At 42.5% G+C, this 144,179-nt stretch overlaps 2 protein-coding genes across 7 annotated transcripts in view; both read left to right on the top strand.

Annotated features, from left to right (window-relative positions):
* The first annotated feature begins 7,130 nt into the window (after positions 1-7,130).
* Positions 7,131-112,326, top strand: LOC148025150 (Zinc finger C-x8-C-x5-C-x3-H type family protein). 5 transcript variants are annotated; one of them, XR_015693413.1, is made up of 12 exons: positions 7,131-7,337; positions 19,833-19,938; positions 20,018-20,109; positions 25,230-25,328; positions 25,614-25,707; positions 26,375-26,580; positions 72,884-73,164; positions 92,520-92,685; positions 92,783-92,822; positions 97,992-98,199; positions 111,321-111,389; positions 111,583-112,326. XR_015693413.1 is itself a non-coding variant. In XM_087694893.1 (12 exons), exons 1-11 carry the CDS (start codon positions 7,294-7,296, stop codon positions 111,357-111,359), a joined length of 1,257 nt encoding a protein of 418 aa, XP_087551019.1. In that variant the 5' UTR covers positions 7,131-7,293; the 3' UTR covers positions 111,360-111,389; positions 111,583-112,326. The 5 variants fall into 5 exon arrangements, 3 of the variants coding, with proteins under 3 accessions (XP_087551019.1, XP_087551021.1, XP_087551020.1); XM_087694893.1 differs by lacking the exon at positions 97,992-98,199 and adding an exon at positions 93,619-93,708; XR_015693414.1 differs by lacking the exons at positions 97,992-98,199; positions 111,321-111,389; positions 111,583-112,326 and adding exons at positions 93,144-93,237; positions 93,432-93,606.
* Positions 112,327-140,431: 28,105 nt separating this feature from the next.
* Positions 140,432-144,179, top strand: part of MCM6 (minichromosome maintenance (MCM2/3/5) family protein) — a 5,617-nt gene continuing 1,869 nt past the window's right edge. For both annotated transcript variants that reach the window (XM_087694896.1, XM_087694897.1), the window contains exons 1-13: positions 140,432-140,699; positions 140,804-140,983; positions 141,072-141,197; positions 141,679-141,841; positions 141,930-142,123; positions 142,213-142,411; positions 142,489-142,566; positions 142,668-142,897; positions 143,033-143,147; positions 143,294-143,368; positions 143,476-143,616; positions 143,725-143,928; positions 144,063-144,179. The exon at positions 144,063-144,179 is cut by the window's right edge and continues 45 nt beyond it. In XM_087694896.1, the coding sequence (XP_087551022.1) occupies positions 140,629-140,699; positions 140,804-140,983; positions 141,072-141,197; positions 141,679-141,841; positions 141,930-142,123; positions 142,213-142,411; positions 142,489-142,566; positions 142,668-142,897; positions 143,033-143,147; positions 143,294-143,368; positions 143,476-143,616; positions 143,725-143,928; positions 144,063-144,179 (1,893 nt within the window). In that variant the 5' untranslated portion in view covers positions 140,432-140,628. The remainder of the gene's footprint in view (positions 140,700-140,803; positions 140,984-141,071; positions 141,198-141,678; positions 141,842-141,929; positions 142,124-142,212; positions 142,412-142,488; positions 142,567-142,667; positions 142,898-143,032; positions 143,148-143,293; positions 143,369-143,475; positions 143,617-143,724; positions 143,929-144,062) is intronic.

A 144,179-nucleotide genomic window follows, 5' to 3' on the forward strand; every position in this document is an offset into this window, starting at 1 on the left:
CTAACCAACTTGCTAACAAAACTAATACCAACATAAACATAAACCAATACTAACTAACCTACTATCAAATAAACATAAATATAAACAAAAGCAACTTACCAACATAACTTATTAACCCATTAACAAAACCAATATATATATATATATATATATATATCTCTCCCCTATGCTTGACTGGTTAATTAATAAAATGCATTATTATTTTTCTCTCCTTCTCTCTCCCCCACACCTATGTTAAGAGAAAGAGAGAGAGAAATAATTAACAATTACTAATAAATCATAACAATTAATAATGGATGTGTTAAGAGAGAAAGAGAGAGAAAGAAGGCTTCTCACTTCCGCCGCCGCCGTTCACGAAGAAGAGGAGAAGATGTACGGAGGGCGAAGAGGAGCCGCCGTCACGAAGAGGAGATGTACGGAGGGTGAAGAAGAGGATGAGTCCACAAAAGGTCGATAGACATGCCATCACGAGACTCAGGAATGGTATTTGTAGGTGGTAATATATGATATCTCAGTAACCTGAAAAAAATCATAAAACACCTTGAAAAAGCACAAATGTTTTTAATGATAGTGCCAAAAAGAAACCAATGAAGCATACGTACAAGGTACCTAAACAACTCGGTCACACTCGCATCGCTCCACCCGTATTTTGCTTGCACACTTAAGAGTGCAAGTAGTGTTTTCAAGCGAGATACTTGGCACTCATCATATAATGGTATGGATGCTTCCTCTTTAAGCGAATCAGAAGTCTCGACAACCATGGGAATCAATGCATCGATCATTGCCTCCATCTGAGGCTCCAAGATTGTAGGTAGGTCTGGAAGGCTGCCTGTCTCCTCTGGTATTGACGGTATAGAATGGGTAGTATCTTCCAAGTGGTGGATTGGCTCAGGCACTCCATCCATCGCATGCACACGAACTCTTCTAATTGGCCGCAAAGGGTGCATTCCTCCTGGGACGAGACGTCATCTCCCTGGACAGAAAATTTGCCAACCACACCCAATCTTCTTGTATATGGTATTCAATTAGCTTGCAAGTACAATGCATGATTGATATTAACTTTTCTTACCGTTTACTGAAAATCCAAGATCGCCTGATCAATGATCTCAGATTGAAACTCGCCGAAGCGTCATACGTGTTCTATAGACAATCGACGTTTTCGTCTAATTGCCAGCTTGCATTGAGAGCAAGAACATGGGACATGCTGATTAAGATACACCTCGCGATCTTGAACAACAAGACCTTTATCGTTTTCCATTTTGTCTACGTTACGACAAAAAATTTATTTTTGTTATCATTCTTTTTTTCTTTCTTAAATTGTTCGAGAAGGGATTTCTTCTCTTGTAACTCAATAAAAATTAACGTATATAAAGTCTCCATCTACCCACCCACATATTAACATATATATGTCGGAGTGTTTCCCGTCTCGTGATGTTGCACCGGACCTCCCCACCACTCTCTCTTTGTTTTTTATCCATTCATTATCTTCTCTTCTTCCATCTCTCTCTTTTTCTCTTTCTTTATTATGTTGTATGTTTATTCCCTCTCTCTCGTTCTTTCTTTTTTTTTCTCTTCCTCCCCCTCTCTCATTTTCTTTAACGATCACGACTACGACTACGATGAAGGCTACAACCACGACCACGACTACGACCACGACCACAACCACGACCACGATCACGACTACGACGACGACTACGACTACGACGACCACGACCACGACCACGACCACGACTACAACCACAACCACGACTACCACTACCACTGCCACTACCACTACCACTGCCACTACCACTACCACTACCACTACCACTACCACTACCACGACCACTACTACTACGGCTACCACTACCACTACCACGACTACGACCACTATAATAAACAAGAAAAGAAGAAATACAATAACAACAACAACAACTACTACTACTACTACTACTACTACTACTACTACTACTACTACTACTACTACTACTACTACTACTATAAACAACAACAACAACTACTACTACTATTACTACAATAAACAAGAAAATAAGAAAAAACTACTACTACTACTATTACTACAACAACAAAAAACAAGAAAACTAAACAACAATAAACAAGAAAAGAAAAAGAAAAACTACTACTACTACTACTACTACTACAAATAATAACAATTAATTTCCTTTTCTCTCTTCCTCTCCCTCTCTCATTTCCTCTCCCTCCCTCACCCTCACCCTCTCTTTCTCTCTTTCCCTATTAGGTTTAATGTTTTTTTCTCTCTCCTCTCCCTCTCTCATTTCTTTTTCTCTCTTCCTCTCCCAAAAGCAACTTACTAACATAAACAAAACTAACTTACTAATGTCAAGATTGTGGGAGAGAAGGAAGGAGTCTCACTTGTAGCTTTCTCACTTGCACAATGGGGGAATACACACAAAGGTGGAGGCTGAAAACAGTTTTCCTCTTCTTAGTTGTGTAAGCCAAAAAGAACTCTCATACAAAGAAATAGAAGAACCCTATATATGGGTCTCAAACCAAACTCAACTAACTAAGGTGGCATACTAACTGAACCACGAACTAGAGTAGATAAGGATAGCTGTCATCTAGCTATTATTCATGGGCGGTGTACCAACCGCATCTGCAACTAACAAGTCGGTGACATAAATGCACAACGGTCACCTTGGCATATCACGAGTAGAGCTCGATATCTCAACACTCCCCCTCGAGCTCAATCCTAATTCCTGCACACCAAGCAGGTCTCTGAACTTGCGCAGCTTCTCTGCGCCCAATGGCTTCGTAAATATGTCAGCTACCTAATCCTATGTGCTGACATAAACTAGATCAATAAGACCTAGTAAAACCCTCTCCCGTACATAGTGATAATGCACCTCAATGTGCTTTGTTCTAGCATGATAGACTGGGTTATTTGCCAAGTGTATACTACTCATGTTGTCACAATAAATGACAACTGGCCCATCTGTAGGTTGATGCATATCATAAAGTAGCTTATGCAACCAAGCTACCTCACATGCAGCCATTGCTGCACCCCTGTACTCAGCCTCTGTGCTCGACAAGGCAACTGTAGGCTGTTTCTTGCTGCTCCAAGTGACTGCAACACTCCCAAAAGAGAATACATATCCACTGGTAGATCGTCTATCAGAAATACTACCAGCCCAATCAGCATCAGTGTATCCATGCAACTGTATCTGAACCCCAGTCTCATAAAATAGTCCATATTGCAATGTGGACTTCACATACCCGAGTATGTGTCTAGCCGCATCCAAATGCGGTTTCCTTGGAGCCTGCATAAACAGACTTACCAATCCAACAACATAGCTCAAATCTGGCCTGGTAATAGTCATATAAATCAAACTTCCTACTATGCACTTGTACATAGTAGGGTCTTCCAGAAGCTCACCTGCATCTGCGCTCAGCTTCACATTCTGCTCCAAAGGAACTGAAATAGGCTTACAACCTGTCATCCTATATTTGGACAGCATGTCCAATCCATACTGCCTCTGCAAGAGCCATATCCCACTTGGTGATCTTATCACCTCAATGCCCAAGAAATAACGCAGCTCTCCCAAATCCTTCATCTCAAACTTCTGCTTCAATAGCATTTTCACATGAATGATATCTTCATCACTATCACCTGTGATAATCAAATCATCAACATAAATGACAAGCAGCATAATATCTCTCTGTTTTTCTCACATAAAGTGAGAAATCTGCCTTGGAAATCTGAAAGCCAATAGTGACAAGATATTATCCTATCTTGTCAGACCATGCTCTAGGTGCTTGTTTCAAGCCATACAAGGCTTTCTTCAACCTGCAAACAAACTCAAGATGAACAATATGCACATAACCTGGTGGCTGCTCCATATAGACCTCTTCTTGCAAATCACCATGCAAGAAGGCATTCTTTACATCCATCTGATGTAAAGACCATCCCTTTGATACAGCCATAGCAATGACTGCTCTTACGGTTGCCATCCTTGCAACCAGACTGAATGTTTCTTCATAATCAATGCCATATGTTTGTGCATACCCCTTGACTACTAATCTTGCCTTGTATCTATTCACAGAACCATCTGCATTGTGTTTCACCTTATAAACCCACTTACAACCAATTGCATTCTTATCTTTAGGCAAAGGTAGCAATTCCCATGTAGCATTTGCTTCCAAGGCATCCATTTCTTCATCCATGGCTTTCTCCCATTTTTCTTTTCCCATGGCTTGCTCAAAAGAAGTGGGTTTTGGTTCCTGTATCACTTTGACCATATAGGCATAGTGAATGGCTGTAAATCCATCATATTTCAGTCTATTCACAGGATACCTAGCTCTGGTAGACCTGCGCAAAGTAGGTTCACTCCCAGGTGCTCTCAAAACATCCCTGGTCTTCCTTACTCCAGGTGTAACAATAGAAGGAATACCCAACTCATCATCAATGCTCTGTTCTGAGCCACTGGATTCACCATCCACATAAGAGTGACCTGCATTCACATCAAACATGGGCTGATCTACCTTCTCTTTTCCTTTTCGTGATACCTGTATACCACTATCTGCATTGCTTTGAGAAGATTCTCCTGATCTCAATCTGCCTGTCCATGGCGAAGAATGTGAACCGCTGCTAGAGGACGCTCCAGGTCCACTAATATTTTGTGACTGCTGCTGTGAATTCTGTGCAGCATTACCATTTTGTGCATCTACATTATCAATCACATTTACTGGTTTATACCAGCTACTCATCTCATCAAAAACAACATCTCTGCTCACTGTAAAATTACGAGTAGAAGGGTTATAGCATCATACCCTTTTTGCTGCAGAGAGTAACCAATAAAGATGCACTTCTCAGCTTTTGGATCCAACTCATCTGGCACATGTCTGGCACATGAGCATAGGCAATGCAACCAAAAATTTTCAAATGAGAAATATCTGGTTTCCTATCCACACATCAGAGTGGATTAATTCCAATGGCTTCTTACTCTCTTGAACATGTCTAGGAAATGGTTTCCTTGCCTGTTTTCCAAATTGACAGGCTTCACATACCTTATGCATTTCTGCAACCTTGAATTTAGGCAATCCTGCAACAATATTTTGGGCTTGCATTGATTTAAGTCGTTGTACATTAACATGACCAATGCAGTTATGCCAGATATCAATATCTGCAACTACACTGGTCCCATGTGCAAACATTGCTACACTCAATTCAGGCATGTCTGCATTCAACGTAAGCATTCTGCCCTTCTTCTTTCCTTTTGCTATCAAGCGACCTTTATTTTTCATATCCTCAACAAAGCATCCATGAGAATTAAATCTGACCTGCAAGCCCTGCTCAACCATTTGACCAATAGAAACCAGGTTCTTGGTGATATTTGGGACATGAAATACATCCGACAGATATTTCTTTTTCTCATCCTGCATAGACAAAGGAAATTTTTCCAATCTGCATAATAGGATGTGCAGTATCATCACCAGTCTGCACAAATCCTGGTTTTTCCATTTCCCTTGCATCCTGCATCCATTCTGCATGACCTGTCATGTGGTTTGATGCACCTGAGTCAACATACACACATTGTTGCTTTCTTCTGCACTTGTCACAGAATTGGTCATGTGCTGCACCATAAACAAATGCTCATTTCTGTCATCACCCTGTCTACTAGAAGATACATAATTCCCTTGTTGCAATTTTCCATTCATGATGTCATTCTGCTTTTTATAGCAGTCTTTAGCCATATTACCCATTTTACCACAGTAGTAGCATTCAACATTGCTGTTTGCATTTTGGCCTCTTTGCCATCCACCACGACCTCTTTGGCTCCCCCTGCCTCTAGAGTTACCACGTCCTCCTCCATAGGACTGGTTTTCTTGAGTTTGCTGCATATTCTGATTTCTACCATAGCCTCCAGATCGGCCTCCTCTACCTCTTCCAACATTTGAGTAGAAGACAGCTTCTTTTGAAGTTCCTCCTGAAGAAGATGCACCACCATTTCTCTGCTCCTCAGAAATTAGAAGAGCAATCAACTCCTCAAAATCAGGAAATCTTTCACGGACGGAAATCGATGTTCGGAACTGTGCATAATCCTTTCCTAGACCATTCAAAGTCACAGAAACTAAATCATCATCTTCCACTGGCGACCCAATGGAAGCAAGTGCATCTGCAATCTTCTTCACCTTCATGTGGTAGTCATTGATGCTCATACTTTCTCTTTGCACATTATGCAACTCTTGCTTGAGCTGCATTTTCCTGGCTTGCGTATCTGTGCTATACATTTTCGATAAAGTATCCCATGCCTCCTTTGGCGTACTTGTATCCTGAATATGCACAATCATAGAGTCTGAAATGTTGATAGACAGCCAGTACATAATTTTCCTGGCTCTCTCATGCCATCCTTTAAATGCCTGCATTTGCTGTTGATTGGGAACATCAGGAAGAACTGGTTCTTCTTCATTTCCTGTAACGAATTCCCAATATCCTTGAGAGAGGATGACAATGAAGACCAGTCTGATGCACCATCCTAATTGTAGCACCACTCAGTTCCAAAGATTTTAGGATGAAAATAAGAGAGAGACAAACAACCAAGATGAGGTGTGAAGAGAGAGAGATAGGACAACATACAAGACATGCATTAGAGTGGCCTAAAACGGCCTCAATCATCATGTGTTATGTCCATTAATCAACACATTTTCAAATTTGAATTCAAAAAGAGGCTTGGGAAAATGAAGAGTCTTAGGATAAAAATGGAGGTTTAGGATATCACCGAACCAAGAGCAAAAATAAAGTAGTAATATAGATATATATCCTTTGAATAACTTGTGAACTCTCAACTAAATAGCATTTCTTGATGTCTTCATTTTTCAAGGTAATGTAAGGTATTCTAGTTACGACTCAATTGCCTAAGATCTAACTAAGAGACTCTGCTCATGAAGATAGTTTAAGTTCTTGAACTCTTTTCTATTGTAAGGAGATTTTGAAATTACAAAAGGAATTTCAATGGTCTACATTCTATTTTTGATCATTTGTTTTAAGAGTCTAGTGTGGATGTGTCATTAGAGTTACCAAGTTTCATTGTGACTTCATGTGCTTTGACTATCGTTGTAATGGGACGTTATATATTGGAATAAAGATAGTTACATCAACCAGATAAACTGGTATAGCAGGCAAAGGGCCATTGTCTAAGTGCAAAGGAGCCTGTAGATCTTCAAGCCACAGCCTAGATCTACCCACATTGCGAAACAACTTATACATCCAAAACTTGGGCTGAAGAGAAATTCGTATTTAAGATCTTTGACGAATCGATGTGAAGTGAGAAGAAGATGAGTCGTCGTCCCGAAATCTGTCGGAATTTCCTGCAAGGCAGGCAAGGCTTCTTCGCTCCAAAGCTTTTGAAAAACTGCTGTCCCGTGATTGTTTTAAACAAGCAAAACCAAACAAGAAGGAAGAAGAGCAACTCGATTGCCCTTTTCCTTGCATATTCTCACAAATGCATCGCCTTCTGAGCTTCTTTCTGCACATACATTCGAGCCGTTCTACTTAGTCATATCAAGCAACAATTTGGCTGGGAAAAAGAGAGACAAAAAGGTTAGAAAAAAAACAACCACCCCACACGCACACACAGAGTCTCTGCGATTGAGCGACAATTGGTAGCCTATCCCCCAACAGACTTGGTTCATTGTACATGAGTGTGACAGGCTGGCCTTCGATAGAGGGCATTAGGCATCATTGGCACACTCTAAAAAAACAAGAGGAAGAACATGCACAGGTTCGATGACTCAGAACGACTTCTAAAGAACAGTGGAACTATTAGCATTCCTGTGCATATCATGCTGGTCATCTCCTGGTTGTGAGTTCCTTCAGAGTCTGACAGAGACACTGGAGCTTAGATAGCCCATGCATTTCAGTTTCCAGCCTTGCATTTCATTTTTCAGTGTATTTGAGTCTGTTCATACTGCTAGATAGTGATCCAGTTCCACTGCATTTCAAATTTCTGGCTCAGACTGGCTACGTTCACATTGACAGGAGTCGTTTGACCAGGAGGCAGCATGACTGGGTTGGTTGGATCTGCTGGTCACCATTTTCTACCTGTTGGACACCCTCCTTGAGTACCTTAGTACTTGACAAGTTGTTCCAAGCATCCGTTCTGTTCATCCTCATTGTGGACAGCTATGCTTTTTAAGCTAAGATTAATCAGCTGCCCTACTGCTGCACAGCTCTTGGATGTCATACATACTGCTTTGTCACATCCCTACAGGCTACATTTTTGCTGCCTACATCATCTTCATCCCTTAGCTTTGATTGGTGGTTTCAACTCTTGGGATCTGACTCTGAGGGATGATACACTCCGACATCTCCGTCAGCCCACTCCCATGAGAGCCATCAACTGTTGGACAGCTTTGCCTTTGAGCACTGTGTACATACATTCATTACGTTCAGCATTCATTCAGTTGTATCAGATTCTCTTACATACTAGTGTATTTGCGTTTTTGTCTAAGATAATGTGTTGTAGTTGTGTTCATACATTGTGTTTTCTTAATGCAAACCCTAGCATATCTTCACATGATATCAGAGCCAGTGCTTTGTGGAAGAGTATCCCATAGCTATTGTGGAGGCTTGGTTTGTGCAAGATACAGAAGCAACAAATAACCAACTCACAATGGTTGAGACTATGAGAGTGCATAAGACAAGAGAGAACACGAACATGGAGAGACAAGGGAAGAGAAAGATTGCAATGGAAGAAGAGAACAGAAGAAGAAAATTTACATTGAACTTTGAAAGAATGCTAAATACAAGGAGGACAGTCCTTGCACGCAGCCCAAGGTGTTAGTTAGGACATGGGATCAAGATGATGACGAAAAACATCCATTTGCCAATGTAAAAGTGCTGATGTGGCATTTGGGTGCTAGTCATAGTTAGTAGGGAAAAGGTAGCATGGACAATATATAATGTTAGCCTACCTATTTTAGGGTTGTTAGTTTGTCATCTCTTGGTTGTGAGTAAACATGTACTTTAGCCTCAAATAAAGATATGAAAAAGTTTGTCATCTCTTGGTATGTCTATGGGTACTGCAGTTTTGGGATGTGATAGCCAGAGTGTTGTGTATCTGGCTAATAATGCCATGTATCATTCACGCACAAAGCATATAGATGTGCGATATCACTTTATTAGACAGATTTTGGAAGATGGTCAAATCACATTGACCAAGATCAAAACACAGGACAACCCTATATATGTTCTCACTAAAAATCGAAGCAAAGCTCAGTATGGGCATTTGCATACGACTAGTGGGTGTTGGTTAGAGGTTCACTTGAGACCTTTAAGTGGGAGGTTGTTGGGATAAACGCCCGTTTGACCTCCATGTAAAATACATGCATATTATCTAGCTGAACATGTGAATGCATCCTTACGTGCCCTAAGTATAAATACATTTTATTCTTTGTGTACCAACACATTGTTGGTACACTCATATCAAATAGTACTTTCACTCTGCTATCTCTCTCTTCAGCCGTCACACTCACGCTTACTCCTTGAACTTTTGCACAGTACAGTTGAGCTACAATATGAGCTGGCGTGTAATGCCTTTCTCCTGTAGAAACTCAGAGAAATCGTGGGATGTAAACTTACCACCTGAATCACTCCTCATAGTACCCACATGATGACCTGCTTGGTTATGAACCAGTAGCATCCAAGCACTGAAATAAGTAAAGTCATCTGACTTGTGCTTGAGGAAGTACACCCACATGTACCAAGAAAAATCATCTACTATAAAAAAGAAGTACAACACACCATTCAAGGCGGCAGTGGATGTGGGATCACAAAGATCTATATGAATGAGGCTAAGGGGTTTCGTAGCATATGTGGTAGACTGCGGAGGGGGGAAGGGTGCACGATGCTACTTACTTAGTTGACACGCTTTATAGGCCTCTCGAGATAGTTTAAGGCGTGGAAAACCCTCAATCATCCCCCATTGCAATAGCTCATAAAGAGAGTTGTAGCCAAGATGTCCTAAGCGAAAATGCCAAAGATGCTTAGAGTCTATGGGCTCCCGTGTGGTGGCCAAGGCATGGAAGTGATGGAACTCCGAATCATCGGCAATCGGCTCGAAGAATGGGTCATACGGTAAAGGCATAGTATGGGGGAGTTTCAGAAACAGGGGGAAACGGAAATCGGAAAAACCGAAGTTTCGGAGTTTCGGCCAAATTTTGGAAATGGGAAAATGACGCTTCGGATTGTACACTAAAAAAAATACAGTAATATGTGGGTATGTAAAAATATCAATGCCTACAACAACATGTATCCGAATTTCATACAAAACTTTGAGTCTTTATGTCATATGATTGAAATCATGATTCATTACACATTTCATGAGTCATGACTCATGAGTGAAGATTGAGGAGTCAAGATTGAGGACTCAATGGTTGAAACTTGAAACTTAAGACAGCTTAACACAATTAAGACTCAATTTTCAAAACTTAAGGTAAAAAAATGAATTAGAATTTATGACTCATGAATAATCTATGATCTAAAGAGCAATGAAGACTGAAGTCTGACATCAAGAACACTGGAATAAGAATCAAGATGCAATCAGTGGGATCAAGATATAATGATAGTAACTATGTCATGTGAATAATCTGTCAAAGCTCCAAAGTCCAATGAGGCTATAAGTATCAATATCAATAAACAACTGGTAACTCTAGTCTCGACTCTGCATTGCTAAACTGACTCCTGTATATCATGAGTCATGACTCATCCGGACTCTGAGGATCTGTGCACCATCTCCTCATCCGACTCGGAGGACCTTGATCGAGAAGTTGATGAAGCAACCTCAGTCTCATCCTTAGACTTTGGCGCTAACTCTGCCTGTGATGCATGACCACATGTGGCCCTCACTCTAACTCTCCTCTGTGCACGAGTCTCATGCACCAGTGCTGATAGCTCCTCATAGAGTATGGAGTAGATATCCCGCTCCTCCTGTGGTATCTGCAGAATGTCATGCATCTTCTCTATATCAATCTTGTCAACATTCATCTGTAAAGGTGAACGAGACAAAGATACATCATATAAGAGGAGATTCAATATGTTCAATGTTCATACATATCACAATTTACAATCCAACTTCCAAGCAAATTAGCAATGTCAAGTGTCAAGGACTCAAGGTATAGAGCGGTCCTCTCAAGAAGCTGGAGATTGCAATGGCAAAACACTAAATGCTCTAGTTGGTCAGTTGTGAGCTTGTTTCTCTTTTTGGTGTGGAAGAGGGCCCATGTACTCTAGTTCCTCTCAGCAGGCCTTGAACTACAATCTTGCGAGAGGACCCGAATAGCAATGCGTTTCTATTCAAATTTAAGAGATTGAAGTTAAGTAATTGGCAATTGCTAATATGCATGCCGCAAAATCAACATTTGAGTGGGCAATAGATTACAGAACTTGTTACCTAGGTTACATAATGCATTAGATAATCAAGATTTAAAATATAAAAGTCACCAGTCACATATCAAAGTAGAAGCACAATTGCCGTATTTCTCCCACCAAGAGACAGGCTGAAGCTGTATGTCTCGAAGCCTAGCTGCGGGTTGGCCAAAATGAAGAGAATGATTGCGGAATGCCAACAAATCATCCTCTATTTTTCTTATCATATCTATATCATCCCCTGTGAGGTGCCTCATGTACTCCATGAAGCCCTCCTCTAACTCCTCACTAGTGTACTGCTCCTCGCTACACCAAAGGGGATGCAAGATATGTGCGATAGCATGGATTGATTTATGGAACCAATCTCATCATGTATTGCACACTGCATGAATCTCATCAACTCTATAGATAAAATAAGTTAAAAACTTAGAAGTTAGAATAATGATCAATCATACCAAATAATTATATGTGTAAAAGTTAAACAAAAACTTATTTGTCTTTGGGTAAAAATCTGTTGCGAAGCAAGGCCTTGCCAATTTTATCCATATACTCATATAGAAGCCCCAAAGTACTCTCCTCCATATCAGTGATGCGCAATACAGTGTAAATAGGAGTGAGACTTTTCATCAATGCCTTTGTCTCAGTCCACCAACTCTCATTTAAAATATTGCGTCTAAAAGCAAGAGCCTTTGGAGACTCTCTCTCACTTCATGTGAGCCATTCCTGGCATGCGATGGTCCATATCAAATTTGGACGGACCCGTATTAACCTCTCCAATACAATAAACATATAAGCAAAGCTAGCGGTGGAGGGCTTCAATAGCTCAAGTGTGCTATTAGCTCGAAACATGCTTGTGACGGATGGCCTCTTCTTCACAAATCTTACCATGCTTGTTACTGTCTTGAAAATGTCATCCACCCACTCAACATTTTCAATAAGCAAGTCAAGGCAATGGGATGCACATGAAGTCCATACTATGCTAGGAAACTTCTCCTCAAGCATACATCCCATAGATACACAATTGCTTCCATTATCTGTCACCACTTGCACCACATTTTAGAATCCTATGTCCATGATGACCTGTTGCATGTGCTCCCAAATGAAAGCTCCTGTGATGGTAAGACCTGAGGCAAAGGCATCGATGGCCTTAATGAACATTATGCCTTTACATGAAGACACCAAAACATTGTAAACATTCCTTCGGCGCATATCTGGCCATCCATCGCATAATATTATACATCCATATTTCACCCATGTGTCCTTCAAGGGCTCCAATTGAGCCTCTATGGATGTTTTCTCCTTTCGAAGCTCCCATGTGCGTAATGCATCTGGGGATGGACCTTCCCACTCACACCCTATGTGGCTTACTGCCTTGATTATCTTCTTCCATTGATGTGTAGTGGCCACATTGAAAGAGATAGCATACTGAATAAATAAGTGTGTGAGTTCCCTAGTTACCTCCACAATTGCCTGCTTTTGAAGTCTTGCATGGACACTTGCACCATGCAAGGAGTCCTTTTGGCCACCACCACTAGAAGATGACAACAGGGTCCTTTTTGCACTTGGCCCCGATACGGATATGGATGCACTTCTTTTTGATGGCCCACTGGCACCTCCAATTTGGCTAGTGCCACTAGGCCCACTATCCTCTCTTTACTCCACTTGTGCTTCATTAGCCCAATGTGGTGTTGATTCATCCTCTTCTAGCTCAATACCCATACGCTTTCAGTGCCAAAGAAGATGGAGACTTACTGTTACTTTTGCCGGCACATTTGCGCAAGGCTCGATGTCTTTGTTGGGAATGCAAGCCAACTAGTCTTTCATGCGGGTTACACTCCCTGATTTCTCCAATCCACAATAGTTGCACCGCCACTTCTTTGATCCGCCGGAGCCCTCGTATCCCTTGATTGGAGTTATGTGCCTCCAATATGGGTCCCGCGCTATGATATGATTAGCCTTTAGGAGTTAGGACCTAGGTAATGGATTAAAGGAGGAGGAGGAGGAGGAAGAAGAAGAAGAAGAAGAAGAAGAAGAAAGTCTGAAGGAGAAGGAGAAGAAGAAGAGCTTAGAGGAAGAGGAAGAGGAAGAAGAAGGGGAAGAGGAAGAGGGAGCTGGAGGCAGGAGCTGCAGGTCCGAGGAGGAGGAGGCGAGAGCTGTTGCCTCTAGCTGCAGGTCCGAGGAGGAGGAGGCGAGAGCTGCTGGTGTGCCGTGCGTGCGAGTCCGAAGTTGGGAAGGAGAACGGGTTTCGTCGTGCTGGATAACCACCCGAAATGGGCCGCAGGACCGCGCAAACGGCGGTCTCCCATTTCCGTCATGGTCTGAAATAATTGGTCTGTTTCGGACCTGCCAAAACACCGTTTCGGGGTACACTGGGTAAAGGCCATTAGGCTGTGCCTTACCGTGAGCAATCACTAAGCCAATGTGAGGGTCTAGGACTTGGACTGTGGTCACTGTGAAGAAAACTGCTTGCTCCAAGTGACAAAGCTATTGAATGGATAACAAGTTCAACCAAGCTAGGAGACATGATAGACATCATCTAGTGAAGCTAGATGCGGACCCTAGTTAGTGAGAAAATTGATGCGACCTTGGGCCTGAATCTTGATTGAGGAGTTGTTTCCTATGCGGACTCTCCTAGCAGCTATAGGGGCTTGGGAAATGAAAATGTTCTCTATAGGAGTCATGTGATGGGTAGCTCCATTGTCCACAAGCCAAATAGGTGCTAATGTGGTCGACTGTGACGAGTGGGCCTTTGCAGTCATCTCCTCAAGAGGCAACTTGCATCTAATGTCTCTCAAGAGACAATGTGGGCTTCGCCAAATCAGTTAGACAAACCCTTCGAGTTGAATGCTGACTGTGATGGTTGACTAATGGCAGTGTGGGTTTGGCCTCGCCACTGTTCTTGCTGGGGCTTGCCACCACCGTGCTTCCCTTGCTGGGGGTTACCTGGGGTGTGGGGGTCTGATTCTTCGATTTTGGTTGTATACCTCTTGCCTCAGATCAACACTCGTTGTAATGGTTAGCATTTTGACAATGTTGACAATACCTATTATTCTTAGGTACATTTTGCCATCCTAGTTTAAGAGTAGATTGTGTGGATCCTTGGGATTCACTAGCCTTGTTTTGTGATTTGAATTTTGTTTGCCCTTGTCTTGTTGCCTCTTTTGAGAAGATGCAACAAGCGTCCCCTTTATTAAGGACGCATTATGAAATTGATCGAACAACCATGCATAATGCAACATCTAACACTCAAACTCATAAAATATGGGCATCTAAGGCTGTGAAATCACCTGTTGCACAAAATTGAAATATTTTCTTGGCACTTGATCATCAGAGGACTTAGGAGCCCCAGTGGTTAAGAACTCAGTGAGGAGACATCGATACTCAACCAACTTGACTTTCAAGTCATCTTTGTCTATGATTTTTTGAAGTTTTGGAGCTCATGATCCAAATTGATGTGATGGGTCCTATCTCAAGCCGCACAGCAGTTAGTCAAGTGTGCCTAACACTGAGATGCTAAGTTGAAATGCTGCTAATAAGGTTTTTTCATTAATTGTGTTTTGGGGCTGTTTAAGTCATGCTAATGTATTTTTAGCTCAACACCTAGATCTTGATGGATCATCCAAGCCACCTGAACGTCATTGGACTAAGTGGATCTTTAGGATTAAAATAAAAGTTTATGGAACTTCGGATAAGTACAAGTCTCGCCTTGTAGTGCAAGATTTACGATAAAAGAATGGCATAGATTATGAGGAGACCTTCGCACCCATAGTGCAGTTGACATCATTTCGCCTATTAGTTGCGCTTGCCGCTCACCACAGTTGTCGATTTATCCGATGGATGTCAAAAGAATCTTTTGAATGGTTATCTAGAGAAGGAATTCTATGTGGAGCAGTCTCTTGGATCTTCTCTTTGCAAACTGTTAAGGTCTTTCATTTGTGGAAAGCTCTTTATGACTAAAGTAAGCACCACAATCATGGTTCCATAGAATAGACGAGTTCCTTTACACATGGTTTTCGTTCTACCCCTTATGACTCGAACTTATATGTCTGATGCCGATTAGGTAGGAGATCTTGACACGCGGTATTCCCATGGCGGCTACATCTACTCTATGGGCATGACTCCCATATTCACGGTAGCTCCCATGGCAGTCTCCTTGCTTGCTTCACCACATTCTTTCCATACTTTTTCTTCATCATTGATACTCACGGGTGGTTGGGATATCTTGTTTGCATTTTAAGATGTGTTGGGTATAACCATCCCTTTTATTCTCTGCTAGAGGCACATATTACTCAATAGGACGATGATTTAAAACACTTCAGAAAAAAAGAGCTCAATGTGGTTCCATCTGCCTTTGTAGGTCTTGATAGGCCACTACCTCTGTAGTCTTGGTAAGTCATTGGGCAACCAACGAGCACCCTTTTTGCCTGATGCCATGGTTGCTTTGGACTGGGAGGCCTAGGGGCAAAAAGAAAACTTGGGCTTGAGCTAACTTGACATGTTTTGGGCCCAAGAGGGGTTGTTGAGCTAAAAATGCATTCTAAACTTAATTAGCCCTTAATAACAGCCCCAAAATTCAAAATTACCGAACTTTCATTAAGAAAGAAATGTGATCCTAGAGAGAGTCTCAGTCCCATAAGCCGCACCCTAACTTGGGAGGACCCATCCATCTATATAGGCTACCCACCTCTCAACTTTAATCTTTTTTTTGCAGTTTGCAGGTTCCTTATCTCTACTTTTCACACCTTGTTCACAGAGGATATCTTCGTTTGAGCTGTTGCCCATTGCTGTCCATCATCAGGCTGCTGTTGTCCAGCCTTCCATCAGTTGGTGACTGTTTTCAGCTTGCTGTTCGACCTGCATCTGATGTGTTTACTACTAACATCATCACCTTGATCAGTGTTTCACCCAGATCTGCCATCAACAGCTGCTGATATCATCAAACAGTCAGCATTTTGCTGTTTGCTTAGCTTGTGTTGCCAGGTCACTTGGGAACTTGTATTTTGCGGTTTCCAGCCTTTGCCAGTCTGCCACATCATCATTACTGTTTGCGTTTGCTGCTTTCCTGCTGCCCAATTTTGTTTGACACTAATGCGGCCATCATAGATCAGCATTTGCTGCAGCTAGACAGTTAAGAAGGCCGTTTGTTGCGTTTTAGGATCTATTCATTCATTCATTATCTTCTTTAGTGTTCATTTTCTCCAAGTTACCCTAGCCCTAACAACATTCTTTATCGGTCTGTGCTTTGTTGTTGTACGATTGTGTTTATCTACAGACAAGTATTTCTTTACACTCTAATATGTCTCCATTGCAAAAACTTTCTCAAGAGTTTGGATAGAGATCATCCATGCTCTCCATAGGAAATGGGAGAGATTGCAGAGTGGCTTTTAGAGAAAGAGGAGTGATGCCTTCTTGTGGACCTAAGACTTTGGTACCCTTTTTCATATAGCTAGATTGGTTATTCACACAACCATTGTATTTGTGATGTATTTAGCTACTCTCCATAGGATTCCTTGTACTTTCTATTTTACCTCAAGAGGATTTGTGAGTGAGGTATTATTAACAGAACTTTTCTTTTCTTTAAAAAATGATAATGATTCAAGTTCAAGACACTATTAAAGCAGCCCGAGAATGACAAAAGTAGCGGGTGTAAATGAAAAAGCATTCAGGTTTTGAAAAGGGACAATATGTTTTGCTAAAATTTGATAATAGTACAACTTTCATATTTTCCAAAGCTAACCAATAGATATTTTTGACCCTTCAAAGTAAGTGATGAAATAAATTAAGCGTCTTACAAGTGTAAGCTTCCTATGCATTGGAGAATGCATGTGTAAGTTTGCTAAGCTTTATATGGGACTAGAGCGAGAGGAATCTGTTATATGTCAGAGTGGATACAACAATGGAAGCATAAACGAGTGCTGAAATAAACAGCTGAACACAAGACAGAAGAGAGAGAGAGAGAGAACATTGCAAAGAAGAGAACTCAGAAGAATGCTCGGGAATGTACCAAACATGAGATAATTGCATACAACAGTGAGTCATTGGTTGTGTGGGCATTGGCGTTGGATCCTCTCTCCACTAAGGTATGCACTAGATCTGCAAGTGATGAATGAGAGATTGTGGAGGAGAAGTGTGAATAAATAGGTAAAAAAGAATGCAAATAATGCATCAAGTCGGTTAACAATAAATGCCAAATATGCACCATATAGGCCACAATAAAATGACTAAAAATAGCAACTAATACTAGGCATGACCTAAACTCACTCATGAGTTGACAATACTGCTAACATCTTCTCTCAAATCATGGGTGATCATAGTTCTCACTATTTGGTTGTTTCTATTCTTGATAGTCTTAAGCTAAAGAAGAAAAGCCATAAAGAAGAGACAAGTGTCAGGTAATTTGTCATTCAAGCTTCTAAGTGAGGCTCCACTTGTCTCATTTCATGACCCATGGCTGGATACTTGTCTTGTGCTTCTTCACTTTCCCTCATCATCCTCCATTTTTTTACATCAAGTCTTTGAGTTACCTCTTCTCTCACTGCTGTTTTCCAAGATAGTAGACCTGCTAATCAACTAAAAGCACCTCTTTTTGAAGCTCTTCTTCAAGTTTAGGATCATGAAAGAAGCCATGCCAATGCAATGTTGGAAAACCATTAAGAAAGCCTGATTTTTCCTCTTTTCTTGCTATTGATTTGTAAGAAAACTTCAAATGTTTTGTTTCATAATAAATGTGTGCACGTGATGTATGTGTGTAGGTGCACACATGTTTCACATGATCATGTGAGAGTGAGAAATGTTTCTCCTCACTCTTAGGTTTATTATAACTTAGTTCAACACTAAGGAACTAGGTTGAGTAGAAATATTTTCCTTCAGGGGAGGGGGTTTTTACCCATTTTCAACCCTTAACTTGTCTCAATTTGTTATGTGTCTATGGCTGTAATTTATTTCTGAATTGTCATATTCAGCTTTTCAAAAGTTGGTTCTTTCCTTTCTCTTGATATGTTTCGTCATGAAAATAAGTGACAAGGAAAATTGAGGGGTTACTTCTCTTATGTATTTGGCATCTTTTTGCAGATACATGTATTCAGCTTTTCAAAAGTAGGTTCTTTCCTTTCTCTTGATATGTTTCGTCATGAAAATAAGTGACAAGGAAAATCAAGGGGTTACTTCTCTTATGGATAGTTTGGCATCTTTTTGCAGATACATGTATCCATTTTTTTGATAGTGATATTGTGAGTGTCAGCCTAGCTCGAGTTGCTCGTCGTTGTTTAGGCAAAGGGGAACAGTAATCTAGGCTCTATTCATGTCCCTTCTGTTTGATACTAGAAACAGGGTCCTCCATAGTTCATGTCCAGGTTCCTCCGTAGTTCATGTCCTATGCCTTGCTTGGTGTTGGTAAGGAGAGGAATAAACACTTGTCGCAGATGATTAGAGAGGCTCATGAACTATCCACCTTGGTGATGGGTTGGTTGAGTACAATTCCTGAGCTGGGTAGTTGTTTACCCACACTTGAGGGATGTTCTTGCCCTGTAATAGCATTCGTTGGTGAGGCATTCCCTAGGCATTTGAAAGCACTTCATAAAAGATCCATCTCACATTTGGATGGCAGTGACAAAATCCTTCTGATGTGATCTGTTGCACAGACTCTTGGTATCAATGGTGTCAGTCCTTGCTAGAGGAAATAAGAGCTATAGGGATAGTAGATTGCTTGGTGGGTTAGGACACCACCTAAGAACTGATGCCAATAGGTAAATGACTTTTTGTTTTACAGGAGCCACTGAGGTGGTAGTTTTAGTGTGAGAGCTGCCAGAGAAGTCCCATGCTACTTGGCCCATGAACCAAGGCTGTTTTGTTTCTGCATTGATTCACAAAGGAGTCCTAGCGTGATGCATAAGGAAGTAGCGAAATCGGGGAACTAAGTGATTCTGGAGATCCAACAAAGCTAAACTGAAAAGAAGAGACTGCAAAGCAAAATGGGAAGGAACATATTGAAGTGTTCTATGAGCTGTTGAAGAGACACAAAGTCAAGTGTTTTCAGTCCTCAATCAAAAGGCATGCCCCTCAATTGAGCCGTGTTCTTCCATTCTTTGTGAATAAGCCAGTCAATAAGCATTTCTATAATACAACTATTACTTCAATTTTCAATATCTCTCTGTCAAGCTTTGTACTTTTGTCTCTCGTCTTTTCATACATGTCCAACTGATAATAACAAAGTACAAGGTTACTGCATTTTACAAAAGTGGAATGTCTTTCTGGGGGGCTTGACATCTAAATCCTGATCTTTTTGACCTTTTTGGTTGTGCTATCCTCTTTTATACTGTGGTGGTGGTATTTGGAATCCTGATTGTACTTCACTTGTGGTAGTGCAACCTTAGTTGGTAACAAGGAGTTAGGGTGTTGAAATGGCACATTTGTGTTCTTGGCTTTACATGTGTTATCTGTTAAAATGCAGCTGTCGATTTGGCTCAAAATGTAAGTTTTTGCACCACAACCCTCAACAACAGAAGCAACCAAACAATCCGTTTGGTTTCGGATTAAAGAACCAACCACAGCAGCAGGTCACATTATTTGCTTGGGGAAATTTTATCTGGATTCTGTGCGTACCATTTCTGAAGTTTCATTGTCTGCCTCCAACAGCTTTCCAACAAAGGAGGAAACTACTATGCTCCTTTGACTGACTTCACATCTCAACAGAGGCAGCAGAATCAGTCACACTCGAAAGAGCACAGGTGCATATATTTGATGTCTGCAACAAGTTAAAGATACATGTAATTGCACATGAAATAATGTGGTGTTGATATCTTGCATTCATCAATGCTGTTTAACTGGTATCAAAATTTTTGTTAAGGCAACAGACTCTTGTGAGTTACTTCTGTATATTTGAAAATTAATGGGTGTGCCTTGTATTATAATGCTTGCAACTTGACTTCATATTACCTTGCTGTTTCAGAATCTGCATATTAATACCCAGAACAAGTGCTGAGTGATGTATCTTCCAACTGCATTAGACCATCAGAATCATCAGGATCTGAGAATGTGAAAAGAGTATGTTTTCACTTGGAAACTTTTTTGGACCTGCCTTTCTTGAAGCAGAACAGTGTCAAGATTAAGCAGGGTCTTAAGACAGAGTGGAATGGTGTTTAAGAATTTGTTTCTAAATTAGTGAATAGACAGAAGAAAAAAATGCAGGGAGAGGAATGATGAATGTTTGGAGCTACAGACCTGCTCAGCCTGCATTTGGGTAGCCACACCAGATGGGTTCAGTCACTCCCTTCTCTCCCCTACTTCACTGACAAGAAGTAAACCTCAAAAGTGAAAGCTTGAACACTTTGCACTGAAGGTGCACAATCATAGATGCAAATGTGCCACCTCAGTCCCTTAAACCAGTAAACTTGAGAGTGCAAAGAATATGCAAAATATAAACTACTAGCTTGCTTGGATGCTTCGCATGACAACATTTGTGAGACTCATGGTTTTTTTGCTCCTCTCCTTCAGAAATATGCCTGGGAAAATATTGTGCGCTGCTGGCTACTCAAGGGGCTATTGTTATTGAGTCTCAGACTATTATTTAGATGTGTCTAGATTTGTCATGAGGACATGTATTTTTGAAACCTCACTTAACATGTGGATTAATTTTTAATCACATGGTTAAGTAAATGTTGCAGATGTGAGGTATAACTCGGGTTAGAGTAAGTTTATGAGCCCGGGATCCGAGGAAATCGCGGGATGTCAAAGGCAAAAGTTACTATAAGTTATGCCACACAGGTACTTGGTGGTATCTGGTGCCAGTTGTTGGCCTAGGTCATTCATTTGGCCATAAGTGTCGGTTGGTGCATAGTAATCCGAAACGGCGTTTTAGGGTTGCCGAAACGGAAATGGCAAACCGGCGTTTCAGCATCCTGCGGTCCGTTTCAGGCACTCCAGCTCCCGCCGCCGTGGCCTCCTCCTCCTCCTCCTCCTCCTCCTCTTCCTCTTCCTCTTCCTCTTCCTCTTCTTTTTCTTCTTCTTTCTCTTTTTCTTTTTCTTTTTCTTCTTCTTCTTCTTCTTCTTCTTCTTCTCCCCATTACCTAAAGGCTAATCATGGCGCCGGATCCATATTAGAGACACGTCACTCCAATCAAGGGATATGAGAGCTCCGGCGGATCAAAGAAGTGGCAGTGCAACTATTCTAGATTGGAGAAATCGGGGAGTGTAACACGCATGAAAGATCACTTGAAAGTTGGCATGCGTTCCCAACAAAGATATCGGGCCTTGTTGTCCAAACTATAGTTGCCAGTTGCTCATTGATGTTGATACTTATTACTCAGTAGTTACTAGAGTCTAGAGACTATTACACAGTGCTCAGTGCTCACTGGACTTTGGAGTTTTAACTGATTATGCACATGACGTAGTTACATGTATCATTGTATCTTGATTTCACTTATTATCCATCTTGATTCTTGTTCCATTGTTCTTGATGTCAATCTCCACTGTTCTTTATGTCAGTCTTCACTGCTCTTTAGATCATAGATGATTCATGAGTCATAAATTATAATTCATTTGTTGCCTTAAGTTTTGAAAATTGAGTCTTAATTGTGTTAAGCTGTCTTAAGTTTCAACCATTGAATCTTGACTCTTCAATCTTCACTCGTGAGTTGTGACATGTGTAATGAATCATGATTTCAATCATATGACATGGACTGAAAAGTTTTGTATGAAATTTGGATACATGTTGTTGTAGGCATTGATATATTTACATACCCACGTAATACTGTATTTATTTTAGTGTACAATCCGAAACGCCGTTTCCCTGTTTCCAAAATTTGGCCAAAATTCCGAAACTCTGGTTTTTCCCGTTTCCGTTTTCCCCGTTTCCGAAACTCCCCCGTACTATGGATTGGTGACACTAGAGAAGTGGTGTTTAATGGTACCTAATGCCAATCTGATGGTCAAAGATGGCGCAAAGACACTCGGGAATGGAAGTTGCTTAGCCAATTTAATTATTGGCCAGTCGGATTATTTTCAGGGCATCGAAATAATTATTAGATTAACTTTCAGTATTTAAAGATCGAACATTAATATATAATTATGGCTAATGCTGGAAAAACCATTTGGAAAGGTTGTCACTTGTCAAAAATGCCCATGCAAGACTGAAAAACGTCTTTAGAAGCTGGAGAGAGGCATTTTTAGTGTATTTAGCTTGCAAGAGAGAGGGAGGAGATGCTGCTGGTCTGATTTGCAGCCATTGGAGGACCTTCTGAGGCAGCCAAGGGCAATAGAAGACTAATCAGCAGCAGGTGATAGCATCTATAGGCTGTTGAGATGGGGCAGCAAACAGTGAATGACTGATTTTCTTTAGTTCTTTGCATCTACAAGCTGTTGAGATAGGGCAGTAGCAGTAAATGACAGATTTTCTTCAGTGCTTTGTGAAGAAAGTCTGAATTTTCTCTCTTCTCAACTTTTTCTCTCATCTCCTAGCCATTTCACAGTCTTGCTCTCAACATTTGGACCCTTGGAGGTGAGAAATTGCAAATTTCTCTATTGTAAACCCTAATTTACAGTAGAAATTAGGGTTTAGCAAGAGCCTCAAGAAGCATGCCAGAAATTGGAAGCTCCAAGACTTGGATTTTTTAGGGCTGAAGGTGAATTTCAACTAAATTCAGGTGGAGGACTGGCCAACCATTGAATTTGGGGCATTTCCATCGTCTATGAAGTGAGTGAAGGCCAATTAAGTGTCCGAATCAAGGGGCAAATCAGATTGAAGACTTGCTGGTCATTTTGAACAGTAAGGGGAGTTGAAATACTGAAAGGGATTGGGAGAATCCCATTGTACATCAACTTATTCTTGAATTAAGTTAAATAAATACTGAAAGGGGCGCCAGTTTTGGGGCCAACAGGGTGTCCATTGTCCAAGATCAGTAGGTAAATTTGTATTTTCAGATTTGCATTTATTGTTTGTTGCTGTAATTAAGTTGTAATCAGGTATTTACAACCCATCCATGGAAGGAAGGCTGGTTACAAGATTACTATAAAACTTTGTTGGATTCATGGGAAACTCTCATTGATGCTGTTCATGCTGCTCGACATTACATTATGGACATGGCGCAGGACTAGGTAAAGCCAAAGCTTATGGATGTTGATATCAATAAAGTAGAGGTGGAGGACTTGTCTCATCTTCCACACAAGAAAAGTCTTGGATAGGGTGGCTTGCCAAATGAACTATTCTCAGCTTATTTTCATAAGCTTAAGGAACCACTCACTTGGCTTTGTTAGCAAGTTTGGAGAAAAGCCTCCACATTTGTGACTCAAAGTTGCACAAACATTGATGATAAGTATAATCTCGTATTTCTTGCCCGTACTTCCTTGGACATAGAAGTCAATGCAAGAATTGGTGCAATTAAATCATTTTATGGTATGGAAGAAGCAGGAAAATTGTTTGGATCAGGTATGGGTCTCTTGGCAATATGTTACTACGCCATAGTATTTGGGTGGTGCTGCCTGGTTGGATATCAAGATTCATATGACAGCTTTGCAAATGCCCCTACTACAATCCTTATGTGAGGAATATCATCCTTGGATAGACATTGCTATGGCTTTTATTGACGAAATTGGCATTTCACATGGTCGCACTAGAATCCAGGGTTGCATGCTGAATTCGATGCAAGTAGCCGGAATGCCATAGCCTTCTCTTCTTTCACACTTGATTGCCTCCTTGCAGGAGATCCTTCACTTCACTACATGGTGCCACCTTCACTCAAGAAAGGAGGCTAACTCATTGCACCTTAACCAGTGGATAAGGTAGATGGAAAAGTGGAGATAAGGTAGGTGATGAAAGTAAGTTCCTATGGTGCGGTGGGTGTAGGAGGACTCTTCCTTCATTGATGGAGACAAAGCATAGGATAAAACATAATTATTACTAGCAGGTGTGCCTCTTGTGCAGTCCCCTCAATACATACATGGGTTTGTATTTTTAATAGTTACCCTCTCTTAGAAGAGCAGGAATTCCACAACTATAGTTGAGCTTATGCAGGGTCTATTACTTGAATTTCACTCTCAATTATAGTACTTTGACCTTGCAATTGATCAGTGGGCCCAATTCTTCGAGTAGTGCATGGCATATTCACAAAATATAGCAACCCTTGATGATCAACAAAGAGGTAAATAAGGTTGCTAAAAGATAATGCCTAAACTTCTTAATTTCATAAACTATTCCCAATCTCTCTCATTAGTATGTACATTGAAGGTGATGGTCCAACATGGGGCTCACAAGATTGGTGCAGAAATTAGAACCTTTTGAGCCTAAGCTTCCTGGCATTCCTTGGTTACGTGAACACCAAGAGGAGCTTGTGCAAAGGTCTAGGAATCATGGATAGTTTGACATGAAGCACCTAGACTATCTAGTGTGACTTGAGAAGCTGTCTCATCTTGTCTCTTTTAGTGGTATGAAGTGGATATGCCATTTTCAACTTTGGCTATTAGGCTGAGAGTTTTTTAGTGAGAACTCTCTTCCGATGTGTGAAGAGTGTCTCAATTTCAGTTTTAGGTAAGTACTTAGGGCTAACATATCCCGAGAGCAAGGGTTTGTAAGGCTCAGCATTTGCAATCAATATCTTGAAAGATATGTACAGTAAATCTTGAGGATTGGGATTAATTCTTTGATGAGGGTGGATCAAGAACATGTCCCTCCTGCATCATCTGCTTTTTCTTTTCATTATTATTTCAAATTTAGTTGGATGCATTATCTGCCTAGCCAGCCCCTATGTGACATAAGCTTGAAAAGGTAAGATTGCAATAGGCAAATATTTTCTGATTCAACGTGCATCCAATATTTAAGTGGACCAACACATAATGAAACCTTGTTCTTCCATAGGTGTTCTGATCCAAGAGAATGTAAAGCTCAGATAAAGGAGGACTTTCAAAACGAAAAACCAGTTTTCTGGAGGCTCACTTGTTATGCACATGGGAAATAGTAAGTTTTGTGCGCTCTCTCTCTCTCTCTCTCTCTCTCTCTCTCTCTTTTTGGTGGGCTCTGGTGGGTTCTATAGCATTGGCAATACACTTGTGAACTTAGCTTCAGCTCTAAAATAGCTCCGAGTTTGAGTTGAGTATTTAGAAAAGATTTATGCTTCTTAGGCTTAGATTCTATGGGGAATCCAGTCTCATGGGTGTAACTGTGTGGGGAACTCTATTAAATGAGTCAAAAAATGGACTGCTTTAACTATGTATAATCCAGATCATATGCTTTGCATGGCAGCCTTCCTAATGATGTGGTAGGTGATGTGAGTTTCGAAGAGTTGCGAGCTCAGTCCTATGCTGCAGGGAAACAAGGGGTGCCATTCGAGATTGTGGTATGCTTTGGACTGTTTTTTCAAGAAAACTTGAAAGTCATTTATCTGCTATATCAGGATAGTCTAGGGGACATTGCTAACCTTTTATATACATTTGTCTGCTTTAGCTCTACAATTTCTCCAGTTTTTTGAAAGAATATTATCAAGGTATTTTGTAAGAGACATTCTTGTGAGTAGAGAGGGGACAAACTTTGATTTCTCAACCAAGCTATGAAAGTTATGCAGGATGCTCAAAGAATTCTGGTGGAAGTTTAAATTTTTGATATAGTAGAATCCTTTACACGCACACACACATCATTGTCAAGACTTTACAAACAAGTAACGGTAAACATGCATCCTCAAATCTTATACTTTCCCTCTTGGAGAATCTCACTTATTGTTTGAGCTGCATTAATAGGGGGCTCTTCTCGCTGGCATACTCTACAATCTTCATTATGGTGTTTAAAGCCTAGTTGAACTGCTCATTTGGTGTGCGGCTTTTGAATTTCACCTAGTGTATGTTTTTGACCAGCAATCATGGATGACCAAGTTGTAGGATATGAGTGATATCTATTTACATGCTTGAACTTTATAACCATGAACAGTTTGGTCTCATGGGTTGGATTTCCTCAAATTGCTCATGTATATTATGTTACTCACTAATCTTGTCTTTGGTATGTGCTCTCAGAAACAGAATGAGAGAAGCATGTTCAGTGCTAAAGAGGTGGTATTTCAGGATTTTTTGAAGAACCCTTATACAGGCCCTTCATCTGGAAGTGGATTGCATGCATCTCCAGATTTGTCAAAGGTGATGTTTGAAAAAGTCCGAAACAATCCACCTTTTGAGGCATCAGGTTTTTCTGGAAATCCTGCAGCAAACAGCTTTCAATCAAGGTGCTATTTGCTTAGCTTAAAATTAGGTTATCTCTATGAGTATTATTGCATATTTTTCCCTAGTGTGGAGATAAAGGGATTAACCAGTGTTCAATAAAGGTCTTAACCATCATATGTTCAAAGTATTTATTCTGGTGGTGAAGTTTGTTGTTTTGATCCATTACTGTGTGCCTTATATCTTGGATTCTAGTATTGTTGTGAAAGAGAAAGTCTTCTTTATCTTTGTTATCTCTCTCTTCCAATCCCTTTGTGGTGTTGGGCAACTTCTTTGAAGACGGTGTATTGGTGACATTGGTAGTGAAGGCCCAGGCCCACACGACAAAATCTCGCCACAACCCTTGATGCTTTGTGTCTGTTTAGTCCTGAGGTGCCTTTTGCACTCTTGTCTTTTGTTCCATTGAATCCATTGTATTTGGTTCAAACATGATGGCTTAGAGCCACCTTGCACTTTGCAATCTTGTTATCCTATACTTTTTTTTTGTAATTTATACAATTACTCATTACACACAGAGAGAGAGAGAGAGAGAGAGAGAGAGAGAGAGAGAGAGGGAGAGAGAGGGAACTATCATGTTTCCCAAGTACAATAAGGAAACCGTATGCTAAAAGGAAACATCTGGCTAGGAAACAACAAATAATTGGAAATACTAAAAAATACTAGGAATATAATACAATGTGGAATCGATATGAGGATCAATATGGTCCCAATATAACTCTCATGGGTCTATCCAATATGGATAAGCTAAAGCACTGAGTTAGAGCTTCTTGGTGACATGCCAGTATTGTGTGGACTTTTGGTGGTGCCTTGAGTGAGGATGTGGACTGACAAGCCATGGGCAGCAATGCTCTGCATCTCTTAGTGGCTGTGTGAAAGGTGACTCCTTGTGGTGGAACCAGAAGTCCATTAGGAGTATGCTCGAAGGTATCAGATGTAGTTGTTGCTATGAAAAAGTGAGTAAGGGTGTATTGCTGTGGATGCCTAAGGTGCCTCCATTGGGGCTGTAGGACGTGATCTCTATGTCGACTGTTGCACCCAAAAAGAAAGAGTCTAAGGCAATGCTAATCTGGGAAGTCTGTCACCCTGAATAGTAATTTGAATCCCTCTTAGAATAGACAGTGGAAGCACCCTTTGATCTCATAGTACACTTGGCACTTGCATATGTAGTGCTCCTCAGTCTCATGCTCAAGCTGGAAAATCTGGCATATCCAGCCCTCCAGGGAAAGGGAATCTGCTCCATAGCGACTCTTTATCAGTACCCAGGTGAGGATGTGGGGAGTTGACCAATGGCACACCATACTCCATGGGAAAAGTGTGGCCATGTATCTTGGCGGGATCTCAAAACCATGGAGGGATACATGTAGAAGATGCTTATAGCAAAAATCCATCTTCATCCCTAGATCTTGGGTAGGCATCAACCAAGTCTTGGCTGTGTATAGCTGAATAATCTCCATCTTGATGACCCTGTTGAGATCCTCTTGACTAAGCTCTAAGAAAGGGGAATTGAAGTTTTACTGTAGAGATGGAAGGTGATCCATATGTAACTGATGTTGGTGCAGCAATGTGTCTGTTGGGGCAGCATACCAACACTCAATGTCAGCCTGTGATGCTAGATGTCTAGATGACGCTAGAGCAAGTCTAGAGTATTTGTGTCTCAAAAGGCTCCAAAGCCTGTACATAAAAATCATTGTCTAGAAAAGGGCATCAGCCACAGTAGGTGGTGCTCTCATCTCTCCTCTAAACTATGTCATGTGGCATTAAGGACTTACTTCTGATCGTATGGGAGATCATCATTACTAGGGGCCTCTTCATCTTCTCCTATCCATTGTTAACCTTGCCTCCATCCGGTAGTGACTGCTCTGGTTGTAGATATCTTGTGGTAGAGGCTGTTATAATATGTTGAAAAGCTAGTGATTGCTCCATATAAGGGTGTTGTTGTAACTGGTATATCAAAGAGCTAAAGCTTTGTCCGGGGTCCTTGGAAGTGTATTATGCATGCATTGGTTCTCCATGGCTCCCATTGCTGTATAGCCTCAGGTTAGCCTATTCTCAAATGCTCTCCTCATCGTGATTCTCAGTCTTGCAAAAGTAATCCCTAGATGGACATATCTAGGTTCACCATGAGGTCTCTCCCCCCACAAAAGACATATAATGCATCTAGGTGGGGCTGCAACCCATCTTGAGTGTCCGAGATAAGCATAATATTATCCGTATATAATAGTAGAGGCATAAGTACTCCCCCAAGGCTAGGTCCATTTCCTCCCAATTTGTCAATATAATCTAAAATCTCATCAAAGTATAGCCCAACGTGAGTGTGATAGGGAGTAACCTTACTTCACTTCAATAGTGGTAATCTCCATTGACATTCCTCCTAGAGCTGGGTGACTTGTCTAGTGGTTGACATTATTGTACTCCCCCAAGGCTAGGTCCATCTTCTCCCAATCATCCAATATAATCTTAGAACTCGTCAATGTATAGCCCAAAGAGAGTGTGTGAAAGGGGGCAACATTGCATCACTCCAATAGTGGTGACAATCTTCGTCGACATCTGAAACCGGCCTTCCTTCTTGGAGAGGGTGGTAATGCTGTTATCAACTACTTAATTTCAGCAATTAGCAAATAAACATAAATTGAAATGCACAATTTACCTTAATAATCTTGGACATGGGACACCTTGTTGGCTCCAAGGGCCAAAATTGGCTCCCCTTTCGGTATTTCTTTAACTTTAATTGCTAATGGACTGAGTACAAGCTGAGATTCCACAATCTTCTTTGCTGATTCAAAAGCCCCTTGCTGTATAAACAATCAGTAAGCAATATGGGCCAATTGCCCCTTGATTTTCACCTAGGACTTGCACAATTAGGACCACCAACTTGCCAAATGCCACCCCAATTCACAATGGATGGCCTAGTATCTGAAATCCCTGTCAATTCCATTAATTTCATGTGTTGATTTCAATGTATGATGCCTTCTCTTGTTGGCACGGATCCCAAGGTGGTTGATAAAACCTAATTTTTGTAGAAATGTAGGGTTTGTAGTAGCTGTCTACCAAATTTGGCTGAGATTTGCTCAAAATGGCTGAGATCTCTTGAGAAGGGGTTGGAGAAGGTGAGAGAAAGCCAAGATGAGAGAGAAATTTGATTTTTCTTCAGGAGAAAACCCTAAAATATACTTGCTGCATGCTCCAGCCTGCATTTTATGCAGTCACCTACAGTTGCCAGGCACCTCCAAAATGTTGTCACCTGATCAACAATGCTATTGCTAGCTCCTAGAAGATGTCTCCCTGCTGTCCCCAGCCTGCTGAGTGACCTAGATGGTTGTCTTCTACAGCAAATTGTTGTTCTTTGATTGGAAAATGGACTAGCAACACCCTCTCTCTCTCTCCTAGGCTCTGAACTAACTGAATGGCTGAGACCCAGTCCCCAAAAACGTTTTCTCACTTTGTGTGTGCATTTTTGCCAAGTGGCAGCCTTCTTAACCCATTTTTCAGCATTTTTCAGCATTTTTCAGCCATTTAATTAATTTTCAGAATTAAATAATCCTTAAAATTAATTTCAATCCTTTTGACCTTGCTTAAAATTAGATGTGCCCATCCATAATTAAATTGGCTAGGCCATTTGCAACTTGGAGTGGTCCCCCAATCTCTGTTGACCCTTAGATTGGCATTAATTAATTAATTAATGCTAGTCCCTAGTGTCGCATTTGACAGTTATTGGCCAAACAACTGTCCTAGGGCCTAAACAACTGCCCTAGGGCCAAAATTGATATCAATTGACCACCAAAACTTTGTTGGCATAACTTATCACAACTTTTGCCTTTGACATCCATTGTATCCTTGGGGTCCTTGGCATGCTACCATGAAATAATTGCCATGTGCATCACATGTGCTAAACAACCTTGTACATTTGATTAGTAACTTAATCAAATGTTATCGGTAAGATTAAAGCATCTCAAAATCTCACGTCCCCGTGACAACATTCCTCTTGGAGCCTAGACTTGTCTAGTGGTCGACTTATATAATGCTAGGACAAATAACTACACTTCAATAGGGATTCACAACTCCCATAATTTGTGCATGAGCTTGACTCATGACATTGTATCAAATGCTTTGTGGAAGTCCACAAAGCAACAATAGACCTATCTCCCATGTGCTCTACCCTCCTCAATGATAGAAGTTTGGGGCTATGATCAATTGTAGAATACCCTCTCATGAACCTTGCTATCCACATGCTTGATGTTGGTGTATCTTTGCCTATTTTCTTAGCTTATGCTCTCACATTGATCCATAAAGCTTGGCTAGCACATGGCCAACCATGATGGTTTTATAGCTAGTGGAAATCATAGGATCTCGAGCTTTTGGGATTGATACTATAGTATTACTTGACCAACTAGCAAGGAAGTCTTCACAAAGGGCTCTATCAAACAAGCAAGCTAGTAGTGTTGACAACATGTCTATGGTATATGAGATGTGCTTTTCTACAGGTCCATCATGGTCTTGTGTTTGACCCTTTTGGAGTCCGTCAATGGTGACTTGGACCATAATTGTGCTAAAGAGAAGGTGGAGGAAGTGGGTCTGCTCTCTAGTGGTCAAGGGAGAGGAGGTTATCTAAGCACTTGGTAGAGCAAGGTAGCATATGTGTGCCATATCTTTGGAGAGGTAATAGGGATATGGGCTTTGGGCTCTTGAAATGCCTTTCATGTCACTCTTGTCCCAAGAATAGTTGATAAAACTCATGCTCTTACTTGGTCAAGTATGCCTTTTTCTTCCTTTACACTAGATGGCAAAAGAGTGTGCGCACTTGTCCATGTGTACAGGTTCCTTCTGCTTCCTCTCGCTCGAGATGAGCATAAGTTTTTCAACATTTTTCATTGTACCAGCTATTTTATGGGACATTCTTACTCATGGAGGTTGAGTGTGAGGGAGATACATGGTAGCCGAGGTATAGAATATGGAAGCGAGCTATCATGACCTCCTCCAAGGATATGTATGGGTCCATGTCTTGCAAGGCCTGATACATGTGGTCAGAGTAAGCGCTTGTTGTTGTGAGAACAGAGGATCAAGGTACAGCAGATTCAGTAGACAGTGTGAGAGTGTGAGAGACAGAGTTGAAGCACAACACCCAAGAGAATAGACTGAATGAGTGTAATCTGAAAGTACAAAGTACAACCCTTAAACCTTAGGGTTGTAGGGGGGTGTTCACACCCGACACACACTAAGTGCCCAAATGTGTGTAACATAAGCACATAAGTACATACGATAATAAGACCATAAGTCTGGGGGAAAAAACCTCTCCTACCGAGAGTAAAAAGTGTCCCAGTGTCCTACTGATCACCGACACTCCCATATGAGCGTAGGCGTAAGTAAGGTGTAAGTAAAATACCCAACAAACCCCCCTGGAGTGAAGAGTGATCAAGAGTACAAGGATCATCCGCCACCAAAGGATATCAAATTTAAAGCATCGCGAAATGCTTCAAATTTGTCACGAGGAAGAGCTTTGGTGAAGATGTCTGCCACATTACTGGTGGTAGGACAATAGACAAGGCTGATATCACCTGCATGTAGCCTCTCTCTGACAAAGTGATAGTGAATCTCAATGTGTTTCGTGCGAGCATGAAACACTGGGTTCCGTGCCACTGCAATGGCACTCTGACTGTCAGTGAACAATGGAGTAGGCTCAGTAACAGATACATCCAAATCAGCTAGCAAGCGTCTAAGCCATACGCATTCAACTGTGGTAGTGAAAGCTGCCTTGTATTCAGCTTCACATGACGATGTGGCAACAGTGGATTGTTTCTTGCTAAGCCAAGAAATGCAAGAAGTGCCAAGAAAGAAACAATTGCCACTAGTAGAGTGACGTGTATCATAATCACCAGCCCAATCAGAATCACTGTAAGCATGTAAATGCAGTGGTCCCCCCTTGGCATAAAGCAACCCAAGAGAACGAGTACCCTGCAAGTAGCGAAAAACACGCTTGACAGCTTGCCAATGTGACATACGTGGCTGATGCATATACCTGCTCAAAGCTGAAACTGCAAACTGTATGTCCGGCCTAGTATTGCATAGATAGATAAGACATCCAACTGCAGGAGCATATGTATGTATATCAAACAAATCACTGTCATCATGTAATGACAGTTTCAGTCCAGGTTCCATGGGAGTAGTAACTGGCTTGCAATCCTGTAAGCCAAATTTCTCAAGAAGCTGCCCAATATACCTTGACTGTGATAACCCAATACCTTGAGCATTATGTATGAACTGGATGCCCAAGTAGTAATGCAAAACTCCCAAGTCAGACATGTCAAAGGTTTGCTGCAAATTTTGTTTGAATGCTGAAATTTGATCAGCATGTGTTCCAGTGAGCAAAAGGTCATCAACATAAAGACATAAAATCAGCATAGATCCCCCTTCTTTACATACGTAAAGGGTAGACTCAGATGAGCTGTTTAGAAATCCCTGACCAAGCAAGAAAGCATCTATCTTTTCATACCAAGCTCTAGGAGCTTGTTTTAAACCATATAGTGCCTTTTTGAGCTTGCATACCAAATGTTCTGAGCCTTCAACTGCAAAACCAATGGGCTGGTGTACATAAACTTCCTCCTGAAGTTCCCCATGTAAAAATGCAGTCTTGATATCTAGCTGATGGACTGTCCAACCATAATGTGCAGCCAAAGCAATCATAGACCTGATGGTCGTCATACGGGAAGTAGGAGCAAATGTCTCCTCATAATCAATGCCCTTTTTCTGTGCGTAGCCTTTAGCTACCAGCCGTGTCTTGTATTTATCAATGGATCCATCTGCTTTTCTTTTCAATTTGTAGACCCATTTTGTTCCAATGGCTTTCTTCCCAAATGGCAAGGACACCAAATCCCAAGTTTGATTCTTAGTAATAGAATCTAATTCAGCTTGCATGGCTGCCATCCAATGCACACTGTGTTGTGCATCCTCATAACATTCAGGCTCTTCATTATCAAAAGTACTTGCTGCCATAATACACTCCATGGTATGTGCTGAATCATGCAAACGAGTTTGCCTTCTAGTACGACCAGCCATGGGTGCATCCAAAGGACTATCTTGCATAGTCTACAAATACCATCTAGGTAGCTGTCTAGCATCCTGGCTGTGTGCAAGCTCTTGCTGAATTTCTGTTTCAGCATGATGCTGAATATTCCGATCAGCCAATGGCTGAATTTCTGCACTTTCCATAGGACCAGCTGGTTGAACATTAGGTTCATTTTGTGAACCTCCAGCTGAATCACCAAAAGTAATGGGCAGCAGCCCTTCAAAAACATCACGGGCAGCCTGATATGTGTCCAAACCAGCCAAGGATAATTCTGATTTTTCATCAAAAACAACATCCCTGCTGACAAAAACCTTCTTCGTAACGGGATCATAGAGTCTGTAGCCTTTGCTCTCATTGCTATATCCCATAAAAATGCACTTAACAGCCTTGTTGTCCAATTTTCTTCTAAGTACCTGTGGAATATGGGCATAGGCAAGACACCCAAAGGTACGAAAGTGACCAACAGAAGGTTTACGGCTGTTCCAAGCCTCAAATGGTGTGATGGTCTTCAAGGCTTTGGTAGGGCATCTGTTCAAAATATGGCAAGCACACATGACTGCTTCCATCCAAAAACTATGAGGCAAGCTCTTTGCCTTCAGCATACATCTGGCCATCTCCATGAGTGATCGATTTTTCCTCTCTGCTACCCCATTCTGCTGTGGAGTATAAGCTGTAGTATACTGATGTACTATGCCCTTCTGCTGCAAAAAAGAATTCAGCCTAGAGGACATGTATTCCCCCCCTCGGTCCGAACGGAGAGTCTTAATGTGGCATCCAGATTGGTTTTCAACAAGTGCACTGAAAGCCAAAAATGCATCATACACTTCTGACTTCTTTTTCAAACAATAGACCCAGCAAAAACGTGTGAAGTCATCAATGAATGTCACAAAATAATAACAACCACCCAATGACATGGTCTGCATAGGACCACAAACATCTGAATGCACCAACTGCAATCTGGTTGTTGCTCTGAAAGCAACATCACGAGGAAATGAGAAACGATGCATTTTCCCCAAAATGCATCCCTCGCATAAGTGCTCAGGAGGTCTCTCCAAGAGAGGTAAGCCATCCAGCATCTGAGTACGCTGTAAAAGCATCAAGCTGCCAAAGTTTACATGCCCTAAACGAGCATGCCATAACTCCGCCTGTATCATAGCAGGAGTAAGAGTGAATGTCAAGTATGCTGACTGATCTATTGAAAGAGCATCCAACTCATATAAACCATGACACAAAGATCCTGTCAATACCAATGTCATGCATTCTTTTTCTCGAACCATGCAACGGTCATCATCAAAAGTGACCTGCATACCACAACGTGCCAAAGAAGAAATAGAAAGCAAATTCTTCTTTATTCCAGGCACAAACAAAGCATCCTGCAGGCGGAGAATGGAGCCATCAATGGCTGTGAGCTGAATCTCCCCAATACCACGAACAGGGTATGATGCATTATTGGCACACTGTACCGATTTCCCAACGGGAGGTGCACTAACCGAAGCAAACAAATCTCTGCGAGATGTGATATGTTTAGAAGCACCACTGTCAAAGAACCAAGTGTCAGCATCCTCTGTAGAGCTAAGTGCTCTATCGGCCCAAGAGATGTCATAACTGCAAGTGTAAAAACAATAGTCCCTGTCCACAACAAAAGACGCGGACTCACTAGCAGTGGAAGGAGTAGTAGAAACAGACATTCCTGACTCCTTTTTCTTCTCTTTGGCAATGCGCTTTCTGCACTCAGTGATATAGTGGCCGGGCTTCTTACAATAATGACATTTTCCTTTCTTTGCTTGCGTCCCCCCTTGTGACTGATTCTGCGATGTGCCCGAAGTGCCAGAACTCTGTGGAGCATTTTTCACCTTGCTGTTCTTGCCTTTTTGTCTTGCCACAAAAGCCTGCTCAGAGACTATAGCATCCACACCACTATTTTTCCGTGTTTGCTCCTCCTCTAGAAGCAAGCTAACCAGCTGAATAAAAGTGAGTGGGTGCTCAGCAATCCTCATGGTGAGGTTCAATGCAGTATGAAAAGACAAGTACGAAGGAGGTAAGGAATTCAAGGTGGTGGATATCAACTGTGCATCCGAAAAATACTCATCTACATTCATGAGCTGCTCCCTCAAGTCCTGAATCTTGTTTAAGTGATCCTGCATAGAATCACCTTCATGCATCTTCAGAGTTTCCAACTCTTTCTTCAAGAAAGAGATCCGAGTCTCATTCTTTCCTGTAAACATATGCTCCAAAGTCAACCATGCATCTCGTGAAGAAGATGCCGAACGGATATGAGGTATGATGGACCGCTGAACTGCCAGAGCAATCAGCGACAAGGCCTGTGCATCACAGGTATCCTAAGCTTTTTGAGTTGCAGTTCTTGGAGGAAGTGGCTGAGGTGGAGCGGGCTGAGGTCCCCGTTGTCCACGTGCGCCATGGGGAGGAGGAGTAGCGGGAGCTACAACTCCCGGTCGAGTTTCCTCTCCACTGACATAATCCCATAAAGTCTTGGCCACTAATACATTTTTCATCATGAATGACCAAAGGGAATAGTTGTTTCCGTCCAGTCTGTCCTCCTTGGATACATACGTAAAAACATCACCTCCCTGATTTGCCATGATGACAAATTTCCAAAGACAAAATGAGCAATGCCAAAGCAGTACGAACTGGAAATCCACAAATTTCCAGAAATTGCAGCAAATACGTTTCTGCAATTAATGTGCAAGGGCGTACTCTGTCAGAAAATTGTCTTTTACTGCACGCTTCCCAAGGTGCAAACAGTGCAATACAACACTGTTATGTCAAAATCCCCAAAATTTTTGCCAACATTTCTGTCAAAAACAGTCTTTCTGTGACTGTATCAGCAGTCCAAATGCAACTGTCTTCCAAATACACAAAAGCCCCAAAATGTCTGACGATCCAGTCCAGAAATTTGCATGAAATTTATTCCTACACTTGTTCTGTGCTTGCCGCGTGTGAACCTCCGCTTCCAGAACTGTGTTCTGGGCTGAAATTAAAAAAAAAAGTTGAAAATTTTACCTGACGTGGTCGTCAGACGAGCAGGCTACACGTGGTGGGCAGGACGTTGACTGGCGGGCCAGCGTAGAAGGCAGCGACTGACGTAACGTTTTAAAAAAAAAAAATAAATAAATTAAAAACGGCGGCAGGCGGGCAGGCGGGCTGCACGTGGTCTGACGGGCGTCGTCTGACGAAGAGCTGCTCGTGGTCAAACAGGCGACGCAGGCTGACGTGGCGGGGTGCAGACGAAATGTTTTTAAAACGGCGGGCAGGACGGGCTGGACTGTCGTGAGCAAAGTGGCAGGTCGCTGGTCGTCAGGCGGGCGGGATGAACAGTCGCGAGCAGACGTTTACGGTGAGTGACGTCTGCAGCTGGCGGAATCTGATGACGACGTGGCAGTAGCTGACTGCTGACGACGCTGATGTCTGACGAAAGAACAGCGCTTGGGCTGACGTGCAGGCTTTTGCGAGTTGCTGGCGGGTGGCTCGCTGTGCAGAGGAGGCGACGCCTCCAGCTTACAGGTGGCGCGCTGGGCAAGGCACGCGGAGCTGTGCGCTGACGGCTGAAGCTGACGGCACGGGGGCAAAACTGGCGAGGACTGCTCTGATACCAAATGTGAGAATAGAGGATCAAGGTATTCTCTTATGGTGACTTTGTAGGTGCAACTCAAAGAGATGCCATGACAACTTGTCGAGCTTTGCACTCCACTTTCCATTTGTGCTCTAGGCATGCACATGTTGCCTCTTCAATTAGACCTGATCCCTTCAATGGGAAGAAAAAGGAATGTGATGAGATGGACATTGATTCTTGATGGAACAAATGGATGGCGTATCTTGATCTATATCAGTATGATGATGCACAATGCAAGTAGAAATCGTTTTTTCTAAGTAGTTTGTAACCAACGATCAGATTGAGAACTTTTGTAAGCTATTTGAGATGAACATGAAAAAGACGACGTTGAATACATATGTCATGAGGACATGAAATTTTTGGATGCTTTGCTTTTGCTAGAAACATTTGATTAATTTAATAATCAAATGTGCAATATTGTAATGCATATGACATTTATTTCATGGTAAGAGGCCAAGGACCTTGAGGAAGTAGTGGGTGTCAAAGGCAAAAGTTGTGACAAAGTTATTCCAATTGGGTTTTGGATGAGAGTTGGTGTTAGTTTGGCCCTAGGACAATTAATGGGCCGATAAGGACTAGGCACAAATTAATTAGTTAATGCTTGTCCAGTTGAAGTAGGGGAGGGTGTATCCAAACCGGTCTTGGGTAGAATATATTGCAACATTGGTCGATTGACCGCCTTTTTCAATATGTTTGCAAAGTTATTGGATGAAGGCACAAACTCTAGACATTTAGTGTCTAGCTGAACTTGTGCTCTAGTGAAGTGGAAGTGGATCCTCACATGCCGCACCCATAGTGTAATGATTGAATTGTCTGCAAGGGTAATTGCACATTGGTTGTCATAGTAGACAACAGTGGGAGGTGCCGCTAGTAAGCTCCTTCAATAGAGCATTTGTGGTACTATCAAAAAGAGCATGATACTTAGCCTTGCCTGTGAAAGGTGCTACCATCACCCCTTGCTTACGGCTGGCCCAAGAGATGGGTGTTGTGCCCAAGGTAAAGAGATAGCTACCATGGGAATGCTGGGTGTCGGGATCTCTTAACTAGTTATAGTTAGTGTGTCCCTGCAAACATAAACCAGATCCATAAGTTAGGCCATAAGAATAGGTATATCGTAAATATCTCAAAACATGAAGAGATGCAATTCAATGTGACATCCTAGGTGTAGTGAAATGCTGGCTAAGCAAACTAACTGAGTAAGCTAAATCTGACCTAGTGTGAATCAACCAAAGAAGCTTCCATATCACAAATCTATAGGTGAGCTAGGGTAACCTTAGAAAGATCGATTGTGGGTTTTCAAGGCGTGGCCATATGTTGTGTTTGAACTGTGTAATATCGGTTCACTAATTGAAAAGTGTATTTTTGCTCTGACACAAAGTACTACCCCTAGATCAAACTACCACCATCCCCAAAAAATTGGACAATAAATCAAGGTTACTCATCTCAAAAGTAGAGCAAAGCTGATCCTTTATTTTTGTTATGGCAGTAGAATTTGAGCCAGTGATAAGTAAATCGTCTATGTACAATAGGATATAACTAACCTCCTCTAAAGCAGTATGGACATATAAGTTTGGGTTAGAAGGGGTAGAATGGTATCCATGAGTTCTAAGGAACTTATCCATCCACTGGAATCAAAACTTGGTGCTTGCTTTAGCTCGTAAAGAGCTTTTTGCAAGCGAAAGACCTTATCTTTCTGGTTAGCAAAATAAAATCTAGGAGGTTGCTCCACGTAGCCTTCCTCCTCCAAATAACTGTCCAGAAAGACACTTTTGATGTCCATTTGATAGATTGACCAACCGTGATTAGCGGCTAGCGCAACCTATAGACGAAAGGATGTTAACTGCATAGTGCAAGCAAATGTATTTTTATAGTTAATACCTTGCTTCTATGGAAACCCTTGCACCACAAGACTAGCCTTGTACTTGTCTAAAGTCCCATCAGCCTTTAGCTTAGTCCTAAGACTCCACTTTGTCCCAATGATTATCTTGTGGCTTGGACAATCCATCAAGGTCCAAGTCTCATTTCGGTCAATGTACCAGTAGCACCTAGACAGAAAAGTATGTGATGGCATTGGAGTTATGCTTGAGAAAATACAACCACGTACAGCGAGAACGATCATCCACAATAAAAAAGAAGTACAATGCATCGTTCAAGGCGGTGATGGATATCGACCCACAAAGATCAACATGAATCAATCTAAGAGGTGTCTCAGCTCTATGTGTAGAGGAATGGGATACGATGCTGTTTCTCGACTTGACAAGCTTTATAGACATCTTGCGATAGCTTCAGGCACGAAAGGCCATGGGCCATTTTTCGACATGACAATTTAGAAAGAGAGTCATATCTGAGATGTCGTATGGGAAAATGCCAAAGATAATCAGATCGTAGGCTCCTGTGTAGTGGCTAAAGCCTAGAAGTGATGGACTCAGAGCCCTCGGCTGTTGGCTCGGAAAGAAACCGTGTCATGTGGTATAGGCGACTAAGTTGCGCCTCACCAAGAGCAATCACTAAACTAGTCCGAGAGTTAAGGATCTTGATTGGGTCGTTGTGAAGAAGATTGCTTGACCCAATCGGTAAGGCTGCTGAGTGGATAATAAGTTCACCTGAAGTTGGGGGACATAGTATACATCATCCAACATAGCACGATCCGAGCCCTGGTCAATGGAAAAATTGAAGTGGTCGTGAGCTTGAATCGTGATCGAGGAGTTGTTTCTAACTCGATCGTGCTCATTGGAGGGGCTCGAGAAATGAAAATGTCCTTGATGGGGATCATATGATGGGTAGCTCCACTGTCCACAATCCGAGTAACTAAATTACTTGGGTGTGACGAGTGGGCCTCTACAATCACCTTGTCAGGAGACAACTCAGAAATGTGGATGAGACTCGCATCCTCTAATATATCTACAAAGGTGATGTGGGCCTCTATAGCCTCTATAGACCAGTAAGACAAGCCCTGTGGCGTTGAGAACCTTGTTGTCTGTGATAGTTGATTAGTGGCAGCGTGGGTTTGGCCTTGCCACTACCCTTGTTGAGGGTTGCTCCCATCCAGCCTTCCCTGCTAGGGGTTTCCCAACTGAGGGGTGGGGGTCTGGGTCTTAGCTTTTGTTGCTGTGCCTCTTGCCTTTGATTGGCACTCCTCATCAAAGTGGCCAACCTTTTGACAATGTTGACAATAGCAATTTTTCTTTTGGTGCTATGCCTCTTATCTTTGATTGACACTTGTAGTCAAAGTGACCAGCCTTTTAACAATGTTGACAATACTGATTTTTCTTCGATACACTCTGCCACCCGGGTTTTAGAGATGACTAGGAGTTGTCTCGGGTCTTATTAGTTTGATTTTGACTTAGTTTTTGATTTTGATTGGAATCTTGATTTTGTTTACCCTTTCCTTACTATCCCTTCTGAGAAGAAGCAATGAGAGTCCCCTTTGTAGATGTTAAACTATGAAACTAATCGAACAACTGAGAGTAACACAGTAGTTGATACTCAAACTCATTGAAAGTGGGTATTGTGGGTTGTGAGATCACCTGTTGCACAAAATGGATGTATTTCCTTGGTAGCATGTTTAGAAACAATGTGACCTAATTAATCGAGGACTTGGAAGCTCGCGTGGTAGAGAACTTGGCGAGAAGATGCCGATAGTCAGCCATCTTGACTTTCAAGTTATCTCGGTCAGTGATTTCAAAGTTTTGGAGCTCATGATCCAAATTGATACGAGTTCTATCCCAAGCCGCATAGCAGTCCAAGTCAAGTGTGCCAAGTGCTCAGATGCTAAGTCAAAATGCTAAAGTTGTGAATGAAATATAGGATATAGACCTTGCATCAACTTGACAATAGCGGAGGCATTTTGAGCTGTCCATTAGTGAACAACCTTGTGTGGAACAAGTGCGAGATTAGGTTGGGTTCCAACCCTTGCACAAGATCCTATAGGTTCTAGGAGTCAAGGACATGTCTCATCAAATTTGACCAAGTAGTGAAGTACAACTTGTTAAAACAAGTCTAATAATTAAAGGCTTGTTTGGATAATGAGGAGGAAGAACTATGAGGTGTCAGATAAGTGGAATAAGGAGGCGGGGGAGGGGGATAAGTAGGAGGGGGAGGTGGGTAGGTAGAAATAGATTGATAATGTCCAATGGGTTTGATGCAGAGGCATTGGAACATGAATGTTTCCATAAAGTGCTGGTCTAGATGGAGGCACCGGGACATGTAAGCCTTGTCCAACGGTCGAGCGGGGCACAACAAAATGACCAGAAGGCCCACTAGGTAATGCCATAGAGGCAAACTATGGTACCAACCAATCCACACTCGGTGATGGTTGGGTGGCATTCCCAAGCCGTGAAAAACCCACAAGTGTGGGCATGGGAGGATGAATCTCTATCATAGAGACACTACCTTACTAAGGAAAAGATGAGGTCCTAAAAGGTGTGCCTAAGGGTGAAGGACCCCTACGTGTGATGTGTGAAGATATGTAAGGTGCACTTAATAAAGGCTGAAAGGACGGTGCAATGGAAATAGTGGATGGTGTTGGGTTTTCACTCATGCCTACGCCCACAGAGGAGTGTCGGTGATCAGTAGGACACTGGTGCACTTTTTACTCTCGGTACGAGAGGTTTTTTCCCCCAGACTTATTGTCTTCTTTCGTATGTGCTTTTGTGACACACTTACAGGCACTTATCATGTTCGGGTGTGAACACCCCCTACAACCCTAAGGTTTAAGGGTTGTATTTTGTACTTTCAGATTACATTCTTTCAGTCTATTGCATTAGGTGTCGTGCTTCACTCTCCACACTGTCTACTGCACTCTTAGCTGAGCTTCGATTCTCTCTTCATCTCACATTTGGTATCAGAGCTGAGGGTTTGCTCAGCATCCGGAAGTTCCCACTCAATCGAGCTCTGTCTGGTAGAAGACCGCTAGTGCTGCCCGTCTCCTGCAGCAAGTCGCCAATAGTGCCCCCTGCCGCCCCACTGTTCAGTAGGTCCGCCACAACTGCGCCAGGTCCACCTGCCCACGCTGCCTACGATGCCCTGGCCCTGTCAGCGCAACCCCTGTCTGTGCCCTCCTGCCTGCGCCTCTTCCTACTGCTCTGCCCCTGACCAGCGGCCTGGGCCACACCGCCTCTGGTCACGCCCGCCCCTGACCAACGCCCAGCCCGCCTGTGCCTGTCTGTGCCATGTCCGCATGGAGTGCCGTCTGCACCTGTATGTGCAATGCCACACCCTGTGGTCTGTACTGTACCTAGTCGACTGATTTCAGAGGTATTTTTTAAATTTTACTTTTTTATTCCAGATTCACTTCTGGAAACAAGGCTTTTGCCTGGGCAGGCATAGAAATCTGAGTACGTGTTTGGGACACGGTTGATGCAAATTTCTTGGCAAATTTATCAGAAATTTTGGGGCTTTTGTATTTTGGGAACACATTGGCACATGTATTGCAGTCTCAGTCAGAGATAGACTGCTTTGGACAATTTTGGGGCAAGAAATTTTGGGGCTTTTGCTCATATAGTGTTGCTGAACATTGAATGCACCTTGGACTGCGTGCATTACACACAGTTTTGACAGAGTGTACATCAGTGTACTAATTGCAGCAAGCTATTTGCTGTAATTTCTGGAAATTTTTTGAGATTTCCTGGTTATTCTAGTTTGGATATTGCTCTTTTGCCTTCTTTTGGTATCGATTATTATGGCAAATCAGGGAGGAGATGTATTTACCTATGTATCCAAAGAGGACAGATTGGATGGTAACAATTACTCAATCTGGTCCTTCATGATGAAGAATGTATTTGTTGCGACAAAGTTTTGGGACTGTGTCAGTGGCGAAGAAGTTAGGCCCGGAGTTGTGGTGGCTCCTGCTACTCCTCCTCTAGGAGGATGTGGACAATGGGCACTTCAGTCTGTTCAGCCTGCTCCACTTCAACCACTTCCCCAAAGATCAGCAACTTAAAAAGCATGGGATACACGGGATGCATAGGCTTTGTTGCTGATTGTATTGGTAGTTTAGCGGTCCATCATCCCTCACATTCATTCTGCAGCTTCTTCACAAGAAGCTTGGCTAACTTTGGAGCATATGTTTGCTGGTAAGAATGAGACCCACATCTCTTTCTTAAAGAAAGAGCTTGAGACATTGAAAATGGATGAGAGTGATTCTATGCAGGATCACTTGAATAAAAATGAGGACTTGCGTGAGCAACTTATGAATGTCGATGAGTACTATTTAGATGTACAAGTGATATCTACTACATTGAATTCATTGTCTCCTTCCTACTTGGCTTTTCATATTGCCCTAAACCTCACAATGAGGATTGCCCCACAACCTATTTCCTTTCTTCAGTTAGTCAGTTTGCTTCTAGAGGAGGAACAAACAAGAAGAAATAGTGGTGTGGATGTCATAGCCTCTGAGCAGGCTTTTATGGCTAGACAGAAGGGCAAAGGCAGCCAAGTAAAGAATGCTTCGTAGAGCTCTGGGCAAAGGCACTTGTTGAGAACCAATCTGGCTGTAAAATAAAGACTCTCCGTTCGGACCGAGAGGGGGAATATATGTCCTGTATGCTGAATTCCTTTTTGAAGTAGAAGGGCATTGTTCATGAGTTCACTATTGCTTATACTCCACAGCAGAATGGGGTTGCAGAGAGGAAGAATTGGTCAATCATGGAGATGGCCAGATGTATGCTGAAAGCACAGAGCTTGCCACACGGTTTTTGGATGGAAGCCGTTATGTGTGCTTGGATGTCCCACCAAAGCATTAAAGAAAATTACACCTTTTGAGGCTTGGAACAACCGAAAACCTTCTATTGGACACTTTTGTACCTTTGGGTGTCTTGCATATGTACACATTTTCCAAGGTACTTAGAAAAAAGTTGGATAACAAGGTTGTCAAATGCATTTTTGTGGGATATAGTAGTGAGAGCAAAGACTACAGACTATGATCCAGTCTCTAAAAAGGTGTTTGTCAGTAGGGATGTACTCTTTGATGAAAAATCAGAATTATCCCTTGCTGGTTTAGACACATATCAGACTGCCCGTGATGTATTTGAAGGGTTGCTGCCCATTTCATTTGGTGATTCAGCTGGAGTTTCAGGAAGTGAACTTAATGTTCAGCCAGCTGGTCCATTGGAAAATGTAGAAAATCAGCCATTGGCTGATCTGAATATTCAGCAAAGTGCTGAAACTGAAATTCAGCAAGAGCTCGTGCACAGTCAGGAGGCAAGACAAATGCCTAGATGGTATTTACAGACTATGAAAGATAGTCATTTGGATGCACCATAGCTGTCGTACTAGAAGGTAAGCTCATATGCATGATATTGCACATACCATGGAGTTTGTTATGGCAATAAGTACAATTGATGATGAGGAGCTTGAATGTTTTGAGGATGCACAAAAAAGTGTGCATTGGATGGCATCAATGCAAGCTGAATTGGATTCTATCACTAAGAATCAAACATGGGATTTAGTGTCTTTGCCCTTTGGGAAGAAAGCCATTGGAACAAAATGGGTCTACAAGCTGAAATGGAATGCAGATGGATCCATTGAAAAATATAAGGTAAGGCTTGTAGCTAAAGGCTATGCACAGAAGAAAGGCATTGACTATGAGGAGACATTTGCTCCTACCTCCCGAATGACGACCATCAAGTCTATGGTTGCTTTGACTGCCCATTATGGATGGACTGTGCATTAGTTAGATATTAAAACTACATTTTTACATGGGGAACTTCATGAGGAAGTATATGTACATCAGCCCATTGGTTTTGCAGTTGAGGGATCCAAACACTTGGTTTGCAAGCTAAAAAAGGCTTTATATGGTTTGAAACAAGCTCCTAGAACTTGGTATGCAAAGATAGATGCCTTTTTGCTCAGCCAAGGGTTTATAAACAGCTCATCTAAGTCTACCCTTTACGTATGTAAAGAGGGGGGATCCATGCTGATCATTTGTCTATATGTTGATGATCTTTTGCTTACAGGGACACATGCTGATTAGATTTCAGCATTCAAACAAAATTTGCAGGCAAACTTTTGAAATGTCAGGCTTGGGATCTTTGCATTATTACTTGGGCATTCAGTTTATACATGATGCTAGAGATATTGGTTTATCATAGTCAAGATACATTGGTAAACTTCTTGAGAAGTTTGGCTTACAGAATTGCAAGCTAGTTTGTACACCAATGGAACCTGGACTAAAGCTATCATTACATGATGATAGTGATTTGTTTGATATACACACATATGCTCTAGTAGTTGGATGTCTTATATACCTATGCAACACTAGGTTGGACATACAGCTTGTAGTTTCAGCCCTGAGCAAATATATGCATCAGCCACGTATATCACATTGGCAAGGTGTTAAGCTTGTCTTTCATTACTTGCAGGGTACTAGATCTCTTGGATTGCTTTATGCCAAGAGGAGACCACTGCAATTACATGCTTACAGTGATTTTGATTGGGCTGGTGATTATGATTCATGTCACTTCACTAGTGGTAATTGTTTCTTTCTTGGCTCCTCTTGTATATCTTGGCTTAGCAAGAAACAATCCACTGTTGCTACATCGTCATGTGAAGCTGAATATAAGGCAACTTTCACTACCATAGTTAAATGGGTATGGATTAGACTCTTGCTAGCTGATCTGGATGTATCTGCTACGGAGCCTACTCCTTTGTTCACTGACAGTCAGAGTGCCATTGCAGTGGCACGGAACCTAGTGTTTCATGCATGCACGAAACACATTGAGATACATTATCACTTTGTCAAAGAGAGGCTACATGCAGGTGATATCAGTCTTGTCTATTGTTCTACCACTAGTAATGTGGCAAACATCTTCACCAAAGCTCTTCCTCGTGACAAATTTGAAGCATTTTGCAATGCTTTGAGTTTGTTGGGTTTTTACTCACGCCTACGCTCAGAGGAGTGTCAATGATCAGTAGAACATTGGGGTACTTTTTACTCTCGGTACGAGAGGTTTTTTGCCCCAAACTTAGTCTTCTTTCATATGTGCTTATGTGACACACTTACGGACACTTATCGTGTTCGGGTGTGAACACCCCCTACAACCCTAAGGTTTAAGGGTTGTACTTTGTACTTTTAGATTACACTCTTTCAGTTTATTGCATTAGGTGTCGTGCTTCACTCTCCACACTGTCTACTGCACTCTTAGTTGAGCTTGGATCCTCTCTCCATCTCACAGATGGGATGGGTGGGAGATTAAATGGATTTGTCATTTGTGTAGATGTGGGAAATGTGTTAGGTTTGTTTAGTCCATTAAATGCAAATGATGAAAAAGATGAATCACCAAAATCAGATTGACCATGAGGTGTAAAAGCGGAAGGAAAAGATGGAGCACTCACCATAGATTCTTGCAATTTTTGTTTATCTTTTCTTGAGTTCAAAAAGAAAAATGTATCCTCTTCAAGGCTTATGAACCAATACTTTGTATGAAGAGTTTCTTCATCTAGAGTATCACCAATATCTTGCAGAAAAGAGAAAGTAAACTCAAAAGATTGAGAGGTAGTAGCATGTGTACTTGTTATGTGAGTGAATGAAGGTGGAGAAGCGCGTGGAAAAGATGAAAGAGGTAAGCATGGAGATGATGGTGGTAGAGAAAGAAATGGTTTGTATTGCATGCTACTTTCCACGCCTAAATGGCAAGTCCTTTGTGGAGCTTTGGTCCTTTCTACAAAATCATTAGATGAGTACACCGAATTTAAAGGGAAAAGCTCAAATTTATCTTGGTGCACCATTTTAGGGTTTTCATTAATTAAGCATTTTTGGGATTGTTTGAGTGGCTAATTTAGCATGTAATGCTTGTGTTAGCTCAACAAGGCTAGGCACAAATTAATTAATTAACGCACGTCCAAGGGTTAAGTAAGGCTAGGGACTACTTGGGGTCTCAAAAGGCCTAGCCAATTAAATTGTGGATGGGCACATTTAATTTTGGGTAGAGTCAAAGGGGCTGAAATTAATTTTTTGAAATAATTAATTCTAAAAATTAATTAATTGGCTAAAATTACTGGAAAATGGGATTAGAAGGCTACCACTTGGCAAAAATTCCCATGCAATGAGGGAAAAAGCTGTTTGGGGGCTTGAGAGGTGGATTTAGTCCATTCAGGTGGGGAGGGAGAGATAGGAGAAGTCATTGATCAGTTTTGCAGCTGTAGGAGACCATCAAGAGGCTACAATCTGCTGCAAGAGACCCTGGAGAAGTAGGTGACAACATTTTTGGTTCAAACAAGAGATAGGGACAGCAGTTTGATGCTGGCGACAACATTTAATGTACCATCAGACAGTAGGTGACAACATTTTTGACTGATCAGAGAAGGAAGCAATTGTTTTTAGGGGTTTTCCCGTGTGGAAAATTGGAAATTTCTCGCTCCTTAGCATTCTCTCACCTTCTCTAGCCCATTGTCTGATTATCTCAACAAACCTCAGCCATTTGAAGGAGTTCTCAGCTAGATTTGGTGGATAGCAGTGGAATTTCTAAACCCTAATTTACAATAGAAATTAGTGTTTAGTAGCCACCTTGGGACCCGCGCCAACAATTGGAGGCATAGTACACTGAAGTTAGCAGCTGGAATGCAAGGAGTTGCCACAGATTTTAAATGCTAGCCCATCCCATTTGATTCGGGCTGCATTTGGCTAGTAAGGGGTCCAATTTGTACAAGTCTCGGGTAAAGACCAAGGGGAAAATTTCATGAAAGGCTTCCTGATTATTTATGACAGCAAGGGGCTTTTGGATTAGTGGGGGAGATTAAGAAATCTTAGTTTGTACTCCATCCAATTGCAATACAAGTTATAGAAATACCACAAGGGGCACCAGTTTTAGGGCCAACAAGGTGTTGAATGTCCAAGAATGTTACAATAAAGTGTGCATTTCAATTTATTGAATTTATTAATTATTGTAATTTAGTGCTTGATCAAGTTTTTACCACCCTCTTTGAGAAGGAAGGATGGTTTCAGCGTACTTGTATTCAGGAACCTTCTTCATAAATGAAGGCCTTGGAGGACCCACAAGCATTGCTTTATGTGTGTTATCTTTTTGGATTGCCATCGAAGTACCATAATGAGGTATTGTGTAATCCTCTAAACTCATTGGAGGATATCCATAGGTATGCAAAGAACTTCGATAATACCTTGCTTATGAGTAAGGGTGGCTAGTCGAAGACCCCCATAGTAGCAGCTTCTCATTAGTAAATTCGAGATTCATAGAAAAAGACGGAGGGCAAATGTGAGGTGACTTGTAGCGAAGATTGACCAAAGGGTATTGCTTAATGTGGCATTAGATGAGTCACTTCCATGGTGACGAGGACTATCCACATAATGAAATGGTGAAGATGAGCTCCAAGGCATTGGTAATTGGCATTTTAGCTTGATGTATGTCTTTTGATTTTTTAGTAGAGGGTTGTTATGTTAATGTCTAGAGTTGCCCAAGTTGTCTTGTAAATAAGATCATATTTGGCTCATAGGACCTTTTAAACGATAGTGGTACCATTAATGACTAAGTGGTCAAGGTATTACTCAATAATGGCTCCACCCAGTATTTTCTTTCTTCTCGATTGCTGCAAAAACTTCGACTTCAAACATTTGTTGGCCAAGCGTATGGTGTGTATTATGTGGACCCTTCATTTGGTGCCACAGCTCGATCTTTTGATTCAGCAATACTATGAGGCCCTAGACTTTTAATGGACGTGCGTGGACCATGTGAATGCCATCCTTGGCATGCCTCATTCTTTGATAAATCTTCCTCACTCTTTGTAGATTACAAATACCATATAATCTCTTTTAAGTTTGATGGTTGTTTCTATGTAATCCAAGTTTGTCCACCCTTTATGTTCACAGTATCTAATGTAAATATCATCTTAGTCTTGGAATTCTCACTTGATGGAATTCTTTGCTTGAATCACTCAACGGAATTCAATCATCTTTTGGTACATTAGATCACAAGATAGAGACAACACTTGGTAGCTATCCCTTCTCTTGGTAGTTTTATAGGTCTAGCCCGAAAGAGAAGGACGAGATAGCTAGTAAGTCTTTGTGGGGCATGCATATTCTTCTTGTGAAAAAGAAGGATGGCATGATGTGCTTCTGCGTTGATAGCAAAGGTCTCAATAAAGTGACCATCGAGAATAATTATCCGTTATCTCGGATGGATAATTTTATGGATTGACTATGTGGTGCACACTGCTTCATGAGAGTGATGATTAAAAGAAATAAAATTCATGAGTGACTCTTGCCACTAGTTTGCATGTGTCCCCTTGGTCTCTTTCTCTCCAATGGTAGTGTTTCATACAACTCTATGCAGGAGTCGAGAGGGCTTGTCATGTGGGGCCATTGTGGTCCCATGAGCCCTAGTTGTTTTGTGCGTCTGGTGTTTGTTGGAGAGCAAGAAGAGGCTCTCATACCAATATGACACCTTGTGAGGATCCATCTTGCACACATGACAAAACGCAAGTCATGTACATGAGTAAAGAAGCATATGGAAACAAATATCATGCTCACCTCCTTGTGATAGAACCACTACGGGCTCACCCCTTGAAACCAGCCTTTCTTCCGTGGATGGGTGGTAAATCCCTGATTACAACTTAATAACAGCAGCAAATAATAAATGCAAATCTGAAAATACAAACTTACCTACTGATCTTGGACAATGCACACTCGATTGGCCCCAAAATTGGTGCCACTTTTGGTATTTCTTTAGCTTTATTGAAGAAGAAGTTGATTTACAATGGGATTCTCCCGATCCCCTTCACAATCCAAAATCCCCTTGCTATCCAAAGTGGCCAGCAAGCCTTCAATCTGTTTTGCCCCTTGATTTGGGCACTTAATTGGCCTTCATCCACTTCATAGACAATGGAAATGCCCCAAATTCAATGGCTGGCTAGTCCTCCACCTGAATTTAGCTGAATTTCACCTTCAGCGTTGAAAAATCCAAGTCTTGGAGCTTCCAATTTTTGGCATGCTTTTTGAGGTTGATGCTAAACCCTAATTTCTACTGTAAATTAGGGTTTATAGCAGAGAAATTTGCAATTTCTCAGCCTCCAAGGGTCCAAATGCTGAGATCTTTGGAGCAAGGTTGTGAAATGGCTGGGAGATGAGAGAGAAAGCTGTAGAGAGAGAAAATTCAGAGTTTTGTCATAAAGAATGACTGAAAATCAATCAAATGCAGCTGCTGCCCTGCCACAACCGCATTAAATGCTGTTGCCTACAGATGAGATATCCAAATCAGCTGTTACCTTGTACTGGGATGCAATCGCCTAGCTATGGAGGGTCCGAATCTACAATCACCTCCTCAAAACTCACTCGTGGCTGGTTGCAATGGCTGAAAATAGGCTGGCCATGGTTGCTCACAACTCTCCCACATTTGGTACAGCAAAAATGATCTCATTTTTCCTCTTCTTCAGCCTTTTACCAACCTCTATGGGCAAGTTTGCCACGTGGCAGCCTTCCCATATGGTTTTTGCAACATTATCCATCATAAAATATTAATTTTCAGCCTTTAATTACTAAAAAATTATCTAATAATTATTTCGACGCCCACAAAAATAATTTGACCGGCCAATAATTAAATTGGCTAGGCATCTTCCACTCCCGAGTCTTTTTGTGCCATCTCTGACCATTAGATTAGCGTTAGGTACCATTAAACATCACATCTCTAGTATCACCAAAACTGACACTTATGGCCAAATGAATGACCTAGGCCAATAATTGACACCAGATACCACCAAGTACTTGTGTAAGATAACTTATAGCAACTTTTGCCTTTGACATCTTGTGATTTTCTCAGGTCCTAGGCTCGTAAATTTCCTCTAATCCCAGTTGCACCTCACATGTGCAACATTTACTTAATCATGTGATTAAAAATTAATCCACATGTTAAGTGAGGTTTCAAAAATACATGTCCTCATGATAGCTCGTCCCCTTGAAATCCTTACAATTGTTCTCGATTGCACTGCCAAATTCATGAAAAGCAAAGTGCTACATTGGAATTTTCATATGGCATCATAGTCAACACAACATTGCGCACTGTTGTTCAACTGTTCCATATGCCCAACATATGCTGAAAATTACCAACGAACATAATATAACATAAGACTCACAAAGAATCTCAAAAACATTGCCAAATTATCCTGTGACATGTCCATTTCTCATGAGCTCAACTCATGTGGTAAAACCAAACTATAGTATAGCGAAAACCAAGCATAAACCATGGCTGAAACATCAATGGCATCATAAGACATGTTGCTGTCCACAAAACCAACTGAATACACTGAATATTAATGATCATACGCTAAAAACCAACATTCGATAATCAGCCCTTGATGATCATGAACTGATGTTACACCAAGCATAACCAATGCCATACCAAGCATAACTGATTACACACCGAGCATAACGGATGCAAATGTACAGTTTCAGAGCTGTAGTGAAAACCATACCGATCTGCATACCAAACATAGTGACTAGTACATTGAATAGTGATCTCTTGGCAAACATACTAAACAGCTTTAGTACCCTGAATGTATGCTGAATACATTCGAGATCCACTACTTCTAGAGCTGTCCATTACTGAGGAGTGGAGGTGCTAGCCCCCTCACAAGCATTAGGTAATACTCTGGACCTCTGCTCTGCTGAACCTGATTGAGCCCAAACTAAAGTCGGCTCTAACTGGAAAGCATTAAGGTAAAGCTGCAACAATTGAGAATGGTCTGCCAAGTCATTCTCCTCCATCTATTTGCATCCATTGGTGAATAATTCTGAAACTTCACCAAGTACCTTCTGGAACCCTTACCACTAATCTTCCTCTCTTTGTGTGCCAAAATTTGCTCTGGCACCAGTATTTCATTGAGCTCTTCAACCTCCGGCTGAATTTCAGTAGATACATCCTTTGGCACATCTCCATGAAAAGGTCTAAGCAAGCTCACATGAAAAGCATTGTGTATTTGTTAGTGTGGAGGCAATTTTAGCCTATAGCATGCATCACTGATCCTCTCCAACACTTGAAATGGCCCATAGTATCTCATAGACAACTTTGGATACAATCACTCTTTGCCTTTTTCCATTATCACTTCTATCCTTAGTGAAAACTAAGTAAGTTGAAAGATGATTTTTCATTACTTTGGAAACAGCCGAAGCAGATACAACAGGGACAGATTTCCCTTTCAATTTTACATCCAAAGTATGAACTTTGCCTCTATGGAAGAGGGTCACAATCTTATCATGAGTATCAATCACTGTATACACACGATGATACCAAGGCATACCAAGCAAGACATCACATCCTTCCAATGGAGCAATAAAGAACTCTTCGCTGTCCACATAACTTTGAATGTGCAAACGAAGCTTTCCAATGATAGGAGTGACTAGCTCTGCATGTCCCTTGCATGCCATACCAATCTCACCCATGGGCCCCATCTCATCCTCTTTGCTGCCTAAACGGGCTGCCATATCAAGAGAGATGAAATTTGACTGTGCCCTTGGATCAAGAAAAATCAATACATGCTGATCTCTGATTTTGCCCTATGTCTTGCAAAGTTCACTACTATTTTGATTAGGTTGATCTGCCACTACATCAAGCACTAAATGAGCAGTGGTTTTGCCTTTCTTTCCCTTATTATCATCCTTTTCAGCTTGTTGTTTATTAGGACAGCTGTGTGCCATATGCCCTTCCTGTTCACAAATATAGCATTTATTTGCAGCCATCAGCTCCTTATGTCGTACACCACTTTTCCCACCTTTTGTTTGCGATCTGTTTCTCTTTCCGGCCCTATTTTCAGCTTTATTTTCAGATTTACCCTTTTTCTCAGCCTTTGCCTCTTTGACATGTGACTTGGTATCACCATCGTGGAATCCTGCATCCTTTCCATGCAGCAATGTGTCGGTTGTAGTAGCAGTTCTATAAGCTGAGACATGCTGGAAATAGCAGACTTAATGCAAAAATCCCGAATACCCTTTGGCAAACTACAAATATACTTCTCCACTTGCTCATGGAGGGGTACTGTGCAATAAGAAGTGGCAACAATGCATCCCAAAACTTCTTATTATACTAATCCAAGTTCTTGCAGCCTTTAGAATTCAACTGATTCCAAGTTGTCATAATGTCTACTTCAAAGGTACTTGTCAACCAATTTGAACCAAATATTTGCTTGAAGTGGACCCAAGTGGTAGGTGACTTCTCTTGAATAAGAGTGTAGACCACCAGTGGAATGCATTTCCCTTCAAAAATGTGGCTGCGTTGCATATCTTAGATACCTTTGTGAAGTTGCCTCTAAAACAGGTGGCATCAAACTGCTGAATAAAAACAAGTGCTTTCAACTTATCTTTTGCACCACTAAAAGGCTCAAACTTCACACTTTTGCCACCTTCATCATAGTCCTTCGACGGACCTATGGGAGTCAAGTTATTATAAATGTGCTGCTGCAAAAAGGGTGCATTGGCTGTATTTGTATAAAAACCAGTACTATTTGAAGCACATACACGACCAGCACGAAATCCTTGTGCTCTAATAGTCCTTGGGAGTGCCGATACATATCCATATGGCCTGCTTTGTGCCCTAGGCATCATGCCTATGCTGCCATACATGGGATTAGGCATTCCACTTGCATTACCCAGATACATTGGGTGTTGTGAGCCATGCATTGGCTACTGCATTCCATAGTGTGCTATACATTCCCGCATGTGGTGCCTGTCCAATCATAGCATGAAAAATGGTACCATCACCAAAGTATCCTTGCTGTCCCATGCTTGCATGTGCATAATTGCCTTGCTGCCCATGTTTCCATGGATTGACACCACCAAGTTGGCCATGCATTCACACTTGCTGCCCCATGGATACCAACTGTTTGTGCTCATCAGGCATTTTGGGCTCTTCTAAAGAAGGCTTAGGCATTTCCTTTGGTTCTTGTGGTTGTCGCGAAGCTGTAGAAGGTGTCTTTTTCTCTTTGCCTTTGCTATACTTCTTTGGGAAATTCAAGAATCGAGTAAACTGGGGATCCTTTGCCGATTCAGCAAAAGGATTTGCTGTTGTATGTATTTGATCCTTGAAGCTATCATTAAATTATTCAGCTCCTTGCTGGTCATCAGCCTCTTTATGCATTGAAGTGCCAACATTTGGATCATTTCCCACATTTTCAGCATGCTGTCCATGCTAAGAACCATGCCCAACATCAATCATTGCATTTCCCCCTTTACCACGTGATTGACCAAGGAGTGATGCATCCTCTCCACTTGATCCCATATCACCATGTGAAGACATGCTTGCTGTAATTCACTGCTGAGAACAATTTCAGCAATAATGCAATAGTCCCAAGTTGCAATCAAGTACCATGGGCCCACCAATTCAAAGGATTTGATGGTATCCCAGCAACAGAACCAGGAAACCAGCCTTCCTTCTGTGGATGGGTGGTAAATCCCTGATTACAACTTAATTACAGCAGCAAACAATAAATGCAAATATGAGAATACAAATTTACCTATTGATCTTGGACAATGCACACTCGATTGACTCCAAAATTGGCGCCCCTTCTTTCGGTATTTCTTTAGCTTTATTAAATAAGAAAGTTGAATTACAATGGGATTCTCCCGATCCCCTTCGCAATCCAAACTCCCCTTGCTGTCCAAAGTGAGCAATAAGTCTTCAATCTATTTTGCCCCTTGATTCGGGCACTTAATTGGCCTACCCACTTCATAGACAATGGAAACGCCCCAAATTCAATGGTTGGCTAGTCCTTCACTTGAATTTAGCTGAATTTTACCTTCAGCCCTGAAAATCCAAGTCTTGGAGCTTCTAATTTTTTCACGCTTCTCGAGGTTGCTGCTAAACCCTAATTTCTGCTGTAAATTAGGGTTTACAGCAGAGAAATTTGCAATTTCTCAACCTCCAAGGGTCCAAATGCTGAGATTTTCGGAGCAAGGCTGTGAAGTGGCTGGGAGATGAGAGAGAAAGCTGTAGAGAGAGAAAATGCAGAGTTTTATCACACGAAGAATCACTGAAAATCAATCAAATGTAGCTGTTGCCCTGCCACTGCATTAATTGCTGTTGCCTACAGATGAGACATCCAAATCAGCTGTTACCTTGTACCGGGATGCAATTGTCGAGTTGTGGAGGGTCCAAATCTGCAATCGCCTCTTCAAAACTCACTTGCGGCTGGCTGGAAAATAGGCTGGCCATAGCTGCTCATAGCTCTCCCACATTTGCTATAGTAAGAATGATCTTGTTTTTCCTCTTCTTCAGCCTTTTACTAGCCTATATGGGCAAGTTTGCTAAGTGGCAGCCTTCCCAAATGGTTTTTGCAACATTATCCATCATAAAATATTAATTTTCAGCCTTTAATTGCTAAAAATTTATCTAATAATTATTTCGGTGCCCAGAAAAATAATTTGACTGGCCAATAATTAAATTGGCTAGGCATCTTCCACTCCCGAGTCTTCTCTAACCATTAGATTGGTGTTAGGTATTATTAAACGCCACATCTCTAGTGTCACCAACTGACACTTATGGCCAAATGAATGGCCTAGGTCAACAATTGACACCAGACACCACCAAGTACATGTGCAACATAACTTAGAACAAATTTTGCCTTTGACATCCCATGATTTTCTCGGGTCTTGTAAATTTACTCTAATCCCAATTGCTTCACATGTGCAACATTTACTTAATCATGTGATTAAAAATTAATCCACATGTTAAGTGAGGTTTCAAAAATACATGTCCTCATGAGACCCCCCCAAGCCTAGGAAACCAGATGGTGAATGGGCCAAGCCAATACTAAAAGGTTGGGTGTTCTATATTGCCAACCTAGATGGATATGAGTGTTTGCATAGAGATGCTCAGAGTCTTAGTCCATGAATGAGCCTTGGGCTTTTATAGAACCTAGCTGCCGAACCTCTAAATTGCCATGAACGTGTTAACCGTATTAGACCCTTTAGCTAACCCTAAAGTGCCGTGGGTGTGTTCACATTGGAAGACCATGCTAACCATTGGAATGCATTCATGCTTGGTGAAACTTAGTGGCCAATGCTGCAAGTGCCCATCCCTAATGTCCAAGGATGTAACATTAAGGCTTCACATTTAAAAATGTGCATTTAAGGTTGTGGCCAGCCATTCAGCAGTCAAAAATTGCAAAATCCAGCACTCTGATGATGTGGAAGGCAGTAGATAGTGCATAGATAGTAGCATTAGACTGTAGGGTGGTTGAGTTTGGTGGCCGGATAGGTCTAGGCAGTAGAGTCAGTCACTCCCTTACAATAGAGTTGTGCACATGAATGACCGACAATAACTTTTTATGTTGGATGGTATACAAGATCCAAGGAGAACTTTTAATTTTCCCTTTTTGGCATTGTACAAGAGTTGAATAAGTTGACAAATACTTGGGGATTAATATTGACCTGATTTTTCAAAGCGTAACACCCACACCCTCTCAGGCTGAAAAAGGAGGCCAAGATGAATCGATACGCAATGTTGAAGAGAGTGAACCTCGAGTGGAAGCAAGAGCTATGGTGGAAGGAGCCAGAACAAGCAAGAGAGACACAAGATGAATCGATACTTCTGAAGGGAGTGAACCTGGAGTGGAAGCACATGAGTGTGGAAGCAAAAGCTATGGTGGAAGGAGCAAGAACAAGAAAGAGAGACACAAGATGTGAGAACTCCAATAGTCACAATGTGATCAGCCTTTCCTTAATTCAAATGTCACTGAAAGAATAATGAATGAAGTGATAGTGGTGGGCACCCGCCACTTGTAGTATGCAGGTGTGCACGTACTATCAGTGTAGTAATACACAGGCGGCGGGAGTGAGCTTGGAGTGGAAGCACACGAGTGAAAGTAAGAGCTATGGTGGAAGGAGCAAGAGCAAGAAAGAGAGAGACACAAGATGTGGGAACTATAATAGTCACAATGTGTGACCGGCCTTTTCTTTATTCAAATGTCACTAAAAGAATAAAGAACGAAGTAGCAGTGATAGATGCTTGCCACCTGCAGTGTATAGGTGTGCAGGTATTGCTAGTGTAGTAATTCACGTGCGGCTAGGCATTGGTGCGTTTATCCCCAACAACCTCCCACTTAAAAGCAAATGTGTCCCCAATGAGGAGGGAACAAGAAAAAAGTGACAAAGTACATATGTATATAAGTACAACAGGATGAGGAAAGACGTCATCTCATCCAACGCCCAACAACTTCCTAAGGAAGACAAAATGCTCTGTTGAGAGACTTTTTGTGAGCAGATTTGCAGGATTTTGGTTAGTTTAGATCTTGACAAGGTTAACAGACTTGTCCTCAATGATCTCTTTGATGAAGTGGTAACACATCTCAATGTGTTTTGTCTTCACATGGAAGACTGGATTCTTGGCTAACTAGATAGCACTCGTAGAATTTGAATGCAGTGTAGGAACCATATCAGTAATACCAAGGTCTGGTCTAACTAGAGAGCCTCCTTGCAAGTCTCAGTGATTGCAATCTACTCGGCCTTGGTGGTAGAGAGGGCCGTGCATTGTTGTACCTTGGACATCTAAGAAACAACACCTCTAGCAAAGGCGAAGACATAGCCAAAGAAGGTGGACTTCGTACTGTCTACATGTTGTGCATAATCAGAGTGAGTGTATTCCACGACTTCTGTATCTTGGCCACCATAACATATGCACATAGCTGCTATGCCCTTCAGGTACCTCATGATATCCTTGATGGCATCCCAATGCCGTCTGCCAGATGTAGCTATATAGCGTGTCACGATTCCCACTGCAAATGCTATGTTAGGATGAGTGGCTATCGTGATATACATCAAATTGCCCATGGCAGATACATAAGAGACCTTGGCTATCTTGGCTTTCTGCTCATCAGAATGCGGACAATCGGCCTGACTAACCTTCACATGAGAAGGTAGAAGATAATCAATAGGCTTACCATCTTGTATATGAAACAACTCAAGGACTTTTTGGATATACTTCTTTTGTGACAGATAAAAGAGTTCCTTAGAGTGATCACGTGTAATGCGCATCTCAAGAATATGTGAGGCTTGTTTCATGTCTTTTATCTCAAAGCTCCTCTTGAGCTGAGTATTCAATGATGAGCTTTCCCAACAATAAGTATATCGTCCATATAGAGTATAAAAATCATAAGGCTGCCATCAGGAGCCTTCTTTGTGTATAAACATGGATCCATAGCACTACGGCTATATCCCTGTGAATACATAAAAACATCATAACTTGTGGTACCATTCCTTAGGTGTCTGCTTAAGGCCATAAAGACTCTTTCTCAACTTTGCATACTAGGTGTTCCCTGTCTTTTTCTTAAAAGCCCTTAGGTTGGTGCATATAGATCTCATCATGCAAGTCTCGATGTAAGAAAGGTGTCTTTACATCCATTTAATAATGTTCCAGATCTAGCTAAGCAACCAATGCTAGTACCAAGCCTAGGGTTGTCATTTTGACTAGAGGAGAAAAGACTTCGCTGAAGTCAACACCATGTCTTTGCTTGAAACCTTTAGCTACCAATCTGGCCTTATAAGCGGGCTTGGGGCATCTAGGGATACTTTTCAGCTTGTATACCTACTTGCATGGCAATGCCTTCTTGCCACTAGGCAAAGGAACCAAATCCTTTGTATGGTTCGCGTCTGTAAGAAGTCAAACTTTGATTGCATAGCCCTGTCCCATGAGTGACTGTCATCTCTGTGCATGGCCTCATTGTAAGAGAGAGGCTCACCTTACATCTATCACCATAACATAATCTATGGAGGGCGTAAAGTGCTTAGGCTGACGTTGAGCTCTAGTAGAGCATCTCAAAGCAGGTTGATCTTACATAGTAGGTGGGCCTTGGGCCATAGGAGCATCAGCTACTGCAGATTGTCTAGTTGGCTGTATGGGAGCAGAAGGCTCCTCCTGAAAGATCACCTTGCATACCTCAACCACATGCTCAGGTTGCTTATGTATATTTTCCTCATGGAAAACAATATCATGGCTGCGGATAACCTTGCGAGCTTGCAGGATCGCATAGGTGATAACTCATCCCACTGTATCCCCATAACTAAGAAAGATGCATTTCATGGACTTAGGATCCAGCTTATTGTGCTTGTCCTTGGGAACATGGTACAATGCTTCACAACCGAATACACACAAATGAGCATATGATGGAGGTTTTCCAGTCTATACCTTCTTTGCAACGTGGCAATCAATAGCAGTGCAAGGAGACTTGTTAATCAAGTGTATGGTGATAGTAATTGTCTCTGCCCAAAAGTGTTATGGTAAGCTTGCCTGGCTAAGAATACTGCTGACTCTCTCTTGAATCATCCTGTTCATGCACTCGGCAATACCATTCTGGGGAGAGGTGTAAGGGGTGGTCAATTAATGCTTAATATCCCGCTCATTACAAAATTGCTCAAAAGCTTTTGAGACATACTCACCTCTATTATGTGACCTTAGGCATTTTAGTCTATACCTAGACTTATTCTCAACAAGAGCAAGCCAATGCTGAAAGGTAGATAAGACATCCGATTTTTGCTTAATGGGTTTAGCCCAGACCTTATGTGAGTAATCATCACTGAATGTGACAAAGTACTTCCCACCATTGAGCTATTGACAGGGCATGGAACCACATATATCCAAATGAACAAGAGCCAAAGGCTCACCCATGTGCTTCATGCCAGACTTTTTATACCTACTGTCTGTCTCTCTGCAATATAAACAATGATCACAAGACTCAAAACACTTATAGTCTAGGGGACGGAAGATATTGCAAACTGGTAAGCATTTTCATTCCTCTCAAAGACATGTGCCCAAGGCGAGGATGCCAAAGAGATACCTGTGGAACTATAGCCACGGCCAAAACATGGTCAATTGACCTAGATACAAGCAAAAGATAGAGGGTGCTAGACTTAGCACTACGTGCAATAACAAGATTCCGATGGGAAATCTTTCATGAGAAATCACCAAAAGAGACAATATAATTTACATCATCCAAGGTACCAAGAGAGATAGGCTCTTTTATGAGAGCTGGTACATGACATACATGATGAAGAGTCAATATGTTGCTTGAACCAAAATGCAGCTGGATATCACCAATACTAACGATCTCCAATGCCAAGTCATTATCCAAACAGATAGATCCAATCATACCGCGATAGGAGTAAAACCACTCTCTATGAGAGGTCACATAAAAGGAAGTCCCTGAATTTGTCAACCAACATTGAGTATATCTTGACAAAGCATTAGTCAACTGTGAAGCATCCAAAGAAGAAGCTACCAAGATAAAATCATTAGATACATCAGGTTGCACCACATTAATCTCCTCAATCTTGACACTAGATTGCTAGGCACAATGCTGCAATCATCATTCTTGTCCTATACTTTACCCTTTCCCTTTTTCTTGCGCTCGTCTTCGCGCATTTTATGGCACTGTGGCCGAATATGACCTGCTTTCTCACAATAATGACAAGTAAGACCAGACTTTCGGCCATGGGGCTTACTGCGAGATTGTCCACATATTCTTTTTTTTTGCAAGTAAAATGTAGCTGATTATATTACTTTAAAAAAACCTGATTACAACGGAGTACTCATACTCAACAGACAAGGTGGAGCTGATGAAAGTCACAGATACATCATATATACAAGCCTCTCAAGGCGGTCTGGGGGGGAATGGGGACAAGAAGCCATGAAGGGGGGGTGTATTGCCATCTGGGGCTGCCTGCATGCATCACGAAGAACAGGTCCTAGCCACCCCAAGTGCGCATGAAATGACATCGGAGCTCCTGATGAGCCCTGGACTCGCCCTGCACTTGATCCCATCGGCCTCAAAGGGAGTGGATGATGGAGGTCCAGAGCTCTGCTAAGGTCTCTTGTATTGAAAGTCTCTCTCTGCCGAAAGCCACCTAACACCGCGCCTTCCAGATATGCCAACCAATAAGACTCCCTATGATTTCCCATACCTTAGAGCGGTCTGCTATGGACTCCAGTACCTGGCGGATGGGTAGAGCCTCTAAACTGACCACTGCGCACGACCCTGCCTCGATAATGAATATTGTATCTTGCATCCCGGTCTCATACAGAAGGTGACGGCCCTGGCTGACCGCCTGTTAGTAGAAAACTCCCCAAGAGATACATCCAAGGCTGGGTGCTATGCGGCGAAGGATGTGGCATACTCTTCTCCACACGAGCTGTGCCGCCTCACACGACCAAAGGCAGTGCTTTGGGGTTTCCAAAGACTGCTCTGTGCAACACTTACAACTCCCTCCTACATCTGGGCAAGCCAACTTCCCACTGCCAAGCCTCCATGTGCCACCAGCCATAAAAAATATGATATCCTCCTCGGCCTCTAGCTGTCCCATAGGCGGCGCCAGAAGGTCCGTTGGAACGGCTCCGTGATACTGTGCTCCACCCAATGCCTGCTACATGACGGCGCCCAATCCATATCCTCTTGCATAAGTATGTGTCTGCCAATCTTGGCGGTGTACTCCAGGAACCTCGGTGGCTTCTTGGCGACCACTGTGGCGGGCCAAAGCCACTCTCCCGGATCCCACTCCAGCTCATCAAGTGGCCTTCCTTCCCAGGTCCAGAGGCACCACTCCCTGAGCTCCTGCGAAAAGACCAAAGGGTCCAGCCGCCATGTCTTTCCCTGAAGGCCAATCACCCGGATCCTCTTCCATGAAAGGACAACTATCCCCTCATCTTGCTGCCCTCTGTCAAGAGACAGACGCCCCCCTCCTGCACGGTGAAAAAGGTCCTAGGTGGAGCACCACCCACTCTTCCTGCCACCTGTAGGGGAATGCGTGCTGGTGAAAGCCTAGCGGCCCATACCTCCCCGGGCTCTATCGGCTCTCGTATCGGGGGAGCAAGCCACTCCCGAGGTATTGCTGCGTCTATCTTCCTTCTCCTCAGCTCCACTCCTCGCGCTGGCAGCCTGATACTTATTGCAGCACCTCCTCGTCTGCCATCTTGTATACCTCCCGCCATGTCCTGATGGTACGAGCCGGGCTAGCCTCCCAACTAGCCCACTGGATGTGGGGGCGCTTGCCAATCTGTGCCCCTTCCCGGTCCCTGACGTGGGGGTTTCAAATCATCGGCTGACGATCTATCTCCTCCTGGCAGCCTGGGGGGCTCTGGATTAGGGCCTTACAGAGGCCCTGCCACACGCGGAGTAAGCTGCGTAGAAAAGGAAGGGTGATCTGGGCTGACGTAAAGATCCATCTCAGGGACGGCCTCCACTCACTGCCAAGCCTTGGTCTATAGTCCTGAAGACCCTCCTGCAATAGGACCTTCCAGGTTTGCCCTCCCAGTGTGAGGCCTCAGACAAGTAGCTTGCCCAAGAGGGCCATACTCTGATACTCTGGGTCTATGATCCCAAGCCCTCCCTCTGACCGATGTCGTATGATGGTCGCCCACGTCACCTTGGCCGTGGAATCCCTGGAGCCGTCTGTCCCGGACCAAAGGAAATTTCGCACTAGGCGGCAAAGCTGCATCATGCAGGAAGAGGAGAAGCACCAACACGAGGCGATGTACCAGGCCATCGCTAGGAGGACCTGGTTAACCACCAGGGCTCGGTCGGCAAGTGAGAGGCGAGCCGTGCTCCAGTAGGTTAGCTTCCTCCGAATAGAATTGAGGACTGGAAGAAACTGCTGGGCGGGAGTAATGTCAAGTTCCACGTGGAACCCTAGGTACCGGACGGTCTGTCCTGTGCTCACCCATCTAAATCCCAAGTGAACGCCCCACTCCGTGCTAGAGTTCGGGTCTGTGAGGAAACCAACCGACTTCTGCCAGTTGATTTTTGCTCGTGCTGCAGAATAGAATATCTCAAGAGCCAGCCTCACTCTCTCCAGCATCAACTCGTCGTCCTCTATGTAGAGCGCTGTATCATTTGCATACTCTAAGTCTAACAACTCGGTCTTCTCTCTTACTGGAAGTCGGAGGCCACGTAATCCGCTCACTTGTGACCTGAGGAAGTGAGACATTGCCTCTGCAAAGAGAAGGAACAGGTACGGGGCCAGGGGGCAGCCCTGTCGGACCGATCTCTCCAGCTGAAGCTCCTCCCCTCGCCTACCATCTATGAGAACCCTGCTGGTGGCTGATTTGTAATGTGCGGAGACCCCGCGAATCCAAGCCTGGGGGAAACCCAACCTCACCATGGTGCCCTCTAGGAAATCCCAGTCCACCTTGTCATAAGCTTTCTCGAAATCCAAGAGTAGTACGGCCAGTCTGTGCGCACTATGCTGGGCCCACTTTGTCGCCTCAAAGAAGGTGAATACATTGTCCAGGATGCTCCTATCGTGGACAAAGCCTGTCTGTGTATCATGGATGATGTCTGGAAGCACGGGGCGTAGTCGCCTACCAATCATCTTTGCCAGCGCCTTATAGGCCACTGACAATAAGGTGATCGGTCTCCATTGGGAAAGCTCCAACCGGTCTCCCCCTTTGTGGAGAAGACTGATAAGGCCTGCCGAAAGACTCCCTGGCATGTGTCCTGAAGTGAAAATCTCCTAAAAGGCCATCAGAGGGGGTCCTTCACCACTTCCCAGAAGGTAGTGAAGAAAGCCTAAGAGAGGCCATCCTCTCCCGGGCATTTTTGCCGGTCCTATGTATGGAAAGCCTCCTCTAGTTCCTTCTCTATGAAGGGGCTAGGAGGGAGCGTCCCATCTCCTCTATGACGAGGGACGGGATGTAATCCTAGACATGCTGTCTACATCGCTGTCCTCTAGCTGAGACTGTCTCTTGTTGAAAGAGGTGATTGTAGTAGTCGGTGGCAATCTCCATTACCTCGTCAACGGGTCCTCCCATACTGATCTCGGAGGCTGCGTACCTGCTCTCATGAAATGCAAGGCTGGTGCAACTAGAAAAACTCCTTGCACATCGTGTTTCCTTTCCGCGCCCAGAAAGCTACTGAGGTGCGGAAAGAGAACTCTGAGTGCCTCTCCTCTAGGCTAGCAATGGCTGCTCGCGTGTGCACCTCCTGTGCGTGGAGAGTGGGATCCCCTGGTGCCTCCTGTAATAATCTCTGCGTGGTTGCCAGGTCCTGCCGAAGTGCTCTCTCCTCCTCCCAGCTCTGTTGCCTGGCTTGTATGGCTGCCTCTTGGCAGATTTTGCTCGGTTCAGCTAGGACCTCTGCAACCTCCTTTGCAATCTGGTCCCTCCTGCCTCTCTCTGGTCCAAATCTGCTCTATCTGTCTCATCACCTCCTCCCTCCTATAGATCGAGTCAGGGATCCGACAAGATCGTGTATCTAGGGCAGATGTTGGGGGATCTAGTGTCGGGAGAAGTGAGCAATGATTGGACAATGTGGTGCCCGCCAATCGCCTAATCTGGCCTCCCCGAGAGCCTCCCCACTCTCCCACATAAAACCTGTCCAACCGCTCCAGCAGGACTCCACCTAGCCACCTGTATCCCAAGAGAAGTCCAACGAGCTCTCCCTCTTGTGGAAGGCAAGGTCTCTCCAGGCATCGCGTGCTCCTACTACCAGTAGAAAGACCTCCCAAGCCTCCTACTCCTCCCCAGCCATGCCCTGGTAGTTTCTCCCTCTGTCCTGTTGGTCCTCCAAAGCCTCCAGGTTGTTGAAGTCTCCTCCAACAATCTAGGAGTCCACCTCTGGGAGTCCTTCCGCGATCTCCACCCAGAACCTGCTGCATGCTCTAACCTCTGTAGGGGCGTAGATATTAAGGACTCCAAGGCACGAGTCCCCAATATCCAATCTGATCCATAGCACCCTCCCTGCCACTATCGTCCCGTGGTCTCGTACACAAGCAGTAAGACCCGGACCAATAGAGGTGTATGCGCCTCCACTCCTGCCGTGGGCACCCATGGCGTGCTCCCAGTAAGTGTGCGAGCTGCCTGGGAGTACCTTCCCTACCTGCTGGGCCTGGGTGGGGGTGAGCTTGTGATCCTGTAGAAGTAAGATATCGATTCGTTCGACAAGGGCAGGCTGCAGCTCCTGCCGAACAATCAATTTCCTGGAACCACGTGCCCCACTGTAGTAGAGGCTATTCACATTCCAGGATGCAAGGTGTAAGCTCATGGGGAAACTTGTGACTGACCGAACATGCATCTGTTCGATGTGGAGGCCGCTGATGAAGAGGAGAAACTATGAGGCATGCAAGTATGGTTTGCCGCCGGTCTGGACGGCGAACTCCAATCCCCCATGGTGGCCCTCGGCCGGACGATAGGGGTGATAGATATTCCAGGTGGTACTATCAATGCATCTATCAGCCATGCTGAGAGTCGGGACTTTGTGCATTGGTAGAAACAGGCCGCTTGTGCCAGGGGCCCCTCCATCACATCCCTCGGAGCTGTCCACTATGGAGGGGCTCGAAAGATAATGCTTAGGTGAGGGACCTCGGCACCAGCCCACCAGTTAATATCCATGATGCAACCACGCCACTGCTGTGCAAACAATGCTAGTCCTTCATCTCCCATCCACTAGGAGGTGTGGTCCGCCACCTGACTCTTCAACTCTTCCTCTATTTGTGTCGTTGTCCACTCTCCTGAGTGAGAGTGCTGAAGAAAAAAGGCGTAGTTTGGTCCATCCGGTGGTGCTAGTAGATGGACCTTGCCCCTCCTTGAGTTACGAACCACGAAGATCCCCACCTCTAGAGGTAGTGGGAACTCTCCGCGCTCCGCAACTCTCAAGTATGACCATGGGCCACTGCGGAAGAACTCCTGTGGCAACATGTGTGCCTGTCTTGGGAAAGTGTGACAGGCGGCAGGGGTGAATGAGCTGGTGGCTGTGGCTGTATGGGAGGGGGAGGACTGCTGGTGCAAGGAGGATGTAGGCGTGTGTGGCTCATCACCTCTTGTGGGAAGGCGGAGGTGGGTCTGGGGGGGATCACTTGAACCAGATGCGGATCAGGGGGGGTGCTCGGTACGGGAGGTGGTGGGGGGGAGGATGATCGAGGGATGGTGGGATGGACGGAGGTACATGGCGGGTGTGGGGGGGGGGGGCTGGTGGCCCTGGAAATGGGGGGTTGTGGGCTAGGGTCAGTGGGGGGGGGGGGGGGGGGCATGGGATGCAGGGGGAGGTGGGTGTGGGGGCTGTGGGAACTTAGGAGCGGTAGTCTGTGGCAGGGGTGGTGGATGTGGGGGACTGCGGTCCTGCCAGGTGGGGTGGACAGGGGGCGCTGTGGAGTGTTGTGGCGAGGGAGCATCGCTCGCCTACCTGCTCCCTGCTTTGCCGAGGTTGGATTTGAGACGCTAGCTGCGCCCCCCCTGCCGTCTCTCTCTCTGTCGTCTTTGAATCTGTGTGAAGCCGTCAGCGTCCACCTGCGGGCCTATCGGCGGAGCCACCTTGGCTCCGAAATGCGTGCAACCTGCTGCTTGATGCCCAAAGTCGTGGCAGCGCAGACACTGTCCTGGCTGCCTCGTCACAATGATCTGCTGCCTAAAGGAGTGCCCGCCTGCCTCAATCTCTAGGAATTGTGGGATATTCTTGACCTCTTTCACTATCACCCGTACCTTTGGGACTCCTGCAGCTGTCATTGCATGCGTGAAGGACGCGGGAAGGATAGTGCTGAAGAGCTGTCCAAAGTCTTCCACCAACTGGCGATACTCTATCATCAGGCCGAGGAAAAGAAGGGTGACCGGGTGCCGAAGAAACCTGTTGTGGAGTGCAAATGCCTCCATAATAAAGCCATTGTACCAAGGGACCATGTATATGACTCCCTTCGTGGACGCGTATGGTGAACTGGCAAGCAACTCGCGAGCTGTGTCTGCCGAGCTAAGCCTGACCATGAAAATCCCTTGGCCCAATAGGACCGCCTCCACGATCTGCGCTGTGCCGATGCGCAGCGTGGAGTGAAGCCAGTCCCGAAGTTGGGCCCTGGCTGGGGAATGTTCTACTACCTGACCATAAATCGCTGTTTCCTTTAGCTCCAGCTCCTTAGCTCGGACGGCTAAGAGCTGCTCCTCAGAGAGAACGATATGCAAGGTGTTTGACTGGGGTCTCTCTCTGAGTGCGCCGGCGTCTGACTAGAGGTTTCCGTTGCGCGACCCTTCTGAGAAAAACTACCAATCACGTCACGGTGCTACCTGAGGGGGAAGAGTTGCTGCAGGAGAGGGAGCAATTGGGGGGCGGGGGGAGCTGCTGTTTTTGGCAGTTGGGAAGAGGGGGTATTGGACCCCGCGGATTGAACCAAGGTCGCGGAAGAAGGCAGCGTGCCGGGGGGGGGGGGGAGGCAGCAGGGCGGGGGGTGGGTATGGCGGGGACAGCAGAGCGGGCGGGGGGGGGGGGGGGACCAGCAGGGGGGGTGGAATGGCGGGTCGTGGACGGAGACTGGTGGCTGAGTTTGTTGAAGCAGTGGAATGGCGGGTCGCGGGCGGAGACTGGCGGCCAAGTCTGTTGGGGGCAGGGGGAGGACGGATAGGTGGGATGGGCTGTTGTGGGGGGTGCGAGCTGTTGTGGGCAGGCGGGCAAACTGTTGTAGCGGCGAACTGACGTGGCGGGCTACCAATGGGGGGCGATATGTCGTGGCGGGCTGCCGATGGGGGGGCAAAATGTCATGGGGGACGCGAGCTGTTGTAGTGGGTGCTGGTGATGCCACGATGATGCGACCGATCCGAGCATGAACAGACGTGACGGGGGGGGGGGGGAGGGGGGGGCAGCAGCTCGTGACGTGATGGGCGTGAGCTCAGAATAGCCATGGCTGAGATGGGTATCTATCCACGTATCCTAGATTGAGACCTGTTAGAGTCTCTACCACGGCCATTTCCATCCTACCGGCCTCTCACAGTCAATGCATAGGACGTATGGGAAGCATCCACTTTTTTTTTGTTCACCTCTTCTGTCAAGAGGGTATTCTCAACATCCTATAATTTCAGCCCATCCTTAGCATAGAGAGCCGTACAAGAAGTGTCCCACAACTCAGGTAGAGTACCATGCAAAAACAAAGGATGCATAGTATCCTTGAACCAATCTCATGTGAAGCTGAATGGCTGATGATGGAGTGAAACTCATTTAAGTGTGCAGACATAGAAGTCCTTCCCTTCATGCGAAGGTTCATCAACTGTTTCAGCCAATAGATTTGAGATGCAGGACTCTACTTGTCATAAAGATTCTTAATCTATGTCCAAAGCTCATATGCAGTTTGATTTCTAGTTACAACATTGTAGTGAACTTGCATAGAGAGTTATAAAATGATTGTGAACTTGCATAGCTCATCCTGCTCATCCCAATCCTCGGTTGCAATGTTTTCAGGTTAGGCACCCCCATTTTTAAGCGGTCTAACATGTAATTTCTGCACTAAAACTTGCCATATCTTGGTCTTCCAATAGCTGTACTTAGTCCCATCTAGTTTCTCAATATTGAAGATAGCACTATCGCGAGAACCACTAGCCAATGAGACCAAGCAAGTACATAGAAGGGCAACTGTAATGCCCTGCAAATTAGCCCCAAAACCACTGCTAAATCAAGCAGGAGACAGGAGATACTGCCAAAGTAATGAGCTGTCCATAAATTGTAAGCAAAAGACTGTCAAGTCAAGATGACTGCCCTCAAATAGAATTTATAAAACTGAAATGATAGGTTGCTGTAATAAATTGCAACAATATACCAACGACCAACTGTGTGCAACCAAGAGGGAAGAAGCCAGAAACAGCTGGTACTAAAGATTGTCACAATTGCAGTGTGTCAAAAATCATACATGCAAAAGACTGTCAAGTCCAGGCAACTACCCTCATATAGAATTTATAAAACTGAAATGATAGGTTGCTGTAATAAATTGCAGCAATATGCCAACAACCAACTGTGCGCAACTAAGAGGGAAGAAGCCAAGAACAACTGACACTAATAAAGAGTGTCACAACTGTAGTGTGTCAGAAACCATACATGCAATAGGCATAGACATCATGCACAAGGTAGGCATAGACATCATGTCATAAACATATCCATAGGTATACATGATAACCAAAGTGTCAGTACATCCAATATGTGGTACCGAGGGAGTAGCTTCAAAGCATAATGAGCATAATCTTTATCAGACAACTACTTACTATCCACTATGAAAAGCAATGGAATCTTTGCTAAAACTGAGCCAATGCAAGCTCACTCGAAGCGCAAAAATCATTCCAAGACATGTGTCGAGCATCCCCAAGTGTTAAGCAAACATTTGGGCATCAATACCAAGCCCCAGAAGCATCAAGTGACAATAGGAATATGCTTTTCCTAGATAAATGACATTCAGCCTTGTTATTATATCAATGAAATCTTTGAGAAAACTAAGCCAAATGTGTGCTCAAATCAGCCCAAAAGCATAACTATACCATCCGGGCACCAAAATAGCATCCCATCAAACATGCATAATGGAATTTATTGTTTGTTGTCCAAACCAGAATAGTTTTGTTCTGTGTGAAACAGAGAATAGAAAACTGCATAGAATCAACTTTATGAGTACCCAGATTTGTAGCTCTTGTTGTGCTCTTTGTTTCTAGCTATAGAATGCCTAAATCCGATACTATATGCAAAAGTTATGGCCAAAATACAACAGTGCTGTCAAGTTGCCATAGCTGTCCATGACTTCTATAACATGCTCTATGCCCACTTAAAATGGATAAAATGGCTACTCCTCAGCTCAATAAGCACTCAACAAGGCTTAATTAAGCCTTCGTAAGCTCCTAAAAAGCGCAGAGCAAGTTGGAACAAGCTAGAAGAAGGAAAGACTCAATGCATACCTCGAGAGAGAGAAACAATGGTTGCCATGAAACCTTGAGTTGAAGCTTTGAATCGGGGCTGAAGCAAAGGATGAAGAAGTTCCTCGAATGGTTGGCTTTGATACTAGTTGAAGGGAGTGAGCCCGGAGTGGAAGCATGTGAGTAGAAGCAAGAGTTATGGTGGAAGGAGCAAGAGCAAGAAAGAGAGAGACACAAGATGTGGGAACTCCGATAGTCACAATGTGTAACTGGCCTTCCCTTTATTCAAATGTCAAAAAATAAAGAATGAAGTGACAATGATAGGTACTTGCCACCTACAGTGTACAGGTGTGCGGATACTGTCAGTGTAGTAATATACAGGTGGCTAGGCACAGGTGCCTTTACCCCCAACAAATACTCTATGCCCTTTATCATTGTCATTATTTTCTCAGTTAAAGGCAAGCCAAGGAGATAACCATGCTAAAGAATATTGAAGATGAGGAAATCTTGGTATGAATAAGGCGGTTGTTTGAGATCAAAGGTGAGTCATTGAAGCCTATCTAATTTTCTCATTGAGGTAAAAGGGCTGTATGCTGTCACATATGTGAGGGTTTTCACTTGGATGACTGCCTAATTGGGTTTTCCCCCATCCGAGTGCCCAATTCACAAAATGCAAAGCTAGCAAAGGAAACACAAAATAGGGCATGCTTCTATTAGGTTTTCACTTGAGAAATGCTCTCAATGTTGTTTTCATGAAGTTCTTTTAAAAAGATAATGTATGGTCGTAGGCACATGCCACTAGAATGAGAAATCAAATTAACGATCTAGTTAAAAGTTTTTAACATTGTAATGTAAACTCTTGGCATGCAATGGACAAGTGTACAGGCTAAGTGATATACGGGCAGGGCAAAGTGAACAAGTGCAATGTGAAACTTTAATTAAATTGAAAGTTTGCATCTTAGAATTAAGTTACATTGAAAGTTACACCCAGTGAGCGACTTTTAAATGCTAAGCTGCCCCCTTTTGAATTAAATAAGCAGTCCCTTTGTCATTAATACAGCTTGACAGATTTCTCGCACATTTGGCCAATGTTGCTGAGAGCAACTAAGGACAGCACACTAGAGGTAAACTCTAGATTGATTCAAGAGTAAGGCTGGGAATCACTGGCATTCAGAGAGTGCTGATTTGTGACAGCAAGTAACCTGTCATTTGTGTAAGCTTTAAATAATGATAAAGAAATACCATAAGGGGCCCCCATCTTTGGGGCCTATTTTTTGTCATTTACTGTACAAGAGCATTCTAGCTCTCTTTTTCAGTGAGTTTTTTGCTTGGTTGATAATATATTTCATGTGTGCAAGGTAGTTTATGCTAATTTCCCTTTAGTTTTTTTTTATAAGGCTGGTTTCATACATTGAAAAATATGTTGATGTTGAAGACAAAAGAGGGCTTGATTATGATTGGTAAAGAGTTGAGTTCTAATTTGCAGTCTAGATACTGTGTTACTCCCACAAGGATCACGTTGCTTGAGGTCTTTGTCAAATCTCTTGTTTGTTGTATGGTATTATCCACCTTGGTGTAGGACCATTGAGCCACTTTGGTTTGGCCCATAGGAGGTCGATAATACAGATTTACAGCCTTTTGTTGCTTGATCTGGAGGGATGTGGGGTAGTTAGTCATGCCTGCTAATGGCATTATTCAACATGAGACCTTACAAAGAATGCTTGTGGCTTATGACTTCCATGCAAGAGTCTAGTGTGGGTTAACCCACTCGAGGGTTGACTATACAGATTTACAGCCTTTTCTTTCATGCAATAAAGCTAGTGTTCAACCTTACCTTGAGCCGCGACCTGATGGATGACAACATTCTCAGAGGATTTGCAAGCAGCTTGGAGAACTTGTTGCTTCACTTAGTTTGCACTTTGGAATGTCAGGGTTTGCTTCCTCCCTTTTGTTTAGGGATTAATTTCTAGAAGTAAGAAGCAACTCACCATTGCTTTTTTGGTAATGCAGGTTGAGTATGTGACCACTCTTGTGGCTGTCCAGGAGTGTTTGCCAGCTAGTCCATTGCTAAGAATTGGGCTAGTATAAGACACTCAGGTTGGCTATTGCAATAGGGATCCTAAAGATGGACCTTGGAAGAGTACCATATGAGACTTACCTCATTGGAGGGTTAGTTCATCTCCCTTCCTTGGTTTAGGAGACAGCTAGAGACATTAGTTCAGGAGTCGAAAGTACAAGGCAATCCCCCAACACCCCCTCTCCTGCCAATATTCTCGTCTAAGAGAGCAAGACTGCAAGCTTGCATTAAATAGATCTAACTTAAGGAGTGCTGTGAGTAGGATTGACGGTTGAAATTGCATGGTATTTTGTATTCCTTTTCTGTTGAACTTGAAATGGTTCTCCTATTGCTTTCTCTATGTTCAATCTATCTTTGTTGTAGCTATGGGAACAGAAAGAGAGAGAGAACAAGAACAGAAGGGGAAACGACAAAAATTTGGAGTTTTGGGGAGTTTCTAGTAACTATAGGGATGAGAATGACAGAAATGAAAATGGGAACAGAAATAGAAACAGAAATGTAGAAGCGGCCAAAAAAAAGGTTTTAGGTGCATTCAGTAACTCTAATCTGTGTGCCTCATGTCACGTAGCCGAGATTGCATATGTCACGTAGCCGAGATTGCATAATATGTGAACAGGTTCTGTGATTTATTTGTCCAGGATTGCATGCACTGAGGTCCTCATGCTCCTTTGAGATCTATTTTTTTGTGCGCTTGATTGCTTGTGGTTCAGCATTCTTTAAGAAGTTAACCAGGGTCTCATAACACAATACATGTAAATACATGTTTTGATAACAATGTAGAAAACAATGAATTAGGAAAGGACGTCACTTGATGCTTTGTCATACTGTATTAAACAAGAAGGCCGTGAAAGGAAATTAGTGAATAGTGTCATAGATTGTGAACTACCAGGCATATCCATTGCTTTCTGCTGCTATAAGTGAGTGCAGTTCAAAATGAGTACTGAAAACAAAGTAATATTTGAAATATGTTGAGCAGGGGATTTGTTGGAAATAATCTTGGAAAGGAGATGACCGGTTTCTCATTTGGCCTTGGGATATCATCTGCCTTGTCAAATACATCATCAATGAGTTCTTTTCTATCTCCTCCTCTTGCTGCTCCGACATTTTCATTTGGTGTACAAAGCTTTACTTCTGCGTCTCCTTTGACCACACAATCAACATCCTCACAAAGTGCTTTTGGAGTTCCAACAATGCAATCTCCAAGTTTTTGGCAGAATAATGTACAAGGAAACAAAGGACTTGGTAGTTTTTTTGAAGGTGATCTCTCTCTCTCCTCCCCCCCGAAAATCCCCTTGCTCCCCCAGCCTTGTGAAGAAGATTGAATTAATTAATTGAAATATGTACCAGGGACCCTCGGGCCAATGAAGGTGACTCAAAGGCAGGTAGAAGACAACACATGGAACCAAAAGGCTACAAATAACACAGGTCTACAATGAGAAAGAAATCACGAAGTAGGCACAACTAGGATGATGCGGATGATGATATTCATCCAATGAGCAACCACCTCTCAGAGGGTCATGCGTGTGGAAACTATGGAACTAACAAAGCAATGGATTGTGTGTCCCCATTAGAGTGCCGGAGACTAATCCAATGGAGGAAGTGAAAGAGACTGGTAAACTCCACTGTAAAGTGGCTGTAATGGTATCCTACCCAAAACCCAAGAATGGATGAGTATACCTTCATGTATAGCGGAAGTCCATGCTTAGGAAATAAAACCCCACACATCTCTACCAAACTGGGCAAGAAATAAAAAGATGACTAGGAGTCCATACTTAGGAAATAAAACCCCATACGTCTCTAGCAAACTAGGCAAGAAATAAAAAGATGACTAGGAGTCTCATCACATGCAAGATAGAAGACATCTATCACTTGAGATCTTGTGATGACACAAGAGATCCCTATAAGGAGACCCTCTCTCTCTCTCTCACAGAAGAAAAGTCTTCAAAATAAGATCTATCTAAAGGATGATCTTATCCTAGCACCTATCAACAAGAATGCATCCCATGAATCATGGGGGAGTCTCATCACATGTAGTACAAAAAATACATCTATCACTATAGATCTTGTGATGACCCAATAGATCCCTACAAGGAGATCTCTTCCCCCCCACCCCCCTCTTATCCTAGCACAGGTAACCTATCAACAAGAATGCATGCCATGAATCATGGGGGAGGCTCATCACATGTAGTACAGAAAATACATCTATCACTAGAGATCTTGTGATGACCCAATAGATCCCTACAAGGAGATCTAAACCCACCACCCCCACCTCCTCCCCCCCCCCCCCTTCCCCCCCCCCCAAGTTGAGCTAAGAGTGCATTATATGCTGATTAGCCACTTAAAACAACCCAAACATGCTTAATCAATCAAATTACTGAAACTTTCATAAAAAGAAATGTGTTCCTAGAGAGTGTTTGCCCCATAAGCCAAACCCGGAGGACCTAGCTATCTATAAATAGATAGGCTGCCCACCACTCAGCCTTAATCTTTTTTTTGCAACTTGCAGGTGCCTTCTCATTGCTGTCCACATCCCTTACATAGAGGGTATCTCGACTGAAGCTGTTGCCTATTGTTGCCTACCATTTGGTGCCTATCTGCAAGCTTCTATCGCTGTTTAGAGCCTTCTACTAGTTGGTGACTACTACCTAGGCTGGAATAGCCTGCATTTACTTTATCTACAATGCTCTGAAGAAATACCCTAATGCAGAATCATAAATGAAAGCTACAAAAAAGCATAAACTCAACAAAACACAGGGTTAGGGTAACTTAAAGACAATGAACACAATGGAAATGTGAATGAATGATTGAATATTGCATATATGATGCTCATGCAGCAAACAAACCGTGTAGGAAATGAAAACTGTACCTTGAACTCTCGTGTCTGGAGGACCAAGTAGATGTCATGAGTAGGAAGAGTGTTTTGTACTCCTTACGGATTCGGAAATGCAGCAAAGCAGCCTTCGAGTGTTTGAAACCAACAAACGCAACAGAGGATGTTGGATCTAGTGGCAGATAGGAAGTGAGGACTCAGGGCAGAGAAAAACTGCAAATGTAGCCTGTTGATGATGGCGATAGTGAAGGTGGCAGCTGAGTGGACCAAATGCTGCAATCTGATGATGGAGAAGTAAAAGGTTGCAGCAGTTATGGCCAAACACAATCTGTTGATGATCACTAGGAAGAAGGGACAGCAAACACAGCCTTCAAATAAGTTGCTAGACTGAATGCAGCCCTCCAAAGAAAGAGGAGACAGTTGGTGGTAGCAAGGTGACGAGAAAACTTGCACGGGAGGTTGGAAACAGATGCCTAATGGATGTAAAGAGCAATGGACAGCTTCGATTGAGATGTACTTTGTGAACAGGGTATGGGTAGCAAAGCTAGAGGGCTTGAAACTTGCGACAACAAGATTGGGCTGAATGGAGGGCAGCCTACCTATTTATAGAAAGTTTTGGGACCTTGTACTGCATACCTTTTTTAAAAAATCTCAAACCACACACCATTTTAGGGTTTTCATTAATTAAGCATTTTTTGGGTTGTTTAAGAGACTAATTTAGTGTGTAATGCTTATTTTAGCTCAACACTCCCTCTCAGGCCTTAAAACTGAGCTAGAAAGGAAGGCCAACCCGAAGTTTTATGTGGTTTTGTTTTTGTTGGTGGTTTTACCCCAAAGCGTCCCACCCCAAATCATCCAAGACATCAGACAAAGGGTACATGGTGGTTGCGCAATGGCTATCTTACCAAGGGAGTCTAAGTGGTCATCCCAGAGAGGTTAGGGCATTGGACAAAGGGTGCATGTTGGGTGTCCAGTGGCTTATCAAGTCTTGCAAAGGCAGATGGAACCATAGTGAACTCTTTTTCTTTTTTGTTTTTTTGTTGGAAATAGTGTTTGTTTCAAAAATTTGGGGTGGTGGTTGATTAAATAATGAACGAGAGATTAATGGTCAGATCTAATGGCTTTCACAAAATAAGCAAGTTATTCCTACCACTACTGTGTGTTGATGATAAAGGAATAGGCTAACGATGTGCGAGGCAAATATGGTGAGCATGTGGAGAGGCAAAAAAGTGTGCAGAAAGCAAGCTAGTAAAGCTAAGCAAGTAAGGGAGATCGCCTTGGAGATTGCCATGTGCAATGCCACAAATATGGTGAATCCAGAGTCAACCACTTCAAAAGACTACAAAAGGAACAAATGTGTATAGATGCATGTTTACAAGAACAGAATGCCAATGCATTGGAGTTATGCAAGAGGCAATGCGAGTATGATCGTGTTCATTCAAAATACTATGCAGTGGTGCTACTTGGACAGTGCCCTCACAGGATAATTGTTCACTTCTCAAAGAGTCCTTTTACAATCATGTCATCTTGATGATGCGGATGAAGATACAAAATACAATATACACAATGTTTGAGAAAGAAACCATAAACTACATTGGGTCACCACCAAGCGAAAAAGTGTTAGCAGGATTGTTAGCTCATGTGTGAGTCAGCGCACGCCAGTTAGGATGGGCATACTTGTTCTTATTTTAGGCATTTTATTGTGATTTGTTTGTGTGACATTTGTGGCATTGTATGCCAGCCGACGAGTATTTACTGCTGGCCAACCAGTTGTTGTATTTGGCCTATTTTGTGGCTATTTACTGTGAGGCTCCTCCTCCTTCTCAATCATCATCATTCATCAGGTGGACTTCTTGTTGGAGGGAGGAGTCAGTGCTAGTGTGGCCACGTAGCTAGTGACTCACTGTTGTGCACAATTGTCTCGTGTTTGGTATATAGATTCCATTTCCCAGGCATATCTCTGAGTTCTCTTCTTTTGTAGTATTCTTCTATTTTCTTTCTCTTCTGTTTTGTGTTCAATACTTTATTTCAGCACTTGTCTATGCTTCCATTGTTGCACCACTTTTGACATAGTATCGGATTGCAAGATCTAGGTTCTTGCTGCAATTTCACTGCTGATTTTTGGCCTTCCCCTCCTTCACCAATCAGGAGACAACTTGGTGTTGCTTGCCCTTCTGTGTTTGCTACATTTACTTAATTATAGCACCAAGCATTTATTGCAAAATTGAAAATATAAATTTACCTACTAATCTTTGGACAATGGACACATGGTTGGCCCTAGAACTAGCATCCCTTTTGGTATTTCTTTAGCTTCATTGAAGTAGTAGTTGATTTATAATGGAATTCTCCCAATCCCCCTTTGCAATGCAAACTCCCCTTGTTGTCCAAAGGGACCAGTAAGTCTTCAATCTGATTTGCCCCATGATGTGGGCAATCAATTGGCCTTCACCCACTTCGAGAAGACTGGAAATGCCCCAAATTTGATGGCTGGCTAGGTGTCCACCTAATTTCAGCGGAAAATCACCTTCAACCTTGAATAATTCAAGTCTTGGAGTCTTCAATGTCTGGTATGCTTTTTGAGACAATTGCTAAACCCTAATTCCTGTTGTAAATTAGGGTTCACAATACCTCCAAGTGTCCAAATGCTAAGATCTTCAAAAAAAGGTTGTGAAATGGTTGGGGAATGAGAGAGAATGTTGAGGAGAGAGAAAATTTAGAGTTTTGTTGCGAGAAGTGACTAAAAAATCAGTAAAATGCGGCTTTTGCCTTGTCCCAAAAGAATAAATGCTATTGCCTGCACCTGGAGACCCAAAATTTGCAGACGCCTTCAGTGTGGGGCTGTCTCCCAGCTGCCTATGATATCATGCAATTGTCAGCTGCTCCAAATCTGCAAACACCTGCTCATAATGACTGAACTCAGTCTACAATGGCTGCTCCTGCTTCTCACGATGTGTTCACAGAGGATATCTTCGTTTGAACCACAGAGGAGCTGGAGCAGCCAAGGTGGATGGAACCATAGTGGACTTTTCCTTTTTTACTGGGAATGGCTTTTGATTGTTAAGTGAGGATTTTCAATCAGCATTTGTCCTATTGAGTGATGTGGTCCTTTTTGGGAGGATAAAGAAATGGTCAGACCCAAGACCTTCACTAAAGAAACAAGCTATCCTGACCACCATTGGGTGTTGGTGACAAAGAAATCCATGGAGAGTATGTGGGGGTAGCAATAAAAGATAGGTGGAAGCATGCTAGGCAAGCTAAGCAACCAAAGCAAGCAAGGGAGACTACCAGAGGAGATTGCCATGTGAGTTGCTACGAATATGGTGGATCTAGAGTCAACCACCCCAAAAGATTGAAAAGGAGTAAATGTGCACAGATACATGTTTACAAGAACCAAATGGCAATGCATGGGTGATGAAGAAGGCAATGCGAATCATCATGCTCATGCAAAATGGTATGCAATGGTGCCACTTGGACAATGCCCTCACAAGGAAATTGTTCACTTGCCTAAGCGCCCTTTTACAATCATAGTCATCCAGAGGATGTCGATAATGATACAATATACAAAATAATAAAAGCCTGTGAAGAAGCAATGATGAACCAAACTTCCTCTCCCCTCAGTATGAAGCAATAGGGAAGGATGCATGCATGTTGATCTTGGGTAGGAAGTACTAAGTAATCGGTTGGTTGATGGTCTTGGTCAAAATGTCCGCAAAATTATCGGAGGAAGGCACAAACATTAGGTGAATGGTGCCTAGCTTAATCTACTCTTTGGTGAAATGTAAGTGGACACCAACATGCCGCATCCATCGTGTGATGATCGGGTTAGCAGCAAGTGCTTGGCACTTTGGTTATTGTAGTACATGACAGTCAAAGAGTCACACGGGAAATAAAGGGTTGTTGGTAGTCTCCTCAAGTAGATAACCTCTGTGCTGTCATAAAAAAGGCTTGATACTTTGTCTCAGCCATGGAAGTGACCACAAGCAATCACTAAACCAATCTATGACTTGGACTATAGTTGCTACGAAGAAGATTGCTCACCCCAATCAACAAAGCTACTAAACGGAGAATAAGTTCACCCCAAGCTAAGGGACATAATATATATTGTCCAGTGAAGTGAGATCTCGGCCCTTGTTAGTATCAAACTTGACATGACCTAGACCATGGATCTTGGCCAAGGAGTTGTTCCCACAATAGGCATTCCTAGTTGCAGGGGCTTGGGAGAGAAAAATGATATGGATGGGGGTCATGTGATGGGTGGCTCCACTATCAATGATACAGATTGGAGATGTGCTCCGATCGGGTAAAGTTGGGTTTTGCAGTTGCCTTGTCATAAGGTAACTCACCAATGTGGACTAAACTCGAAGCCTCTGGTGTCATCAGGTGAGCCTCATGTCCAACAGACCAGTCATAGATGCCCTCTAGAGTTGAGAACGATACTGGCTATGATGGTTGACTGGTAGCAGTGTGGGTTTGTTGGCATCATCACTATCCGTGATTTTGGTTGCTACCACCTTGCCTTCCCTGTTGGTTACTTGCGTAAGGAGCGGGGGTCTAAGTCTTTTGTTTTGGTTGTATGTCTTTGGCCTTTGATTAACACTCGTTGTCAAAATAGCTTGTCTTTTGACAATATTGGTAATACCGGTTTTTCTTTGGTACATTCTGCCACCCGGATTTTACGGATGACTGCAAGTTTCCATGTGTCTCACTTGATTGATTTTGATTTTGAGTTTGATTTGAGTTTTGGTTTTGATTTTATCTTTGTTTTTTATTTTGATTTTTCTTGCCTTGTCCTTGCTGTCCCCGTTGAGAGGAGACAACAAGAGCCCCCTATGTGGAGGACACACTATGAAATTGATTGAATAGTTGAGCGTAACGTAGTATCTGACCAAAGAATGTAGGCATGGTGGGCTGTGAGATCACCTACTACAAAAAATGGAAATATTTTCTAGGGAACTTATTTAGAAACAATGTGGCTTGGCCGAGGGGACTTAGGAGCCCTTGTAGTGGAGAATTCAGCTAGAAGTTGCCGATGCTTAGGCAACTTGACCTTAAGATCATGTTGGTAAGTGATTTTGAAATTTTGAAGTTCATGGTTCAGGTTTATACAATGGTCCTATCTTGAGCCACATAGCAGTTAGTCAAGTGTTCCCACCATTCCAATGCTAGGTCAAAGCACTGTAGTTGTGAGTGGAGTTTAAGTAAAATACCTTGTATCAACTCAATGATAGTTGAGGTATTTATGGCCTTTCATGAGCAGAGAATCTTTGGTGGAACAAGTCGTAGGTTTGGTTGGTATTCTTGCCCTTGGACAAGATCCCACAAGTTTTGTGAGTCAAGAACATGCCTTGTTAGATTCGACCAAATGGTGTGATTAGACTTGTTAGAACGAGTCTTATCAGTAAAAGCATGCTTGGGGGATGAGGATCTTTGAGGTATTTGGTAGTAAGAATAGGGAGGGGGATAAGGTGGGTAGGTAGAGAAAGTCACAGAGGGACGCTGAGGTACCTTTGGTGCATGCAAGACACTCTCAAACTCTGTACATTTATTGCCTGAGGCATGGTAATATGACCAAAAGGCCCACTAGGAATTGCCATGGAGGCAAACTGTGATATGAATTGGTCGACACATGGGTGAGCAAGGGTAGGGACCCCATGCTAGATGTAACCCAAAGGTGCATAAGGTGAAGGCTAAGGCTCCCCCAAAGGTGCATGAGCACCACCCAAGAATTGAAGCTATAGATATCCTAAAGGTTATGCATATGTTTGAGGTCCGCCCGGTGTGGTGTGTGCAATGACATGAGGTGTTTGATATGCAAAGGTGAAAGGTGTAAATAGTAACAGTGATGCATCAGAAGAAGTGGGTGGGATGAATGGGTTTAGAAACTGTGGTTTGAATGAATATGCATTTTGCTTCTCAAAGTCAGAATGAGTTTCTAAACCCATCACACCATACTCATTCTGACTTTGAGAAGCAAAAATTTAAATAGGGAAAAAGCAGAGTTACCAAGCCTTTTCTTATGGTCACCCCTTCTTGTATTAACTTAAATGAGTGGATCTTCAATGGGAATTTTACCATAATCAACATATGGCACTCTAGCTTCATCTTGATCTTTACTATAATGCTACAAAGGCGGTGGGGCAAAAGAAAAAGAATGAACAAAAGTAGGAACTTGTGTACCTTGCACTGAGGTAGGAGAGATAGGATGAAAGTAAAGAACATCCTTCGGATCTCTTTCTCCAAAAGGGGAGCCCATTCCCAATGGAGCTCTCAACAACCCTGCAACCTCATCAGATTTATGGGCAAGATTTGACGAGAAAGAATCAATTGTATGGAATTCTAGTAGCTTTTGTCGAAAGGCTATTCTTCAAAGCTCTTTAGAGTTGCTGACTCTGTCTCCAATATAATTAAAAGGATCTCCGGCCATGTTAGAACTTTGTAGAGTTGGCAATGGATGCCACTTGTGATCAAATCTCGACATAGGATCCTTTGGGGCAGAGTAGTTGTGGAAGTGTTTGATGTCATCTTCCCTCATGTAGTTTTGGCTTCTCAAATGAGTATCTAGCACTGATACCATGCAAAGAAATGCTCTATCACAGAAAACGCAAGACAATCATACGACAAATGCACAGACTAATAAAGAAACACAGTTAGGGTTAGGGTAACTCAAAGACAATGAATAGAGTGAATAATAATGAATGAATACTAAATAGAATACAATGCTCAATGGAGCAAACACACTATGCAGTGAAGAATAGCGATTCCCAAACTCCCATGTCTTGAGGACCGGGGCAAAGAGTATGAGCTAGAGAGCGTGTTGTACTATAATGGATCCAGAAACACAGCAAGGTAGCCTCTATATGTGTCTGATAGTAGCAAACATAGCAATAGGATGCTGGTTAGTGTTAGACAGGCAGAAGACAGGCTGGAAAGTGCAAACGCAGAAGAAGATGACGATAGGGCAGATGCTTATGGTTCCAATCTGCAAAATGCAACTCCAAGAGGCAACAACCAGGCTGGAAAGGATGGAAATGTAGTAGTTGAGTGGTCACCATTTGTAGGTGACAAATGGTTTGGGCAAATGCAAGCTCGAGTGTAGAGAGTAGCTTCCTTGATGAACAACAGCATGGAGATGGTTGGAAACAATCAAAATCTGTGGAGGATGGTTGAGAAGTAGGGCCTAATGGTAGAAGATTATGGTGGACAGCTTCGGCTGAGATATCCTCTGCATACAGGGGGTGAATAGCAAAGCTCTAGCACCCACAAGCTCCAAAAACAAGATTGTAGCTGAGTGGAGGGCAGCATGCCTATTTATAGAAAGTTTGGGTCCTCCCAATCAGAGTTTGTGCGTATGGGAACAGACACTCTCTAGGAACACATTTCTTCTTAATAAAATGTTTAATTCAATAATGAAACATGTTTTGCTGATGTTTTAATGAAGCTCGTGTATTTTTAGCTCAACAGTAAGGTGCGCTACTGAAGGGGCTTACACAAACTTTGGCAGATACGTAGCAAACTGACGATCCACTTGAAAGGTGGCCTCATCCCCTATCTAGACAAGGTCTCCACTCTTTTGAAAGGCCTCTTGGAGGAGGGCTTTTTGAGTCTAGCTACTTAGTGTGAACCCTTTGATCACCAACTTACCCAATTGGGCCTAGCTTTGGCACTCTGTATCGATAATCTCCAGGTCCTCTTTTCAACGATGTTTAGATGATGGTCCCCCAAGCCACCTTAGTTTGAGAATCCCTGGAGGTGAACTGTTTGAGTTGGACTAGGCAGCATAGCAAAGTAATACATGATGAGGAGAAACACCAATAGGAAGCAATATACCAAACTGTTGCCAATAGGACTTGGTTGACCACTAGATCCTTGCCCGTCAAGGAGGGCTAACAATGCTCCAATAGGTTAGCTTCTACCAGATGGAATCAAGCACATGAATAAACTATTGGGTTACTCTAATGTCAAGGCCTACCTAGAATCCAAGGTATCTGATGGGTCTCACCTATCTTGATCCTGAGTGGATAGCCAAGTTTGTGCTAGGGTCTAGGTTTGTAAGGAAACCAATTGACTTACACCAATTGATTTTTGTGCCGTTAGTCATGCAAAACATCTCCAATACCGATCTCGCTCTATTGAACATCACCTCATCGCTCTCAACATAGTGTGTTGTGTCATCTGCCTACTGTGAGTCCAACAGATGTGTCTTAACCCACATTGGCAGGCTGAGGCCCTGCAAGCCACTAACTCTTAATAAAGAAAGTAGAACATCACCTCCACAAATAGAAGGATGAGGTATGTAGGAAAACCTTGTCTAGATGACCACTCTAGTTGAAACTCTGCACCCTACCTCCCCTGTATTATCACCCACTTGCTAGTAGTGGATTTGTATGGTGCGGGCACCATTGATCAACTACTTAGGAAAGCCCAACCATGCCATTGTGTTCTCCAAGAAATCCTAGTCAAGCCTATCATAGGCTTTCTCAAAGTCTAGGAGAAGCACAGCAATCCTTTGGCCACTATGTTGGGCCCACTTTGTAGTCTCAAAGAAAGTAAAAATATTGTCTAGGATGCTCTTATTCTTGACAAAGCTTGTCTATGTGTTATGAATGATGTCCAAAAAAATGGGACAAAGATGATTTGAATCATCTTTGCGAGTGCCTTATATGTCACTGACATTAATGTGACCGGCCACCATTGGGTAAGCTCTAAGCAATCTCCCTTTTGAAGAGGAGACCAAGTAGACCTATAGACACAGTGCTTGGCATTTGTCTTGAATTAAAGATATCCTAGAAAGCTTATAGCAAGGGGTTCTTCATCTCCTCCCAATAGCCAAAGAAGAAGGCCCTAGATAGACCATCCTTTCCTAGGTATTCCTACTTGTCTTGTGACTAGAAAACACAACTCCTCCTTGGTAAATGGGGAAAGGAGTCACCACCTATATCACAGGGGATGGGATGCAGTCTCAATCCTTCTACATGCAATGGATTACCTAAGTTGAGATTATCTCTCTATTGCAAAAGGTGTCTATAGAAGCTAGTGGAAAGCCCCATCACCTCCTAAGGGCATGATTTGACCCTCCCATACCAATCATGTAAGTGATGGATTTGGTCCCTTGAGGTTTGAGAAGCTTGCAAGAGCACTTTGTGCCTGCAATTCGTGAGCGTGGTGGGTATGGTCACCAAGCAACCCTTGCAGCAATCTATGAATGGATGTTAGGTCTTTTCCACCTCCTTTGCAATCCCTTCATCCTACACCTAGTCTACGGCTAGAGCTATCTAATCTATCTCCTTACCTCCTCTTGTTTGTAGATCGAGTTTGGGATCCAACATATGCAGGGGCCAAGGGCTGAAGCAGGAGCATCTAGGGAGAAAAGAACTGGAGCATGATGTGATAAGGTGGTCCCTACTAGTTTCTACTTGCCTTGCTTGAGTGCAGTTTCAATGTCCAACATAGAATGTGTCCAATTGCTTTAGCATGATGCCACCTAGCCCACCAATACCCTTAAAAGAAATGTTGTGAGCCATCACACCTACAACAAAAAAGAAGGCTTTTCATGCCTCCTTCTCCTGATCTACCATGCCTTGGAAGGCCACACATCTATCCTATGGATTCTCTTAGGTCTCTAGGTTTTTGAAATCACCCCCAAGAATTTCAAGGGTCCATTTGAGGCATTCTAGCTACAATCCCCCCCCAAAAGGCAGCACATGCTTGAACCTTCATAGATGCATAGAAATTGACGATTTGAATTCATGAATCCTCAATAAGTAGCCTCACCCACACGTTCTACTCTTGCCATGGGCACCAACGAAAAGGATGGAGAACTAAGTGAGGTGGAATAGCGCTTGGTGGTTGGCTTAGGCGGCAAGCTCCACTTCCCCATGTGGTCTATAGAGGCAGAAGGGGGGTGATGTTTGCTCCCTTAGCTGCTGAGAGTGCCTCAAAGGGCAATGCTATTAGACTAGCCTCTCAACTCGATAATATCAGGTAGCCTAGGCTAATGGTCATCGTCACAAGCATGCGAATTTTTCACTTTTTAATGCTTTGCTAAGCATTTGACTTAATTGAAGGTCAAATGTGCAAATGTGAGATGCACTTGTGTTGTGCAAGTGAGTTAAGTGACAATTTCGGGCCTAAGACTGTGAAATCTCAATCAATGTCAAAGTCAAAAGTTGTAGTATGTTGTACTAATTAGGTACTTGGTGACAGTTCTTGGCCTAGGACAATTCATTAACTATTAATGTCAACTGTGGCATTATGAGCTAGCATTAATTGATTAACCAATTTTAGGGCTAATAAAAGCTCAAGACAGTTTGTGTGACAAATTGACCTAGCCAATTTAATTATTGGCTAGCACAATTAATTTTTAGCACAAATTGTAAAGATTAATTAATTTTTAGAATTAATGTTTTGAGAATGGCTGAAAATCAAGAAAAGGAGGCTACCACTTGTCAAAATCACCCATGTTATTGAGTTGGGGGCTGGAGGAGATAGAGGGGAGCTGAATCCAAATGTGGAAAGGTGAGGGGAGAGGATTCCCGTGTTGCTATTGCTCTTGGGGCTGTTTCCCAGTCATTGAAGACCATTTTGGTGAAGGCGATGACATATTCTTGACCTATGAAAGCTGACGACTGTTGTTGATGCATTGTCTACTAGAGATTACAGTCTTTGTTGCTCCAATTGTTATTGTTGAATCCATTTGGGGATGGAAAACTAGAACAACAGCTTAATTTCACAAATTTCTCACAGCACATCTTTGTATTTTCTCTCTCCACAGCTTTGTCTCTATTCCTTCAGCCAAATCCCAGCAATCTTAATCCCAAGTGGGAGATATATAAGAATTTCTGCTGCAAATTCCTAATTTGCAGCAGAAATTAGGGTTTCTTTGTCTCTTTGAGAAGTGTGCTCACGAATTGAGGCCTTGGACTTGGAATTCAGCTTCCATAATTGAATATGGGGCCAAATTTCTCACCTAAGGAGCTTATTGGAGGCAATTCCCTTTAGAATCAAGGGCCAAATTTTGAAGACTTGCTGTCCACTCCAAATAGCAAGGAGCATCACAAATTGAAGGAGATTGGAGAGCAATCTCAATGTACTTCCACCAATTTCAATTCAAGCTAAAGAAATACCGCAAAGGATGCCGGGTTTTGCGGCCAATCGTGTGTCTACTCTCCAAGATTGATTGGTAACTGTGGATTTCATGCTTGCTGAAATTAGTGTTTAATCAGGTCATTACCACCCTTTCGCTGAAAGGAATGCCGGTTTCATGGTTCCATTGCTAGGATACCCTCCCTTGAATTGATGGGCTCGTGGCACTTGATTAGAAGTTAGAAGCATTGCTTTAGTGCTGAAATTGTAATCAGTTGAGCATTACGATAAGAATGTCTTCACATAGTGAGATGGTATCAAGCAGTGATGATGCGTCGTCGTTTGGAAATTCACAAGATGAAGGGGGAAATGCAATGCTTGATCTTGGAAAAGGCACACAATAGGGGGTGGCAAGCTGAAAATGTTGGTGTAGACTAGAATGTAGGGCTTTCTATGCTAAATGATGTTGATGACCAGCAAGAAAGTGAAGGATATGATGATAAGTTCAAACATTGGTTGAGGACAACAGCTAATATCTTTACTCAATTGGCAAAGAATCCTCAATTCACTCAATTTTTGAACTCTTGAGGGAAGGGCAAGAAGAGGAAGTCATCCTCTAGAGCTTTGGGACATCGAGATGTACTAAAGGAAGAGTCAAAACAACAGCCTCATGATACTCCCAATGTAGTCAATGAGCTAAAGCAAGTGACACCAATGGGGCATTCAATGCAAGTGCAAGGTGAACTTGGTAGTGCCAATCCATTTGATTATGGATAGCAAGGCATGCATGCTAAATTGGGTCATCCAAGCTACTTTAGAGGTGGATCTATTTGCCACTTCAGCCATGGGAATGCATGCACCAAATATACATGGTATATAGCCACCTATGTAGGGTATGCAAGGCCAAATGTATTAGGGTGAGGAGGGAGGAGTGTGAAAGAAAAAGTGAAGTTCAAACTTCAAACTCCAAATAGTCCCAAAAAATGGTCAAAAAGCGGCACAAACGGTAAGATTCTGCATACAAGCAACGGTCGCCTTTTCAAAACAGTTTGAATGCACTGAACCGTATGGAATGCACCCTTGCACAAGAGAGATTGAAAGCTTCGACTTTCACTTAGCAGTTTGATATTGCCTATTTAGGAGGAAACTTCACAAAGTCATCAAAAATCTGAAAGGCAACTAGTTTTCTCAAAGGAAATGCATTGTAATGGTGGTCTACCATCTTGATGCAAGGAAAAGTACCATCAACGTGGGTTCAATTTAAGCAAATGTTTGCTTCTACATGGTTGATGAATACTTTTCAAGTGGATGTACTGACCACATGGCATAAGTTTAATGCATCACAATACCATAATTTGGAGCTCTATAATAAGAAGTTTTGGGAGCTGTTGTTGCCGGTCACTTCTTATCGTGTTGTCCCCCTTTCTTAGTAGATTGAAAAGTATTGTTGTGGGCTGCCTAAAGAGATTCGAGGTTTTTGCATAAAAACCACTATCACCAGTATGTTACAAGTTACAACTCATTGATACAACATGTATTGCTAATGCTTTGATACGTGGAAAGTCTTCATATTTCTAGGATGATTGGGAAAGTCACCAAAGTAGACTTTCAAGGTTGACAAGAAGGGAAAATCTGCAATAGGCTTGAAAAGAGGCAAAAACAACAAGGGAGGAGCTATGCCCAACATAAATAATTAATGGCTGCAAATAAATGTTTTATTTGTGAATAGGAGGGACATGTTTCTGGGAGTTGTCGTGATAAACCACAAGCAGAAAAGGTTGAAAACAAGGAGGATGCAAAAGGGAAGGAGACCTAAAACATTAGCAGATTTGGTACCCGATGTAATTAGTGATTAGCTCAATGATGATGCTACTGAGCTTTGTAGAGCATGGGGAAAGATTAGAGACCAACATGCATTCATTTTCTTTGACAATGGGGCAAGAGGGAATTTTATCTCCATGGCAATCCATTTATGCATTAGGAAGGATGAGATGGGATCCATGGGAGAAATTGGTATGGCATGTAAGGGCCATGCAAAACTTCTCACATCTCTCATTGGGAAGCTTTCTTTACACATTCAAAGTTTTGTGGACAATGAATAGTTCTTTATTGCAGAGGGTTATGATGTATTGCTTGGTATGCCTTGGTATCATCGTGTGTGTGGAGTGATCAACTCCCATAATAACCATTCAGCAAAAGGGTAAGACCCATGGTCTTGATATGAAGCTAAAAGGGGAATCACTCCTAGTTGTATTTGCCACTTGGAAATAATGAAAATGTTGGGAATGTGTCTAACTTGGATAAGGATATCGCATGTCATTTCTGAAAATATATGCCGATTTCTTTTCTCGGTCACTTCTAGGGCAGCTACCGCCTGAAAGGTTTGAGGATCATGCCCTAGATTTGATCCTCGGCAGTAGTCCTCCAAATAAGCCACCAAAATAAGTGCAGCCCAATAAGAGAATATCATGAGCCAAGTAAATGAGTTGTTGAAAAAGGGGGTGATTTGGCCCAGCTCATCTCCTTTTCTCTTCCAAATGCTTTTGGTGCAAAAAAAGGATACATGGCATATGTGCATTGATTATCGTGCTTTAAATAAATCACAATAAAGAATCGATTTTTGATTCCACGAATTGATGACGTTATGGATAGATTGCAAGGGGTAGTCATTTTCAACCGCATTGATTTGAAAAGTGGATATCATCGGATACATATAAGGCTAGAGGATGTATCGAAGACAACTTTTAGGGCATCTTTTGGATTGTATGAGTTTCTTGTCATGCCATTTGGGCTTATGAATGCTCTTGCCATGTTTAATCCGATGATGGACATATTTAGACCACATAGAGCATTTGTGGAGACATTCTTTGACGATATGATTGTCTCTAATGAGCTGCATAAGCATTAGTTGGTCATTAATAACAAGAAAAGTGAGTTCTTTTGCATGATATATACTTCTTGGGACACATTGTGTTGCGTGATGGGATACACATTGATCCTACAAAGGTTGAGGCAATACTTTCATCACCATACCTATAAAATGTACATAAAGGTTTGTAGTTTCATGGATCTTTGCTCCTATTACAAGAAGTATTTACATAACTTTATTGAATTTGCATGTCCACTGCATGCTTTGCAAAAGAAGGATGTGCCATTTAAGTAGATAGAAGTGGAAATTTTAGCTTTTTAATGAGTTAAATGAAAAGATGACTTTAGATCCTGTGCTTGTATTGCTTGATCTAAGAAGGTCATTTGTTGTTCAATGTGATGCATGTGGGCATAGCATTGGGGCTGTTTTAATGCAATATGGCAGTGGTGGCATAAAATAGTCGTGCTCTACATGTTGCAAAGGAGAATTTATAGGTCTATGAGAAGGAACTACTGGCTATAATTCATGCACTTTCGATATTGCAACACTCTTCTAGGGGCTGATTTCACAGTGTATTGCACTATTTTCTGAGTGAGATTAAATTGTCTAAGAAGCATATAATATGGGCAAATTTCCACTCTATGTTCTACTTTGAAATGTGCATATAGATGGCAAAAAGAATGTAGTAGTTGATACACTATTTCATAGCCTCAAATTTCAGTCGTCCATATTGTTTATCATAGTGAGTTGGATGCCATGAAGGATCAATATGCTAATGATTAAAATTTTGCTAATGTTTATGATAAACCTTGCAGTGACCAAAGACATGAGAACTATGTACTTAGGTGTAACTTTCTAATAATGCACGAGTGACTGTGTGTTACAATGTAGTTAAGGCCAAAGGTGATGTTTGAGAGTCATGCTCCTCCTCATGTAGGGGATAGAGCTATTGATGCTATAATCAAGGCAATGGAGTGCTTTTTCTATTATCTATCTTTGAGGCATAATGTATAGTTTGACCATACATGCATATCTTTGATCTTCCTAGAATACCTACAGGCAATGATGGGATATGGAATATCATGTGCAGCTTTAGTAAACAAATCCATTTCATTCCGACAAGGAAGAAGATAAAGATTGATCATATGGTGTGATTTTTTTTGCAACATGTGTTTAAGTATTAGGCATGCCAAAGTCGATCGATCGTCAGTGATTAAGATCCGCAGATGATTGGTTTGTTTTGGAAGGGACTTTTTGAAACATGTATACCACGCTAAAATTTCCTTTGTCCTTCCATCTACAGACAGATGGTCAATGAAGAGGCAAGCTTGATGAATTTAGATCTCTTAAGGCCTATGTGTGAGAGTGTAAAATGCAGTGAGGGCACTACTTTCCCTTGGTAAAATTTGCATATAATAATATAGGTTATAGTTCCATTGGTAAGGTTCCATTTGAGGTTTTGAAGGGCGGCAAGAAAGTACCTTCTATTTTGCACACTAAGGATAAAATCTTTGAGGCTGATAATTATGTAAAGAACATGGATGTAGCCAATGAGAATGTTGATTATGCACTACAGAGATCGCAGAAAAAGTAAAAGAGGGTATCTAATCGCCATAGACGTGCTTTGCAGTTTATAAAGGGCAATTAATTATTGTTGTGTTTTGAAAAGGCAAGGCTAAAAAAGATGAAAGACAAAGAGAGATTGTATCCAAAGTAGCTTATGCATTTGTATGGTCCCTTCTAGGTGTTGGAGAAGATCGACGATGTTGCTCATAGGCTAAAATTGCTTCTACACTAGCGGATACATAACGCCTTTCATGTGAGCTTGTTGAGGTCTTTTCATGCCGACGTGCGAGAGGATGTATATGCTGAAATTCAGCCAAAGGTTGAGGAGTTAGATTAGATATTGGTATGTGAGAAAATATTGGCACATAAAGAGAGAAAGATCAAAGCAAAGTTTCTAGGAGATATTTGGTGAAGTTTCAAAATTACTCATTAATGGATGCGAAATGGATGGGACTGAGTGACTTGGTAGACTTCTCTCAATTGTTGCGACTTTACCTCGATGTTGTTTAATTGGAGCGACTTTGGATTGGACTTAGTCAAGTTCAACAGAGGAGGGGTCCAAAGCATTGCCTAATGCTCGAGGAAAAAGTAGCACTTTCACTCCTCTAGCGATGGGTAACTGTAGTATATAGTGGATTTGGAATATATTCAGCATGCATCCAAGGTAGTGTTTATTTTTAGTATGTTTGCTATGGGATCACTATTCAATGTACTAGTCAATGCAATTGGTATGAACATGGTATAATTTTTCATTAGTGGCTCTAAAACTATACATTTGCATTAGATTATGATCATTATAGATTCATTACCATTTGCTTGTTTGCAATGGATGATCATTAGTTTTTAGTGTTAGTCAATTGGTTTTATGAACAGCTGTGTTTTATGAATGCCCTAATAGTTCAACCATGGTTTATGCTTAGTTTATACTTTACTATGATCGTTGTCTAGAATAGATATGTTGGTAATGGATGCATCCTATGGGCTTTTGACAGTAGTTTTGGATTCTTTTTGAGTCTTGTGTGTTGATTATGCTAGGTGGAAATTCTTAGCAAGTGTTTGACAATGGCATGGTTAAGCAACAATTTCACTATGATGCTTTATGGGAAATTCCAGTGCTATATATTGTTCTTTTGATACATTGCAATGCAATTGAAGATGGTTGCAAGGGGCAAGGTCAAATGTGCAAATGTGAGGTGCATGTGTTGTGCAAGTTAGTTAAGTGATAATGTTGGGCCTAGGACCTTGGCGTCTCAATCAATATCAATGTCAAAAGCTGTAATAAGTTGTATTGATGTGCTGTGCAAGTTAGTTAAGTGATAATATTGGGCCTAGGACCCCGAAATCTCAATCTGTGTCAATGTCAAAAGTTGTAATAAGTTGTAACTAGGTGGTATTTGGTAACAATTGTTAGCCTAGGACAATTTATTAGCCATTAATGCCAATGGTGACATTAGGAACTTGACATTAGGAACTAGGCATGAATTGATTTATTAATGCTAGTTTTGGGGCTAATAAAAGCTCAAGACAGCTTGGGTGACAAATTGGCCTGGTCTATTTAATTATCGGCTAGCACAATTATTTGTCTGAGCACAAATTGTAAAGATTAATGGCTGAAAATCAAGAAAAAAGGCTGCCACTTGTCAAAATTACCCATGCAATTGACTTAGGGGACTGGAGTAGAGAGAAAGGGGAGCTGAATCCAATTCTGGACAGCTGAGAGGAGAGGATTTGATTGTTGCTACATGAACTTAGGGCTGTTTCCTGGCCATTGAAGACAATTTTGGTGAAGGTGACAACATATTCTTGACCTATGGAAGCTGACGACTGCCATTGATGCATTCTATCTTGGAGATTACAGCCTCTAATGCTCCAATTGTTGCTGTTGAATCCATTTGGGCTGGAAAACAAGGACAACAGCTCAATTTCACCAATTTCTGGCGACAAATCTATAAATTCTCTCTCTCTACGGCTTCGTCTCTATTCCCTCAGAGCCATTCTCAGAAGATCTCAGCAATTCTTAATCCCAAGTGGGAGAAACTGAAGAATTTCTGCTGTGCTACATGTCTCAATCTTGACTGTGTATGTTTCTGCAAATAATTGGCTGAGAATTCAGCATGGACTGTCTGCCACTTTTCCTTTTGTTATAAAATACAATTCAAACACTGTAAGACACACATTTTGGGATTACCTGAGGTACATTCTGACTGGTTTTAAACTAAATGGACTTTGACTGATGTATTCTAACTTTGAACTTGTCCAATCCAGCTTCACAACAACACCAAGGTGGTACAAGTTTCTTTCAAGGTCTGCAAGGGACAATTATGCCAATTCCATCGAGGTCTGGGCAGCACGATGAATCTATGCCACAAGAAAACATGAACATAGAGCCTGCTATTAATGACAACTCATCAACTGATATGGCTAGCCAAGTGTAAGTATATCGAGTAATCAAATCTGTCAGTAACTTCTTGTAGAGGCTCTTTGTACAAATGATTTTGAATGTTATTACTGTGCATTATGCTTGGTAGGTCCAACATATGGCTAAAGCAGTCATGGACATTGGGGGAGGTAAGTCAACTCATTAGTCCATTCTTTTCTTGCTTTGTTGAATAAACAGTGCTGAATTTTTGCTGTCTTAGTATTGCTTTCAAATTAAAACCTTGGAGTCAGACACAGCATTTTGATTGTGAAAAAATATCCAGTCAAGTTTCTGCATTGCGTTATGTCCATGAGGCAGGACAATAAGAGTGGATTGCAAGAATATGCAGTCTTTTGCCAGGAAAGTCACTTTAGCTTTGTGAGCTTAGCTGGTTAAGGCTTGGTCATGGGTGCAGCAAAATTGACTCAACACACTTGGTTGAGGAATCTTTTCTTTGTGGTGGTCTCCAGAGCGAGTGTGTAATGGGAAGATAAACGATGTGGTGTCCCTAGCAATTACAGTTAAAAGGGCTGTTTGGAGAATTGCAATTAAGCCTGATCTAAGGTAACTAAACAGAAATTATGAAAATTTTCACAGTTACTCCTCAGCACAGCAAATCGCATCATATGTTATTAATATATGGACTTTAAAACCTCAATTCATGCATTATTTGGATACCGTTTGAGATGGAATACATATCTCGTGATGCAAGAAAAGGGGTGCTTCAAAAGCTCAACACTAAGTTGGCATGTTGGCAGCCATCCACCTGGCCCCTACATGTGAGGCTGAGATATGTGCCATTTTTATGGAAGTGTTTTAACTTGTGCAAGGAAAGATCACTAGCCAGGCACACATCTGTTAATTTCAAACAGGTACTTTGCAATTTGATGGACCAGGTTGGGATAAAGATTTCGAGACCTCATTGACTATTCAACATCTTTGCAGGCAATTTTTCTTTTTCTTGAACTAAAGGGCTTGGTGCTGGATGGGGTCTCTTGCTTCCTTCCCTTTCGAGTTGATAGATACAGAATTCAGGTATGCATACCAGACATACCTGAACGATCGAATTACATCCTTCTGAAGAGTAGAGGGACCTTGATCCTTAGGGCATTGGATTGTCTGATTGGACCTACAAAGAGGTCACCTGGATATCCTTAAATTTTCAGGGATCAATTATTTGCTGCATATATCTACATGTACACGAGTCTCATGACACCCATCATTGTACCAAGTCTTCTGGAGTATTCTCCCTGCTTTGGGTTCAAAGTGAGTGGGTTGTGTGGGGAATCAGACGGTGATGCAGAGAGAGCTGAGGAGGAGGCCACAGGGCCTACACCATGTAGCACAATTTCTAATAAAATGGCATAATATTTGAGACAAGGTTCTGTTGTTAGGTATATCCAATGTGAAGATGATGGGGAGACATTTAAGATTTGTTGAAATCAAGATAGTCACATGCTATGATCAGGAGCTACTGGAGCTAAGATCACAATACCATCTCCTCATCTATAATGGGGTGTTTAGGTGGCCACAATCAGGCATGCACACAACCTAAGTCATACATGACTTCTCAGTACCCACTTGTTAAGCTACCAAAGATCTTAGCCTAAGGTAATCTCGCATTATTGGTTGATTCCTTTGGCCCTTGTATATTCCCAAACCAAAATTTTAGAAGATTTTTCAAAAAGATGGCACTCAAAAATTTTGGTAGGAAAATTGGCTGAAGATGTGTTATGAACCAACAGTCTTCAGATCGTGAGCCTGAGTAGTTTGCCAGGGAATTATGGCAGGGCACCCTGTCCATCCCTTTTTCGATCACTTTCATCACCAGCTTGCCATCACCCTTGCAGTATCAGCGGCCATGCTACTGATGGCCATCATATCAGGCTGCCCTGCTCTTGGTTGTCATCTCCCCCACCTGTCTTTTGCAGCCTGTTTTGGTGCTTTGCATCCATAGCTCTCACGGACTCCCCAGACAGCTGCATTTTGCAGCAGCATGCTGCCACGCTGCTGGTGCAAAGCCATTTTCTGCTGTATTTAAGCCTTGGCATCCTCTGTCAGTCAGAGAGCTGCTGCATTTTCGGTCTGCACTGCCTTCCTTAGCCTCAACGACATCCTCTGCCCTAGGGTTTGGTGCATTTGGCTGTGTAAGCCAAATGACATCCTCTGCCTTAGGGGCGTTTGGCTGTGTAAGCCTGTGTTTTTCTGACATGTTGCAGCCTGCTGCCTGGACCATTTCTTTCATCATTCAGCATGGAGTTTGGTGGTTTGCTGCATTCAGGATCTATCAGAGTACAAACTGCTCACCATGCTCAACCCCCTCCTAGGAGAGAGTGTGGCTGTTGGATAGCCCTCCTCTACTTGAGCATCTGTTATCTCATACATCAATATGCTTGGTTTTTTGGTCGGGATTTCATTGCATTCATATCTTTCCATTTTTTATTTCATATATTAATTGTGTGGTTGCCTCAAAAGATAGAGGTCAGACTATCATTATGAAGTCTGATGAAAGCACACAAAGGTTTTTACCAAACAGTGTGAATTGGTCTGAAATAGACTAACCCCATGAGTGGCAACTTGATATCTCTTCTCTCAAGAAAAAAGAATTATTACCTCCCAGGGTGATTAAGGTTCAGAATATCAAAGGTAAAACACTTCATCTTCCCCAAAGGATGGTACCACAAGAAGAGAAAGTATCTCAGAAGGTTTCTGTGCCAGAAAGTATCTCAGAAGGTTTCTGTGCCAGCACAACCACAACTCAAAATATCTCCCTCACAGCGAGCTAATGTTTTGAAATTTCATACTCAACCCTGTGACCACTCTACTGTGATACATGGCATCTGTCAACACTCCAAGAAATTGATTGAGCAAGCTTCATCCTCTTCTATTATTAATGTTATTCAAGAGGTTGAATATGAAAACAACAAGTATAAGGCTGCTCCATATCTTCGACCCCAAGATTCTGCTTCTTGGAGTGCAGAATTACAAGCATCAAATTGGACACACTTGGCTTTGATAGGTCTCAATGAAAAGATGGATAATGTGCAACAAGTCTGTAATAATGTGCTTGTTCTCTGTCAACAACTAGTGAAATCTCAAATTCAACCATCTTCAGGGTCTGCATCTTCATCTACTATACCCTCTTTTCTCCTTTCTGTCTCTCCTGCTTCTACTGTAACAGATTGGAATACTTTTTCTACCAGAAGACTACAGAAAGACTGGAGTTCTTATTTCTCCTCCCCTTCTCCTGGTTCACTTAATATGCATCATGTGTCCTCTGAAGCACATCATACCTATGACAAAGGCAAACAACCTTGCACAGAAGGTACATCTGAATCTTATGATCTCTCCAATCCTAATGATTCTGATGATCCAAATGGTATTTTCAAAGGGTTACAGCAAATCTATTGTCCTTCCTTGGTGTCAGTTATGAAAGGAGAATCTTCTCATCAAGAGCCAAGCTTATTTCAACCTTCTCTTCAACCTAGTGAATCTGCTAAAGAATTATCCAAATATCTAGAAATGATATTTCCAGATTGGTCTGAAAGAGATTATCAGATTGCATTTGATAAGGTTGATGAATATGTGTTTGAAAGAATCAAAAGACAAAGTGAAGCCAACAAGGTTCTTGACCAAATGCCATTGTGTGTTGATCCAAAAGATAGAAATAAAGAAGCTCACATGAGAAATGTGGAAAACCATGTGAATTCTAGAGCTATGGGAGAAGGTCTTGAGCAAACACCCCCTTATGATCCTCCTAACAGGTTGCCTGCTTGGTATTTCCGCGATCAAGCAGCTTTTCAGCATTATGCTACCTACACCTTATCCTCCTCTGATGAGGATGGAGATAGTGTAGTGCATGAGGATTTTGTACCCGTAAATCCTCATAGAGACATCCTACCACTAGATATTTTGTTGCAGGCAACATTGAATGCCCACAATACTGCTATAAGTCCTTTACCTCTTAATGCTATATCTAAATAGCAATCTAGTAGCATTAATGCCACTTCTACTTCAAATTCTAAGACTTCTTACACCAATTTCTATAAGAAAATTGGTGTTCCAGAAAAGGTTGGCTCTTTTCCAATTTGGTCTATTGATGGCAAAACGCCAAAAGAGATCAAATTATTGATTTACATGATGTATGCTTACGTCGGCCAGAAAATGCTAGATAAACCACAGACTAATCGCATTGATATTCTCAATGCAATGACTCATGGATTTGTAGGTGGTTTAAAGCAATGGTGGATTTCTATTCACCCACAAGTTGAATTGGCTCTAGTATAGCATGCTGACCCAGCTCAGCTATTCTTTAAGCTCTTACTTGGAGAACTAGTAGGCAACAAGCTAGATGTTCTTGAGGCAAGAGAAGCATTTTTCAGGTCCAAACTCTGTGATCCAAGACAATACAAGGAATATTTGATATATATGAGGGATTTGTTATATGAAGGGCTTGGAGCGCATGACAACAACATGAAGGAACATTTGGTATGTTCATTTCCTGAGCCCATTTCTTGTTACTGTAAACAAAAAATGAAACAGGAAAACAAAGATTTCTCCGATAGTGTTGGACAAATGATACAAATTATTGAGCAAACCATAAAAGAGGTTTGTCAACACCAGAAAATGGCTGCTCTCAACTAGAAGTTTCCTCAATCAGTCTGTAAGTTTGTTGTTAAGTATGATGTGGATTTTGGCTGTAAACAACGCTTGTGTCAACCATATGCTAATGGTGGTTACTCCCGAAATTGCTATCCTCGCTCTTTCCGCTATTATAGGGGAAGAGGACACAACTATTTCAATAGACAGGATTCCCACGAATATCATTCCAAAAAACACAGAAGACATGTTTCCCATAAGAATGGTGGGAATGGTGGATCCTCTAGACACTCAAGAAGATATTCTTCTCATAAAAAAACTTCCAATACAGAGAAGAAGAAAGATCTCAAATGTTTTCTTTGTGGCAGTTCTTCCCATCTTGCAAATAACTGTCCAACAAAAAAGAAAGAAACAAACAACAATGCTGCAAAGGTCAATCTGCACTATCTTAGTGAAGCTTCTTCCAGTGATGTTTCTACTGCATCTGACTATAACTATGATTATGATTCTGGTTATGATTCTGCTACCCTCAGTGAGTCAGACAGTGAAGCTAGTTCCAGGTATACAGTAGCGTTCTGAGTCTGATTCTGATACTACAGGATCTGATGGTTCCCAGACAGATGAAACCCTCTATATTAAATCAAGTCTAGCGCTCTCGCCTACTTTTTCAGACTCTTCTATACATTCTGACACTTTTGTTCCTATGAATGCTCATGCAGTACATTTTTCAGGACGCAAAGATAAACTCTTTCTTGGTGCTTCTACTTCTACTGGTTCTGGTTCCCCAAAGACATAAAGGAAAACAAAAACACTAAGAATCTGAAGACAGTGATACTACAGAAACTGAAGCAGGTTCTTCAGATAAAAAAGCAAAAGAAAAGCTTCGTGAAGAGTTTTTCAATAATCCATATGACCTTCCAAAACCAGGTACTCTGAGTTCTGAAACTAAATCAAAGGCCAATATGTTTGTACCACACAATTTAGAAAAGCTACATCAGCCAAGAACTACAACTCAATTATTACAATCTTTACATCATACTACTCACTCAACCCAACAGGAAGGTATGGAAATGTTGCAAGCATTTACACAAATGCAGCAAGAATTGCATTCTCTCTGCAAAGTCTTCAAAAGAATGCTCAAAGGACAGAAACACATTGCTCAACAAACTACAAAAGTTCTGATGGAGTTACAAACCCAAGCCACAGACTTTTTTGCCAAACCTGTCAACCAGATAAGGCTTTTGACCTCAAAACAGGTACATAAAGTTAATGCTTCAACTACAGGAGGTCCAATTCCAATGACGGCTCCTGCCGACACACGCGCTGCTGCTCCATCCCTGCCATCATACCAGCTCCCCCTGCCTTCTGCTGTGCCTACTCCCCCGCCTTCTGCTCTGCCCTTCCCCCCCCCCCTCCCCTGCCAACTCTCCCCCGCCTGAACTCGCCCTGTCCTTCTGTCTGAGAGCCTGCTCCCCGACCTCCTTTGCCATGTTCCTCCGCCTCTTCCGTACTACGGCCCTGGCCCCGTCCGACAGGCCCAACAACCACGCTGTGGCCGTTGTGAGCCGGCCTACGATGGTGCCCACCCCCCCCCCCCCAACCATTGCCCCTGCCCCCTCGGCAGTGCAATAGTGTGTTTGGTAGGTTCTCGGTAGGGATGCGCACTGGAAACATCTTGTCAAATGCCAGTGCATTCTGCAAGTACCTCCCAGTCAAACACCTTGCACGTCATCCTCAAACAACTCTTAGCCGTCCGTGCCACAGATTTGGAGCTTAAAGAAACAGCGATCTTTGGTCAGGTAGTAGGACACTCCCCATCCAAGTCCCAGCTTTGGGATTGGCTTCATTCCACGTTACGCATCGGCGCAGCGTAGATAGTGGAGGCGGTTCTAATGGGTCAAGGGATTTTCATGGTACAACTCACCTCGGCAGACGTAGCACATGAGGTACTAGCTAGCTCACCTTATGCCTCCACGAAGGGGGTCATCCACATGGTTCCCTAGTACAATGGCTTCACAGTGGAGGCATTCCCGCTCCACAACAGTTTCCTTAGACACCTGGTCACCCTACTCTTCCCCGGACTGGCGATAGAGTATCGCTAGCTTGTGGAAGACTTTGGACGGCTCTTCGGCACTATCCTTTCCGCCTCTTTCGCGGATGCAGTGATAGCCGCAGGAGTCCCAGAGGTACGGGTGGTAGTGAAAGAGACAAAGAATATACCACAGTTTCTAGAGATTGAGGCAGGCAGCACGTTATTGTGATTGGGCAGCCAGGGCAATGCCTGTGTTGCCATGACTTTGGGCATCAGGCAGCAGAGTGGATGCACTTCAGAGCCAAGGCATCCTTTGCTGACAGGCCCACAGGTGGATGCACATGGCTTTATACTGGTCTAGAGACGACAGAGAAGGAGATGGTGGGGGGGGCCGCAATCAGCCTCTCAGACACAATCACGGCAGCAAGGAGCAAGAGGGCGAGCGTCGCCTCCCCCGATAGAGCACCACCCGGTTCCTCCCCCCTCCTCGCCCCACCCGGTAGGACCACATGCCTACACATCCACCCCCCACGGAGGCATCACAAGCCACCTCATGCGAGGGCCCACATCCCCCCCCTCCCCCCACACACACACACCCGCCCTGTGCCTCTGACCACACCACATCCCTCGATCCTTTGCCTCCCTACCATCAACCCTGCCGACCACACCCCCTAATTCCCACCCAGTACAAGTGAATCCCCCCCCAACACACACACACACAACCACCAGCTCATCCGTCCATGCCGCCCGTCACACTTTTCCAAGACAGACGCAACTGCTACCACACGAGTTTTTTCGTAGTGGGTCGTGGTTTTACCTGAGTGTTGCGGAGCGTAGAGAGTTCCCACTACCCTTGGAGGTGGGAATCTTCGTGGTATGCCAGTCAAGGAGCGGCAAGGTCCATCTACTAGCACCACCGAATGGACCAAAGTACGGCTTCTTCCTTCAGACCTCACACAGGAGACTGGACGACGACATAGATAGAGGAGGAGGTGAAGAGCCAGGTGGCAGACCACATCTCCCAATGGATGGGAGAAGGTGGACTGGTACTTTTTTCTCAGCATTGGCCAGGTTGCATGATGAACATTAACTAGTGACTGGGGCCGAGGTCCCACATGTGAGCATTATATTTCGAGCCCCTCCACAGTGGAGAGCTCCAATGGATGTGATCGAGTGGCCCCTAGCAGAGACGGCCTGTTTCTACTAGTGCACAGAGTCTTGCCTCTCAGCTTGGTTGATAGATGCGTTGGTGGTACCACCACTCGCATCCATCACCCCCATGGTCCGCCCGAGGGCTACAATGGGGGAATGGAGTTCACCGTCCAGGCTGGCAGTGAAGCGTATCCGCATGCCTCATAGCTCTCTTCTTTGTCAGCAGCTTCCACAGCGAACAGATGCTTGTTCGGTCAATTAGAGGTTTCCCCATGAGTTTACATCTTGCATCTTGGAATGTGAACAGCCTCCACTATAGTGGAGCACATGGTTCCAAGAAGTTGATTGTTTGGCAGGAGCTACAGCGTGTCCTTGTCGGATGGATCGACATCTTACTTCAACAGGAGCACAAGCTCACTCCTGCCCAGACCCAGTGGGTAGGGAAGGTACTCCCGGGCAGTTCATACACTTACTGGGAGCACGCATCGGTGCCCACGGTAGGAGTGGAGGTGTATGCATCTCTATTGGCACGAGCCTCACCACCTATGTACGGGACCATGGGACGATCGTGGCAGGGAGGGTTCTATGGATCAGATTGGATATTGGGGACTCGTACCTTGGAGTCCTCAATGTCTATGCCCCTACCGAGGTTAGGACACGTAGCAAGTTCTAGGTGGAGATCGTAGCAAGACTCCTAGAGGTGGACTCCTGGATTGTTGGAAGAGACTTCAACAACCTGCAGGCCCTAGAGGACCAGCAGGGCAGAGGCAGAAACTACCAGGGCATGGCTGGGGAGGAGTAGGAGGCATGGGAGGTTTTCCTACTGGCAGTAGGAGCACGCGATGCTTGGAGAGACCTAGCTTTTCACAGGAGGGAGAGATCGCTCGACTTCTCTTGGGATACAGGCGGCTAGGCAGAGTCTTGTTGAAGCGGTTGGACAGGTTCTATGTGGGAGAGTGGGGATGCTCTCGCGGAGGCCAAGTAGGGCAGTTGGCTGGCACCACTTTGTCCGATCACTATCTGGTTCTCCTGACACTTGATTCCCCAGCATCTGCCCTAGACACACGATCATGTCGGAACCCTAACTCGATCTATAGGAGGGAGGAGGTAAAGAGACAGATCGAGTAGATTTGGACTAGGGAGTGGGGCATGAGGGACCGGATCACTTGCCGAGTCGAGCAGTTTCTGCCAGGAGGTAGCCCTACAGGCCAGGCGACAGAGCTAGGAGGAGGAGAGGGCACTCTGGCGGGACCTAGCAGCCACGCAGAGATTACTATAGGAGGCATCAGGGGATCCCATCCTCCATGCATAGGAGATGTGCGCACGAGCAGCCATCGCCGGCCTAGAGGATATGCGCTCGGAGTTCTCATTCCGTACCTCAGCAGCCTTTTGGGCGCAGAAGGGGAATACGATGTGCAGGGAGTTTTTCCAGGTGCATGAGCCCCGCACTTCAGGAGAGCAAATACACAGCCTTGGGGATCAGTATGGGAGAATTCGTTCTAGCCTAGATGAGGTGATGAAGATTGCCACTGACTACTACAAACGCCTTTTTCAACAGGAGACAGCCTCAACTAGAGAACAGTGATGTAGATAGGAGGTCTGGGATCACATCCCGTCCCTTATTACAGAGGAGATGGGAGGCTTCCTCCTAGACCCTTTCACAGAGAAGAAACTAGAGGAGACTTTTCATACACAGGACGAGCAGAAATGCCTGGGAGAGAATGGCCTCTTTAAGGCCTTCTTCACTACCTATTGGGAGGTGGTGAAGGACCCTCCACTGCTGGCTTTCCACGAGATTTTCACTTCAAAACGGATGCTAGGGAGTCTATCGGCAGGTCTTATCAATCTCCTCCCTAAAGGGGGAGACCGGTTGGAGCTGTCTCAGTGGAAACCGATCACCTTGTTGTCAATGGCCTATAAGGCATTGGTAAAAATGATTGGTAGGCGACTCCACCTTGTGCTTCCAAACATCATTCATGACACATAGACAGGCTTTGTCCAGGATAGGAGCATCCTAGACAATGTCTTCACCTTCTTTGAGGTGACAGAGTGGGCCCAGCACAGTGGTCAAGGATTGGCTGTACTACTCCTGGATTTCGAGAAAGCCTATGACAGGGTGCACTGGGACTTCTTAGAGGGCACCATAGTGAGGTTGGGCTTCCCCCAAACATGGATCCGTAGGGTCTCCTCACTTTACAGATCAGCTACTAGCAGGGTTCTCATAGGTGGCAAGTGAGGGGAGGAGTTTCGGTTGAAGAGATCGTTCTGGCAGGGCTGCCCCTGGCCCTGTACTTGTTCTTCCTCTTTGCAGAGGCAATGTCTCACTTCCTCAGGTCACATGTGAGCGGGTTACACAGCCTCCGACTTCCGGTGAGAGAGGAGATAGAGCTGTTAGACTTAGAGTATGCAGATGATACAACACTTTACATAGAGGACGATGAGTTGATGCTGGAGAGAGTGAGATTGGCTCTCAAGGTGTTCTGTACTATAGTGGGAGTGAAAATCGACTGGCGAAAGTCGGTTGGTTTCCTTACAGGCCCGGACTCTAGCATGGAGTGGGGCGTCCACTTGGAATTTAGATGGGTGTGCAGAGGGTAGACCGTCCATTACTTAGGGTTCCAGGTGGGGCTCAACATCACTCTGGCCCAGCCGTTTCTTCCAGTCCTTGACTCTATTCGGAGGAAGCTGACCTACTAGAGTACTGTGAGGTGGGAGGATCGAGGTGCAGCTGAGAGTGTAGTAGACAGTGTGAGAGTGAGAGAGACAGAGTGAAGCACGACACCCAAGAGAATAGACTGAAAGAGTGTAACATGAAAGTACAAAGTACAACCCTTAAACCTTAGGGTTGTAGGGGGTGTTCACACCCGACACACGGTAAGTGCCCATAAGTGTGTAACATAAGCACATAAGCACATACGAAAATAAGACTATAAGTCTGGGGGGAAAAACCTCTCCTACCGAGAGTAAAAAGTGCCCCAGTGTCCTACTGATCACCGACACTCCCATATGAGCGTAGGCGTAAGTGAGGCGTGAGTCAAATACCCAACAAGTACCGCTCGCCTCTCCCTAGTAGGCCGAGTCTTGGTGGTTAACCAGGTCCTCCTAGCGACGGCTTGGTACATCGCCTTGTGTTGATGCTTCTCCTCGTTTTGTGTAGTTCAACTTCGCCGCCTAGTGCGGAACTTCCTCTGGGCCGAGTTAGATGGCTCCAGGGATTCCCAGGCCAAGGTGGCATAGGTGACTATCATCTGGCATCGGTTGGAGGGAGGGCTTGGGATCATAGACCCAAAGTATCAAAGTATGGCTCTCTTGGGCAAGCTAGTAGTCCGCCATCTCACACCAGGAGGGTAGACCTGGAAGGTCCTATTGTAGGAGGGTCTCCAGGAGCGTAGACCAAGGCTTGGTGGTGATTGGACGCTATCCTTGAGATGGATCTTCACGACGGCCCAGATCACCCCCCCCAGATCCCCCTTCCTATGCAGCTTGCTTCGTGTGTGGCAGGGCCTCCATAAGGCCTTAATTCAAAGCCCCCCAGGCTGCCAGGAGGAGATAGACCGCCAGCCGGTGATCTGGAACCCCCAGTTCAGAGATTGGGATGAGGTACAGATTGGCAAGCACCCCCACATCCATGGGCTGGTTGGGAAGCCGGCCTGGCTCGTACCATCAAGACATAGCGGAAGGTAAACAGGCTGGTGGACGAGGAGGTGCTGCAGCAGGCATTAGGTTGCCAGAGAGGAGTTGAGTTGAGGAGAAGGGAGATTGATGTAGCAATACCCCATGAGTGGCTTGCCCCCGCTAGGTTTTCACCAACAAGTATCCCCCTACAGGTGGCAAGTAGAGTGGGGAGCACCCCACATGGGACTTTCTTCACCGTGTAGGAAGGGGGACATCTGGCCCTTGATAGAGGGCAGCAGGATGAGGGGATAGTTGTCCTTTCATGGAGGAGGATTCGGGTGGTTGGCCTTCGGAAAGACATGGCGGCTAGACACTTATGTCTTTTGGGAGGAGCTCAAGGAGTGGCGCCTCTAGATTTGGGAGGGCAGGCCACTTGATGAGCTAGAGTGGGATCCAAGAGAGTGGCTATGGCCGGCCACTGCAGTCGCCAAGAAGCCACCAAGGTTCTTGGAGTACACAGCCAGGATTGGTAGACATGTACTGATGCAAGAGGACATGGATTGGGTGCCATCGCGTAGCAGGTACTGGGCAGAGCACAACATCATGGATGCTTTACAACAGACCTTTTGGCGCCGCCTATGGAACGGCTGGTGGCCAAGAAGGGTATCGTATTTCTTATGGTTGGTGGCACATGGAGGCCTAGCGGTGGGGAGTTGGTTAGCCCAAATGCAGAAGGATGGAGGTTGTAAACACTACACACAATAGCCTCTGGAAACTCCAAAGCACTGCCTTTGGTTGTCTGAGGCGGCGCAGCTCGTGTGGAGAGGAGCATGCCGCATCCTCCGCCGTATAGCACCCGGCCTTGGATGGATGTCATGGGGAGCTTTTTGGTGGCAGGCAGTCAGCTAGGGCCGTCACCTTCTGTATGAGGCTGGGATGCAGGACATGATATTCATTATTGAGGCTGGTTCGTGCACAATTGTTGGTTTGGAGGCTCTACCCATCCGCCAGGTACTGGAGCCCATAGCAGATTGCTCCGAGGTATGGGAGATCATAGGGAGTCTTATTGGATGGCACATTTGGAAGGCACGGTGTCAAGAGGTTTTTGGTGGGGAGAGACTTTCAGTATAGGCGGCTTTAGCAGAGCTTTGAACCTCCATCATCCACTCCCTCCGCGGCCGATGGAACTAGGTGTAGGGCGAGTCTCGAGCTCGTCAAGAGCTCCGTTCTCATTTCATGCGCACTTGGGGCGGCCAGGACCTGTTTTTCTTGATGCAGGCAGGCAGCTCCAGATGGCGATACACCCCCCCTCCATGGCTTCTTGCCCCCATCCCCCCTAGACCGCCCTAAGAGGCTCGTATACTTGATATATCTGTGACTGCATCAGCTCCAACTAGTCTATTGAGCATGAGTACTTCTTTGTATTGAGGTTTTTTCTGAAGTAATATAATTAGCCACACTTTATTTGCAAATAAAAAAATAAAAAAATCCCAATGATTTGTATACAATTGAAAAATATGCCCCAACTTTCAGTCTATGTAGATGCCTTACTCCACACATGGTATCAAAGTTGGGTGCTCTTATGAGAGTCACCTGAGCTATATTGTGAGCACAGGTTTTGCAAGAGCCCATACTGACTAACTTGTGATGTCAACCTTCCTCGTAAAAGCACTCACCCTCAAAAGCCCGAACCCTATCATCCAATTTTTCCATCCTTTAGAGGCTCTAAGGAAATGGTAATGGTAATTTCATTAGTTCATCCCTCCATCACTATCAACAACTATGGATCCTCTCCATATTCTTCTTTGGAAGGTGCATCTCAATCAAGGCAACCAATTTTTGAGGATGGCTACCTCTCAACTAGAGGAGAATATACCATTGAGGGAATGGTTGGCGATCAGACATGTCTTCGTTTCAGCCCTTTCCCATAATGCTTAGTCTATTCATTGAGTAGGTTCTTAGGCTAGTCATGCTACAACATTTAGGCTATGCTTTTAGAGATGCCCATAAGGATAGGCTTAGTAGAATCTTTAGCTAGATATCCTACAGGTTTGGATGTACTTTTCTGTTGCACTTTCTCTAGTTTACCTTGCATCTATATCGTTGCTCCAAAAGCATCTCAATATAAAGCACGAGTATGGTCATGAAATGTTGGGCTTGTATTTTAGTTAAGGACTAACAATATAGGGAATTGGAGGGTTGTCTCCGTACGTAGTATGGACTGATTCGTATAGTGCAATCCGTACGGTACCATACCATACGATTTAGTACAAAAAATTGGCACTTTTTGGCCACTCTTCCCCAAGGCTATAACTTTCTTTCTTTCTTTCTCCTTTCTTTTTTTTTCTTTCTTTCTTTCTTCTTTCTCTCTTCCCCAAGCCTCTCTCTCTCTCTCTCTCTCTCTCTCTCTCTCTCTCTCTCTCTCTCAACCTTCTGTCTCTCAAGCCTACTCTTATTTGTATGATCCTTCATGTATGATATATACAATCCCATCTATGTACTGAACCGTATATATTGGTATGATTTAGTATGCAAGAATTGGCCCTTTTTTGCCACTCTCCCCCAAGCCTACATCTCTCTCTCTCTCTCTCTCTCTCTCTCTCTCTCTCTCTCTAGCCTCTCTCTTTCTCAATCTTCTCTCTCAAACCTATTCCTATTTGTATGATCCTTCGTGTATGATGTATGCACTCTCATCTATGTACTTGTAACTTGTAGGTAACAGTAGTGCACATTGAGCATGTGGCATGAGGTTTTGGCATGTTACCGTTAAATATTCAGCTTATATACTCTCATAGCATTGCTATTTAGACTTTAAACATCTATTCTATTATCTTTAGTCCAAAATAATCAAGTTTTTTTTTTTTTGGGTATTAATATCGTACCGTACCTTATAAAATCTTAAGGTGCCATTTAGTACCGTACCTTTCGTACCTAACAACTATGGGGAATTGCTAGTTCCGTTAGGGTGGGATACACAATTTTTGGCCCTTTCTTGGTAGCTTCATATTCTCTCTTAGTTAGGCCCACTTCTTTCTCTAACCACCATAGAGGCACTATTGTTGCCTTTTTATGAACGTAAGAAGATTGTATATATGGGCCATCAATACCAAACAAAAAAGAAATATTCATATCCTTTGTGATCATGGTAGGACTTGTTACATCCTTGGATATCCGGATGGGCGCTAGTAGCGTTGGTCATAGTGGTCACAAAGTGACTTAATGCAAATGCACAAGGGCATTTCAAGGTTAGGGCAATCAAGTCCTATTTTTAAGACTCAAGGCCCTATTGTGCATGCTATTGTGTGATCGCCATTGTTGGACTCTTGGCCTATCTGCCAACATGTTTGTACATCAGGATGTTGTGGGCTGGTGGTATGTTATTGTGAGAGTGCGCAACGGAAGTAGGAACACGAATATATATATATATATATAGAGAGAGAGAGAGAGAGGAAGCGGACATGCGCCGTCGAAGACTGAAGACCCGCCTGTCTTCACCTCTCATTCGTGTCCGCACCATCGTCGCTTGACGTTCCGCCTCTGCTCGTCTGTCGTTCGCGTCCTGTCCACACCGTCCACGCCTGCCGTTCGCGTCCTGTCCCTGCGCCGCCAGCGGAAACCCTAGAGCACCTTAGTCGTCGTTTCCTACTTGCGAGTCCTCGTCTTCTGCCCCCGAATGTCCGTCTGCACGCGCCCGCCTACCTGTGGAGACTTAGATTTCGCCGACGCCACCCGTGCTTGCCAGGTCCGTCGCCTGCCCCTGACGCCCTGTCCACGGCCGCTGAGTCCCCCGCCCTGCGTTCGGACGGCCCATCGCCTGCGCCCCTCACCCGCCTGAGCGGTGACCTCTGCACCTGCTTCTCGCCCCTTCGCCTTGTCAGTTAGGGTTTCGCTACTGACGGATCCCTGCCCTGCGCCCCAGCCTGTCCCGCTCTGCCGTTGAGACCGCCAGGCCTTTGTTTCGCCCTTCTGCCCCTGCACGGTGACAGGTAAAGTTCCGCTTTCATTAGCTGTCCTTGCAGAGTACACCCCTGGACAGCGCCTCTGTACAGAAAAGAGGGAGAGAGAGAGAGCGGGAGAGAGAGAGGGTCAGTCCTCCTTCGAGATCAGATCGTGATACACGATGGCTGGTTTGGATCTGGATTTCATAGACCAAACGGTGGCAGCACTTGGCCCGGATTCTGATGCTGAGGAACCTGAGGATATGGTTCCGTGCAACGAAGAGATGCCCCCTGGTCCCGACATCCAGCCTGCGGGTAAACGTACCAAGCATACTTCGGAAGAGCTAGGTGTTCATCAGGATCGTTCCTATGCTCAGGTTGCTTCGGATTCTGTGGACTCTCAGGATGTTGACTGGGAGCATTTGCTGGAATTTGCCAACACTTTGCTTGGCGATTATGTTCAACATAATCAGGAAGTCTTTTCTGACTCTGCACCTGACGATGTTCTGGAAGCCACCCTGGACCCAAAAACTGTCCTACGCTCCTTTTCGGTGTTTTATGATCGCGCTGTGATACTCTTCTTCACTGGTCGAATCCCGCTGCTTTCCCGTATTCGCCAGTGGCTGCACAGTCTACTACAAGGGGAATGTGTTGAAGAGATTTTTGTTGGGTCCCGAGGTTTTTTTGAGGTCCTGTTGAAATCCGAGACGCACCGTGCTGCTCTCCTGTCTAAACTGCCTTTGTTTTTTGATCGCCGGTTGGTTCATGTGGTTCCATGGCGCCCAATGGCAGATTTTCAGCGTCTGCTGCAACGTGAATGCCCTGTGTGGGTAGAAGTGGAAAATTGTCCGGCTGTTTATTGGCCACTATTGAAGGATGCTATGGCCGCTGTGGGCACTGTTCTGGTCCCTCCCAGTCTCAGGGCTGTGAATCGCAACCGCTTGTGTATGTTATGGGACACTGCAAGAAAAAGGCCTGCTTGGTTACGCCTCAATTGCTCTGGCATGCATCCGTTACACTTTCGTTTGAAATGGGGCAATTTTGCAGGACATTGCTTTTCCTGTGGACAGTTGGGGCATTTTATGGCCGAATGCCCGGAACAGCAACACACTTCAGATGTTGGCCATGTTGCGCCGCCCATGGAAGATATGGTGTGTGATGCTCCATCGCTGGATACTATCCACCAGCCCCAAGTTTTGACCAAAGGTAAACAACAGGTTTCGAGTCTGGATTCCCGTGCCACTGATTGGGTTGAAGTACGTGCAAAAAAAGGCAACAGGGTTGTTGCTGGCATGGAGAATACTGTGCCTACTACCTCACAAGATTCCATGCGTACATATATGCGCAGGAAGGAAATGTTGTCTTCTGAGCGCTCTGCTCCTGCTATGGTTTCCTCTGCCCCCCGTCCTCAGCCCGCCAGGAAAATATATTCGGATCGTCCAAAGGGTCCCCCTGCTAAGCTGGCTTTTGATACCAGAGGCAACGTCATTACCCCGTGGGACCGTCGTTATCCCCGTTCCAACCCCAAGCCAGCAGATATGCCGTCTACTTCCAAATCTGGTCCTCAGAACTCTTTTGCGGTGTTGGCGGATTTCTTGGACGAGGGAGTCCTGGACATTCTCGCCGACAAAGTCAAATCGAGGCAAGCTGTGCCTCGTACCTGATTTTGTTTTGAATACACATGAAAATAGCCACGTGGAATGTGCAAGGAATTTGTTCTCGACACAAGCAACATGCCATGTGGACTGTATTGTTTGAGAATCAGTGGGATGTCCTGTGCGCTGTTGAGCACAAGAGTCACGGTGAAGCCGGAAAAGTTGTGGATTGCCATGGCTTTCGTTTGTTTTATACTGGGACACAGGCCATGCATTATTCGGGTGTGCTCATGATTGTACATGACAAATATCAGCCTGTTCTTATTAAAAATGATGTTCATGGCCGCTTTTTGGTGATTGAAATTTTATTCGAAGGGGAAATCTTATGGTTACTTGGCCTCTATGCTCCGAATGATTCGTTATCTCGTCGGGAGCTTTGGCAGACTTTGCAGACCTCCTTGTCACTTGGCAGACGGGGCTTCTTCATGGGGGATTTCAATATGTGTGTTGATTCTTCCCAGTCTACATCGGAGCATTCGGTAATGGATGCGCCGGAAAGTCGTATGTGGCATGAGTTGGCTCTTGCTGTTCTTAAGCAAGATCTTTGGTCCTGGCTACACCCGTCTTCTACAGGGTTTACTTTCCATTCTGCCCAGTATGCAACAACATGGTCGCGATTGGACCGTATATATATCATGCAGAATGATGATTTTCTTCCCGAGATGCTCGAAATAAAAGTGTTGCAGCAATATGCCTTGTCAGACCATTTCCCTCTGCAGCTCGAGCTGCTAGCACAACCCATTGCACCTTTCAAGCAATTTCTGGAGAGACTCCCTTTGCGTTTCAACTCGTCTTACTTGAAGCATGTAATCTTTCAGGGCTATATGCAGCAATTGATTGACAAATTCTTCTTGGACTTCTCCTCTCAGAGCACTGCGTCATTTGAAAGATTGCTCTCTAATGTGCAGCGGGTTGCTCGGCAGTATGGGATCTATCATGCCTCTCTTTGTCGGCGGCGTCGCCAGGCAGCAGAGGACCTGCTGGTTTTGGTTCGTTCTCTGCTGGTGGACACTCCGGATGATGCATTTCTGCTCGCACTGGCCATGCGGGTGGCTGATCTTATTAAAGAATTCCAGTTGAAACTATTAGGCTGGCCTAAATTTAATGTGCGAAGAGGTGGGGTATGTCATCTTTATAAGGAGGCGGCGGACGTGTAAGAGAATGCCTCATCAGCCACTATCTGGCTTTATACCCCTTCAGACCCATCGTTGCTACCAGATTTGTCAATCCCAGCTACAGCAGCAAACGTTGGGCATATTGCTAATGGTCAGATTTCTAGGTTGTGGGCATGGTTAGATGGATATTGGGGGTCTTTTCTGGGCCGCTTTAGAGCAATACCAGTTCCAGAAATGCTAAGAGGATTATAGGCCCCTCTTTACTTTTGTGAGGAATGGACTTTAAGACCATTGGGGATAAGATGAGACCTTGGATTTATTTAAGGCTTAGTTTCACTATAATCGCTCATATTTTCATGCAGCATGCTACGCGCGCAGTACTTATTTCTGACCTGACAGTTTGTCTAAGTAGCAGTAGGCAGCTATCAAAGTGCATTACTATATTGAAACGGAGGCACTAGTATTTATTGTGTCTTTATATGCATGCAGAATGTCTATTCGCAGAACTATTACATGTAAAGAAGCTTCTGTGGTTCTGCAGATACCAGAAGATGAACCTCCGTTACATGCTCGTGGATAGGACTATTGCTGTATGAGTAGTTGCTTAATGGTAAGTTCTTGTCAGTTCTTTCATTGTTGCGGTATTAAAATCGGCTTTTGTGTTACTAGAAGTAGCGATGGATAATTTAATAGGGTCTTTCCATTCTGTTGGTTGTCGAGTTTGTTCACGTATGGATGCTGGACCACGTTACTTGTGGACTATTTAATAATGTGAGTAGTTTGAAGCTTGCATATTCTGGCAGTTGGCAGTTGTGTGCATTCCATTTCCTTCTGAACTCGCCTCACACTCAACTTCTTCTTGGCGGTCGGGCGAGGACCATCGCAAGATTAGCTTATGTACTTGTGGCCGAAGGGGAATATACAGCGAATATGCTCTCTCACCTGACGGTCCCGTGTAGAGATGATGGAAGGGGAGGCGTGCCGGGCCGGCGTGAACGAGGCCCCAGACGATTGCTGTAGAAATCGAGCCCTCGGAATGAATTAAAATGCCCACCGTCTAGAACGAAAGCAGTCGTGTAGGAACAACTCCTGCAATTTCATGGTATCCTCAGCTTTCGCAATCAATACGCGAAATAAGCTAATAAGGGATGTTCGTGGCGCCTAAAGCCAAAAACTCAAAATCATTCATGGAGATTGCTCTACCATGGATTAGGATTGTTGCAATGGCTTGATTATTAAATTTTTCTTGCATAGAAATTGACTATATTGTCTGGCTTGAATTGACAAAACCTCCAAGGCGCTATATCAAATTAGCAAGTCATTGTAGCTTGTAGATTTGAAGTAGTCTTGCTTTCTCAACATGAAAATAGTACTTGCTCAAGTTTGCACACCAATACATGAACTTGTTGCCTTTGTATAAGGATGGCATCTAGTTGGACGAGAATAACCCCTTCATTTACATAGTTGGACAAAATTATGCTAATCCCTCACCATTACATCTTGTACGGCATCCAAGTTCAATGCATGAAACATAAAATGTAGGATAATACTGTGAGATTATCTCTTCAACCTTCTTACCATTCTTTCATTGTGTTTGTGGGCATGTCACATGAAACGAGAGTAACATGCTATCATCATAGCTACTCCATCAACTCTAAAGTAGTCTAACTTGCAAAAGCTTATTTTTTAAGCTTTTACACTCTAGCAATCATTAGTTCCATTGAATTGTTTTTTACTTGTTTCAAAGAAAAAAGAACATTTAAGGTTGATGGTTGTTTGAAATAAGACTAGCTAAAGCCCACTAAGCATGACTAGTTACTAATTTTCACTAATTGTCGAAATTATGTATATTCTCTTATTGAACTACTGGATATATGTAACTACTAACACCTCTTTTTACTAAAATACCGACATTTTAAAGCAAACGGTGCACGAATTTAGGAATTGTAGGTCTATGCTTGGCATGTACACGCATGTGAACACGTACGCATGCGCGCGCACACACACACTCTCTCTCTCTCTCTCTCTCTCTCTCTCTCTCTCTCTCTCTCTCTCTCTCTCTCTCCATCCATGTTGAAGGAAATTTGACCTATTAATAAGGTCAATGTGATGCTTTTAAAAGTTCAAATTCGAAAGCTTGTATTGGATAGAGGAGACCATATACGAAGCAAGACTTAACTATGGTTATCTTTAAGCTCGTAAAGATCTTATGATATGTGTCATGGCTTGCACAATGCCTTAATAATCTCATTGTGCATTTATAAAGCAATTACTAGGTTGTGATACAGTATAATGGGGATATAATATTGCAATAACAAGGACGTGATATAATATTGCAAACTAAATGTGGCTTGTCATTCTTTTACATCCACCTTCTTTATGCTTCACTATGAGCTCTCCATTGAGAGAAGAGATTGCCATTGCCTCTTAGAGTATCTATTGAGAGGAGAGAGCAACATGGACTTCAATTGTTGGAAAGCTCATTCATCTTTCATACATCCTTCTATTGCTTTATGTGAGCGTTGAGAGTGAAAGAAAGGAAGGGAAAGAGAGGTTATTATAGAGAGAGAGAGAGAGAGAGAGAGAGAGAGAGAGAGAGAGAGAGAGAGAGAGAGAGAACTCACTTCAACTTGGAGGAATAAGTGAAGGCAATCCATGTCTTGCATGTGATGAACGTGGGGTTGAGAAGTGTGGGGCTACAAAGAGCAATGACAGTTGGAAGTGGTAGAGCATGGAACTCATCAATGGCTTCTAGACTAGGACATGGTCAATATTCTTTAGTTATTTTCCTTTTTAGTGAGCTTAAAAGGTAGTAGCTTCTTAGACTAGACAATGTTAGAGACAACACGGCTAGGAAACTTGTAGTGTGAGAGGCTATGAGGGATCAATGGGTCGAGAGTCTATTAAACAATATGTATTCATCTATCAAGTTTGGTACTTTTGTAGTAGAAAGCAACATTTTGGTTCTATTTTTGGTATGTGATAATCTTGATCCATCAATCCTCCTTGCCAACCATAAGAGGAATATGCTACACTCAAGTGAGATGGATCTTCTCATCAATATGAGCTTGATGCGAAAAAACCTCGTGCATCTTAGAGTAGAACAAAGGGTCGAAAGGTAACCAATTCATGGATTTGTTGCAAGTAGTATAGATTCACCAATTTATTTGGTTAGAATTTTTCTCTTCATCCATCAAAAAGAAAAAAAAAACTCCAAAAATAGCATTGATTAATTGCCTAGTGATCATTGATTGCATGTGCAATAGTAGACTTGGCAAATGGATTAAAATTTGTGTGTGGTTTTGTGTCAAATGGAAAATCAATAATTTTTTTCAATTCTTTGATTTTTTTTTTGCTAAAGTTATGTTGATTTCCATTTATTGGATTCATGGGATATGAAGAAAAAGTGAGTGGTTGTTACTAGCTAGTTGACCACATAGTCATAATCATAGTCATAGAAGTCCTCTATTATTTCATGCATAAAAGAGTTAAAATAGATAGAATTTGTAGGTTGTTAACCAAGTATGACCTCTCAGTCATAAACCCAAATAGACATGTCTAATGGCTTGGTGTGGTGACCCAATAAATTTTTGGCTTAAACTTTCAGTATTTGAGTATGTTCAGATGCTTGCGGCTTAGTGATTTGTTGGTTTTTTTTTTTAAGAATTACTGAGTCCCTTGGCTAAATCACGTTAGGCACAAAGGGTTATAGTAGACCTTGCTCATTGAGTGGCTATTTGGCCTTCTAGAGGACATTCTGACCTTCTTGAGAAACTTATCAACGAACTACTTGGGAGTGAGCATTAGGGGAGTTTTGAGGTCTCGAAAATGCCCTGTAAGAGATCCTAGAGAGAGAAAACAATTTAAGAAATAAAATCATTTTATAGAATTTTTAAAAGGTTTATATTTTGGTAAGTTAAAATATCAAAATTCGTTAATAAGTCATTGTCGTGATATTCTCATGGTCACATCAATCCTAAAAAATCTAGGTCGCCATAAAGTTGGCAAGGTTGTCATAATGAAGATCTTACCTCTCCTCATTAAAGTGAAAAGTAATATTCAATTTGAATTTTGGTGAATACTCGATTGTCTCCCTCCATTGTTTCTCTCTTCTTTTTTTCTCCTCCTTAGTAGTCTCTTCTTTGTTTTCGTTCTTGCTTCTAATCATATCCTTAGCTATGGATCAATCACCCAATGATCTCTGTAACTCAGCTATGGATCAATCATCCAATGATCTATGTAGCTCTCATAAAATACCTCTCTATCATCTTCATATTGAGTTGGATAGTGAGTATGAATCAATAAGAAAGAGAACAAAATCTATCACGGTTACAGAGTCTATGAAACATATACTGAGGTTTGAATGAAAGAAAAATATTGATCTTTGGTTAGATGGAAAGCTATATCCCAAAGATCCTAGAAAGGAGCAGAAATAGCACTCCTCCTTTCTATAATAGCTCATCATTAATGAGGTTTATTGGTGATGGCTACAATGGATTTTTAGGTTATACACTTAACCTTGTTGCAGAAAAGGATATCCTTGGACTAGAGAATCATCTTTTGATGAAACACAATATAGAGTTATTGCAGAAGCTAGAGGATTGTCAACAAAAAATTCATTCATTGGAAAAGCGTATCAAAGCTTATCAACGAAAGCAAACTTTATTAGGCCTTCGAAATCGACAAAGAGCTCTTTAAAATATTGAGAATCTCAAACGAGGAGGAGGAGGCTGTGGTAAAAGAATCCAAGTAGCAATGTATATTTTTTTTCACTTGAAAAATCTTAAATATGGCATTATTTAAATTACTTGCATTGATTTGTGATGTTAATTTTGCTTAGATCTCTTCTACAACCAAATACAAGTGAAAGAGATTCTTTAAAAGCAGCTCAGTTTTATTATCATCTTCTTCCTTCAATAGTTTCAAAGGATATTTTGGAGAAGAAGAAATTTAAAAAGGCAAAGAAACAATGCTTGGAGTCATTTGTAAAGGATCATTCTTTGGATTCTGAGTTAGTACAGAAGACACTGGATAGTATTGGTATCAGCCGAGATGCTTATATGCAACTTTTCTAGCTTTTACAATCAAATATGAAGCAAGGACAAGTACGCAATTGCATACTTCCGAAGCCATTTGTGGTTAGGACTATCAGACAGAGAGTTAATAACAAAGTGATGGAGATTCTAGGTGAGCCTTTTCATATCAAGGCTAGCTTCAAGGGCAAGAAAAAGCAGGTTACATTCAATGAATTTAACAATATTTTCCTTGACTTGCCCACCCTACAATGCTTAATGATCAAATTTTATGACTTGTCAGTATAGCAGAGGCACAGGGAGTGGCTAGATTTGTAATTAAACTTGATGAAAGTGAGATTCTAAAATGTAAAAATTTGGAGAGAAACTCTATCACCTTGATGAATAGAGCACTTTCGTCAGGTCATTGCAATCACTCAACATCATTTAGTGTTCAATCTGAATATAACATCTGGTGGCTAGGAGCATTTGAGGTAGATACTGAGAATTTTGATATATTATATTGGGTTTTTCATCAAACATCAATACCTAATGTTATTCAAAGGCAACAAGCAGGAGAAGAGCTATTTGTTGAAGGATTTGGGAACTACAGGATTAAGTGGCACATAGTTGGTGGCCTAAAGACACTCAAATGTATGTATAATGTATCAAAGGGAGCCAACTCGAGATCTCCTTGCTTATACTGTATGTCACCAGCTGCAGAGTTAAACTCAAGCAATTGGAATAGAGCTCCCTCTAGGCACAATAAGGATCCACAGTTTAAACCAGTCTTGGACATTCCTTTAGCAAATGCCCATATTTGTACACTTATGCACTTTGCAGGATAATTGAAAAGCTTGTTCATCTCTATATAGGATTTGCATGGAAGCTGAAGCCATTATCAACTAGAACAGATGCTATAACCCACTCTTAACCCCCTCCCCACAAACACCCCGTCCTCCCATAACTTCTATCTTAGCCATGTTCCTACATGGGAGCCCCCATCCTTGACATGACACATGCACCGGCTACCCACAGAAACACCCTATAGCCCTCGCATGCACTTATTCACCCAAAGGCTGCTTTAGTCACTGTTCTTAGTTGCTATTCATGTGCAACATTTTGTTAGTGTTCATACATGTGGCTTTGGAAAAAAATCTAAAAATATGATAAATTTTGATAAATAATCCAAAATTCCTACTCATGTCCTTGTTATAAATATTTTTTAAAATTATATTTATATATATATATATATATATATATATATATATAAAACATAAAAATACAAAATAATAATAATAATCATCATCATCATCATCACACACACATGCGCGCGCACACACACACACACACAAAGCTAGCAAAAATCAAACCCAACCAAACGAAACCATTTTTTAAAAAAAAGAAAAAACCCATAAAATATGAAATGCAACCAAACCCTCAAGACCCACTTAGCCACACAAAACTTTGTATGTTAAAAAAAACAATAAAATTCTAATCAAATCCATTACTTCACTGATATCCATTCTATGTGCTTTATTTTTCTTAATTAACTAGAGTTCTTTGGCTTGTCCATGTGCTTTCTCTTGCAGATGTGTTTACCTATTGATTTCTTTATGTCATCAGACCTTGTGGTTGTCCGCTAACACTAGGCCACGTTTTTCTTTTTTTCCTTCCTCCACTTGCACTATCACATATTTAGTTATAATAAAATAAATCAACCATTGCATTACTCAAATTAAGAGAGAGAAAGTACTTTCTAATTTGTAAATTATAATCAACTTGACTATTAATTTTGTAAAAGGAACCCCACCATTGCATGAGCACACTACACTATAAACCATGTAATTTTTAAATTTAAAATCAAACCATGTTGTTTAGTTGTGCACACACATCTATGCTCCACACACCCCAAATTGTAATTTATAATAAATCCCTCATCATCCATACATGCACGTGCTTTTGCACCAAACATCATGTAATTCTAAAAATGAAGTGGAGTGTAGAGAGCTTTGGTTAGTCTAGTCAGAGTGAAGACTGAATGAAATTGATGTAGTATTTCCTGTGTGCATTTAGAGAAAACTTTGTAATGAATGTAGAGTTTTGTAATGCTAAAGATGTAAACATTAGGAAAAGGTAGAAGTGGATCATGTCCTTGCATGTTGAAACAAAATTGTTGAGGGGTCTTACGTTGTTAAGGGACACTAGTATGAACATGATGAGTAACTACTACTATAGGATACTAAGCAAAAATACTCAAGTGGTGATAGTACTCTCAGATGTTGTGTGTTGTATCAAGATTCATATGCAGCCCATTGTATGAAAGTCTATGGGTGTGTATGTATATACTACAACCTACAATTGCATGCCATAAGAGTTTTCAAACCACAGCCAACTCAAATTAGCATACAACTCACTAATTTTTCTTAAATAATGATTAACATAAATTTTACTTATTTGTCTCATTTGAGGCGTACTTAGGTAATAATCATAATGTATCTTATCGTAATGTCCCCATTACTCAATTTACCTTAATTGTGTGTGCACATTGTATTAAAGTAAAACAATGTGCAAAAATGTCTACTTTAAAAAGAAGTTATTTTATTTTTTAAAAGTAATTTATTTAATGAAACGTGAAAAGTTGTCACATTTGCTCATGTGCAATTTATTAAGCACGTGCATGATTAGGAAAATTGAATCATAATATGCAAATATGATAATGCTACACATTTTAAACTAGCCATAATCGTGTTTTAATAATGAGGATAATAAATTATTAATGAGGCATTATATGCCAATTCATAAGTGGAAGTACTTGAGAAATTCTCCCAAGATAAGCTTATTAAAATTATGTTTATAATATTTTTTAAAAAAAACAAGAGCTAGCCTACTGGAGTCACTTGGTAGTTAAGTGCACTCAAGCAATGAGACTACTAGGATATGTGACCTCTCTAGAAGTCTTTTCTACAAGTGAGCAATTGATTCTCATGTGTAGCCAACAACATCAATGAAGCCTTCGTAGTGCATTGCCAAGTATGCTAAGGCCAATATGGTAATGTCTATACCCTTGATCACCACCTTAGTCGTTAGGCCTTAGAGGAATGCCACTATGCACTTGTGGTCTCATTTTTTGGGAACCTTGTCTTTCCCTTCAATTACTATATAAATAGGGGTTGGAGGGTTATGAAAGGATACAATGCCTACAGAAGAATCCACTTTGTTGATTGTGATGAAGCTTCTCTCTCCCTCTCTCTCTTTTGAAGCCTTGCCAAAATCCTTTGAGCTCTTTCCTCTTTTCTTTACATGGTGTGGAAGCTTTGTCGGATTCTATTCCATCGCTTCCACAAGATGCAAAGATGATGTGTGGACTCCCATGCATGATGAAGTAGATAGTTTTGAAGCTCAACTTGAAGCTAAAGCACACCCTGAAGTTGTTCCCCAACTCATTCAACCCAAAAAAGCTCCACTTTCCATAGAATTTGGATATTTATCTTGGATGTATGTTGGCACTTATCGGTCTATGCTTGACCGCTTTGGACATGCACTTATTCTCATGTCACCTACCTATGTCAGTTACATTGTTTGAGCTTGGATGCTATTGGAGCTTTACTTGGGCTTGACATTCGATTGTCTGAAGCATATTTTGGAGATTTATTGGCTTGCCAGAGTTTATTTTTGGGATATACTTGATGTCTATGGATCCTACATATGGATATCACACCGTCTCCATGTTCAGGATGTCTCATTGATGCTTGATCTTCGACACTTGTCATTGGTGCTTGTACATGCTTTGTTCAAGCTTTGTTGCTTGATATTTAAGGCCTTTGTGCCAGTGGGAGCATCTTTGGATGCTTGACAAACATTGAGTAGGCGGTCTATGCTATTTGAGCTTTTGAGACTATTTGGGAGCGTCTTTGGATGCTTGACAAACATTGAGTAGGCGGTCTATGCTATTTGAGCTTTTGAGACTATTTGGGATTTCTTACCCTTTGGGATGATGCATGGTTCATATGTCTTGGTTCCTTCCTATGCTTATGAGCTAACTCTTTGACTTGCGTCCCTTTACTTGTGAGCTGACACCTACTTGTGTCAAGTCTTGGTAGTGGCAGGCACACTTTGCTCCATTGACTGAGGGGTGTGCCTACTCACTAGCAGATATTTCATAAAGTGTTCAGGTATTGAATTCATGCTTATCAACTCTCATATGCCTATGTTATGCACGCATGATGGTGGTTATGGTCTTGGCAGTATATGATTGACTTGGGATCTGCTTTTGGCACAGTTAGCTCTCATTTATTGAAATCTGTCATTTATTACAGCAAGCTGAAATTTGCAGATTTTGAGCACTTCTCTGAGGGTAATGCTTACTATTTGATGTTATCTTGGTCATATTTGGTGAACAAATGTTTCTCTTGGCAAAATCCACTCTTTCAACCAATTTTAGTAGTGGTTTTAGTGCATTTTCCGCTAATTACAGCAACCTGCAATTTTGCCATTTTACATTGATTTGGGACAGTATGGCTGGTCATCTGAAAAACACAGCTCTCTTTAACATTACCAAGTTGGATGGTACCAACTATGGGTATTGGAAGTCCCAAATATGGCAGGTTTTGGTGCAGAAGTTGCAAATTAAACCCTTGCGTTTCAAGGGTATCAAACCTGAGGATATGGATTATGATGTTTGGATGGAAGTTGATGAGCTATGCAAGTCTACCATTATTTTGTCACTCTCAGAAGAGGTCCATCATAATGTTGTTGAAGATGAGAGTTAGAGTGCATGGGACTTATGGGAGAAAATTTAGGAGCTTTATGCGCAGCAGAGTCCTGCATCACAGATGTATTGGCCGAAGTAGTTAATGGACCTTTGCATGAAGGAGGGGTCATTCCTATCATCTCATTTCAATCAGTTTCATGCTATCATGAAGAATCTATTGTCACAGGGTATTGAGTTCAACGATAACTTGCACCCGTTATTTCTGCTTGGCACCCTTCCTGAATCATGGGATGTCTTTCGTACTGCAATATGCCCGAACAAGCTTTATGGGCTAAAAATCAAAGATGTTGAGAGTGCTTTATTGACTAAGGAAATCAACAAGAGAAACAATTATGCTTTCTGCTCTTCACATGCATTGACCATTAGAGGTGGCAGAAATGGAAAGCATGATAATGATCATAAGGGCAAGGACTCTCAGAAGTCCAGGTCCAAGTCCCGGGTCGCAATAAGTCCCGTGGACGGAAGTTTGATCTTACCTGTCATTATTGTGGAAAAGTAGGACATATTAGGCCGCAGTGCCATAAAATGCGCGATGATAAGCGCAAGGAAAAGGAAAAGATAAAGTGCAGGAAAAGTCTTCTGAGCGCAGCATAGTACCTACAAAGTCTAGTGCGAAGACAGAAGAGGTTAATGTCATGCAGGCCACCGATTCAGATGATGATTACATACTTGCAGCTTCTCCATGCGATGCCTTACAAACTTCTGAGATACATTCTATCTATGTGCAGTGCTGGCTCTTGGATTCGGGTGCGTCCTTTCATGTGACACACTGTCGAGATTGGTTTCATACCTACCATACCTTGTCTAGTACTATGCCTCTTGGTGATGACAGGTCTCTTGATATTGTGGATATTGCAGATGTTTGACTGCAGTTTCCTTCTAGCAGCTCTATTGTTTTACATGATGTATGCCATGTACCTGCGTTGACACGCAGCCTTATGTCAGCCGGACAGCTTGATGATGCATGGTATTTTGTGTCTTTTGGAGACTCTGCAAGGAAGATAACTCGTGGTAGGCTTGTACTTGCAAGAGGTGCCAAGCTTGGCAGCCTCTATCCCTTACTTGTATCTGAAGCTACATTGGATCATGTTTTGTCTGTGGGTTCTATTTCCCATGTATCCCTTTGGCATGCTCATTTGGGGCATATGTCTCTTAAAGTAATGAAAATGCTTCGTGCTTTGTAGTATCTTCCGCCTTTTGACTCTTCGCATTTTGGTTCTTGTGATCATTGTTTGTATGGCAGGCAGATTAGAAATACGCATAAAAAGTCTGGTAAAAAACGCATGGGTGAGCCCTTGGCTCTTGTGCACTGAGATGTATGTTGGCCCATGCCCTGTCAGTCACTTGGTAGGGCAAAGTACTTTGTTACTTTCATGGATGATTACTCACGTAAGGTTTGGGCTTATCCCATAAAAAGAAAATTTGATGTCTTAGACACATTTCAGCATTCGCTTGCATTGGCAGAAAACCAATCTAGGAAAAGGCTAAAATGCCTAAGATCAGATAATGGGGGTGAGTATGTATCATGTTCTTTTGAGCAGTTTTGTGATAAGCACGGTATTAAGCCTCAATTGACCACCCCTTACACCCCACCCCAGAATGGTATGGATGAATGCATGAATAGGACCATTCAAGAAAAGGTGCATAGCATGCTTAGCCAAGCTGGCTTACTGCTGCACTTTTGGGCTGAGGCAGTTACTACTGCAGTGCATCTCATTAACAGGTCGCCCAGCAGTGGCATTGACTTTCAGGTTGTTGCAGAGGAGGTATGGGTAGGTAAGCCCCCCCTCTTATGATCATTTGCGTGTCTTTGGATGTGAAACATTCTACCATGTGCCCAAGGACAAACGCAATAAGCTCTCTCTCTCTCTCTCTCTCTCTCTCTCTCTCTCTCTCTCTCTCTCTCTCTCTCTCTCTCTCTCATTTTTAGATGTGTTTAATTTATCATTGGTTTTTGAAAACTAATGATTAAATAGGAATAGTACATCTCTTTGTTCTCTCTCTCTCTCTCTCTCTCTCTCTCTCTCTCTCTCTCTCTCTCTCTCTCTCTCTCTCTCTCTAACCTACAAGTTGATCATATTAACGTGCTTCTAAATCCAAAGTAGAAAGATATCAACCTTTTAAGATAGATTGATACTAGATGATATTGGAAACATACCTAAGATGTCTAAAATACGATTCTAAGATATCAATGTTTTGAGTTGTTCTCTCTCTCTCTCTCTCTCTCTCTCTCTCTCTCTCTCTCTCCAAGCTTTTAAAATAGAGGAGTTTTCAACATTCGATTTGTATAGAAAACACCCACACACACACATTTGAAATAAAAGTGTCAAATGCATTTTCATTGGCTATGGAGATGCAGAAGAGATGGGTTACCGTCTATGGGATCCGCAGGCATGGAAAGTGATCTGCAATCATGATGTCATCTTTCATGAGGACAAAATGCATATGCAATCTGAGAAAGTGGTTGAGGTACGCAGAGTTATCTTTCAGGAGCAACCACCTACTCCCGTTCACCCCGCTCCACGACCAACTAGACAGCGTGCCGCATCACCTGATACTCATGGCCCAGATGCTAGACATGCTGATGTTAGACAGGATGTCGGTCAGGCAATAGAACCTGGGTTGAGGCATTCTACTAGAGATAGACGACCTCCTAACCGTTTTGCGCCCTCTATGGATTATGTACTGGTTACAAATGCAGGAGAGTCTCTCACTTATGATGAGGTTATGTGGTTTCCTTGCCTCAAGGTAAGAAGGCTTTGCCATGCAAGTGTGTGTACAAGCTGAAAAGTATCCCTGGATACCCCAAGCCGGCATACAAGGCTCGATTGGTTGCTAAGGGTTTTAAGCAGGAGCATGGTGTTGACTTTGATGCAGTCTTTTCTCCTATGGTCAAGATGACTACCCTACACTTAGTCTTGACCTTCGTTGCACAGTTTGACCTGGACTTGTATGAGATGGATGTCAAGACGACTTTTCTACATGGGGACTTGCATGATGAGATCTACATGGAGCAACCTAAGGCTTTGTAGACCCTGGCAGGGAACACCTAGTGTGCAAGCTAAAGAAGAGTCTATATGGCTTGAAGCATGCACCTAGGGAATGGTACCATAAGTTTTATGCATTCATGTAGTCACAGGGCTACAGCCACAGTGCTATGGATCTGTGCTTGTACACGAAGAAAGCCCGTGACGGTTCTTTACTGATTTTGGTACTCTATGTGGATGGCATGCTTTTAGCAGGGACAACTCATGAGGAGCTCGATGCTCTTAAGGCTCAGCTCAAGAAGAGCTTTGAGATGAAAGATCTAGGACATGCCTCTCATATACTTGGTATGCCCATCACGCGCACGATAGATCTCAGGGACTCCTCTATCTGTCATAGAGGGAGTACGTACATAAAGTCCTTGAGCGCTTCTGCATGCAAGATGCTAAGCCTATTGGCTGTCCATACCTTCTCATGTGAAGGTTTCATAGGCCGACTGTCTGCAGACAGATGAGGAGAGAGTCGAGATGGCCAAGATTTCCTATGCATCAGCCATGGGCAGTCATATGTATCCCATGATAGCCACCCGTCTAGATATTTCTTTTGTAGTTGGGGTTGTGGCACATTATATGGCTACACCTGGCAAGAAACATTGGGATGCCATGAAGGGTATCATGAGGTACCTAAAAGGCACAGCAGATATGTGTCTTTGTTATGGCAGCCAAGATACAAGAGTCGTGGGGTACACTGACTCTGATTATGCAGGACATGCAGATAGTAGGAAGTCCACTTCTGGCTATATGTTCACTTATGCTGGAGGGGCTATCTCTTGGATATCCTGGGGGCAAAAGTGTATGGCTCTTTCTACTACAGAGTTTGAGTATATTGCAGCCACAGAGGCTTGCAAGGAGGCTATTTGGTTATGTCGTTTGATTGCTGACCTTGGTATGATAAATGCTATGCCTACACTGCATTTGGATTCCATGAGTGCCATTCAGTTGGCCAAGAATCTAGTCTTCCATGCGAAGATGAAAAGTATTGAGGTGAGGTATCACTTCATTTGTGAGGTCGTTGAGGACGTGTCTGTTGACCTTGTCAAGATTCCGACTGAGCAGAATTCTTCAAACTTGCTCACGAAGAGCCTCACTACCGAGCGCTTTGCCTTCTTCAGGAGATTGATGGGCATTGGATGAGATGACATCTTTTTCCTCATCTTGTTGTACATGTGTACATATTCTACTGTTTGTTCTTTTTTCTCTCTCACTGGGGCACGTTTTCCTTTAAGTGGGAGGTTGTTGGGGGTAAAGGTGCCTCTGCCTAGCCGCCTGTATATTACTACACTGACAGTACATGCCACTGCACATTGTAGGTGGTGGGCACTCGTCATAGTCACTTGTTCTTTATTCTTTTAGTGACAGTTTGAATAAAGGAAGGCCCAGCCACACATTGTGGTTGTTGGAGTTCCCATTTCTTGTCTCTCTTTTTCTTGCTCTTACTCTCCCACCATAGTTCTCGCGTGCAAGCTTCAATCCTTCTCACCTTTCAATCTTCATTTGCAAGTATGTTTTGATCTCCCGCCTCCTCCCCAAGCTTCCAGACCTTCATCAGCTTCTTCCCGGGCTGCATTGGAGCCCCCTCGACATTGCCAAGTGTCCCCAAGGACTATTGCAGATCCTCCAGCCCCTAGGAACAGCCAGCGCAATTTTCGGTGTATTTTTAGGGGGTTGGGCTGACCTACTCCCGGCATTTTCCTGCTCTTCCTCGGCTTCCCGGCACTCTTGGCAACCTTCCTGACCGTTTCTTGACTCCCTGGCATTAGTGCTTGGCTCCCGGTGATCGATTCGAGTGCTTCTCCCTTCAGCCCTTTGCTATATACACAATCCCAGGACTGTCAAAATAGGGCTACACTTGACATTTATGGTTTGATGCTTCTTGGCATTGCCCGTTTGATGCCTATTGATGCCCGAATGTTATGGGATGCTATGTCTATGCTTTGGGACTGATTTGGAGCATATTTGAGCATCGTTTGAGCTTCATTTAACAGTAAATTGCTCGTTGTAATACAGTGGGCTGAAGCTCATTTACTTGGTGTATGCATTGGTTCATGGATACGGGGTGCTTCTACTGGAGGTTTGAATGATCATATCGATGTATTTAGAGGTTGTCAAATGCTTCTTCTTGGTTTCGGAATGCTTTTGAGCTTGGATTAGGCCCCAACTTGGTCGTACTTCATTGGCATTTGGCTTCAATTGGCATGCTTTGGACCGATCTATGCCTATTGTCACTGCTTGACATTTAGGCCTCCTGCATTTATGCTTTGGTCAAATATGGATGCCACTTGGCTTGCCCATGCTTGACAATTACTTGGAGCTTCATCTTCAGATATATTTGAGCATTTTGGATCTACTGGGCATTACATCTGATTGTCAGTTACATGCTCTTTGAATGCTTTCAGGCTTATGCTTTACGGGTCTGAGATAGCTTGGGATTTATGCTCCGGATGTACCCTATTGGGATTTGGTATATCTGATGCTATGTATTTGATGTATTAGAGCATTGCTTGTATTTGATGTATTAGAGCGTTGCTTGCTCTCTTTGCATCTGACTTCAATTCCAGTGGGAGCCTCTTGGTATATTCGGAAGTACCAAAGTCTTATTTATAGATGAGCTTGAGCTTGTGGGATAGTTACATGCATTTGCTCTCTTGAGAGCTTTATGTCTGTAGTTTGTCTGTAGTGGGCTGATTTGATATGCCTATTGGGGTAGGTACCTATCTCTGTCATAGGTTTGTCAGTTTTGTATGTATCTTGGATGGTTATGTATTGAGCTCCTTGCTCTATCAGTTGTGCTTGTGCTTGGTCTCTTCTCTTACCCCGAGACCCATTACATGCATGACTTCTAGACCTATGAGATGTCTCTTGCCTGACAGGTGATTGGTTTGATAGTTCTTGGTAACCTTTTGCCCTGGAAACTCACTGTTGGATGTATCTTGCTACTTGGCAGTTGCAGTGACATATGTATAAGTGATTGCTTCATTTTTGGACAGTTTTACATACTCCTATCATTTATTATAGCAAGCTGAAATCTGCAAAATTTGAGCACTTCTATGAGGGTATTGCTTACTATTTGATGTTATCTTGGTCATATTTGGTGGACAAGTGCTTTTCTTGGTGAAATCCACCCTTTCAGCCAGTTTTAGCAGTGGTTTTAGTGCATTTTTTGCTAATTACAACAACCTGCAATTTTGCTTTTTTGCTTTGATTTGGGACATTATGGCTGGTCATCTGAAAGATACAACTCTCTTTAACATTGCCAAGTTGGATGGTACCAACTGTGGGTATTGGAAGTCCCAAATATGGGAGGTTTTGGTGCAGAAGTTGCAAATTAAACCCTTATGTTTCAAAGGTGTTAAACCTGAGGATATGGATGATGATGTTTGGATGGAAGTTGATGAGCTATGCAAGTCTACCATTATTTTGTCACTCTCAGAAGAGGTCCATCATAATGTTATTGAATATGAGAATCAGAGTGCATGGGATTTATGGGAGAAGATTCAGGAGCTCTACGCGCAGCAGAGTCCTGTGTCACAGATGTATTGGCTAAAGCACTTTAATGGACCTTCGCATAAAGGAGGGGACCTCCCTTTCATCCCATTTCAGTCAGTTTCATGCTACCATGAAGAGTCTGTTGTCACAGGATATTGAGTTCAAAGACAACTTGCACCCGTTGTTTCTGCTTGGCACCTTGCCTGAATCATGGGATGTCTTCCATATTGCCATATGCACGAACAAGCTTGATGGACTGCAAATCAAAGATGTTGAGAGTACTTTATTGACTGAGGAAAACAACAGGAGAAACAATGATGCTTCCCGCTCTTCACATGCATTGACCGTTAGAGGTGGCAGACATGGCAGGCATGATAATGATCATAAGGGCAGGGACTCTTAGAAGTCCATGTCCAAAACACGTGGTCGCAGTAAGTCTCATGGACAGAAATCTGTTCTTACTTGTCATTATTGTGGGAAACCAAGACATATTAAGCTGCAGTGCCATAAAATGCACGATGTTAAGCACAAGGAAAATAAAAAAGAAAAAAGTGCAGGAAAAATCTTCTAAGTGCAGTATTGTACCTACAAAGTCCAGTGTGAAGATAGAAGAGGTTAATTTCATGCAGGCCACTGATTCAAATAATGATTACATACTTACAACTTCTTCATGAGATGCCTTACAGACTTTTGAGATACATTCTATGTATGTGCTAGCTCTTGGATTCGGGTGCGTCCTTTCATGCGACACCCTGTCGAGATTGGTTTCATACCTATCGTACCATGTCTGGTTCTGTGCGTCTTGGTGATGACAGGTCTCTTGACATTGTGGGCATTGGAGATGTTAGGTTGCAGTTTCCTTATGGCAGTTCTTTTGTTTTGCATGATGTACACCCTGTGCTTGTGTTGGCTCACAACCTTATGTTAGCTAGACAACTTGATGATGCAGGGTATTTTGTGTCTTTTGGACACTCTACATGGAATATTACTCGTGGTAGGCTTGTACTCGCAATAGGTGCCAAGTCCGGTAGCCTCTATCCCTTTATATCTAGAGCTACATTGGATCATGTTTTGTCTATGGGTTCTATTCTCCATGTATCCCTTTGGCATGCTCGTTTGGGGCATATGTCTTTCAAAGGAATGAAAATAATTCGTGCCTTGCAGTATCTTCCGCCTTTTGACTCTTCGCATTTTGATTCTTGTGATCATTGTTTGTATGGCAGGTAGACTAGAAATACGCATAAAAAGTCTGGTAAGAAACGCATGGGTGAGCCCTTGGCTCTTGTGCACTCAGATGTATGTGGGCCCATGTCCTGTCAGTCACTTGGTGGGGCAAAGTACTTTGTTGCTTTCATAGATGATTACTCATGTAAGGTTTGGCCTTATCCCATAAAGAGAAAATATGATGTCTTAGACACATTTCGCTTGCATTGATAGAGAACTAGTCTGGGAAAACGCTCAAATGCCTAAGGTCAGATAATGGGGGTGAGTATGTATCACGTGCTTTTGAGCAGTTTTGTGATGAGCGGGGTATTAAGCATCAATTGACTGCCCCTTACACCCCACCCAAGAATGGTATGGCTGAACATATGAATAGGACCATTCAGGAAAGGGTCCGTAGCATGCTTAACCAGGCTGGCTTACTGCAACACTTTTGGGCTGAGGCAGTTACTACTGCATTGCATCTCATTAACAGGTTGCCTAGGAGTGGCATTGACTTTCAGGTTGTTGCAGAGGAGGTATGGACAAGTAAACCCCCCTCTTATGATCATTTACGTGTCTTTGGATGTGAGGCATTCTGCCATGTGCCCAAGGACAAATGCAATAAGCTAGATCATAAAAGTGTCAAATGCATTTTCATTGGCTATAGAGATGCAGGAGAGATGGGTTGCCGTCTATGGGATCCGTAGGCGCGAAAAGTGATCCGCAACCATGATGTCATCTTTCATGAGGACAAAATGCATATGCAGCCTGAGAAAGTGATTGAGGTACGCATAGTTATCTTTCAGGAGGAACCACCTGCTCCCGTTCTGCCCGCTCCACAGCCAGCTAAATAGTGTGCGGCATCACCTGATACTCATGGCCCAAATGCTAGACATGCTGCTGTTAGACAAGATGTCGATCAGGCAGCAGAGCCTAGGTTGAGGCATTCTACTAGAGATAGACGACCTCCTGACCGTTTTGCGCCCTCTATGGATAATGTATTGGTTACATATGCAAGAGAGTCTCTCACTTATGATGAGGCTATGCGCAGGGGTGATTGTCACTAGGGCTATGCAGTCTGAACTTGACTCATTGCATAAGAATCAGACTTGAGATTTGGTTTCCTTGCCTCAGGGTAAGAAGGCTTTGCCATGCAAGTGGGTGTACAAGCTTAAAAGTACCCCTGGACACCCCAAGCCGGCATACAAGGCTCGATTGGTTGCTAAGGGTTTTAAGCAGGAGCATGGTGTTGACTTTGATGAAGTCTTTTCTCCTGTGGTCAAGATGATCATCCTACGCTTAGTCTTGGCCTTGGTTGCACAGCTTGACCTGGACTTGTACCATATGGATGTCAATACGACTTTTCTACATGGGGTCTTACATGATGAGATTTACATGGAGCATCCTAAGGGCTTTGCAAACCCTAGCAGGAAACACCTAGTGTGCAAGCTAAAGAAGAGTCTATATGGCTTGAAGCAGACACTTAGGAAATGGTACCATAAGTTTGATGCATTCATGCAGTCACAGGGCTACAACCGTAGTGCTATGGATCCGTGCTTGTACACGAAGAAAGCCCATGACGGTTCTTTACTAATTTTGGTACTCTATGTGGATGACATGCTTTTAGTAGGGACATCTCATGAGGAGCTAGATACTCTTAAGGCTCAGCTCAAGAAGAGCTTTGAGATGAAAAATCTGGGACAGGCCTCTCATATACTTGGTATGCGCATTTCGCGCGATAAATCTCAAGGACTACTCTATTTATCACAGAGGAAGTACTTTCATAAAGTCCTTGAGCACTTTCGCATGCAGGATGTTAAGCTTATTGGCTCTCCATTACCTTTTCATGTGAAGGTTTCACACGCCGATTGTCCGCAGACAGATGAGTAGAGGGCCGAGATATCTAAGATTCCCTATGCATAAGCCGTGGGCAGTCTTATGTATGCAATGATAGCCACTCGTCCAGATATTGCTTTTGTTGTTGGGGTTGTGGCACGTTATATAGCTACACCTGGCAAGAAACATTGGGATGCCGTGAAGGGTATCATGAGGTGCCTGAAAGGCACAATAGATATGTGTCTTTGTTATGGCAGCTAGGATATAGGAGTCATGGGGTACACTGACTCTGATTATGCAAAACATGCAGATAGTAGGAAGTCCACTTTTGGCTATGTGTTCACTTATGCTGGAGGGGCTATCTCTTCGATGTCCAGGGCGTAGAAGTGTATGGCTCTTTCTACTACAGAGTCTGAGTATATTGCAACCACAGAGGCTTGCAAGAAGGCTATCTGGTTAGGCCGTTGGATTGCTGACCTTGGTGTGACAAATGCTATGTCTACACTGCATTCGGATTCCATGAGTGCCATTCAGTTGGCCAAGAATCTGGTCTTCCATGCGGACGAAACATATTGAGGGGAGGTATCACTTCATTTGTGAGGTCGTTGAGGACAGGTTTGTTGTCCTTGTCAAGATTCCGACTGAGCAGAATCCTTCAAATTTGCTCACGAAGAGCCTCACTACCTAGCGCTTTGCCTTCCTCAGGAGATTGACGGGCATCTTTTTCCTCATCTTGTTGTACATTTGTACATGTTCTACTATTTGTTCTTTTTTCTCTCTCATTGGGGCAGATTTGCCTTTAAGTGGGAGGTTGTTGGGGATAAAGGTGCCTCTGCCTAGCCGCCCGTGTATTACTATATTGACAGTACCTGCCACTACACATTGCAGGTAGCGGGCGCCTGTCACAGTCACTTATTCTTTATTCTTTTAGTGGCAGTTTGAATAAAGGAAGGCCCAACCACACATTGTGGTTGTAGGAGTTCCCACTTTTGAGTCTCTCTCTCTCTTGGCTCTTGCTCTCCATCCGCCATAGCTCTCACCGCCAAGCTTCTTCCTCCTAGGTTCCACTTCCCTTTCACTTTCTATGATTGATTACAAAGTAATCTTTCTAAGGTGGATGCTAGATTGCTATTAGAGGTGACTTATCCTTGCTTCCCTTGTGAAGTAGAATTGAGATTCCCATATTCTACTGAGTTCGATGTTTCCCATGAGGAGAGGGGGTGGTGTTGTGCATGTATAGAAATTTCAATTGACTACTCAAGGACTCCTTCAAATCTATTAGAGAATGCACCTCACACTTATTTCAAAGTTTTTGGATGTGACACCTATGTCATATATCATGGGTTTGTAAGTATAATCATGAGTGTGCAATCAATTATTTTTTATTTTTATGCCATATTGTGTATACAAGTGTTTGAAAGGTGGACCTAAAAGGCAACAATCAGTTTTTTGGATACATGCGTGCTCTCCAAAATATTGTCATTAAACAATAAACTAGAGAGTTGAGATTCTAGGAGAACCCTAGCTTAAGACATGCTCGTACCAGGGAGCATCCAAGAGTACTGAGGCACAAGCAAACAAAGGGGAGGAAAATTGTATGGTTAGAAGTTGGAAATTGTCCTTTCATTTGCTCTTGACTCTACAACAATTTGATGCACTAAAATATTAAGGAAAGAGGATGACTGCATTTTGAATACTCGCTAATAAATATGTTCATCAAGCTATGCATTATCGACCCATATCCAATAGCATTATTATTTTTGGTCTAATAAATGTTTGAAGAAGTGCTAACTAGCATCGTTTTCAATACGAACATGGACAATGTGGAAAAGGTTTCATGGTCATTGAGCGATCAAAGACACCACTAGGGCCTCATTAATAAAACATAGACATGTGGTAAATAACTTTCAATTGTATCAACATAAGCGTGCTTATGAATAAGGAAACTCGACAACACATAAAATTCCAATATAGGATGATAGTTATTCTCAACTCTTGCTCTTTCTAACCATTGTAGTGGCATTATTAGGCTTACATTTTATACATTGCTTTATGTTTCAACTCTTACTAATGACTTTGCTTCTTTTTTCTTACAATTATTAAGGGCTTCCAATTGGTTCACATGGTGGATCAACACTAGCAAGATTGAAAAAAAATTTGATGAAAATAAAATAAAATATTTATGTTTCGAAAAAAATGTGGTGTTACAAGGACAAGGCGACCCCATATGATGATCCCATGACATCAAATGTCAAGTAAAATGCAAGGAAATTTTGATAAAGACAAGGGAAGCTATGTAAAGAAAGTTGCACAACAAAAAGAGAAAGAAAAGCTGGACATGTGAATTGATGAAGCACGAGGAATAGTTTCGTCGAATTATTGAGGCAATTATCTATTGGTATCTTAATCCAAGAACTACAAAAAAATTCATTATAAATCCAAGTACCAGCCCTCTCTAGGCAATCTATAAAATCCCATGCACAAAATGGGATGAAGGAAAATACTAAGAGCTAGGTACTATACTATACTCATATGGATTAAGCCAAAAGGCTAAGTGAAAGGCTAGAAATAAACTGATGAACTTTAGTCTTATATATGTAATCTTGTATAACTCTCTTTCTTTATCCCCTTTGCTCTTCTCCTTCCACCATAGCTCAAGCTTAAGTGAGGGTGAAATACTAAGCTTGTGAAAGATTCTCGAGCTTGAGGGTATGAGAGATTATCCGTCTTGCCTTCTAGAGCGTTCTCTTCTTTCTTATTCTCTTGCTTGCTTACATGTTTAGGAGAATGGATTGAACAAGATGAATTGAGAGGAGCTATGGGGTATGCTTTGTGCATGAGAGCACATGAAAGCACCTTTTCATACTACTTGGACTACAATAGTGGAGGTTGAGGCATTGATGAGTACTCATGTACCTTTCAATCTACTTTCTACTTATACCTCTCATTCTTGGAGTAGGAGTAGTACAAAAAGAGGGAGTGAGGCTCCTTGGAGATAGAGTGACCCTAGGTGAGAGATAGGTAAGCCATGGGAGTCTAAACACCTTGTTGAAGGAATAGATAATCCATTAAGCCCTTGCCATTGAGTTTTTTTTTTTTTCATAGACATTTTAATTCTATTGGTGGGAGTTGACAAAGGTCTACGTAGTCTTTTGTATCCTCTAAATCCTTTTTATTGTGGCATACAAGGATGTGCCCCTATTATAAATGTTGGATCCAGTTCCATCTCCAACATGGTAAGCATAGCACTCAGATACCCACTATGATTAGTTTAGGAGGTAATCATGTAGGTGACATATTTGATTGATTGGAAAATGTTGGAAAATATAGTAGATTTATATTTCAATTCTTGTGCATTTTGCATTTCATATCCTTCCCTTTGAGCACAATGTTGTTATATTTCACCATGGCAATATATTAACAGCACAATAGGTTTTTTAATGAAGTTAAGGCTTATCTCTTAATCCCTTTGATTGTCTTGTGGTTTCACCCAAGGGACAACTCGCACCTTATGAAATGCCCAATGCATTCATCATTTTGGGTGCCACAAATTTGTGACATCAATGTAAAGTTTCTATTATGATAGTGTAGTAATATAGTCGATACATTCTCACAATTTGTAATACAAGGGCATATACTATAGACGACATACTAATTTAATTTAATACTAGGGCAAATACTATAGAGGATATTCTAGACTAATTGCCAAACTTGGAAACCAAAGCCTAGACCTAGCCAATAACCCTTGACCTCAAGTGAAGTTGGGTGCTAAATAGACCAACCCAATGAGAAAAATGTCACCAAGCACTTGTGCAAAGAGTAAGGAACCTTGGAATTAAATGTATATCAAGAAAACTATCAATTAAGAGTAGTATGCTTGCTTAAGGAGCTATCCTAGAATAAAGTTCTTTAATCTAAATATCCTAGTTCATTTGATGACCTTGATGACCTAAACCATCCCTCACACAAGGACTTTGTTGGCTAACCTGTAGAGTTATGAGTAGCTAAGGATGCCATTAGCACATTGTCTAAGGCTGATTTGAGAGGGACGAACTAAAAATAAAGAAAATTTAGTGATGCTTAGACAACAAAAAAGTTTCAAAACCATAGCTAGAGCAATGATTAAAGACTAGAAGACCATCAAAAAGAAATTAGATGAGATCTAAAGGCATAAATATTAGATGAAGGGTATTAATGACTATAGTATCCAATGGTGGAGCATTAGGGACCATTAAATATTCTATCTTCACCTCCTCCAAATAATAAGAACTCAACTACAAATATGAATGCAACACTAGCAACCAGCATGTTTATAAGGATCAAGCCAAAATTCCAATGGTAGCCAAGTAACTAGACAAGTATAAATCATGTCATGATCCTTATGGCTTTATATGAGCAGTTTGAGTGGAGCTTTGAGGCTAACAATCTCACAAGCAACAAACAAGCATGCAAAGGCTTTCACACATGGACCCAATTGAAAAGGGAAGCTTCTCCACACTTAATAATCACGAGAGAGAGAGAGAGAGAGAGAGAGAGAGAGAGAGAGAGAGAGAGAGAGAGAGAGAGAGAGAGAGAGAGAGAGAGAGAGAGAGAGATGGCCATGAAAAGCGATTCTTTGTAGATGGAAAAAACCAAAGAGGCTTTGATGAAATCATGTACAACATTGATCCATGTCAAGAAAATAATCATGGATTCTTGAAGTGATCCCACAAAAAGGTCTTTGACATTGTCTATAATATCCCATTACACATGGTCAAACCATAATATAGAGATGTTATTGCATTGAATTCTATGACTAGTGATGTCACATGCACTCAGCCTTAAATGCTGCAATTTGACCAGCATTGGTCCCAATATAGGTATTTGACACTTGAGAGCACAAAGCATCCATTCCTATGTCAGACTTGCCTGTTTGATGCTTTGTTCTGTCTGGTAGAAGTAATAAACAAGAAGAATATTAATGCAGCATGTACTTCTCATGCACTTATAGTTAGAGGCAACATTATTAAGTCTATTGTTAAGATTGAGGAGATAAATGCATTGAAGTACAATTTTTATGATTATATACTTGCTACTTCGTTACTTAATGCTGCTTAGTTGACTGATGGTCTATCTGCTTACTCTCACAGTTGGATGATGGCATCTTTTGGTGATTCTATATGGTAGATCTACACGTGGCAACCTCATTTTTGCTAGAGGTGCTAAGGTTGGTTACATGTATCCCTTACTTGTATTTGGATCTATTGATCATGTTTTGGCTATGACTGATCTTCTACATGTATTTCTTTGGCATTGTCACCTTGGGCATATGTGTTCCTTAAAGGAATGAAAGTCTTGACTCGTTTTCAGTACTTACACCTCTTGACTATTCATATATTGATTCATATGATTATTGTTTATATGGCAAATAGACTTGTAACTCGCATAAAAAGTTTGGTTCTATGCACATGGTGAACCATTGGCTCTTGTGCACTGATATATTTGTAGTCCCATGCCCTATCAATCATTACGTGGTGCACAATATTTTGTCACATTCATTGATGATTATTTGCATAACGTTTGGGCCTATCCCATAAAGTAGAGTTAAAAAAATTTGCCTATATTTTAGTATCTTCTTACTATGGTTGGGAATCGGTCAAGGCATAGGCTAAAATACTCATGATATAACAATGGGGGTGAATATATCTCTATGTCATTTGAGTAGTTTTGTGATGAGAGGTGTATTAAGCATCAATTGATTACCCCTTATACCCCACCCTAGAATGGTGTTCCAAAGCACGTGAAAATGATTATTTAGGAAAGAGTTCACAATATACTTAGTCACGCAAACTTGCCACAACATTTTTGGGTTGAGGCAATTACTAATGCAATTCATTTGCATATTGATAAGTCTTTGGATGTGAGGCTTTCTACTATATTTCCAAAGATGAATGCAACAAATTGGATCTAAAGTCCATCAAATGCATCTTTCTTGGATACGGTGATGCAAGCATGGTGTTACAAAAATGGAGTGCACTTGATGCCCTAGGCCACACTTCACATGGTAAGCATGTTGTTTGCTAAACATGCTTCACACATAGGTATCATGATTTGTTGCTAAGATCTGCACACTAAAAGACACATTATTTATAAAAAATTACACATTATTAAGAACTTCTTTTGGCATCTATCTTAGTGTTTCACAATAAATTCATATTAAATTATAGAATGTACACTTACCATACTGTGGGGGAGGCATGGGGCAAGTGGTGCCCTTCAGACATCATGTATGTAACGTGCTTTAGAATAATTGTAGCAACTCTTAGTTCTATAAGGGGTGTGTGTGTGTGTGTCACTATTGTACACTTTAAGGTGTTCTAGAGTAGAGATCAATGCTTTGGTCATACTTTGTGTGGTATTATGAAAGGAGAGTGTGCTTCACACCCCCCAAGCCATGCTTAGCATGTCAAGAATCGTAGGCATATGTGTTCCACACAAAGGCATCATATTTTTATTATTTTATCATCTCACCCATCCTATGGTTGAGAATGGATAGAAATAATACATGAATGACAATGGTCTTCGCACTATGGGCCACACACACACACACACACACACACACACACACACACACACACACACACACACACACAGAGAGTTTTATGGCAAGTTAGATGAATGGACCAATCTTTTGAAAAGTATTTGTGCATATGTACAAAAGTAAATCACACGTATTCATCCATTTACATTGCCATAAACAAAAAGGAGAGAGAGAGAGAGAGAGAGAGAGAGTTATGGCAAGTTAGATGAATTGACTTCTCTTTTATAATGTATTTGAGCATAAGTACAAAAGTAAATCACAAGTATTCCTCCTTTCACTTGTGAACTTAAACAAGATGTATGATTAAATTTTTAATGATTCTTCATTATTGATCTTTGCTTCCACTTGGACCTTTAATTGTACGTCCCTACATTTGGACCCATTTTTATTTATAAAACAACTTATAATTGGTGCCACTCACTAAATTATGAAAGCTTTTTGAGCATGTAGAGTAAATTTGCCCCTATTATTGCCTATCTTATGGGCTCTCATGTCTACATAGTTTAAGTTCTCGATGTCTCATTTTGTAAGGAAATGATAGCCTTACATTGCACTTGCCTAACAGATCCCTAAGGGACTCATATCTTTCCAAAATTGCCAAAGAGATCCCTAAGAGACTCATATCCTTCCAAATTTGACAATCTTCCAATTATGTAAAACTATCTGAGGCTTCTAGAATAATCTCAATTCATTGTGTATACGTACATTGTGAGAATTTGTTTCATCTTTTGTTTAGATGCATAGGTACAACATTGTATCAAGGAATACATATAAATAAGTGTGCATCTATAAATTAATCTCTAGTATCACCTCATTGCACCTAAAGTTTGTACACACCCACCCACCCACGCACGCTTTCATAACTTCATATGTATTATTAGACTTCTAATTACATAACAAACATTATTAGATTTCTACTATACTTTTACATGTAATATATATATGCAATAAGATTTGCAATCATGGATTTGCCTTTAATACCTTACCCAAGCCATGACCACTTATTCATGTCATGGCAACCTTTTAAGGCGTGCCATGGCAACTCCTTTAGGTTTATAATACATGAGTAAATCCTACATTAAGAATCAAAATTCTCTAAGGGATCAAGAGATAATTGATTATGTTACCACCATACACAGGATTATTGATCATCATCAATTCACGATTACTTTATCCATGTATGATTTACCAATATTACCGTTACTTTGATCTTTGTGATGATTATTATTGTCATTATTAACTATAGATACAATTTGATAAAACACAATGTCCATCAATGTTAACGAAAAATCAAGGTCTAATGTAAAGTGAATTGCAAAGATTTAGAAAAAACCTTCAAACTTTAAAGAACAAGGTTTAAAACCTTGAACCCTTCAAAAAAATTAGTTATAAAAATGGCAAATACATGTGATCTAATTTAAAAGTCCCTTTGAAATTATTTCATGAACATTGATGTCCATCTACCATAGTTGTTTAGATATTGATTATGGACTGATCATAGGTTGTGTTGCCCAATAAGTTGACCAAAATGACCATGTTTCTATAACTAATGCCTATGAAAGACACACACACACACACACACACACACACACACTCTCTCTCTCTCTCTCTCTCTCTCTCTCTCTATATATATATATATATATATATATATATATATATATATATGTATGTATGTATGTATGTATGTATGTATGTATGTATGTATGTATGTATGTATGTATGTATGTATGTATGTATGTATGTATATATATATATATATATATATATGTATGTATATATATATGTATTAGGATTGCAAATATATTAAGAAATAGTAATTTAAATTTCCTTGAGTATGTTATGTACTTTTGCATGTGTGCATGTGCCAAACATGATGCTTTCATGGAAGTGCACACACACTAACCAAGCACCTACATGCAACCACTTACACGTGTATGTTTACCACACATCATTCGCCACTTATTAGGCCTTCCCCTACTTGCTTCTTACAAAGTGTTATAGTTAAGAGATATTTAGTTAATTTATATCCCTAAATTTTACTATATCATTAATATTGATATACCTAAGGTAGCATGTACACTATTTATATATGATAGATTACAATAATAGTATATTTTTAGTATTATTTTTAAATATAATAATGATGTTAATAATGTGTCATTTTATAATATTCAATAGTTATATTTTAATATCTATATATTAATAATATTATTAGTTGGTAGTACAAAATTTATAATAACATATGCTATTATTAATTATATTAATTCATGATATTATTATATTAATCATGCACGTCATGGTGATGTATGGATAATCTAATTAATAAGTTGATATTTAGCATATTAATATTAGTAATAAGTAAATTCACTATATAAATCATATACTAATAATTGTAATACATATATTAGCTATAGCAACATACAAACTATAAACTATATCAACTAACAACAATGTACTAACTGTAATAAAACTAACATATTAACTAAAATAATACCAATGTATTAACTATTACTTGTATGGATACTAAAATATGATTTTATTAGTAATAACATACTAAATAACAACAATGTACTCACTGCAATAAAATTAATGTATTAACTAAAAGAATACTAATGTGTTAACTATTACTTGTATGGATAGTAAAATATGATTTTATTAGCAATAACATATTAATTATATTAATTGTAGATACACATTAGTTATTGGCTATACTATTGTATTAAAACATTTATGTATGAAAATATATTAATTTTGAATATTAAAATATAATAAATATTTATTATACTATTTACTAATATCCTAATTAATATAATAAATTGTACTTATGTATTTAAAATGCTAATATATTATTGATGTATCAATAATCTTAGTTTTCATGATTATTTGTTATGGTTAACCAATGTTAAAATTGATCGTTGATGTTAATCATTACAATTAGTTGTACTAATGTAACAAATATTCATATATTGTTATTTCTATATTGATTGAAGGTTAATAAACAAATAAAATGATTAATATGATGTTAACAATTGTTTATACCATTAAATAAATAACATTAATAATTATTAAAGTCAACATCAAATCGATAAATATGTTTGCTTCAATGATAATAATGATTTAACATTATATTATTATTGGTAAATATTAAAAAACATGAGCCTTAGCCCTAGCTTATAGAGGCACACTAGATGCTCAAAATTATTATTAGGAAGGTAGGAATCGTTGGCTTAGATGATATTGCCATGATTGCAAACATAGCCATTGCCAAGAAAGCAAATGAAAGGAAGCTCCATGCACAAAGGTGCACAATGGAAAGCGAAAGCGGTGGAGTATGGGACGAAATAGGGTAAAGCGTGTATGATGGCTCTATACATGGCCTCCGCATGCATTTGCGCTCATGATAGTGCATTTAACAAAGTATAGGATGATTTGGAATAGTAGTAATTGCAATGCACTGCAGAGCAAGTCAGGTTGAGACACTCCAGCATCTATAGAAACAAAAAACTCCCATCAACCACACCAAGGGCCACCTCCACCACCTTTTGACCTACTATGGAGACTTCCTTGTTGGCTTTGCAATCATCCTTTGTTTTTGCTTTAATGCTACAATCCATTGGTGGATGGTGTTGCACTCCCAACTCTACTAGTAGCCCAAAGAGGCCGCGCTGCCCGCTAGCTAGGGCGGGCAGGGCCCAGTGAGAAAAAGACGATGCTGATGAGCGAGGGGAAGTGGCGGGAAAAGGTTTGGCGGGAACCAGCGCAGCCAACGAAGGAAGGCCTCCCCCATCTCCCTGTCTCTCTGTCTCTCCTCCCCCGGTCCCGTTGCGTCTCCGTCTGTCTGCCTGCGTGTGGGTGAGGTGCGGTGGTGCCGGTCTCTTACTCTCGTGAGGTGTCTCAGCTAGCTGCAACTCGAGATGGACCATGCGGCTCTCAACGACGACAGAGGCGTCCATGTGGGAGCTTTGTTCTTCGAATTCCTCAGCTCGTAAGCACCACCCCTCCGATTCCTCGCTCAACTTCTGCAATCTTCCGTCCCCGATCATGCCATGCCTCTAACACCAGGTTTGTACTTTGTCTGTGTCCGCTCAGCTTCACTGGCGATGCCGCCACGTCAGGAGTAAGCGGCGAGCCATCAGGGAGAACCAAAGTATACGAATCAGAGCTGGAGGTGATGAGGTCCAAAGAGTCTACCACCATGTTTGTGGATTTCAACCATGTCATGCTCTTCGATGATGCACTGCAAGTGGCCATCTCTGAGGAGTTCCTTAGGTTAGGAAATGCTTCCCCTATCCGTCAGAGTGCGCTACGCTCCGCCCCGCTCATTATGAAGTGCTCACGAGGTTTTCCTTGATGTCAGGTTTGAGCCCTACCTTTCTGCCGCTGCCAAGCGATTTGTATTGCAGCACAGACCTACATACTTCATGGAGGAGGACCCCAATAAAGACGTTCACCTGGCATTTTTCAATCTTCCCACTGTGAAGAAGTATGCCCTCTTTGCACTCTGTTTACATGAATCTTTCCTTTCCAGGTTTCTCTCGCAGAAATTGGATGTTCTGGTCATTCTTTCTGCAGTTTTTGTATACTCGATTTAGTCTGCAGTTTCCGTATATTCGATTTAGTCTGCCTATTAGTTATGTAACCGAGGGATAAGAAAAATACCTCTTGCACACTTTTTTTTTTGTCATTGTACCCATTACCTAAAATAAATCTGGTTCGATTGTTCTTCAGTCTTTCTTGGTGTGAATTAAAGCTATGTGACTCGGTGGGCGGGTTAGGATACCACGAAAAGCACATTGAGATTAAGAAGCTTTACAACGTGCGATCTCTAGATGAAGGGATTGCTTTTGTGGCAGTAGCATTTGTCTCTTGTGCACAAGAGATTTCAATGGCTTAGTATACTCAGTGGTGCCCAATTTCACATTCAGAGTGTCCAGGTGCGAAATCCTTGTTTTTTCATTGAACAGGTTGCGTGACTTGAGCACGGCAGAAATTGGAAAGCTAGTTTCTGTCAGTGGAGTGGTTACAAGGACAAGCGAAGTGAGGCCTGAGTTGCTTCTTGGTACATTTAAATGCTTAGACTGCGGAGCAGTTGTGAAGAACGTGGAGCAGCAGTTTAAATACACCCAGGTATTGAAAATTGCTGCGGCATCGGATTCTGACTTGTAACATCTGAAACTTATCAAGTCCTGCTTACAACGCTTTATGGATACCACAGCCAATCATATGCGTCAATGCCACGTGCTCGAATAGAAACCGATGGGCATTGCTACGCCAGGAGAGCAAGTTTGCTGACTGGCAGAGGGTCAGGATGCAGGAAAATTCCAAAGAAATTCCTGCAGGCTCTCTACCTAGAACATTGGAAATTGTCCTTCGGCACGAGATAGTGGAGCAGGCAAGGGCAGGAGACAAGTGAGCCTTACTTAATTTTCCTTCGATCTGTTTTTGAACGCGGTTGTAGCTCGGTACTTCTTATGCACGTGCTTTGTTTTTGTGCGCAGATGCATCTTTACAGGTACAGTAGTAGTGATACCTGACCTCGCTGCCCTTGCTTCTCCTGGTGAGAGAGCTGAATCGCGGAGGGAAGGTGCCTCTCAACGCAACAATGCTGGTGCTGGAGCCGAGGGTTTGCGAGGATTGAAGGCTCTTGGTGTCCGAGACTTGTCATACAAGCTGGCATTTGTAGCCAATTCGGTTCAGGTACAAATAGCATGGCATTGAACTATGCAACATGATCAATATTGGTCTAGACGCATTAACTCTCTGCTTGTTTCCAGCCCCAAGACAAGAAAAGGAGTATAGATTTTCGAGGCGGGAAGAAAGATGGGGAGGATGAGGAAACAGTGAAGTTTACGGTACTGCATTCTAATCGAGCCGTAAATGGAGAAATCTATGGTTTCGCTACCTATTGAGGTTCAGCCTTGTTACTCATCTACATTGACTTGGAATATGGCAGCATGGAGAAATGGAACAGATCTACCGGATGAAAAGTTTACCCCAAATCTATGAGCGCCTTGTGAACAGTGTGTCACCAGCCGTTTTTGGGCATCAAGACATTAAAAGGGCCATCTTGCTGATGCTGTTTGGTGGTGTTCACAAGAGAACTCACGAAGGTATTAACCTAAGGGGGGACATCAATGTCTGTATTGTTGGTGATCCTAGCTGTGCAAAATCCCAGTTTCTCAAGTAAGTTGCCTTTTCCTGTATGCTGCAATAGTTTCTCCATGGTTTCAACAGTCAGCCCATAGTGCTTGGCAGTAGGCTTTTGAATTGCTGTAATTGTATCGATGCCTTTTCTGTTCTGGATTTTTGGTCGTGCAGGTATGTTTCAGACTTCATGCCACGCTCTATTTACACATCAGGGAAGTCCAGCTCAGCTGCTGGGTTAACTGCCAGTGTCGTAAAAGAACCTGAAACAGGGGAGTTTTGCATTGAGGTATGGAGCTTATTCCTTTGCAGATCCAATCCGATGGAAGTCTGATCAAAATCTTTAAAAGTGTGATACTGTCAACTCAAAGCAAGAAAGGGAGGGAAGAAGCAGGTAATGCGAGATTGACTTGATCTTTTGTTTGGTTCAATCAGGCCGGTGCTCTCATGCTGGCGGACAACGGAATATGCTGCATTGATGAATTTGACAAAATGGACATCAAAGACCAGGTTTCTTGCTTTGGCTTCCTTATGTAGAGACACGTGAATTTGTTCTGCTTTGACCAGAGGTAGACAGTACTAAGTTCTAACCAGCTCATAATCTAACAACTGTGAAGGTTGCAATTCACGAAGCAATGGAACAGCAAACTATAAGTATCACTAAAGCTGGGATCCAAGCAACTTTAAATGCTAGGACTTCAATTTTGGCAGCTGCAAATCCTACTGGGGGAAGATATGACAAGTCTAAGCCTCTCAAGGCAAGCTATTCTTCAGTTTTAACTCTTTTTTGGTAAACCTTTTTTTTTTGGGAGTGTGCATCATTCAACCATCACAACATTCAAATTTCCCATATATGTATCCCACAGTACAACGTTGCTCTTCCTCCTGCTATTCTCTCGAGATTCGATCTGGTTCATGTCATGATAGATGAGCCAGATGATGATCTGGACTACAACATTGCACGTCATATGGTTAGTGTCCATCAGAGGCAAGAGGAAGCCTTGTCTTCTGAGTTCACGCTTGCTCAACTTCAACGCTACATAGCCTATGCACGGACGCTGAAGCCTAAGGTGCTCGCCCTCTCCTAACTTAACTGATATCTCATGTCTTTGTCTTATTTTTTGGCTTTTAATCACATCATTGAAGTAGTGGTTAACTGCTCTAGATGGTTTAGCCCATGCGCTTTGTCTTGTGCTCCCTGCAGTTAACTGAGAAAGCTAAAGAAGCTCTCGTGGAAGCTTATGTGACACTCAGGCGAGGGGATGCTGTCCCAGGCAGTCAAGTGGCTTATCGCATCACAGTCCGGCAGCTTGAAGCCTTG

This window comes from Lygodium microphyllum, chromosome 15 (genome assembly GCF_053477565.2).
Source record: "Lygodium microphyllum isolate KBCC chromosome 15, Lygodium_microphyllum_v1.1.10, whole genome shotgun sequence".
Taxonomy (NCBI): Eukaryota; Viridiplantae; Streptophyta; class Polypodiopsida; order Schizaeales; family Lygodiaceae; genus Lygodium; species Lygodium microphyllum.

Coding starts and splice junctions, on each gene's coding strand:
- LOC148025150 (XM_087694893.1), top strand. CDS start 7,294: ATGAGTCGTCGTCCCGAAATCTGTCGGAATTTCCTGCAAGGCAG. Junction 25,329..25,613: donor TGTTATGCACATGGGAAATA/GTAAGTTTTGTG, acceptor TTTGCATGGCAG/CCTTCCTAATGATGTGGTAG. Junction 92,686..92,782: donor ACTGATATGGCTAGCCAAGT/GTAAGTATATCG, acceptor TATGCTTGGTAG/GTCCAACATATGGCTAAAGC.